General features: G+C 32.6%; 9 protein-coding genes and 1 long non-coding RNA gene across 14 annotated transcripts; 5 read left to right on the top strand and 5 right to left on the bottom strand.

Annotated features, from left to right (window-relative positions):
• Positions 1-16,171: 16,171 nt before the first annotated feature.
• Positions 16,172-17,936, bottom strand: LOC11428633 (U-box domain-containing protein 27). The gene has a single exon (XM_003602516.4). It carries the CDS (start codon positions 17,751-17,753, stop codon positions 16,494-16,496), a length of 1,260 nt encoding a protein of 419 aa, XP_003602564.1. The 5' UTR covers positions 17,754-17,936; the 3' UTR covers positions 16,172-16,493.
• A 7,709-nt stretch (positions 17,937-25,645) lies between these two features.
• On the top strand, positions 25,646-27,175 carry LOC112419771 (uncharacterized). Its single transcript, XR_003009819.2, has 2 exons — positions 25,646-25,784; positions 26,494-27,175. It is a non-coding gene; the product is annotated as an uncharacterized lncRNA (long non-coding RNA).
• Positions 27,176-49,033: 21,858 nt separating this feature from the next.
• LOC11423050 (probable serine/threonine-protein kinase WNK6) lies at positions 49,034-52,821 on the bottom strand. The gene is made up of 8 exons (XM_013606101.3): positions 52,380-52,821; positions 51,907-52,023; positions 51,777-51,814; positions 51,299-51,526; positions 50,982-51,202; positions 50,625-50,782; positions 50,103-50,538; positions 49,034-50,015 (listed from the first exon to the last, which is right to left on the bottom strand). Exons 2-8 carry the CDS (start codon positions 52,006-52,008, stop codon positions 49,225-49,227), a joined length of 1,974 nt encoding a protein of 657 aa, XP_013461555.1. The 5' UTR covers positions 52,009-52,023; positions 52,380-52,821; the 3' UTR covers positions 49,034-49,224.
• A 1,544-nt stretch (positions 52,822-54,365) lies between these two features.
• On the bottom strand, positions 54,366-55,902 carry LOC11425542 (UPF0235 protein C15orf40 homolog). The gene is made up of 3 exons (XM_003602511.4): positions 55,650-55,902; positions 55,465-55,553; positions 54,366-54,851 (listed from the first exon to the last, which is right to left on the bottom strand). Exons 1-3 carry the CDS (start codon positions 55,807-55,809, stop codon positions 54,723-54,725), a joined length of 378 nt encoding a protein of 125 aa, XP_003602559.1. The 5' UTR covers positions 55,810-55,902; the 3' UTR covers positions 54,366-54,722.
• A 2,947-nt stretch (positions 55,903-58,849) lies between these two features.
• On the top strand, positions 58,850-61,975 carry LOC11423049 (uncharacterized). The gene is made up of 6 exons (XM_003602510.4): positions 58,850-59,772; positions 59,964-60,145; positions 60,354-60,592; positions 60,717-60,916; positions 61,281-61,406; positions 61,512-61,975. Exons 1-6 carry the CDS (start codon positions 59,023-59,025, stop codon positions 61,608-61,610), a joined length of 1,596 nt encoding a protein of 531 aa, XP_003602558.1. The 5' UTR covers positions 58,850-59,022; the 3' UTR covers positions 61,611-61,975.
• A 1,811-nt stretch (positions 61,976-63,786) lies between these two features.
• On the top strand, positions 63,787-65,211 carry LOC11421255 (uncharacterized). The gene is made up of 2 exons (XM_039832446.1): positions 63,787-64,680; positions 64,766-65,211. The coding sequence occupies exons 1-2, from the start codon at positions 64,348-64,350 to the stop codon at positions 65,048-65,050; spliced, it is 618 nt and encodes a 205-aa protein (XP_039688380.1). The 5' UTR covers positions 63,787-64,347; the 3' UTR covers positions 65,051-65,211.
• A 1,009-nt stretch (positions 65,212-66,220) lies between these two features.
• LOC11418929 (serine/threonine-protein kinase ATG1t) lies at positions 66,221-68,665 on the bottom strand. 2 transcript variants are annotated; one of them, XM_024778180.2, is made up of 8 exons: positions 68,237-68,665; positions 68,040-68,157; positions 67,882-67,940; positions 67,502-67,566; positions 67,295-67,388; positions 66,843-66,923; positions 66,652-66,763; positions 66,221-66,565 (listed from the first exon to the last, which is right to left on the bottom strand). In XM_024778180.2, exons 1-8 carry the CDS (start codon positions 68,510-68,512, stop codon positions 66,525-66,527), a joined length of 846 nt encoding a protein of 281 aa, XP_024633948.1. In that variant the 5' UTR covers positions 68,513-68,665; the 3' UTR covers positions 66,221-66,524. The 2 variants fall into 2 exon arrangements, with proteins under 2 accessions (XP_024633948.1, XP_003602555.1); XM_003602507.4 differs by having other exon boundaries at positions 66,221-66,546; positions 68,237-68,662.
• A 7,649-nt stretch (positions 68,666-76,314) lies between these two features.
• LOC11420712 (serine/threonine-protein kinase ATG1t) lies at positions 76,315-79,379 on the bottom strand. 3 transcript variants are annotated; one of them, XR_003010039.2, is made up of 7 exons: positions 78,335-79,378; positions 78,183-78,214; positions 77,858-77,922; positions 77,646-77,732; positions 77,170-77,250; positions 76,972-77,090; positions 76,315-76,864 (listed from the first exon to the last, which is right to left on the bottom strand). XR_003010039.2 is itself a non-coding variant. In XM_039831707.1 (6 exons), exons 1-6 carry the CDS (start codon positions 78,345-78,347, stop codon positions 76,861-76,863), a joined length of 369 nt encoding a protein of 122 aa, XP_039687641.1. In that variant the 5' UTR covers positions 78,348-79,379; the 3' UTR covers positions 76,315-76,860. The 3 variants fall into 3 exon arrangements, 1 of the variants encoding a protein (XP_039687641.1); XR_003010038.2 differs by having other exon boundaries at positions 77,646-77,922; positions 78,335-79,379; XM_039831707.1 differs by lacking the exon at positions 78,183-78,214 and having other exon boundaries at positions 78,335-79,379.
• Positions 79,380-80,799: 1,420 nt separating this feature from the next.
• On the top strand, positions 80,800-87,302 carry LOC11424978 (autophagy-related protein 13b). 2 transcript variants are annotated; one of them, XR_003010448.2, is made up of 4 exons: positions 80,800-82,373; positions 82,476-82,654; positions 84,689-84,779; positions 86,652-86,788. XR_003010448.2 is itself a non-coding variant. In XM_003602502.4 (3 exons), the coding sequence occupies exons 1-3, from the start codon at positions 81,009-81,011 to the stop codon at positions 87,007-87,009; spliced, it is 1,902 nt and encodes a 633-aa protein (XP_003602550.1). In that variant the 5' UTR covers positions 80,805-81,008; the 3' UTR covers positions 87,010-87,302. The 2 variants fall into 2 exon arrangements, 1 of the variants encoding a protein (XP_003602550.1); XM_003602502.4 differs by lacking the exon at positions 84,689-84,779 and having other exon boundaries at positions 80,805-82,373; positions 86,652-87,302.
• Positions 87,303-91,763: 4,461 nt separating this feature from the next.
• Positions 91,764-92,857, top strand: LOC11420711 (RING-H2 finger protein ATL78). The gene has a single exon (XM_024778026.2). The coding sequence runs from the start codon at positions 91,889-91,891 to the stop codon at positions 92,573-92,575; it is 687 nt and encodes a 228-aa protein (XP_024633794.1). The 5' UTR covers positions 91,764-91,888; the 3' UTR covers positions 92,576-92,857.
• The last annotated feature ends 9,347 nt before the right edge of the window (positions 92,858-102,204 follow it).

Below are 102,204 nucleotides of genomic sequence, written 5' to 3'. Positions count from 1 at the left end.
AAAATATCTCTATACATGCGTATATTTTATAGAACAGTCTTAAAAAGTTACCTAATATATTTCAAAAAAAAAAAAAAAAGGTTACCTTATAGTGATTTGATTAGACGCTATAAAAATTACATTATTGGTGTATATAACTTAAATCCAAAATAATAATGCTAGAAAATTCATATTCCTATATATTTTTTTAAAATGTTATCTCTTGTTTATGATGCATGCTTAAAAAAAAAACCTTGTTTATGATGCAATAATATATCATGATAAACTATAAGATGTTAGCTTTTGGCGAAAATTATTTGTGTTTTTTTTTTTTTGACAAAAATTATTGTGTATCTTGTATTTATGTATATAAAACGGGACCACATAATATTTTTTGATAGAGTATCAAAATAATCCTATTGGACAAGGTTAACTAAATTTGATAGAGAGAAATATCCGTGGCTGGTGTATTCCTCAACGATTAGTGTGGAGCCAGTAGCACAAGAGTGTTTTGTGAGAAGCCCCTTTCAATTCTAAAACAATATTGGCTTCATTATGATATGCTTAATGTATCCCTAACCACAAAAGAATGCAATAGCTGTAGTATAATAATATAATGAATGTGTTTCAGAATCTTACACTCGTGTTTGGTTAAATGCCAAGTTGTGATGTGTATAATATCATGTGCTCCCAATAATTAAAATGAATAACAAAAAATATCATGGAAAATGTTGTTGGAAGTTTAACATAGATCACTTATATGTCAGCTAGACAAATTGACAATCATACAGAATGTATTAGCTAGCTAATCATTCACATGTTCAACCGGCCTCTCTAAGTATGGATTTTTTTTTTTTTTTTAAGGATAGTATGCATATTGTTAATTACTAGTTATTGGTAGTAGTATTAAAGAAGACAATCACCAATTGAGGATAATCTTCGATCAATCATAGTATTTTTTTTACTTTTCGCTTAATTTTCAAAATTAGAATAAAGCAAATCTGAAATACTCGGCCCATCATCTAAGGATGCTCAATCATGTACTTTCTCCGTTTCAAATTATTAATATTTTCGGTCATTTTAATATAGTTAATTTTAAATTGAATAAAAAATTATGAGTTACTTTACAAAATCATCATTTATTAATGACATAGGAAATATAAGTTAAATAAATTAACAAAAAATAGCGAATAATAAATAGTTTGGGGTAAGAGAAAAATATGAATATGGTTTACTCGTGTAAGTGATTTATATTTAAGGACACATTTTTTCTTAAAGTAATTTTTGTTTAATGATAAATGTTAATAATTAGTTTACTAAGTTGTTAGATTAATATTTACTAATTCTTTCATATTTGAAGACCTACAACTTCATAATCCTTAACTCAAACCAAATAAGCTATCCAACCCGCTTATAATGTAATTGTGAATCTCAATCATTGAATGAATGAAAATATGATGATTTTGTTTGTGGGTTTGCAATTTGAATATTATTGAAAAACCCTTTGTTAAATTTTAAAATTCAATATTAATGACTAAAATATGGATCTTCCTATCTTCATTCAATTTTTCAAGATTTGCAACTCTTAGAACAAAATTGATTTCCAAACTTGAAAAACAGCTTATGCTTAACCTAGAAATTTATCCAACACAGCCGCCAGTTGCAGGCTATTACTACTATGAGAATTGTCACATACATGTTTCATACTTTTATTCTGACTTGACAATGTGAAAAAGCCTGTAAACACTGTAATTGACCAAACTCAATGTCGCATTTGCGTATTAAAAACCCAAAACAATTTACTAAAAAATAACAGAATGAGGATTGAATAATTCCACCTGTGTGTGATAGCACATTTTAATCGCTAATTATAGTACTACTATATCGTATGTGAATTATTTGGTGTTTGGTAATGACAAGCACTACTTTTGATTTTTCTACTATCTTAGGTCGCATTCTGCTTGACAATAATGCAATTTGTTTGCATCACAAAGCTAGAAATTAAAGGAAAATATGACGAAGGAAACATGATATATCATGTGATCCTGCTCTAGAAAATAGTGGATTGCACTATTATAAAGATTTTATTTTCCATATTTGCTTTAATCCGAGAAAAACAAACAAAGAATCAACACAGTAAGGGGGAGACAAGCACAGAAAGTGCATGTGAAAGTTTTCCAAGCACTACAGAAGTTTACATATACAGATAAAAATTGGTATTCACAAAATAGAGAATTGAGAAATTGAGAAAATCAAAAGGCATAACAGAAAGTATTGAAGCTAACCTCAAATAAGATTTATAAACCCCCACGGCTTCAATCCCTTTGCAAATTGCAAACGGAAAACACGTACCAATGCAGTGTCGGAATTGATCTACTAAGTTCTAATTTTAATATATAGTTGTGTACTGTTGTCTTTTGGTCAGCATGTGTATTTAGAGAGAGAGGGGGAAAATATATATATAGGAATAATTTCATATGGAAAGGTTTCTTTCACAAAAAAGTGAAAATAGTACACTTGGGGTCGTAGAATCAAACAATAAAAAATAAGTGACAACTATGTTGTCCATCAACAAAAAGTGTGAGTGATATAATTTTTTTTACCAAAGCAAAATGGAATATGTTAACAATAATAAACATTTCTCCTAGTATGAGATATACTTAAGGGAAACATCAAAGTCTTATAAATGGTTATTAAGGGAATCAAAAGGAGAAAAACAAAAAAGAGTTGCCTTACGTTCGGGAGTCCAGAAAATGATGAAAGCGGCAATGAGTTAAACGTCCAGAATCAATAAGAGACTTAGAAGTCACATCTCCACCTAAAACCTTAAGGTAATAGGTATATGGATTCCCTATCTTATATATCCATCGTTTCATCCATTCATAATCGATGTGGGACGTAATTACTTACACTTGAAACCCAAGAGAATATAATCTTCATTTTTACTGAATATTCTAGTATTCCTCTCTTTCCATATTACCTAAACACATGAAAACCAAATTTTAGACATAATAGATCATCGAGCTTTTGAACTGCCTGTTAAATAGCCAAACGGAATAAAATTGTCTGAAATAACTAATCCAATGACGAACATGTTGTCAAACGATGTTGAAGAAGTTACAATAAAAAAAACAAGTAATTAGTTGATTTTGTAGCACCACATTCACTCATTCAAAGTTGAGATTCTTGATCACTGATGTCTCACATAAATAAGTTATCCTTGGTAGAAATCCGATTACTCAGAAGACGTCAAATAAACATAGATACCTTCAAAGGAACGTCCTTATGTCAAAGTAAATCTGAAGCATGTGGATGAAAATAAGGAACAAAATTAACTAGCATCAGATATATTTCGTCAACGAATAATCAACAACTGGATCTAATTGTCATTGCCAAAGGCCACCATTGCCAACCTGTAAAGTAACATTGTTAAGTAAAGTTATACACTCTCCTACCAACTCCACCTTCCACGCAAACAACAAACAACAGTTGCCATCATTTCCAAGTCTCTTCTCCCTCTTCCCAACCCAAAGAAAACATATATGCCACTGATGTCCACTGGCACTCAGACAATTCGAACAACCTCTTAAACCGCTCTTTGAGAGAAATACCCCCTAACCAAGGATCTGACCAAATGTTTGTATCAACCCCATCACCCACCACCCTCCTTAAATTATCTTTAAACCAACTTATCTCCCCATACGCGACACCATTACGGATCCTCGTCAACTCCTTCCTTCAAACAAACTCATATTTACCACCCTCCTTCAAGCGCTCCTCCTCCTCACCATATTTCGCCTTTAGTGCTTTATACCACAACCCCCTTTGTCCACCAACATCCTCCAACATCACTTCCCTAAAAGAGTGATATTAAGCTCCTTCATCCCCTAAACCTCCAAAATCTTTACCCCAAACAAATAGTATCTCAATCGTCCAAGAAATTTTCCTAGTATCTCCACCACCTCCTTAGAAAAAAATGATTAAATAAAGATTCTAGAGAAGAAATAATACATGTGGAAGCCTTGAAGAGGGAAATAAAATAAGCCAAAAGATATGACATGACATACTTTAGGAGAACTAGCTAACCATCCAAAGATAAGTTTCGGCTTTTTCAATCAATCAATCTTAATACGATTTAACAACAGATCTTAAGATTTAAAAAATGAATGAAAGTTACTAATCTGAATTGACATCAATCAAAATCTTTTATGCTAAGCCGTCGGTAACACCCCAACTCCACACCACTTTAGATAGATGGATGAAGGGGCGGATTGATAACAATTTCTTATGAATGAAACGAGTGTAGCAGTACTGTGACCAAATTTTGCATTTAGAATCATTCATGATTTCATGTTTTGTCTTGACTCCCGCCATAATGATGTTTAATTTATTGAAACTTCCAAACTATATTATTTTCTTTTGTTTTTTTACTGGGCTATATTATTTGTTATGTGACTTGTTATGTTTAATTTCTTCCTCATATTTTTGTTGTTTAATTTTTTTATCCTTTTTTTTAATAAATTTATTTATTTATTCTCTTGTCAACCATATTCATTTATATATATATATATATATATATATATATATATATATATATGTTAATTAATTTTATATAATATTTTCTCTAGTCCTTTTTATAAAAGACAGATTTATCAACCAAAGTTGATGTATTTGGTTCATAATGTAGATCAAATACATTAACTTTTGTTGACTCATTTGTTTATTATAAATAGAACAGGTGGGAGTACAATATTATTAAATATTATGTTATATCATGCGTACATAAATTTAGATTTTTCTACAAAGGTATTAAATTAAGGAACTAGTTACTACTATAGCAAAGTGGTGGAACCAATGTTGTAAGCAGCTTGTAAAAGATTGAATCATTTGAGTTACATACTAGTATGAATAAGATTACTAATAAAATAAAAAAGTGATTTAACAACTGTAGTTAAAACGTCATTATAGGGTGATTAAATCAATTGGAAGGATAAAAGGAATTCTTTCTAACTTACCAACAATGGATGAAACTTTTGAAGTAAAAGTAGACATAAGAAGATAATGCTAATTCACACAGGGACAATAAAACAGTATGGATGATAAAAGAAATTCTTGCTAACTTACAAAATCTATGGGTATTGTATGATTATTAATTTTTTTTTTTTTTTTATCATAATCAAGTATCATTATATATTACGTGACCGAAATCTAGACCCCACCCACATGCCCTATTGTTTTATTATTGAGACTCCCCCTGATTTCAGTAGAATTTTTTTAATTACATTAACATTAGTTAGAATAGAATCATACTTGGAGTGCACACGACCATATATTCAATCTCACCTGCCTCCAATCATTCACTTTCCTCCTATCTGTCTGATTATCTCTCCCTTCATTCAGCTCAATGTAGATTGTGGAAGTGGAACTCATGTACTATAACATTTTTTTAAGCCTTATGAATATGAATATTCCAAGTTGTTGAATTGCTCCACACTAGAATCATATAGCTTTGATTGGTCAAATAGATTTGTGACTATCCTGAAGATACGAAGATCCTCTCCTACTTAATTCTTTGCTTAATCTACTACCTGAGATTGATTAGAGTGCATGTGAACATTGATTTTGCCTACCAAATCGCTGATACTTATCTCATAAACTGTTGATAATAATCTTGGTTTTTGTAATATGCAGATCAGACTAATCTTTTATGCATATTTTAAAAATGACTATGGACTTTTTTTAATTTATTAATGAAAAGTGCATATATGTTGTCTATTCTATAGAAAACCTGTGTGTGGTCCATAAATTAAGACTGTATGCAATTGTTGTTGAAGATACATCTCTCTATTATAGCCATACATCCTTTTTGGATTTTGGCTCATGTCTAAATTTAATTATGAGGTTGAGGTTTGTTGAGTATAACTCATAGTTTATTAATAAGCAGATAACTTGTTCGAGTAGCAATCTTGTAAATTGGAGTCTCAGTTGGGAGGAACCATGAGCTATCTAATGATTCAAAAATATTAAAAGATCCGAAATATCATATCTCCACCAAAATCTTAAGACATTATATATAATATAATAGGACTAAAATGAACAATAAGAGAAAAACAATTACTATTAATTACTTGTAATTTGTAACGTGTATATGTGTTGTGTCGTCCCCGATAATTCATAGGTCCGATTACAAGATTTGACAATTTTTATTTAAAAAAAATTGAAAAAAAAAATCAACATTATTTATAGTGATAGATAATTAAATTGTAATTAAATATATGAACAATGGTTCAAACATGACTTTTACCTACAAATAAATAGATTTTTACTTATAGACAATTCATAATTGATAGTAAAATTGTTGTCTTCCAAACTTTTACCTACGGAAAATGTGATCTGGTGAAGGATTTTGTCCGTAGCTACAAGTTTTTTTTCCTTTTTTAAAATTTGGAGACCCCTCTAAGTGTGAGGCACTGTGCCAAGGGCCTTGTTGCACTTGGCCAGGGCTGGCCCTGTAATATATGCATATCAATAAATATGGTCCCCTTATTTTAGTTGACTTTTTTTTTTTTTTTATCTTATGAGGTTCTCGCGTGCCTTATGCAGTTTGAATTTTAGAATCCAAAATATATATAAAAAATCCTTAAAATCTTCAAAAACACGTTAAAATATTTTAGATTTTAGAATCCGAATAGTACGCAGACTTTTGGGGTAGGAAAAGTAATGACCATTTTATTTAGGTTGTGCTGCATTTGTGAAAGAGGGCTGAGGTTAGATCTTTGAAGAACACGCTATTGAGAAAGTGGCTCCAATTTAATATCTAAAAAAAAAACATTGATGATTCAAATCAACAATTATTAAGATTGTACTATACATTTTTTTATTATGTGAATTGACTGTTTAAAAGGTTCTAAAAATCCATCACGTCTCATTCAAATTGATGTGCACAATATCTGTCAAATTAGGAAAAAAATTGTGTCAAGAAATAATTCTCCAAACCGGTACGTGTTGTTTTGTCTTGCACATCTGTCGTTTCTTGTCGTTGTTTATATCAAAAAGAACAAAATCTGGAACAAGAAAAAAAGGCAAATCATACACTGTTGTTAAGTTTTTGAGATATGATCAATATATAGAAAGAAAACAAGCTAGTGGATCCTCATTGAAACACATAAGCTATATAGTGTAATATATATTGTATACAATCAATCAAATATAGTACTAGTGTACTAGTATGTTTTTTGTTACGACACAATGAGTGTAGTAGTAAATTAAACCGTTAAGAGTAAGATGTGATATGCTTGAAAAGCATAATAATACCTGAGATAATGAGATGTATATATATTCAATCAGTCACTATATAAAAAAATATGTGACCCAAAGTCAATTGCTAGCTAAGATGAATATGATCTTACTAGAATATCCATATGTACATTTGGCTCTTTGTCGGTCTCCAGCTTAACATACTATATTTGGGTATTGAATTGTAAGCGTGGCATACAATACTCCACATTCTCTCTCACAGTATCTTTGCCACAAGAAACGTATCAATTGGGGTCAACTTTGGTATGCTTCTTGAGACTTGAGAGGTAGGTTATGGATTATATGAGCTGATAAGGTTTGACCCTTGATAGCCTCCTCTGTTTTGTATTGAGGGAAAGGGGGTGGAATGTACACCCCTGCTTGGTTTTCAACAATGCAAGAAATACTATTGCAAATATACGTAGGTAACTTACTTGAAAATAAAGTGACTCAAAAAGAAAATCTGGCGAGGGCAATACCATGTAACATTTTTAGGGTTTTGACATTAAACTAACTTGTTTTCTTTTACCGACATAAAAATCAATATTATAAAACTAAAAAAGACTAATCTATATACAAACCTTATATTTGAAAGACATCAAATTGTATTTACCCAGTCAAATAAAATTTTACTTGGTGAAGATTTTAAAACTTTACAATTTTTTGTAAGAAGGGGTACTTGCCTTTTTTTTTTTTTTTTTTGAGAGGAAGGTATTTAACTTATAAGAGGTCTTTATTAAAAAAAAAAAAAAACAAATGGAATGGGGTACTTAACTTATATTTAACTTATAATACTTGTCCATTTTTTAGAATAATTTGGTTTCTCAATACTTGTCACTTTCAAGTTTCAATGCAACATTAATTATTGTCTTGTCAATAATACTCTTGCATATTTATTGTTGAGAGAGAAAAAATAGAATGAAATAATAAATGGTTAAGTGTATTATAGAAAACACACATATAATTTCATCAAAAATAACAAAATTTATTTGGTTTCTTGGTTACTCCAATTTCTCCAAAATGGACATGTATTTTGAAACGAAGGGAGTATACACATTTTAATAAGTAATTTTCAGTGAAACATTACTACTTTTAGATGTCTTAACATGTGCAATATTGCCCATGTTAGACAAACTCTTTAAATTTTAGTATATTTAATAGTTTTGATGGATGGTACTTAGACAACAGCGATGCAATTTAATGTGGGTGACGAAAACGATGCAAAAGAGTATTTAGTAATATAGTCTAATTAGAGCTGTCAAAATGGTTCAGGCATACCCGACCGGCCTATCGGCCTTGCGTGGGCCGGGCCGTTAAAAAGATACGAAAAAATGACCCTGTCTTTTTGGGCCAACCCACCGGGCTGTATTTTACATGGGTAGGCCTAGGCTGGGCCACTGGGCTTGTAGGCCGACCCATCGGACCATGTAGTCCACTACTAATTGGGCTAGGCACAATTTTGGTAGCCCATAAATCAAGTGGGCCGACCCTCTCTTGCCCATTTATTTGAGTTGGCCCCTCGAATAAATTGTGCCGAGGCGGGTTGGGTCGGACCAAGGCGGGTTGGGTCGGACTAGTCCAATTGACAGCTCTAAGTATAATACGCTTTAAGGATTCTAAAAGAATAAATTATTCTATTAAAAAGTCAAATATTTCAATTTTCTATATATTGATTACACAAATCTTCAAAAAAATTATCATTTAAAATCTTGAAGAGTGTCTCAGGGACACTCATTAACATTTTTCTAATATAATGACATTTGATTGAAATCAAGAGCAGATGTAGTATTAAGTTGTTTTTTTTTTTAAGGATAGTGTTAAGTTGTTTTGGTTTTTTTTTTTTTTTGTGGTGGAGTTGGTTTTGTATGTTAATGATTCGTACCAAGCAGTATTATCCTAAAATTAATCATTAATCATCTAATTTTTATTTATGATTATATTAAATCGTAGTATTTTCTTTAAGGGGTTAATTAGTAGTATTTGATCGTTCAATTAAGAATTGTGTTAGCGAAAATAGCCCAGTAAATTCCAGGCTTTGTCATGGGCCAAGGCTCGTACATACCAACTGATTTGTAAGGAAATTGCTCTTTAGACATCCTTAAAAAAGACAGAACGGCAATTAATAACCATTCGACGTCGAAAGGCCATTAAGTATCATTCAGTGTGCTTTATGAGTCTATGAATAATTGATAGGTGCCTAAAGAGAAATTTTCGATATCTTACGCATCAAGAGACGTTATATTAGCTTCTCGCTGCTTTAGAAGTCAATATTAAATTGTTACGGTCGATCCGTTATTTTTCTTAAGAAAAATACTAATAATTATAAAAGAGATAACATATTGTCAAAAAAAAAAAAGAGATAGCATAATTAATTTAGGTGTAATATAACAATTATGTAATTCAATATGTATATATGAGTGTGTGTAACACGTCTTCAGGATATATGAGTTAAGTGAAGCTCATTTAATCCTATCAATGTTAATGGCAGCTGTCTTGACAACCCCATCCGAGCAGGTTATGGTACGGAGGCTTACTAACCGTGTCATTCTTTACCGACATGGATACATTGCAGGCGCCACTGATATCCTTCTTGCTAAGCTTCATGTTATTCATCGGGGGCTTTCGTTGGCTAGAGAGATGAATTTTTAAGGTGTTATTTGTTATTCTGATTCTCTCCGCAATGTTGACATTCTCAACGAGCCAACACCTAGATACCATAAGTATGTTACTTTATTCAAGACAACAAGGACTCCTCGACCTTGACTGAATCATATCAATTGCGCACACCCTTCGTGAAGACAATAGTTGTGCTTAATATTTAGCAAAACATAGAGCTTATTTCTCTTCGGATCTCACAGTTAACACCTCTCATCCGACAGACTTACCTGGCCTCCTAGCTGCAGATTATGCAAGAACTTGGTGCCGTTGATTGTAATTTTCTTTTTTATGTTTTTCTTTCGTGAAGACATTATAAGAAATTTGATTTTCAATTAAAGTAAAAATAATTTGTTTCTTGTTTATATAAATTTATATTGTCATTTCACTAAATAGGCGAAAAAAAATTTCTAGACTATTGACAGCCGTATAAATATTAACTCTTAGCATTTGTTTGGTATGAGAGAGAGAGAGAGAGAGGTTTGAAGATTTCTCTTGTTTGGCAAGAAGAGAAATTGAGAAGAGAGAAGAATAAATGGTGGGCTCCATACCTTTTTTTGTTTCTCTTCAAAAGTAAGAAGAATGAGAGAAGAAGACAAAAAAGTCTATTATGCCATTGGTTTTTTAATTATTCATAAATTATAATGTTGTCTTATCAAGGATATTTTTGTTTTTTTAAAAATAATAACATTTCTTTCTCTTCTATTTCTCTCTTCTTTCTCTTATACCAAACAATACATCAAATCTTCTCTATTTCTCATCCCTTTCTCTCTTCACAAACTCTCTCTTACCTATTTCTCTCTTTCCAGCTTCTCTTCCGAACCAAACACACCCTTAAAAAATGTTTCTTAGACACCCAAATGTTATCATGGAGATAGGGATGGAAGAGAGATGAGTGGTGAATGTCATAGGTAAGGGATGGAGAGAGATAAAGAAAGCGAGGAGTGTCAGATGAGAGTTTATTTTTAGGCTTAATAGCAATTTTAGCCCCTTATAAAAAAAACTACAAAACCGCCCCCTAAGTTTTGCATTTATGGCAGTTTTGGCCCCCACGATCAATTTTGACTCGGTCTACGCTGACGTGGCATCCTAAGTGAGGTGCCACGTGTTATTATTTTTTTACCAAAAATTGGTCTTGGGGGGCCAAAACTGCTACAATTGCAAAACTTATTGGGCGATTTTGTAGTTTTTTTCTTAGGGGGCCAAAATCGCAACTTCGTAAAAGTTATAGGACGAAAACTGCTATTAAACCTTATTTTTACAGGATGTTCATAATTAAACACTCTTCTTAGAAACATGTTAATAAAATTATTAATTTTTATTTGATAATTGCAGTGAGTTATGCAAAATTATTTTCTTTGTAACTTTAATCAAAATCACATCGACTCATTGTAATTGTCTTAATCTCATTGTCAATCCGAATATCATATTTCAATAAAAACATAATTGTAGTTCACGATCCATGAACAAGCGGTATCATTTGATTTTTAATGACATGCAAGTCTCACAATGAAAAAAAAAATAGTGAAGAGTTTATAAACAATGATGTATTCTTTTCGTTTTTTTAAATAGAGAAAGACAGTCATTTCTTAACTCGTTTAGGTTGATCTTATGGTGTTGATTTAAAACTTTGGAGTGTGTTTCTTCAAGATTTTAGGCTCGATCCTCTATATTAATTTTGATGGACTAATTTAGTTTCTTCAAAAACAAAAAAGAAGTCGGTCATCTTTTTTATTTTTTTATTTTAAGGAAGTCATCTTCTTATTATATAATTCAATTTTATAAATTTGATAAGATTTGGAGAAATTTTAAAATAGTATTAATCTTATAGATCAATTTTGTAAAATAAGTTAGATACATTTTTAAATTTATACCTGATATTTTTCATATTGCACGTTACTAGTTTTTTGTTAGAAACTAAATTAGGTTTGAATATGTAATTTTGTTAGCATGAATTGGAATAAATTCTCTCGTGCAAAATAAGAAAATACCGTGGATATATAAAAAAGAAAAATGTTACATAAACACCCTTTGTTGTCATACACCCTTGTACACCTCATGCACTAGGAAGAAAGAAGAGGAGATGAAAGAGAAATTGTGTTTGTGTGAGATCTAGAGCTGTCAAAATGGGCCGGGCCGTAAGGGCCGGCCCGAAAGCCCGAATAAAATGTAGGGCTTGGGCCGAATAATTGGAGCCCGAAATTTGAAGAGGGCTTTTTAGCCCGGCCCGTAAAAGCCCTTGGCCCGTTAGGGCTAGCCCGTCCGGGCTCCGGGCTGCCCGGAAGCCCGCAAAAAATACAACTTTTTTTTTTTTTTTTAATGTTACTATGGATAATTGTTATTATCTTGGATCAATCTTAATTTATCTTTTGTTCACTATTAACCTATTTGTGTATATTTAAGTTATTATGTTCAATCCTTAAAGAAAGGGAAGGAAAAAAAAAAAAACTGATACGGGCCCGGGCTGGCCCGTTAGCCCGGCATATTTATGTATGTTTCGTACTTAAAAGAATGGAAAAGGGAAGAAAAAAATACGGGCCAGGGCTGGCCCGTTAGCCCGGGAGCCCGTATAGGGCCGGGCTCGGGCTCATTTTTTGCAGCCCATATTCAAACCGGGCTTTTTAGCCCGGCCCTTAAAAGCCCTTGGCCCGGCCGGGCCGGGCCTAAACGGGCCGGGCCGCCCGTTTTGACAGCTCTAGTGAGATCCACGTGATGACGTGTCAAATTTTTACGTGGATGTCAAAGAGTGTATTGCCACTTAAGGATATTTATGTAGGCAAATTCTATGGTACACTCAATATATTTGAGTATACCGGTACACCCACTCTTTAAATTAATAGTTAAATAAGTTGTTTTTTGAGGAAAAATATTATTTTTTTATCATTTATAATTATAATAACTAAATCTTATTCATAAAAAATGTCAACAAAATAAAATTATTATTTTTTGAATTTTTATCACTCATAATCGAGAACATTCATTATTTTTTATGATAATATGTAAAAAAAATTATTATAATTCTTATAAACAATGAAATGATATTTTTTCTTATGAAATGATGTTCTATAAAATATAAATATTGACAAATAGTTATTTATTACATAAAAAATGGTCTTTAATTTATAAAATTATGAAGCAGAAGTACCGGTACACCTCACTTTGTAAATGTACCGTAGAAGTTCACATTTATGTGTCATTAATCATAAAAAAAATAGAAGATACCGTGGTTATTGAGTATATCCATTATTTTCACAATTACTACTGTGGTTATTGAAAATTGAAATTGATAGACTACTCACGAATGAATGAATTAACGTGGATGGTTGTTCAATCCAATAATTCTGGCGATGGCAAAAGGTAATTATAATTTATATGATATGATATGATGCGTGCAAATTGTTGTGGAAGCTGGTAGTAGCATTTAACTTAGTAACCCATCATATGATATACGGGAAGCAGCCTTAGATTACAAGTAAGGGACGTAAATTATTACGAAAATAATAGTGCTTGCACGTAGGGAAATATGAAAGTTAGGGTGCACTACAAAGGTTTGCAAATTATCATTCTCTTTAAACTCACTAAGCTTTGATGTGATCCCCTCATATGATAAAATTCTTTTATATATGCCACCATTACTTGTGCTATTCCACACATCATATGTTCATTAATATCATTGGTCACCTGATACTATACTATATACATACGCACTCTTTCTCAAGATTATTGATCGGCTAATTACTTTATTAAGATTTGACAAATCTGATTATTTTAAATTTTATGCTATGAGGTGGGCATTATTTAGGGTCCCTAAAACTATTCAATTTGCATGTATGCCGTAGGGATTGGAATGGTCAAACCTATGAAGTATAATAATGTATCCTCACCACCCTTTTATAACGGCAATTTCTATGGTACACTCAATAAATTTGAATGTATCGGTACATTCATATGTTAAATGAATAATTTAATGAGTTATTTAAAAAATATATATATATATTTTCTATTGGTTACAATTATAATAATTATATTTTATTTCTCAAAAGTGTCGGCAAATTAAAATTCAATTTTTTTTTTAATTTTTAATACCCATAGTGAATATTGTTTATTTTTTTTGGATAAAATGTTAAAAAATTAGTAAGATTCTTATAAAGGATGAAATGACATTTTTTCTTATAAAATAATATTTTCTAAAATATAAAAGTTGATAAATATCTCTTTATTACATAAAAATGATCGATAACTTATTGATTTATAAAATAGGTGTACTTGTACACTTTAATTTAAGGGTGTACCGTAGAATCTTCCTTTTATAACCCGTTTATCATTTTCAATTAATTAGGATTCCAATTCTTTCCATTTTTTAATTGAATGAGAAAGCTTCCCGTTACAGTCAGCAAAGTAACTCTATTTTCAGCGTTTTGCGGCATATATTGAATCCAAACACAGAAGATGAATGTGGTATGGTCAAAGTATAGTTTTAGATAAGAAAAAAATAAATAGAAAACGTACCTTGAACTAATTTTAAATTGACCTCCAATAAAAATTAATATATTCTACTGTACTTTTTTAAAATACGATTATCAAATGAACTTGTTTTTGAAGGAAAATGAACTCATATATATGTAATGAATCTTTATCAAATGTGAACGTAAAAAAAATTGGAAACACAAAATTATATGTAATGATATCCAGTAGGTTCCCTGGGTAGCTAGTTCCGGAATCTCGGTGTCAGTCTATTCTTAAAGATGCAATTACAAACAAGTTCAATGTACATTCACGTAAGCACCAAATAAGATTCATAATAATATTAATAGAAACCGCGTTGTTATTTGTCAAAAATAGTAGTAAACGACACTCTTCTCTATTAATTATCTAACTGCTTTGAAGTTCTTTACTCTACCAAACGAATACATAGTGAGATTCAGATTTATTTCTTTAAAAGTTAGTTTGAATTCAACCTGATAATTTGTTTTATGATAGCAGTTAATGAATGATGATATATAAAGACATTTTAATTGTTAATTACACGTATTGAGTGAGTACCAACAGAAATCTTAAATGGTTATCAACATATCATGATACTACATGAGTAGCACTCTACTCAACCATTACCATGGACAACACATTGCCATGGCTCAATCGTATTTATGACACACTTGCTTGGTTTCTGCATCCTTGCAGTAAACATTGCGATCGAGTCAACGGGTGGAGTACATGAAGGGGACATTTTTAAAAGCATGGTAAGAAGCACACACCAACAAAAGCGACAAATAGTTTTAACCACAATCCATGTTTTCTCTCGAGGAAAATACTATCAAGTATCTTTAAGATTTTTTTTTTTTTACCAAAATAAATTTAATTCTTCGTTAATTAAATGTTGTTCAATACAAAGAGGAATAAAGTTAATAAGACGCTAAACTGAGTGACACCCTAGACCGAAACTTAATGGAATCAAGTAATGCATTGGCGTCACTTTCGGTGGTAAGACATTTTAGCAAAATTCCACTTTGTTTAAGCCATCACAAACTCACCATTATTTAGGAACTAAAAAAAAGAAATGATAGATAAATTTTATATTAAAAATATAAATTTTTTTAACTTTTACAACATTTTCCTTTTATTTATGTGGCAAAAAGCATAATGGGGTTAGCTATCTTTTTTTCTCCTTTTATTATTTATTGCTAGGTCAACAAAATAACCAAATTTGCATATTTTTGATCTACATGGGAATGAAGAATAGAGAAAAGACAACTTCAATTGAATAACGTTTGACTTGTTAAAGACACGACATATTAAAAATAATAGACATGACAAAAACTAAAATTATTATTCTTTACTAAGCTTCAACATAACTATTTGTCTCACGTACAAGTTGTATAAAAAAAAAACTTTAATCCACAAAAAATCATATATGATAAAAAATAATTCAATATCATACAAGTTTGTCACGTGTTGCTGACTTGTAATATAATGATTTATCTTGTATTTCTAACCCGATCAAACACACGTGTAGTATATCTCAAAGAACTTATTTTAGATAACAATAATAATTTAAACAATTAATCTTATACAATTAAATTAGCTTAAAAGAATAAATTACGTATTTTAGCTAAAAAAAAATCATTGTATAGGTTTTAATACTTTTCTTTTTCCATATTCAATTAAGAGAAGCTCTATAATCCTCTTTTTGAACAAAGAAGTTCTATAATCCATAACGGGAGGGGAAAGACTTATAACAAGATCCAAAGGAATGTTTCCTTTCTTGTTTATCAATTCAACAAGTGGTGTAGTACAATCCAATAATGATGTTCCCCATGTTTTGACACACTTGATCATTTGAAAATAAATTTAACAAGCCCCTTAAACCACAAAATTCCAAAACACTTGATTTAAGCATATAACTACTAGCTAAATAAAATTTACCAATGCATTTGCTCAACAATCTCGTAATTTGGCTCTTTATATTTTTTGGGTCTATTGACTAACAAAATTTCTTTCCATTTACACCATATTTGAAAAATAAAAATAGTAAACTATATAGTATCTCCAATCTCCATAATAGATTAAAAAGGCATAATATGTGAAGTTTTGGTATCATAAGAAGAAAGACACGATTTAGAATTAACCCGAAAAATCTTAAGCAAATCCGTACACATTTGGCGAACTTGTGGAGAACAATTACTCTGTATTAGCAACAATATCTTCGTTAATCCATTTGCCATCGTAACCGCTTCTTGTGCTTTTTGATCGCGAAACAGATAACAAACACTCCACAGCGTCGTTACTGCGTGCTCCGTCGCAACGTTCGATACATTCCGAATCTTATTCAGTATCGCCGCCACAAACGCCGCGTCTTCACACATCTCTCTTCTCCCTTCACTCGTTGATGACGCTGTTTCAACCAGCTTCAACGCCTTCTCCACCACCGTCACGCTCGTATTAGACTCTTTAAGTAACTTTGACAAAATCTTCATTACTCCAATTTTCACCAGTTTCTGTTTGTTCCGTTTCGGTTTTGAGATTGCTATTAAGCACGATAAGCAATTTTCAATCAGCTTCGAATCATTCTCCGGCGAAGATAATTTCAGCAATTCCGTTAACAAAGCTTCGTTCTCAGCTATTAGGAGCTCTGATTCAGCGTCTATAGCGATGAATTTCAAAACCCTGGCGGTTGCGATTCTTGAATTGTTGCTTCCTTTTTGTAAAACGAGAACCATTGAATCCAAGCATTTTTTGTTCTTTCCTTTTAACACAAGGTTCTTCAATCCTTCACGAACTTTAATTTTTTCCAGAATCAAACCTAACACCGTTAAAGTCTGTTCAAGAAATTCAATGCTTTTGTCAACATTCTCAACATTATCAAGAAAACTAACCATTAACGGAATAAAACCGTCTAATTTCGCGAGAAACGTTCTGTTCTGATCGGAATCTTGAGCGAAATGAATGACTTTCATGATTAAACCGAACCTGTTTAAAGTTCGGTTTAAACCGGAAGAGGCTAAGTCGGTGATGGTTTGAAGGAGTTGTTGATTGGAAAGAACTGAAGGTGAAACGACCGGTTCGACCCGGTGATGAACAGAGTCGGTCCAGATCTGGATGAGACTATGTAGAGTACGGTTAGGTACAAAATCTTTGGTGGGAAGTATTTGCATGGTGGCGGGACACGTGTTGTTACCGTCATCTAACCAGCGTTGGATGCTGGAACGGTCGTAGGTGACACCGGTGCAGAGACTAACAGGGGATTTCATAACGTCGAGTGAGATTGGGCATTTGAAGAAGGTGGGAACAGTGATGCATAGATCAACAACTCTTTCTCTAACCATGGTGGTGGATGAAAGTGGAAAAAGAGAATGGAATAAAACAAAAAGTGATATTGAGTTGAGAGGACTAAGAGGAGAGTTGAGGTGAGTTATGTGGAAATGGAAGGGGATATAGAGAGAGAGATTGATGGGGAGAGTCAAAGGTGGGTGACGTAAGATGCTTTCTCCATTTGCTTTTCCATTATAATATTTTTGTTTGTTGGATAGATCCATTGAAATCGTAGAGATTAATCACTTAAATCGAACATATTTAGGGCCTGTTTGATTAACCCTAAAAAAGAGCTTTTAGCTTATAGCTTATAAATCCGTTTGATAAAAAAAAAATTGTTTGGTAACAGTTTTTCACCATGAGTTTATAGCTTATTTCACGAGCTTATAAGCTATTCCAAGTAGCGTTTGAATTATAGCTTATAGTTTCTCACTTTTTCTTCCAATTTTATCCTTATTATTTCATTTAAATTGTATTTTTATCAATTATAATTTTTATAATAAGCTACGTAATAAAGATTACTATCCCTTTATTCCAATTTTTGTATATATATCAGCTGACTTTTTTTTTTTTTTTTTGAAAAAAATATATACCTTCGTTTTTTTTTACGAAACAAAATATTATTATTCTATTAGTGTTATTTATTTTTTTTTTTTGAGGTAAGTGTTATTTTCTTTATTCTCTGTTATTAGTATTACTCTATTAGTGCTACATTTATTTTTTATTTTTGAGGTAAATGTTATTTTTTTTATAAAGTGGAAACACTTAAATGATAATAAATATAAGATAAAATTTTAGTGAATAAAATTTAATTTAATTTATAATACATAGGATATATTAAATTAATCAATTTAAAATATTTTTTTAAAGAAAAATTAGTTTACAAAATTACAAATACTTAAATTAATGATATAATTTTTATTATGAATTAAGAATACCCTTTATGTCATTTTACATTTATCAGCTAGTTGAACCGCTATTTTTACCAAACACTTCAGTTAGCTTATCAGCTAAAAGCTATCAGCTAGCTATCCGCTATTTTTACCAAACAGAGCCTTAATAACAAGATTTAGCTCTTGCGAAAAGATTTTATGTTATTGTATTGTCGAGATTGAATTTTAATTATCTAATTAAGTTGAAAGAGATCAAAACAATCCATTATATGGAAGAGTCGTTGGGTATACATGTTATTCTTGTTTTATGGAAAATACCTTTGAAACACTAATTAAGAAAGCAAATATAATAGTTAATGAATTGAAAACTCTATGATCAATATATAAAAAGTCAAAAGAATATATTTTTAATGTTTAATTTTCTGTTTTGGTATCTTAACCATTGTCCAAAGACACCATTAGCATAGCATGATACTCTCTCCATTTTAAAATATAAACAAATTTTATTTTTGAAGTTCATTCAAATAATGATGTATGTATAATGTAGTTCATGTTATGAACCATATCCATTAATTATTAAATGAAATTAAAAAGTAAAATTTGCCAAAGGAGAGGGTAGTTGTTTTATTGCGTTTTCAGTCTTTGGTCAACGAGGGAATTGTGGTGGGGAGGGGGACATGGTGGGGTGCGTTTTTACTGGACAATTGTCTAAGAGATAATAGCCGTTAGATACTGGGTTCAGCATGATGAATGGTTTGGATTGTAATGGGTTGCACGTGTAGAGGGAGTGAATTTTTTGTGTTGGATGGAGCGGGCAGTAAATGCCTATGATGAGGAGAACGTGGGGTGACACGGATCCAATTCAGAAATTATGTATTTGGTACGGTAGTTTGATACTTTGATCTACACTTCGTGTAGAAGATAATCATGTATCTGAAGAAATGATATAATTTGGATTGTGATTAACATTAGATTGGTCACGTTTGAAAGAAAAAAATAAATAGATTAAAATAGATGGCTGCGTTCTAAAAATTTAGAGTTATACATTTGTATGGTAATATAATGTTGTATAATATATGGAAGAATTCGGGTTCGAATTTCACATACCCAACTTATTCATGATAAATGAATCAATATTAAGCTCATAAACCATTTGTTTATGCAAAAGTATACTATGAACTATCAAATTTTATTGGAAGGTTATAAATTTGTAAACTTTTCTCAAACAACAACACTTTTGTTTGTTTCTACACATAAATGATATGATTTTATTTTTGCTTTTGCATCGATTTCCGACCTACTAAAGATGAGCGACTAATTCGGCATGCGTAGAGGCATACACACTGACTAAGTGTTGTTTTCTCTGAGAATCGAACCCGGTATTCTCCGATACGTCCTTTGAAGAAGCTTCTTGTCACTGGAGCCAAAACAACTTTGTTTCATGATATGAATTTACAATATGCAAAGATCAACTTTGAATTAGATTTTTTATTTATTCACTTTAAATGTGAATTTCTAACCAATCGACTATGTAATTGACAAGTAACTTTTTCTTCTTATTTTATACATATTAAAAAAATACTATCAACAAAGGTAAAAAAAACTTTTGTCAAAAAAAAAACAGGTAAAAAAAAACTATTCATTTCATCAAATTAACCTTACCACTCGTCAAAAAGAGAAAGTAAACAAGAAACCTTACCAATTAGTTGATATTACATTGAACATTAAAATTAACCTCACCAATTACTCTCTTTCAATTGTACCCGTACCCTACAAGGCTACAACAAATTAACCTTATTTTTCCTTGCTAATTTTACAAACACTTTAAAGTTTAAACTCTTACGCTAGCTTATATACTATATAACACGACATTTATTATCCCCAATTTTTTTTTCTTGCCAAACATAGTCTAAGTAGCAAGCACATTTTTTTTTTTTTTTTTAAGAATAGCAAGCACACTGTTTTATATCACCCGTCCACGTCTATGCATTTAAAATCAGCTGTCCCCCCTTTGACCGAGGATCGGACAGAACTAAGCTATCGTGCCATTCACTTCTTATGTTAACCTTCCAATAATTCAGTCGTTAAGCACCTTGATATACAAGCTATTACTATCACTTATTATCACCACCATATACTGATATGATATGTTTTCCATTGCTTATATTTGATCAATTCTTTTACTAACTAAGCTGCGTCTTTTGTGTTATAAAAAATTGAACATCACACGACCTGTCTTGCATTTCAATTCCCTTTACCAATTACAATTTTGTAAAATATGATGGATACTAATGACCAAGATACTTGTACTCATGACTAATTATGGCTTTCTTTGATTTACTCGTGGGAAGGGGTTGTTTCAAATTTCAAATGTACTAAGTAACTTTTTTACTCGGGCGTGGAGGTAGAGAGGGGTGGGGATGTTGTTTTTATTGTACTCATTATGTTATAGAGTCATAATGGCACCGAAAGCAACCCTAAAGAACTTTTTTTTTCTTTTTCTTTCAATCACACAATCCAATATAAAAGAACCATTGGTCATTTATCATTTATTACTTCCATCATTCATATTTGCATTATTATAAAATTTATTTATCGTGTTTTAAATAAGAGCATAGTGCAAGTAAATTACATCCCTACATTCACGCAAGAAACCGGGAAAGTACTATGCCATTTTTATCAATATATTTTTTAGGCAAATCCATATTTAATTTTGTAATGTTCGAGACTGATGAGGTGGGGAGTGGTTGCCGGTGCACAAGACACGATAATGAGTGGATCTTGGTAGTTTTTAAGCAAACCGAATCACATCGAAATGAAAGAGATCATGGAGACCGTGCATGTATGAGAGTGCATTATTGAAGAAATGTTTATAAGAATTCTCTCACACAATTTTCAATACAATTCAATGCAACTTTAAGTTTTCTTTTTCTTATAAAATAAGAGTAGTTTAGTAAAAGTGTTATATCTAATGATTATTTCATTTCATCCCTAAATTTTGTGCAATTGGCTAAAGCGACACTCATTTTGAAACGGATGGAGTACTTCTTATATCAACAATATGCATCTTCTTGTTGGTAGCTCATTTCATAAGAATTTCACTGTTAAGCGTAGAGCTGTCAAAACGGGCGGCCCGGCCCGTTTAAGCCCGGCCCGGCCGGGCCAAGGGCCGGGCTAAAAAGCCCAGTTTGAATATGGGCTGGAAAAGTAGAGCCCGAGCCCGGCCCTTTACGGGCTCCCGGGCTAACGGGCCAGCCCAGGCCCGTTTTTTTTTTCTTTCTTTTATTTCATTCTGAACATAATAACATTTTTTTAGTTTTTTTTTTTAAAAAAGCAAGGGCGATCAGACTCTCATTTTGAAGTAAAATGGACCTTTGTTCACTGCCTAGAATGAAAACCCATTCTAAGCAAAGTGCTTGTCCGTCCAAGCAACAAAAGTAATGTTGTAATTTTCATTTTGTCATGAAAATACACCATTTCCTTAATATAAGAGCAGCATGATGCATTTCAGAAAACAAATAAATGTAGAAACTACTTTTACCAATATATCTGAAATGAAATTCCTACATTATGCTTTGATGACCTTTTGTCTTGTGAAAATGCTTGTTCCACAGACTACAAACAATTGAATTGAAAATGCTTGCAGTCACCATGTAACATACACAGACCAACAAAAAAATAATAAAAAGTAACCCACTTGAATTTTTGGCGGGCTGGCGGGCTGCCCGAGGCCCGAATGGGTTACGGGCTTTTACGGGCCGGGCTAAAAAGCCCTAGAAAATTTGGGCTCCAATTTTTCGGCCCAGGCCCTGCGTTTTATTCGGGCTTTCGGGCTGGCCCATACGGCCCGACCCATTTTGACAGCTCTAGTTAAGCGTGCTTGATATGAAATAGTCTTTGGACTCGTGTTGGTTTATGAGATCAGTCGATAATATTTAAAGTCGTCTAAAATGTTAGAGTACGTTTATTTACATTTTTGTTGTTTCACTAATAGTTTACTCTTTGAATATTTTTTTTTTTTGAAAGAACTCTGAGTCTTTGTTGCTTATAAACCGTAACAATTGACTATTTTAGTATATAAAAACTAAACATATATTTTGGATTAAATAAGTATTTTTCAATATTATTGTTAGGGATCGAGAACTTAAAGAGAATAAGTTTGTAAGATCGTAGAATTTTTTTAAGGAACAGAAATAGAATTTAATGGGCATTTACTAATGCAAACAATTTCTATTTTTGAATATTAAGAAAAATAGTACGTACTTCTATAAATTATTAAAAATTAATTAATTTTAATTGATGTTTATTTAAACTTTAAAAAAAAAAAGGAAACTTTACCAAAGACATAAACAAGAACAATGCAAATAAATAAAATGTAGCAATATAAAAAAAAAAAAAATTAAAGTGACAATTTGTGAATTGATTTTTTTTATTACGATATTATTATAGAAGGGATCAATTGCTAGTTTAAGAGTAGGCGATGCGTGTTTTTTTTTTGTAGTGGTTGGGGATTGAACAACGGACCTTGCATATTTTATACGTTGTCCTAACCAACTGAGCTAAGTTTACGAGGGCAATGCGTCTTAGTGTACATGTTAGGGAATTAAATATAGAAATATTATTTTAAAGTCCTCTGCATTCAAATTATTTAAAATTTACTTTTATTTTTTGGATAAAAATTACTTAAAAATTAACTGTTGCTTTTTTCAACACAAATTTTTATTTTTAGATTCTTTTTACACGTATCTTTAGAAACATGTTGGCAATTAACCGATAATAATATATGTATAATGAATTATCATGCAGAGTAACTTTTGTCATAAATTTTTTTACGGGAACTTTTCTCATATATCTCTCTTCATACTATTAATTAATATTAGTTATAAAATTGGTTGTTTGATTTTTCGTATTTTAAGTTTGAACGCATCAATTACGTAACATACTTATAAAGTGAGAATTTTGGTGAATGGTGGCGTAAGAGCTGTTGATTCATGCCGCAAAAAACCCTGAGGACGTAGATTTACTCATTTGCATGACAATGACACGAGGAATCTTATCTTGCCTGGGCGAGTGCATAAAATTCAACTAGCTAGCTTAGTTGGACATTGAACTTGTAAATTGTAATGTGAAGTTTGACCAAACACAATGCACTTCTACATTATTTGCAACTTAAGCATAATTCAAACAAAATCAAGTTGAATCTTGAATGTGATTGTGTCTGCATTAAACCTACAAAAGAAGTAACATAAGTCCAATTTAGTTGGCGAGTCTGCACCATACGGCACTGTCTACTAGCGTCTGCTAATTTTTCTTAGTCAATTTGGGCAAAGTTTCAACGTTCATATTTTCATATGTTGGATAATAAATGTCACATGTGTAATTCGTCAAAAAAAATGTCGCATGTGTAAATAAGAAACTGGAAATTTCAACAAATGCAAATGTTAACGTGTTTTCCAAAGACACATATTCAGATGATCAACGTAACAATATTTATTTTAAAATTCTTAACAAGTATCATGAGAGCACAAGTTAGCAAAATCTTTATGTCATTTTAAAGATTTGTATATTTTTTTACGTCAAATACCAAAAAAAAATTATAAAAAATTATATTTTTTTAGTGATGGCCGGGGTTTGAATCTCGAACCTTGCATATAATATTATGCATTGTTAATCTCACGAGGATGAAAAAAAAAAGAGATATTAACCGAACATCATTTTTAAAAAAGGCTAAAATATGCGTTTGGTTCTTGCAAATATAGCAAGTTTGGGTTTTGGTCTCTGGTAATTTTTTTTTTTGAAATCCATCCTAGTAAATTTTTTGTTTTTTAAAAAAGTCCTTGACCCGACTTTACTGATGATTTGACGCATTTTTGCCTACGTGGCATTCGCCAACTGTGCATAAACGTACATGTGGCAATTGCCTTATTTTAAATATTTAAAAATCATTTTAATTATAATTAAATTTGGTTTTCAAAAAAAAAGTTTAATTAAATTAAAAATTGAAGAATCAGCATCGTTCTCTTCCTCTCTTCTTCTTCTCCAACCTTTTTCTTCTTCTTCTGCAACAACTACATGTTTCACCATCTTCACCATTTTTTCCTTCATCCTCATCCATCCACTTTAAAACAGCAACAATAATCTTCTTGCAACTTACAAACAACAACACTAAGATAAACACCAAAACAATCTTAATGGCTATCGAAACTGAATCCAAAACCTAAACCAATGGCCTTGCTGTCTGCGATGTCCTTATTTCTCCTTCTCTAACTCCCATGGCCTTGTCGTCCGCACTGTTTCCGTCGAAGTCGAGGACGCCAAACGCGCCTTCACCAAAAGTATAAATTACAACGCAATGTAAATGGTAGATGACCGAAAGAATAAGAAGATATAGAAGATTGATGGATGAATGAAGAAGATTGATGATGGACTGAAGATGTAGATCGAAGAAGAGGAAGAAAGGGATAATAACTGTTCTACCTTTGTGTTACAATAACAGAATGTTGGTTTGGGATAGTAGCTTTGCTTTTGTTGTGCTAGTTAGCCTTGCTGTGTAGATTTCAGATTAGCTTGAAGAAGAAAGGCTGAAGATCAATTGAAGGAAGAAAAGTAAGCAATCGATTAAAGGAAAAGGATGAAGGCGGTTCAATTTATCATACTTATTATAAAAGTCAATTAGTCAAGCAAATGCTTAACCCTACTTGCTTTTGTGTTTTCCCTCCCAAACACATCTCCTAGGTGTGTTATGCAAGCTTTGGTACCATCATTTAATGTTGCATTTAATGATGATTTCAAGTTTTCAAATTTGAATTTCCCACCCAAGTGTGGACATGTCATCATTAAAGTCTACTTGGTGTATTATGCAAGCTTTGGTACCATCATTTACTGTTGATTTCAAGTTTTCAAATTTGAATTTCCCTCCCAAGTGTGGACATGTCATCATTAAAGTTTCCTTTGTGCTGCCAACTACTCAACTTAATACTTCATATTAATGTTTAAATTTCTCAAAGCTTCAACTGACTCTCTACATATAGAGGCCACACACATAGAAATCTTGCCACCCTCCTTCAATCCTTTTGTCTTGCCAAAATCAGCAGCATACTAACATGTCTTACCGTGAGTTTGAAATTCTACTTGCACTTCATTTTTTGAAAGGTGACATCCATTTCATTTAAGCATGTTGTTATTGAAGCATATCATTTATGTCATAGCTACGACGAGGTTTTATGTTCTGGTGTATGTGTTGGTTTTTTTCTACATTAGTTATGGCATATGAAAAGTGTGAGCCTATATGTTGACAATATTTTTTAAACTAGGAAATTTCTTTATATTATTCACATATTCAGATCATATGATATTGATGACTATTTGTTTCTATAATGTATTTTCTTATACCGCACTTTGTTTACAACGCTCTTTTTGCCGCTATTTAGACAAGTTTAATTGACCTTGCATGTTTTTGTTATTTTGTAAGTAGGAAATTTCTTTAGATTGATTCACATATGAAGGTCATATGCTAATGCTCTCCATTAGTTTCTGTGGTGTTTTTGTTTATTGATGCACTTCCTTTACATTGCTCTTTTTTGCCGTTGTTTAGAAAAGTTTAATTGACGTGTTTTTTTAAGTAATAAATTTCTTTAGATCGATTCACATACTAAGGTCATATGATATTGTTGTTTGTTAGTTTCTGTGTTTTTATTGTTTATTGATGCACTTCGTTTACAATGCTCTTTTTGCCGCTATTTAGACAAGTTTAATTGACATTGCATGACTGATATAGCTTATTTTCAAGACAAGGCCATATTAACTCCAAAGAATTCAATTCTCAAACATCTAAACGATTATATGTTGGATTTGATTCCAGGCGAAACAAAAATGTATCTGAGTTAGGATTCGCCATTATCAACAAACCCGAATGGCGATGCAATTATTGTTGTCCACACTCCTGAATTTCTCAACACAATTAATACACCTGGTCTTCCAAATCACAAACTCAGGTTAAAGGTTGGTGTTCCAGTGATGTTGTTAAGGAATATAGATCAAAGATCAGGATTATGCAATGACACAAGACTAATCATAACTAGAATGGATAAATTTGTGCTTGAAGGAAAGGTCATATTCGAAGCAATATATGCAAGAATTTTTTTTTTTTATACCAAGATTATCTCTTACTCCTTCTGATGTCATGATACCTTTCAAATTTCAACGGAGACAAGTTCCGATAGCTGTTTCTTTTGCAATGACTATTAACAAAAGTCAAGGACAGTCTCTGAAGAAAGTTGAGATATATTTGCAAGTCATGTGTTTTCACACGGTCAGTTATATGTGTCAATATCAAGAGTTACCTCCAGAGATGGATTGAAGATACTTACAACGGATGAAAATGTTCAAGATGCCAATGTGACTTCAAATGTACTATATCCAAAAGTATTTCGTAATGTAAGATACGTTGTGCTAAAAATCAATGATTTTTGTATGATATTTTGATTTATTGCATTCCAATGGTAGCAACAAATTATATTACTGAAGTCACCATTATGCGACTAATATTTATCGTAAATATTACTTACATTGATTCAGTTATAACCAATTGACTTATTAATATAGGAAGGGACTAATAATCGTAACTTTAAACGCGCATGTTTAAGCTGGTAGGACCCGTGCGGAGCACATATCGATGGTCTAGTTGAGGAGAAAAGGGGAAGAATGGGGAAATGAGGAACCCTAAAATTTTCACCCAAATTCTTCAGTTATATTTTTTTTAATCAGTTAAAATTAAATGTTTTATTTTAATTTCAAAAATATATTTTTTGTTTTTAAAAATAGGTTTTAAAATAATTAAATTGAAACAATTGTCACGTGACTGCCAACTGATCAGATTTGCCCAGTCAGCAAATGCCACGTATGCAAAAATAAGTCAAATCATCAGTAAAGGGGTCAAGGACTTTTTTAAAAACAAAAATTTTTGCAGGAATGGATTTCAATTTTTTTTTACGGGATCAAAAACATATTTTAGCCTTTAAAAAAATCAAATTTAGAGTTGAAAATAACCGAATTCTTGTGCAAAATCGCGTTTGAAGTAGTGGACTTGATTTTGGAGATATTGTTATTGTTGGATGTCCATTAATTTTTTTTATTATTGTTGAGTGCAAATCTAAACATACACAACCGAAGCAAGTTAGTGATCAACCACCCAATAAGTAGTCTTAAGCTTAGTTTGCCCAAGATGGCAAGTATTTGACCAAAAGTTTGAGCACGTGCTTCGAAAAATAGTTAATTGTTTGTTAGGTCAAATTTTATTTATAACCAATCATTTGATATTTTTGAAGAAGAGGAGTGCTCACAAACAAAAGACTAATTCTATGCGTAGCAAATTTAGATCATCGATTCTAACAGACGACGTTAATGTTTCGATCTAAAGTCTACTACACTTATTATCCAAACTATGTCCGCTTTGGACCTCGTGTGGGTTCTAAAGGGTTCTAAAGGCTTTGTCTTTAGATAAAAGGTGTATTGATGGGTAGAAGAATATAGGTTTATAAACTTTCATTAACATTGATTCTCAATCTGGTACGAAACCTTTTGGTGTAAGAAATCATACCATAATATTTTTTACAAGTAATCAAACCATAGTTGGAATGACGTTAATCCTCTTAATATTACAGGGTCATATGTTAACTAATGTTCCTCAGACAAATGAAAATAGAAATAAATAAATTTTGTATTGAAAAAAGTGTTTTTCTTTAGGGTTAATTAAGTTTTTGGTCCCTATAAATATCTGCAATTTTGTTTTTAATCCTATAAAAATAAATCATACTTTTTAGTCCTTACAAAATTTTCCGTTAGTTTTTTAGTCTCTGTTAAATGAAAATTTGTTTAATTATGTTTAAAATTTTTTAATGATTTTTTACATATTTGTTTAAAACATTATAAAAGGTTCCGCCACAATAAATTAGCTCAAAATTTTATTTTTAGGTCCAAATTTTCGTTAGTTTTATCATGAATTTTTGGCGTTTTAAAAAAATATATTTAATTCATTACATGTTAAAAAATTCTAATTTTTTATAAAAGAGATTATTATAATGTTCTTAACATGTCTGTTAAAAATGATTTAAAAATATAAAAATTTAAGTATAATTAAACAAATTTCAATTTAATAGGGACCAACACATACTTTTAGTCCTTGTAAAATTAAAATTTGCTTAATTATGCTTAAACCTTTAAATTTGTAACATATTTTTCACATACTTACTTAGAATATTATACAAAGTTCCTCCGCAAAAAAGTAACTTAAAATTTTATTATTAGGTCCAAATTTTCATTAATATAATCTTGAAAATTTGGCTTTTAGAAAAATTCATATTTAATTCATTACATGTTAAAAAACTAATTTTTTTTATAAAAGAGTGTCTTACGATGTTATGAACATGTATGTAAAAAATCTTTTAAAAATTTAGAAGTTTAAGCATAATTAAACAAATTTTAATTTAACAAAGACTAAAAACACTAACAGAAAATTTTTTAGGGACTAAAAATTGTGATTTATTTTTATAGGAACTAAAAACAAAACAGATATTTATAGGGACCAAAAATTTAATTAACCCTTATTTTTATACTTTTAAGATATTTTTTTTAGATAAGACTTTTAAAAGGTTGACTACATTGCTCAATGCTCATAGCACTTATTTTGAGCTAAACATCTTAAAAAAAATGAACTTATATTATAAAGTTAAAAAACATTTTAAAGTCGTCAAGAAATTTTTGACTCGTAACATTTTATAGGATGGTGTGAGATCCAATTCCAAGTACTCAATTGCAGTGTAGACATTGTTTAAAATTCCAACTTGTGTTCTTAGTTCTTACTCTTAGTCAATAGTCATCGTTTAAAATTCAAAAACGTATTCGTTTACAATTAACTTACTTGACGGGGGGAGATCTATCCATGATATATATTCATGAACTTGTATAAAGAGAGACTAACGTAGCTTCAAATTCCACGGTCTTCTAGCTATTCTGTTTTGAAACGATTGCTATGATCTAGACAAAAGTAAATCATTGTATATTTGCTTGCAAGTCACCAATAGTCATCCATAATTGCTAATTGTTTCATCTAACCAAATTACCCCTTGCTTATTCTATTGCCAAGCAAATCATTTGAGACAAAGTACTGTTAACAAGAAGAAGACATGAATGGGAAAAGACCTAGGAAAAAAAACATCACATTTGGATTAGAATAATTCAATAATATTCATTATAATTGTAAAAAAAATATTATGTTAACTCTTTTGTTCATATAAGAAGGAAACTCTAGTAATCTGAAGTTCACTCGAGAGTTACGTAAAATCTGATCTATAATTATTCTTCCATAATACGAAGCTTAGATTCTTCTAAATCATTCTTCTTTAATAGAGCTTATTAATTAACTACTTGAATCAAATTACTTGACCAATATAATTGGTAACGTTTATGATGATAACTCGTATTAAGCGTTTAAATGTAACTTTTTTTAAACAATATTAAGCGTTTAAACGAAACCTAAAAATAAACTAAAATACATCTCACTACCTTTTTGTAGCTTTTGAAATCACGTTTTAATATTTTATTTTATTTTATGGTGAATCCGTTCAAAATTGGATTTTTTTTTATATAATTAAAAAATGTATATAAACGTGATTTTGAGGGCCGCAAAAAGACATTAATTTTTTTTATATTAGAGGTTCCTTAAAACAAATTAAAAAAAAGTTTTTAAGTATTTTCTTTGAACAAAAATTGAACAGAACTGAATCTTAGGTGACTGAATCGTAGCCATTCCCTATTATTATATTCTTCCCTCATACAGCTTGTTCCAAATAAGACATGTTAGTTAGTTGTAATTTTTTTTCTTTGACATAAATACAAAAGAGTTGTAGTGTTTTTTTATTTTATTTTTAATAAATAGTCAATTTTTCCCCTGAAATTGTAAGTTTCATCAATTACCCACCTGAAATTAACAAAATTTCAATTGCCCCCCTGAAATTTCACAACGTTAGTCAATTTAGCCCCTCCGTCAAATTTTTCTGTTAGTGAACATGACGTTTTGCAAATATCCCCTGAAGTTTTGCACTTATGTGCAAAATGCCCCCAAAACTTAAAAATTTATATTATTTTTTCTTAAAAACAAACAATTAATAGTTAAATATTAAAACTAACTATTAATTTTGAAATTTGGGAAAACTACATGCATATATACATCAAAATAGGCTTCAAAATGGGGAAAAATATGTATTTTTTAAAGTGACAATAATGAGATGATTTGTGGATTAATATTGGGGGTTGTGTAGTTTAAATGATTTGAGCAAATTGTTGAAGGAGTTGGAGGAGTTAAAAGACTAAGATGGTGAAGGAGAAAATATAAATTTAAATCTGATTATTAATTTGTTTATAAACCTCTAAAAATAATAATTTGTCTATTAGAAATAATCATTATTGTCACTTTAAAAATACACATTTTTCCCTATTTTGATGTATATATGTATGTAGTTTTTCCAAACTCCAAAATTAATAGTTAGCTTTAATATTTAACTATTAATTGTTTGTTTTTAAGAAAAAAATAATATAAATTTTTAAGTTTGGGAGACATTTTGCACATAAGTGCAAAACTTCAGGGGGGGTATTTGCAAAACGTCATGTTCACTAACAGAAAAATTTGACGGAGGGGGTAAATTGACTAACGTTGTGAAATTTCAGGGGGGTAATTGAAGTTTTGTTAATTTCAAGGGATAATTGATGAAACTTACAATTTCAGAGGGGAAATTGACTATTTACTCGTTTTTTTTGTTACAAGAGTTTGTTGTTGTTGAGGAATTTAGTTACAGGAGTAGTTTTTTTTTTTTTTTTTAATGGTGGTTACAGGAATATTTAGTTAATTATAAGATTTAATGTTTAAAAGAAGAAGATGCAAGAATTAGAGACTCAAATAATTATACAAAGTTTTTTTTTTCTTTTTCTTTTTTTTCCTTCTAAAAAGCAAATAAATGAGTAAACCTGATGAATCCTCGTTGTCCTGGACCTTGAATCACTATGTCAGCCCACAACTATTTCAAATATATTTTCATTACTCCTTCTTTTTCCACCCTATTGATTTATCACGTATCTTATGTAGTTCGGATTATATAATTCGAACTATATAAACACCTCATCAAAACCTCTAAAACATGATAAAATATTTCTGATTTTAAAATTCTAATAGGGCGCGCGAGAAACTCATAAGGTGGAAAAAGTAATGACCTATTTTCATGGGTCAATCCAATATTTTCCTTGTACCAAAATAAAGCCCATTATTTTCAATATTATGAGTTCTGACTAACTTTCGATACAACGATGATATAATTTGATCCTAATAAAATATTGACTATTATTACTTTTCCCACCCTATGTCTTTCCTCGCGCGCCCTATTTTTTCCCCAAAATACCCTTAGTCCGGATTATATAATCCGGAACCATTTCCGGATTATTTTGTGGATTTGGAACTTCATCACCCTGATGAATGAAGATGTCAGTAATGAATAGATGAATCCGAATTATATAATTTGAACTTTTTATATCATTTCCGGATTATATAATCCGAATAGTGTAAATCACCCCGTTGAAAGTCAACAAAAGTGGGTGGTGAACGATGGTTCCGGATTATATAATCCGAAAAGTGATAAACCTGTCCGGATTATATAATTCAGAATGCATCAGTACTAAGGCAGAAGCCATCTGTTTTGGCCGAGCCTATGTTTTAGAGCAGATTTAGTTAATGTTGTTGGCCTTTGACCATATGCAAACCAAAAAATCAAGTTATAAAATCGAAATTAACAACACAATATAATTTTCAAACATTAATAAAACATAATTATCCAAATGTTACATGACATTATGATCTAAAATATTCAAACATTAAAAGTAAATAAAATACAATCAATCCATAATAACTACACCCCCAGTACCTCTGCCACAACCCCTACCACCACCCCTGCCGCCCTTAGTAGCTCCCCGACGACGATAAACTTTCCCATCATGCACCTCTTTCAACGCGTCCTTCAAATGCTGCCATTCCTTAGTCCCCTTCGGCACCAGAGCACTTCTCATCACAACATAGATGTGGTTTTTGATGCGGCTCATACTTTCACTAAGCTGTAAGTAGGCAAGGTCTCCATCCTCCTGAGCAGCTCGCGCATCAAGGATCTCACGCTCCGGTGGCCTCGACACTGGTACCGACATGTTTGGAAGAATCATGCGTGGATGAGAATGTCGATAAAACCAATCGATATATCCATCTTCTGCCTCCACACCATGAACTGCATGCTCTCCCAACTCCTGAAGTGTCAGCCCATAATCAAGTGCACGGAGAAAACGGTTTTTGATCTCTGCCAAATTAACATCAACAGCTGTACTCTCAACGGGATGTCTCGGTATGGTCTGAACCCACCCAAACTAACGAAGCACCCTCTCCAGCAAATATCTCACCACGCGCTCTTCGAATCTCAGCCATCCAGAGTAAAGGTTGACCCGCTCAAACTGACGTGCCTGACGGTGCTCTCCATATGGGCCATGACAACCCTCGTCAAATCCAGCGTATCCAGATAATTTTTGTAGTTGTCCACTGTGCCTAAACCAGACAATGGTAAAAAAAGCATCACGCGTGGATACCGATTCTCTACATATCGTTCCCAGACATCCTTGCTTCCCATACCTGGGAAGTGATGAAACACCCAAGCTTGCACCAAAGACAACCACATATTAATATACAAACCATACGCACTTACATTTTAAAAAATAAAACATAGTTTTTAATTTATACCTGCAACAAAGTCAGGTATCCTACCACCCGACTGCAGTTCCAACGTGCAACATTATTGAGCTCCTTATACAAGTGAGCTTGTGCCGCAACTGTAACACCCCGTTACCCAAAAGTAAATAGAAAACAATAATCATCAGAGTATTTCACCAAACGGGTATGCTACACTTCAATTTCAAAATTCTTAAATAGAAAATAAAACTATTTAATCAAACCACCTGATAAAACATTAAAACATAGCAGCGGAATAGTTTTCAATCCAACAACATCCTACGGCATTAAAGGCCTTAGCATAATTCATCAACAATGTTCAAAAGATAATAAAAGGCTCCACACCACAAGTTCCAAAATTTGATACATGGAAAGGAAAAGCAACATTAACAATAAAGATAAATCCCATCCCACGTATCAGAGCCCTAGACACGACTTTGAGCCACCACCTACTACTCATGATCACCTGCAAGTTACCCATAGGAAGGGCAACATTTTCAAGCAGAAGGGGTGAGATTCACAACAATAAATTTAGATATTAAAATCATCAATTGAATCTAACACCCTAATCAACAACACATTATCTTGTAAACATATATATGTATAAGTCACAAGCAACAACAACATCAACAATACACCATAATTACAGTGAATATAAATTTATAACACATATTCAACACCAACATCATCTATCAGATAACAACTGAAATCAACAACCAAGACTCATGCAAATGACATGACCACTGCTAAGACACCATCTTAGACTTCTTAATGAAATGCAATTATGCATGTGGTACCAATCAGGACCGAGGCCCTCACCGCTTTTGAATGGTTAAAGCATTCATCAGGACCGAAGCCCTCACCGCTGTTGAGCAACTAGTACTCCAGGACCGAAGCCCTCACCGCTGTTTTATGCATATGCAATGGACCTACTTGTGTATATCTACATACAACTGACCATGCAATGCAACTCCATGAGACTCAACTTAAACAACATGTATGATTCAATACTTTGCATACATTTCATTCATCACCAGCAATCATCAATCCAGCAATCAAAACAACCACAATAATGCATAATTACATGAAACTATGCTCAACACAACAACATTAAGGTACTACCATCCAAGCACGAAATTCAACATTCAGGAACTGAGTAGCTCGCCTCGCGAGCACATCTGCTCGCCATGGCGAGTTCACAAAAACACTAGCTCGCCATGGCGAGTTCAAGGCGAACTCGAGGCGAGTGAAAATCAGGTACTCTCGGGAAAAAGTGACATTTTCTCACTCAAACTCCAATTCTAAGCTCTCTATTCATCTTTTTAACCTAAAACTTTCACCATTCATCATTAATATCATCTAGGTACCTTAAACCATCCCCAAAACATCTTATAACAACTTTTCAAAATTTAAGTTTTGTCTGGGCTTACTCGCCATGGCGAGTTGGACTGCTCGCGAGGCGAGCGATGAAGTTGCTCACTCGCCATGGCGAGCACAGTTGCTCGCGAGGCGAGCGATGAACTTCTGTACGGGCAGAAAACATGTTTTTCCCCAAAATCCCATTTTTCTTCAATTCACTCCCCAAATTAGTTTACAGATGTAAATTGACTTGCTGTATACATTCAGAGATTATTTCTAACACCAGAACTACATTCTCTACTCCAAAATCATCAATTTTTACCAAAACCTGTTAAACTCAAAATCAGACTTTAAATTCTACACCATTGAAGTAAACCCCACCCTTACCTTAATTCAGAATGAAAATTGCACAGCAAAAAGGGTTCCTCTGGTTCTTCTCTCTTGCTCCTGGTTTTCTCTTGTTTTCTCCCAAAACTGCTTCTACGTAAAAACTAATTCCAACTTCTCTGTATTAACCTCCCACCAAAATGTAACTCCCTTTAATTATACTTAACTCCCCATAACTTCTAATAACTCCTATTATTTCCCCAAACACCAAAATAATTAATATTTCATACTTATTTTAATTTTTATTAAATAAACCATATAATAAAATAATATACCATATAAATCACCCAAAATCACACATATAAATATAAGCATATGCATATACTCCACATAAATCACCAACCATCATATATAAATATATATATATATATATATACTCCACATAGTTTAAAATTAATTAAATAAATAATTAGGGCGTTACAGCAACTCCCCATGAATAACTAAAAACAAGATCAAGGTCTCTGAAGAGCTTCAGGTATACCACATCAACAGCCCACTGGCTCATGTTAGTGAATATCGTGATCCCAACCAAGTATGGCAAATATATGCGGACAACCTGGTCCCGCAACCTCTCCACCTCCTCAGTCACACCATACTCAGTCGCCAAATCCCTCTACTCTTTCGAACACTCCTTGAAGATCTTCTCAAAGTAGCTAAATCAGCAATGTGCACCTTTTGTCTTGTCGACCTCAATAAGAGCATCACCCGTATCAGACCCCAAGTACTCCTCCCTCAATTCCACCGCCTCGTCCCGTGATATGGACCTGTGGGACAGGATCATGCCGTCAATGAGGATATGCAGCAAAGAGGCCACATCATCAAGTGAGACTGTCATCTCCCTAAACAGAAGGTGGAAGCTGGAAGTCTCCTCGTGCCACCTCTCCACAAAGGCACAGATCAGACCATGGTCAATCATGCTATAGCTGGTATCCTGGAGCCAACCAAGGTCGGTGCCCTGCAACCTGTTCTCTCACCACTGTGCAACCATGATAGGTCTGGTGTCATCATCATGCATCTCTTCTATCTTCTTTCCGTTGTTGATGCATTTTAATTTTCCAAGTCATTGCAAATAATTAAAATTAATAAAGTGAGTTTAAACTTATGACTTCACTGCAAATTTAACATTACATAGACAGACAGTTTCACAAAATATCAACATCATTTTCACACAAATTAAAATTAATAAAGTGAGTTTAAAGTGACTTTAACATTAATAAATACCTCGCCATCAGCCGTCTTCCTGGCCACGTGCACATGGTACTTCCACAGCAGGTCAGTCTCATGCGGGCCACTAAGATAGTCATCTAGTGGCTCAGGGTCCACCACCTTCTCCTTCTTCTTTCGCCTTTGCCGTGGCTCGAGATCTTCCATTTCCTTGTCCATCGCATGCAACTCCTCCTCAAGCTCATGCTCATCCATGTGCTGCAAGCCCACATCAGGCTGCTCTTGCTGCAAGTCCGTATACTCTTGCTGCTCCGGCTGATGATCGACACGAGGCTCGACATCAGCACGACGTCCTCTAGCACCCCGACGCCTCGGAGGAACACCACCTTCATCCTCTAGCCGTTGGCTACGCGCTCTCTTACGGGAAGCATGCCCTGCCCCCCTTACGCGCCGAATATTAGATGTTGAACCTTCTGTAACATTCAAATTAGGGTAATCAATCATCACAATCAAACAACACAATCAAACTGCACATAACAGAAGCAAAAAAAAATATTTTGGGTTTGTCTGGATTCCAAATTCTGGACATCAACAATCAAGTCCGGAAAAGAAAATCTAGATTGCACTCGAAAAAAATTCCAAAAATAAAACTACCAGATTAACCATGCAAATGTACAGAAATCGAACTTATCTTCCATGCTGGTTAACAAGGGTTGAAATGCAGTGCTTTTGAGCAACAAAAGTCCAAATTTAGACAAGATTTGTGGGGTTCGGATTTTGGGATAATGTAGAGAGAGAGAGAGAGAGAGAGAGAGAGAGAGAGAGAGAGAGAATGGTGAATGTGAATCTGTAAAAATGGGGGGTGAAGTCACTTTTATACTTAGTAGTTGTCCGAAATATAAATTCCGGAATGTGCATAGATGTTCTGGATTATAAAATCCGACGGGCATTTTGGTAATTTGCATAGGGCGTGCGAGAAGGCCATAGGGTGGAAAAAGTAATAGTCTAAAATATTTTAAACCTGTTATACTAGTAATAAAATAAAATTGAAACCCAATTTGGTCTTCACAAAAAATAAAACTATACATTTTTTAATCCCTTGAAAAATAATTCGAATAATTACAAACAAACTATATAATGTGCGATTAAAATGGTTGATGAGTTGCCAGTCCAAAATGTAGTCCGACTTTGTTTGTAAAAATTTGATGTATAAATTTAGTCAAACTTTGCATGTAAAAAATAGGATGTATTGTTTATTATTTCTTTCTAAATTTTTTAACTTTTATCCTTCCTTAAAAAAAAAAAACATTTATCCTATAAATTGGATGTATTGTTGCCAACTTAAATATTGGTTTCACTGCGATCTAAAGAGTGCAAATCGTGGGAATACTATGGAGGGTGTACTAAGGTCAAAGATTCTAACTATTTATTTATTATTTATTATTTTTCATAGATTCTAACTATGGTATATTTGCATTATAATGCTACGGTGTGGATACTTGACAACCTTTTTAGGTTGTTCATATATCACATCTTTTGACAAAGCAATGTTCTTTGAACATTAATTTGGTTGACAACCACATTGACAATCATATTTTTATAAAGAAAAGTATTGTTGGCACAAAAAATAAAGCAATAGAGAAAAAATAAAAATATAATGTAAGTATTAGAGAGAAAATTGTCACAAAAATTGTTAGGAAATAGTTGTACAAAGTTGATAATAGAGGAACTAAGTGCTGTTTCAATTGTCGATACAATAAGTTGTCCTGATTTTCACAAAAAGCTAAATTTTAGAATTTCAACAAAATAATGTTGCCGCTGTGATTTCATTATATTCACCGTGATATCAAATTTGCACTAGTCCTTTTGTGGATTCATGTAAGGTTCTTCCTGCACAAAATGCTGAACCAATGTAGAGATCAATGGTTCATCATCTCATGTTTTGTATTGACCATTAAAGTATAATTTTCTCAATACTCGTGACAATGCTAAAATTTCCGGGTTAGGATCTTCTCCATTTATGTGTTTCTCCATTTCTTCAATTTGGAGAGATAAAGACACATAAAATCTTAAAAAAAATAAAATATAATTAATGATGGTGGGACCCACTTAGTGGTAGGACCCACAATTTATTTTTTGTGTCTATCTCTCTCCAACTTGCAAAACTCCATTTATTTTGTTAAATGGAGAGGATCTTCACCCAAAATTTCCAGGCTCATGGCTGCTATTTGCTACCACAAGATCTATTTCGGTCTTTTGCACCTTCACTTCAACGTGCACGTGCGCTTCAAGAGTTACTTGGATGATGTTAGAGAACGTGCACGTGCACTTCAACGTAATGTACAAAAAGCCTGAATGAACGGCTAGAAAAATTGGATTTTTTGAATGAAAAAGTGGAAAAGGAAAAACATTCAAACATTACAACCACATGAAACGTTGGTGATTGATAATTTTTGCAAACCATCAAATTAATTTCTATATTTGTAGCTCACACTTAATTTAGTCTATGTATTTGTCAAATGTTTTTTAATTTGATCCTTCTATTAATTTTGTTAACTAACACTTTTTTTTTTTAAGGAAGGAGTTAACTAACACTTTTAAGTGTGAGTTAAAAATTCAGTTTAACCCTTGGCAAAGAAAAAAATTAACATAACAACAATTAACATATTAATATTTATTAATTCCTGTGTCTAAATAATAGTCGGTTAAAGTTTGTACACGATCATTAATAAAATGATTAATTGTGTTGATTTTAATGGTAAAATTATATCATTCACTGAAACATCCTTATTAATTGTAGTTAGTGGAGTAGTTAAATTGGATGGAATTCAATGTGTGTTTGTTTCAAGTTTACCAAATTTATTTCTAGGAATAACATTCCTTGGAATATAAAGTTGAGAATTTTATTCCAAGGAATTTAGGAAAAATATGTTTGGTTAGCTTTATAATATTCTTAGGAACCATAAAAATATGGATTATAATAAGTAAATTATTTATGAATTCCATCTCCATGGGATCTTTATTCCCACCCTTTTCCTTGGGAAATTTTTTCTATTCTCAGGAACATTTTATGCCAAGGAATAAATTTTAATAAACTTGTAACAAACATAGATATATACTGTTATCATGGTTTTTGGGTGCCAAGCCATTAATTGGACTTGAACCTTTTGACCGTTGATATCTCTCTTTTTTCTTGGGAAGGGTAAAAGGAGAAAAACCCTTAAAAAGTTCTAGATTCGGGGGTCGTTTTCGCTACGGGAAGGTGTTAGGCACCCGGAGCGATTATGGTATTCCATAAGAACCGCTCTCCTAAGTTTGTTTCTACGCTTTATTTTTAAAGACTATTTGTAAAAAAAATGAAGGTGTGATTAGTGAAGAATGGGGGTGAGAAGAAGTAGAATTTGATTTTTATTTCGGCTTGGAGGAGTTTTGACTCATTGCCTACGTACCCTTTTAAGGGATCAAAACCGATCGTAGTTCATTCTCAAAAAATAGTTTTTGTTTTTGTTGGTTGATTTTAAGTTTGAAAAGAGATTTTGAAGAATAGAGATGAGAGGCCTCAAGGGCATGAGGTTTGGAAAAAAAGTGAGGTGGAGTTAGCTTTTTCAAAATGAAGTCTAAGTATAGTTAAAATTTATTAGAAATTTTACTTAAGAAAATAAAAAGGAAATGAGGAGTTTTGACTCCTATTTTATTTTCAAAAAAAAAGTTTTCAAGTGAGGTTATTTGCATGTTCTTGGAAAAAGTTGGATTTTCTCTAAGTGTTTAAACCTAAGCGTTCATCTAACCATACAATCCTAGCCATACATCTACACATGCAATCCTAGGCATACATCTAGGGTGAGTGTGTGCGTGCCGGTGCGTCATAGTGTCCATAGTCCATATTACAAAAGTTGCCTAAATACATTCTATGGCCCCTTTGCCAAGCTACAAACCAATGATAACAAATTACATCACCAAATGAATTAAAACTTGCAAAAAATAAATGCTAGGCTAAAGAAAGTGGAGGGGGTGGTGGAATGCTATAAAATGTATGACACATGAGATGAAATGGTTAGTAATCACAAAGCACAAAATAGTAGGAAATAAACAAAAAGAAATTGCATAGGAAAAGCAAAAGAAAGTAATAAAGTGGTAACAAACCTAAAAATTTGATATGATACCTAAAGGTACTTGTAACCCATAATCATCACATCATAGCAATTTTGAAAGAGATTTTGTTTCAAGCCATGACATGAAATTAATGGTGACACATGCAAGCAAAATATCACACCAAATTCGTAGAGAAATTTAACACTTTATTCTTTAAAACAAACACTTGTTGCTTGTAAAACAAGAAATCCATAAAATCATATTCAAAAACAGCAAAAAGAAGCACATGTCCAGGGGCATATTCATCACAAGATAGGGTATCATTTATTCATAACACATACCAAAGTATCAAGAACAAAAACATAGCAAAAAGTATACCAAAAGTGTAAAGATACATGGAGATTAGTTCATGCCATTTTACCATTTTTTTACATGCAAAAATACCATAGAAATACCAAAAATACATCAAGAAACAACTAGGATTTTTTAGGAATTTTTTGTGAAAAAGGTAAGCAAGCAACAGGTTCAGATAGCAAGAAAGGCAGTGCAAATAGCAAGAAGAAACTAAAAACGTAAAAGAAAACTTAAGCCCAAACCAAAACCCAATACAGACTGGGCCTGGATCATCCAAAGGCCTCAGAGGCGTTGGATTGATCCAGATTCAGATCTGACGGTTCAAAACACACAGCGCATGGCAACGTAGATCAAGCACGTGGTAACAACGCATCACAACCATTCAAAGGAGAAAACCCTAGATCCTACGGTTCAAGATGAAAACGAAATAAACCGGACCGGTTCAAGCGTCTATATAAGGACGTGGACACCGGTCCAGTCCATTTCTTTCATCTCTTTCTCTCTCTAAGCTTCCCTCTCCTCTCGCCTCTCTCTAGAACCTCGCCGCCGGTGAGGATGAAGTGACGGCGGAGACCTTGAAGGTCCGCCGGAATCTTCATCTTCTCCGGCGAGCTCAAGCAGTTTCCGGTGAAAAATTTCCAGAACTTAAAGATTTTTACATCTTTTGATTCGTCCTTTAACCCTAAACACGAATCCAGCAATTATTTTCTCAAACACAGCTTGATACGATGTAGATCTGAAAATTTCGTATGGTTTTGAAATTGATTTTCTTTGATCTTTTTTGAAAGAAAAGGTTTAGATCTTTACGGATCTACATCATTTCGTTGTTTACTATTTCCCTGGTGCTTGTTCTTGTTTTCCGAAACTTAGATCCTTATGGATCTAGGTTTCGTGTTTACGGTTATGGTTTTCTTTGAATTCTGGAAATTTTGATATGCTTGCTCGCGTGATTTTACAGGTTTAACTGTGATTATAAACTTTTCAAAAGAGGAAAATGAGTTTTACCTGAAGTTTTGGTTGAAACTTTTGATGGAGGAAAATCTTTGGAAAACTTGAATGTTCTTGATGATTTTTTGATCTTCTCTGGACCGAAAATAAATCGGTTTACCGGTTCTGTTTCTTCATCTTCTCCGATTCTTTCTCTACTTCTCTCTCTGTGATTATGTGCTTGAGCTTGCTTCTTAGATTTGCGTGAGGAAACCCTGTGATCAGTGCTTGAGCTTGCTTCAATGTGAGCTCGCACTTGGAATTGCAGGAGAATTTTCAATCCAGTGATGAAGATTCACACGAATCTCTGAGGATTGATGCAAAAATCAATGAAATCGTGTATGAATTTTGGTTCTGGAAATTTTTAGGGTTCTTGTGTTCTTGATGAATTTGATGATTTTGATCTGTAACTGAAAGGAGAGAGATTGTGGTTTCTGTTTGTGATGTGGCGTGTAATTCATGGGTCTGTGTGGCACTGTACACCTTTTATAGCTTGACATGTGTGCTTCTGAACCAATGAGAAAGTGACACCTGGACCTGGGAAAAAAAATGGCACGGCCTTGGCAAACTTGGCTTCTGGACCTTTCTGCAAAAATCAAGAATTTCGGGACTAAACTGCAAAATTAATCACAAAAAAAGGCTTGAAATGAAATTTAAAAAACAGTTTGGACAAAATGCAATTTTGGGACCTCAATTGAGGGACCAAAATGCAATTAAAAATAAAATTGAGTAAAAACGTAATTTGACCAAACGTAAAGCGAAACAAAAAATAAAACTGACAAAATGGACTAAAACGAACCAATGGCCTAAATGAGGTACTTCAAAGTAACCTCTCTATGCCAAAATTTTGTGTGAAATGACCAAAATGCCCCTAGGGCTAAAATTGACCTAAATAGATTCAAATTGACTTGACACTGACTCAGATGCAAGTTTGAAATGAATTTAACAAGGTTTACTGATGAAATGTAAAAAAAACAATCTGAAGAGACTCAGAGACAGTCACAAGGATGAAAATGGGTCCCACTGCGGGAAATGACCAAAATACCCTTCTGTATGACTTTTTGTAAATTTTGAAATAAACTGTAGAAAAAGCAATGTAATGATTCAGAGACACTCTTGAATGACTTACAAGACAAGTAAAGACATTTCGAAAGGTTTTATGCATGAAAAACATAGGTAAAATTGTGATTGAAAACACTGCGTGGCAGAGACAATTTGAACTGTGCAGTTGAAATTTGATAATTGGCAAAGTTTGAAATGAAATTGGGCCCCGTATTTTTAGGTCCAAAAACAGGGTATAACATATACATTTCTATCATTTTATTTTCGGGAATCAACAATTATAACTTGAAACAAACACACCCTAAGAGTATAATAATGGAAAAAAATAATAAATGTTACATTGATATTCTAAAGTGACAATTATTTTGAGAAAAATAAAAAATGTTAAAGAGACAAATATTGTGAGACAGAGAGTACTTAAAAAAAATACATATTAATATTTGTCATTTTAAAATGGCAAATTCTATGGTACATCCAAAAATTTGGGTGTATTGGTACACCAAATCAATAAACTAATAGTTAAACGTATTATTTTTTGAAGAGAAAAATTGTTTTCTATCACCTATAATTATAATAATTAAATCTTATTTACCAAAAACGTCGAAGAAATAAAATTTAATTTTTCTGAATTTTTTGTACTCATAATAGAGAATTTTGATTATTTTTTTACAATAAAATATATATATAAAAAAATCAGTATGATTTTTATAAATCTGAGTATGCTCCATTTAGGGGTTGGATGTAAGAGATGTGGCAAAAAAACAATTAAAGGTGAAGATTTAAAATTAAAAAAAGATATTTTAATTAATAAAAGAAATAAAGGATATAGCTTTTCTTTCTCTCAAAAAATAAAATAAAATAAAAGAATATAGCTTTTCCCTTAATCACGTTCCATCTTCCCCATTCTTCAGCTTTATGCAACGATCTCATATCCCTTTCTTCTCACTGCCCCCCACCGTCACCACTCTCTGCATCAATAATCACAACATCATCACTCTCCCTTCTTCCTATCATCGCCGCCTCCATCACAAATCATATCATCGTTTGTCGGTGCCGTCCAAACCCTTTTGTCATATGTCAATTCAGAAGTGTGATAAAGAATTTAATTTCAATAAGTAGCGGATGAATCGAAATTATTTTAATCAGCTTGAAATCAATTCCGGCGGCAAAGGGCGGTGGTTTAGTGGTTGTGGCTGCCATTGGAGGAGAAGATATGATATTACAGTAAAAGGGAATACAAACGTGATTGAAGAAAGAGAAAATAGCATTTGTTAATTTTTTTTTTTTTGGCAATATAGCATTTGTTATTTATTTTAAATAATCAACTACTTATTTTTTTAATTTTAAATCTCCATCATTGATTTTTTTTTGCCACATGTCTTACATCCAACCCTTAAATGGACTAAATGGAATATTGAGTAAATGGAGCATGCACGGACTCGATTTTTATAAACAATAAAATGATATTTTTTCTTATAAAATAACATTTTCTAAAATATAAATATTAATGAATAGCTCTTTATTTCATAAAAATAATAGTTAATTTAAAAATTTTTGAAGTAGGAATACCGATACACATTAATTTGTAGATGTATCATAGAAGTTCTCAATAATATGATCACATCGCACGTTAACTTTCATTGCGTATATTTTGTGAAATATTACTCAAATTAGTCTCTATTCAATTTCTATCAAAATAGTCCATCCACCAATGAATACCAAATCAAAATATGGGCAACATTCAATCATCTAAAACATCAAAACACTTTCTAATTAGACTAGAAATAATAATTTCATATTATTTTTGATCAAATTTCAGCCACCATCATTTGACTTTTTATAAAAGAATAAATCTAGGTTTGGGAATTTTAGGGATTTAGGGTTTTTCTTAGGAAAATTTAGAAATTTAAGGATTTAAGAAACAACCATAAAGGAAAAGTAAATAAAATTAGGATTAGTGAGGGAAAGAACGAATTTTGGTGCAGAAGAATGAAGAAAAATATTGGACAACAATGAAAGAAGAAGATAGTTTAGAAGAAGAGAGAGAAAGTTGAAGGTTAATTAGCCAAGATGAATAGGAAACAACTTCTTTATCCATGTGGCACATAATGATCCACATCAGCACACTTAATGATGTTAAATAATGGATACTAGAAACCAAATTGAAAAAATGTTTGCCAAAAACAAAAAATTATTTTACAGCGAAACTAGTGCATTAAAATTGACACTTGTGACAATTGACTCTAAAAACATTGACATGAATATAATCTAAAATTATCAAATCAACCTAGATGGATTGACTACTTGAGAAACCGGTTTTAGGGTGAGTTACAAAAAATAGAGACAAATTTGATTGTTTATTTATTTTTAAAAGAACAACACAAAATCTTTTTTGGAAGGACGAAAAGAAATTATTTGTGTGCTAGATATTGCTCGTACTGATTTGTTCTATTTATTTGGAGTAAAAATACACATTAATTAAATATTTTAGCGATGTGAATCAATTGTTTTTATCTGAATAATGTTAAAAAGTTTCATTCCCATAAACCTTTTCACCGCAAAATCCTATTGAAATTCCTTATCACACGCCATGTGTTTGCTTGTTTGTTTGTTCGGTCTGGTCAATATGATAAATGAAAGGTGAATTGATAAAAGAGAAAAGAAAGGGTCCAAAATATCAAAATTAACTTTAATTTTTTCTCTCTCTGAAAATGTACCATTTTATCATGAATGATGAAAGCCAAGGGAAAGGGAAAATTTGATGCAACAGCAGGTTATAATTTGCTTAGGTAGCATTGCTGTAGTGGGGTCGAATCCTAAAATGCCATCACATCAGTGTGGGACGATCTTAGTAGTAATAGTAGTACCCTTACCCTAGGAAGAGACTTTTTGTTTATGCATCAATTGCTACTAGTTAAATACAAATTCAAGAACTTGTAAGTAGGACCCTCTAATTAAGTTCTGTTTTTTACTTTGGTGTTATGATTGTTGAATTTAATCCAATGGTTACTTCAGTAATACCCAAAAAATCTATCTATAATGTAAGCATGTCTTGACTCTGTCTGTGAGCTTATGTTATGTTATGTTATGGGACCTCAACTATATATAGGCTCACCGTCAATTTTATATCATTTTCTATGCTAATTAAATTTCAACTCTTTTAATTAATTTGACGTCATAGGAAGAACTTAAAAAGATGGTATGGGCTGAAAATTAACTTTAACTATTGGAAAATGATATGTGTTACTAATGAAACGTAACTTATCATCATCATGCTTCATGGATTGACAAGAAGTGGAACAGGCACATAATAATGAAGCGGGGGTGAGCTTATATAAATATGTATATGGGTCTGACATTGTATTTCATGAATATGATTATATTATGTACTTTTGATAAATATGCAAATCACGTATGTATGTATGTATGCAAAATAATCCTCTCCTCCTATACGTAACATCAAGTATTATTCTTATAAAAAGAAAAGAAATAATACAACATTAAATAGAATTGAGCAAAGGGTGACCAAGAGGACAATCAATCTTGAATCTTGTATTGGAAATCAAATAAGGAACAGTGGCTAGCTAGTACATTGAGGTGTACGTAACAAGTAGTAGTTTACTTACTGTATGAGAAGATAGCTCATATTAGAGGAATGGCTTTGAAATATAGCTCTTCAATCAGAGCCTACAAAAAGATTTTCTCTATTCAACTTGTACAACTTTCCACTGTATATATCAAGTGTAACAACAAGTTCAACTGCTCTTGCTCTTAAACAAGCAAACACTTCCTACTTCTTTTAATACGGTATGGGTCCAAACCATTCATTCACCTTAACTACAAAAGAAGAAAGAAATTATCACATAATACAAATCATAAAATATAACCTTTTTCTTTTCATTATATTAGGTGGGACCCATATTATTCACTTTGTTTTTTCTGTTCCATAAAGACCCGTTCCAAAAAGCTTATTATTTCATTAGCCTTTCCAACATTACTACTACTTGTAGAAAGAAAAAACCATCTCAATTCTTTTGACTCTATCACTTTATTCCTTCTTTCTCTCATTTTCACTCAAATTACAACACCCACATGAACACACATAAACAAAAAAACAACACTCTCAAATCTGACAGAGAACTACAGTTTTGCATTTAATATCCCCATGTTTCAGACTATTTACACTTCATTTTCCTCACCTTCATATTCAGTCTTTGATTTTTACAAGCTTTTGCAACACAATGGTTCTACATAGTAGAAAACTTCAAACTTCATTGCTTTTATTGCTCTTGTTTCTCTGCATATTTGGTCACTGTGATGGCTCAAGAGCCACTAATGTGTTCAAAGTGAAGCCAAAGTATGAGCACAAGGGTCACTTTTTTGGTTTCTTGCCAAGAAGAATACCTATACCCTACTCTTCTCCTTCAAGGAAACACAATGACATTGGCTTGCAAAGTTTGAGATCACCATGAAGATTCTGAATCAAATATCAGTTTTGTGCAAAGGTGGTACTAATTAACTGATGTATATTAGGGTATGAAGCTGTTTTTAATGGTTCATTCATTGTTTTTTTTGAGTTTGATGACAATGTTATTTTGTTATAGATGATGTATTAGACATAACATTATGATACAATGATGAATGATCTATTAGATGCATTTCTCTTTTTGAGTTTATGGAGGAATTAAATTATGCTTAATCAATCTCATAACTTTGATGTTGTTTTTCTTTTGGAGTGTTATCAACTAATTAGTGAGTTAATATAGACAATGATGAAATGATCAACTAGAGTTTCCATACCAAGTCAAAAGCTTTGTTCTGATGTAATATATTGAGATTAAGGTTTTAAGTACGTATTATTATTACACATGCATTTTCCTTTTGTATAATTAGCTTTTCTTCATCAAATTGAAAATTCTCATTCATTGAAGGACACTTTTTTTTTAAACAAGTTTATTGTATTGATAAAAAGAGTATAAAAAAAGGTTAATAATAAAATGAGTTATTGACCAATAAACCATTGTTGTACAAATTGGTAGGAAGATTAGACTAGGATTTACCTGCTCCCTTGAATATTTACCTTAGTGCAAGCAAGAATCTGAATGCCGCTGAATTCGGGGGTAAGGTTAGGTGATTTCAGTATCATGTGCCCTGGTTGGTTGCGTGTTTTACATTCCCCCTACCCCCCTCTCATACTCATTATATGTCATATAAAATTATTGCGTGTTTTACAGCTCAATAATTGAGATGGTCCTAAGTCCTAACCCTTAAATTGAGCATTGGCATCTCCTATATATGGTAAATGGTATAACCACCCTAGACTTATATAGTAGTTAAGTTTCAATTTTTGAAAAATAATTGACACAAATTTATAATTCAACTAAATGCAAGAGTTGATAATATAAATGTTAGATGATGGTGTTTTAACGTTTTGCCCAATACATATGAACAAATGATAAAAAGTTAGGAATAGTGAGGATGTATCCCCGATAGTGTGAGCAACTATGTTTGTTTGGTTTTCAACTTAATATGAGAGTTCTCCCTTTGAAAAATTTAGGCCGTCAACAAATGATCTTTGTGTCAACTTTAAAAATCACATTTTATATTTTGTTCTCAAACATCCACAAAATGGCTTGTTGAAAACCAAAGACCACCCCTCGCCAAGAACATACAATATTTTCGCCATCCAAAACAACTCCAACAAATTTTCAAAGATTCGGACTAATACCAACCACATTTAGATTTTGCGGAATGGATGCATCCACATTACGTTTTACAAATAGTGGTGATGGTTTCTGTATAAAAAAAGGACCGAGAACTACATAAGGTTTGAGATTGACTTACTCCACTTAGTAGCGACGACATTGTGATCATTGAAATGCCAATTGTGATCATTGAAATGCCAAACTGTTTTGCCTGTTACATTTATTCAAGGTGATTCTTTAATGTCTATTCACCTAAATCCACCAAAGAATTGCTATGGTAAAGATGAAGTCCTTGAGACATGTACGCACATATAAAAACTCCATTGAAGATCACTTCATTCCATACTTTTTGGTCAATCTGTGAAAATGTGCCTAGTGTCTTCAACTTTGCAACACAATGTGGAAAGACTATATATCGAGCTCGTACTCATCAACAAGTATTGGTATTAACGGTTGGAAGTTACAAGGCATAGTAAAACAAATAAGCAACAAAATTATATCAAACTAAATTACTAAATTCAACCTTGTCGTATATATGTTTGGCAAAGAAAAATGCATGCCATAATAACTAAAAAGTGAACCTTTTCATCCACAAAAAACTATTTACAGTTGTAACTTCCAAGGTTATGAACAAGAGATAAAAACAAATGGTAATTTAAAAAGACTAATTAAATTATTCTATGATTGAATTTTTTTGTGATAGCCTCTTTCTGGTCTCCATCATGGCGTCGTGTCTTCTTTTGCATAAATCTTTCATTGCCTCTTGATATTGTCGTTCAATCTTCTCTAACTCTATTCTTAACTCATCCTCAGCTTCATGAAATGAGGAAGTACTAAGGGGATAATTGTTGTTTTCCATGCATGGAAACTTGCTCTTTTTATCATAGGATGCCCCGATTTCAGATGCAAGCGAGGATTGGCTCCCCCACCCATTTACGGTAGGAAAGTTGAAGTCTGTGAATCCTGACCTAGCAGACATGAATGAAACTGTAGAAAAATTCTTATCATTGTAGTCAGATGTTGCTGAAGTATATGATGTCATAGAATACAAATCATCTGTCTTTGTTGTTCTTTGAAGACCAATGCTTGCATGGGAGAAAACATCTTCAAAATTCATATTATCAATGTTTTCTTTTTCAGCTAATCTCTCATGTGAGGTTGAGGGACCTACATATTCCCTCATGATTTGGCTAGAATCTATTGAGTTTTGTTTGTACTTTGCCAATTGTGAGAGTTGTTTCTGTTGGCTCATATGAGTTCGTCTACCATTTGGAGAAATTAAGTGGTCAATCGCTACACAAGGTTTCCAATCAGGAATCAATGTTGTCAATAACAAATCAATCAACTCGGCGATGAATTTAACATTATGCTCGGCAAGTTCAAGTTGCTCAACCATTTCACTTGACACTGACATGGCCGTATCACTGTCGAGGTAGAATATGAAATGGATATTTCTTGCTCGCCCTGCATTTTGATGTCAGAGTATATAAATTTCTGCTATCAAATTTAAAGCATAACAGTTAATGAGAGTAGAAATCAACTAATACTAACCACCCTGATCAATTATCCGGAGCACTAATGATATAGAATTCGTGTCATTTGCTTCACCTTTGAGAAAAAATCTATCAACTCCCATCAACCTTCGTATCTCAACACATGGAGAAGGTGGTGCATCATCGACAGAATTATAAGATACAGTGATCACTGGTTGCTCATTGGTATCACCAAGTTCCATTGAACTGGATCCAATACGTGCACTAGCAGGACCTTCTGACATTAGACAACGATTTTCAAAGCCTCCGAATTTAGGTAGAACAATATCTGGTAATGGAAGAGGACGATTCTTTACTGAAAAATTCACTTCAAGAAAAGGGTCCATCAGAAGCTCCTTTGCTGATAATCTTTGAGATGCTGGGACAAGACATTTCTCAATAAATGATTTTATTTCTGGATCTTTGATCGTAGAAAGAGAAACTGGCTTTATGCCCTGCAACATCAAATATTATATGACTGAAGTATCCTTGTAGTTGTAATAGCTTAAAGAAAAGTAATATCCATGATGAGAGTACTTACAGATGAAACTTTCTTGTATATCTGAGCTGAGTTTCTACATTCTCTATAAGGATACTGAGAAGTAGCCAACTCCAGCATGCACATTCCAAAAGAATATATGTCGGCTAATTCATTATAATCTTCGTCGTACAGTTCAGGCGCCATAAACTCCGGAGTTCCTATTAGGATTACATATGTAAACACAACTAGTGAAGAAATCAAAAAGCCAGGAAGCAAAAGAGACAAAAAAAAAAGTATATTCTGTTAGTATTCTTGCTTTACATTTTATTTTAGGGATGACAACTTAATTTTGTATCACTGTTTTAATGACATAAAGGGTTAAAATAAGGAAAAATGTTGCAAAATAGAAGAACGTACCAATTACACTCTTGGCATTATTCTGCTTCAAGAGAGTTGCCAACCCCAGATCTCCAATCTTAACTTCTCCTTGATGACCATTTATAAATATGTTATCACACTTGACATCCCTATGTATAATAGGTGGATTGTGATTGTGGAGGTAGACTAAACCCATTAAAATCTGTCTCGCCCATCCTTTAACAGCTTTCACGTCAACCTTCTTGTGTTTCTTACGGTACCTAAATCATCCATCAAACCCACTAACAAAAGGGCTAATCTCACAATAAAAGAGAAAAAAACAAATTAAACACATTTATAAAGGATAGTGAACACACTGTCTGAGGCTCCCTGAGGTGAACAACTCGGTAATCATGTTAACATTCCCGTGCTTGTCATCAATCCAGGAATTGTAGAACCTTATAATGTTACTGTGCTTCAACGACCTCAAGAGATGCACTTCTGAATAGAGCCTTTCTAGGTCACCTGGTGATTGTAATACCTCGTCAATCCGAACTTGGCTCCACGCAACTTCAAGCCCAGTGACTTCATCAAATGCCTTATAACTAATTAACCATAATTTAAGGAAAACATATATACCATGAAAATAAACACACTCAATAGTAAAATTCTTATATATAAGCACACTGCAGTATAATTTATAAGTTCTGACATATAAACCGCATCAAGCATTAAATTTTTATTTGAACATACAATCAATAATGAGGTAAAAAAGTTAATCAGTGGTGAAGTACTATTGTAAAAGCCAAACTAATAGAGATCAATGCATTCCTAAAACAAAATAAAAAAGGATACACAGTCTTGAAAGCTCCTTTGCCTATGACTTCCTTATACTGTCATGAATGAATACAAAAATCAACATCAATATCAAATTAAGAAATGAAAAAGGAATGAAAAATATAAAAACCATAGACGACTACATTACCCTAAGGTAACGACAAGTAGGGTCAATTTCAACAACATCTGGATCAGGAGGCTCAAGAAGAGCCGAACCTTCCTCAAAGAATTCTGGGTCCGCCAAACTCATGCTATAATTCCTTCCCTACAAATCATCAATCACAACAAAATGTACAATTGTATATGTTTGGGATCAAAAATTAAAATTGAGCAATTGTTTGAAGTCTTTGTAGCATCGACACTTTTGAATTCTGATCTAAGATGTGTCACTGTCCAACATGTGTCTGATTACATTGAATTTTGTTATTTTGTTAGTGTCCTTGTCGAGTCTGGTATCTGTCTATGTGATTCGTAGTTTAAAGAATACTATTTGGGAAATAACATTTAAGGAAAGGAATTGTTTGTAGCATACATGAATGAAAATGGAAAATTGGGAAATAGAAATAATGCAGTAATGGGAAATGAAAAAAAAAAGAGACAAAATTAGAAATCGTAATGTACCTTAGAATAGGAACAGGACCTTCTGAGGTGAGTTTCTCAGGAGGAATCCCGTAGAGCTTAGAGAGAGAAAAGGGCATCAGAGAAAAAAATGAAACCTAATCTAAAGAGAGAGAGTGTTGTATGGATTAATGAATGAAAATGTTATTATCACTCACCACCTCGTCTTCTTCCAACACAACATAACACCTTCTCATTTCTTTCTCTTTCTCTAAAAACAGTTAAAACGTGCAAGACACTCGTTTCTTATATCATCCAAATCTATTTATACTTTATCTTTCTCTCTCACTATAAATATCCCTCACTTCTCAATCATTAACACTATTCACACAGATATGCCTTAAATTATAAGAATCAATGTAAATATTTCGAATTTATTTATTAAAATAATACAGTGAAATACTTTTTTATTACGGGAATACAATGGAATACTTATTAAATATTTTAAAGTAAATTCTCAAAGTTAGCTTATAAAAGCAGCTTATACTAACTTATGCAAAGTTTATCCACAATTTTTCTTTGACCATAGAATCATGCATAAACTTTAATATGATAAACAAATAAACAAATTGTTAAACAAGCAACTGATTAATAATCCTGGAAAAAAAGAATAAGCAATTAATAACATGTTTATTCGAACGTCTCCTATATCTAAGGTTGTGATCCTAAAGTTTGGTGTTTAAATTCAAATAAACACCCACCCACATATGTATATATATATAATAATAAACTAATGATAATGCATCTTTCTTGAACAATTAAATCACTTCAAGTTGCCCATTATGTTGACTTTTACGAATTTTCAAAGCAGTTATATATACGTGTAAAATTTCAATTGTTCATTTTTTGGGTCAACAATTTTACGTGTCTAAGCAGTAGTGTTTCGTTAAAGTTTATTCACTTATCTGCATCCATCCTTGTTGGTAGAATCCTTCAAAAGATGCCTTGAAAATATTTCCCCATGAAAAGAAGAAGAAAAAAAAAAATACAATATTTTTCTTTTACTGTTTGATGAAGCAAATTTGCCCCCTGGCCCCCGCAACATTATATAAACTACCAACAAAAGAAAAAACAATTTTTATACACATGCAATGCTCATAAACTCCCTAAAAGTAATTATCTTTAAAGTCACAAATAGCAGAAAAAGTTACTTTCTGAACCATGCTGTTTAATTTCATTTTCTAACATGTTTGTTTCAGCGTCCAGAAGCCTTCCACCAGAAGTTAAGTAGATTCTCCGAGGTAACTTGCCTCCAAGGCTTTACACATCTACAAACACATGGTAAATCTTTTATGGTCCATCGCGGTCATCATTTACCATTTATCATTTTCCTGTCATACACAGTAAATATCTTGCAACTTGCAAGCTGTTTGAAGCCTAAAAAAGATTTTGTTTTGTAGCTTTCCTTGTGTAGACATATTTATGCAGCTGTCACCAAGTCTGTTTCTGAAAATTTTGAATTGAGATATAAACTGCACCCTAAATGCAAACATGTCTGGCTGTATCTAAGTTAGACATAAAAGAAAGACAAATCAAACACACTACTTAAACTCAAGTTAAAGAAAAATTGCCACTTCATAATTTTTTTTACTAAAACAAATCTCTCTCGGCTCCAAGTAGCTAAGGAGCGAAGCACAGTTTACACTACTAAAACAGTCAGATTAGATTTTGCAAAAACCTAAAGGAGTACAATCATAAGAGAGAAAGTAGAACAGGGAAGGAAAGATACAATATTTATGCAAGTTAGATAGCAACCAACAAAATGTGCACAAGTTAATAATGTCATATTAATCCCAGCGGTCTCATATCAGTATTTTCTTTATCAAACTCAATAAAGCTAGCTACCTACATAAGTTGAGAAAAACTCAGGTTGAAAATGATGTTAAAGTAGCACTCCTAATTCTTCCTGTCCTCACTGATAAAGGCAAGTTCAAAGGATGATGTATGTACCAACAGAACGGCAATGTTTTGCAGTGGATTATTGTAGAATGGCTATACCAATAAGAGAGTAACAGATGTATTAAATAATTCTTGTATACACATTTAAAACTACCACAGTGTAAGAGCACATTACAAGTCATATGTATATAACCAGGGCACTACAAACAAGCCTTTATAAAATAACCAGCATAAATTGACATGAAATTGTCAAAACTCCAGTTGCACTACAAACAAGCAAGCCGAAATAGAAAACAAATGCTGGTTTTATAGTATCAGGGCATTGATATTCTGCCAATAATAAAACAGGTATTCACAATTTCACATACTCTGGCTTCACTTCTTGAGGAAAATGATAGTAGAGCAGCAAGAAGCCTTCCCCAAGAATGTTATAGTACTTTATCCAAACTACTGTTTTGAGACTTTATCCAAAGCGTCAAAAACATATTGCTGAGTTACATCTTCCACAATGACCCTTTTATCTCTTGACTTAGAGCCAGTACCTAGAGATACTTGTCTTCGTTTTACACCTAAAACCTAGCATCACCACAAGAATGTTATAGTACTTATGAGATATGATGGACCAATCACAAGATAAGAATCTCACAAGACAAACTCAACTAGTATTTTGATTCCTCAATGTAGATGGTTGAACAACAAAAGTAATTCATTATCAATACGAAAAAAAGTGTGCATTTGGGCAAGTGTTCGATAAAGGTGGTTTTAGATAAACATAAGTTTATAAAATTGTTTTTTTTTTGGTAAACCCAAAGTATTCCAGGCATGCAATTGAAAGACTAATCCCTCGAGATACTATCAAACACAATGTAGGCCTCTCCCAACAGAATTTGCTTGATTCACAAAAACTAAATTTTGAATCCTATACCTCTTGCTCAAGGGATCCGAGCCCCTTCAAGTCGGACCAACTCATGTTGGCGATAAAAGTAATGTGAATAAAACAAAGTTTAAACTTTGTAGTGAAATAAAGTATGTTTTATTTTGCTCAAAAAGCAAGTCTAACATGAAACTTTGGTGTAAATTTCTCTGCATAAGTGTAACTGTTGATGTTCATTATTTGAGTCTCACTGTTAATGTTCATTGTTCTCTATAGAATTAAAAAGTGAGCACAAGAGTGCTAAGTGGAACTTACAGAACTGATGTAATCGAGAAGAGCAGCATTTGCTTCGCCATCCCTCGCCGGTGCATCAATTTGAACACCAACAGCTTCATCGCTCACATCTACTTATTACAATAACCAATAATCAGTTACACCGTAATTTCAATTTCATAAACTAATATTGAAGAAACGCAACATTCAGAGAGAGAAAGAGAGACCTGTTATGGATGCGGACTTTGAACCGGGTTTAGCGTGGATGGTTATAGCGACGGATGAAGGAGGCATGCAGCGAATACAAGACGGAATATTGTTAGGTTTTTCCGAAGGAACCGTTTCCTTTGGTTCTGCCTTTGCTTTTCCCTTCTTCGCCGGCGCCATTTTTTCAATTTTCCGACGATCGATGCCGGAGACTTGCGTACTTCAAACGCTGTCGTTTTCGATCTTTGGCTTTTTGCATTGTGTTATGCGGGGGTATGGAATTACATGATGCGGTTGCAACACAGAATTCAGATTCCCCAACGAATCGTGGCCGTTAATTAATCCAACGGTCTTAACTTGATTATTTGGAGATTGTTTTAGTTAACTCAATTATTTGAAGATTTAAAAAAAAAATTGGAGATTGAGATTTTAGGTTTTGTTAGTTAGTCATGTTTGTCTATGATGTTGAATGCAATCCATATTAAATATGTTGGTCTTCAATGATTTGTTAAGGTTGTTACACATTATATATGTTTGTGTTGTGTGTCAATTATTCAAACGAATTTGAAATCCACGCTGGCAAGGATTCAATTGAAAGTAAAATAAATTATTACTTAAAGATGAAAAAGTTGAAAGATGTATCTATTTAATCTTTTTATTTTATTTTATTTCAGTTACCAAAGGGTTGAGTCTGTCAAAACTATCATGTGACTATCCCGATCAGATATAATGATTGAACTCTCGCACGTCATAAGTCATCATTTAGATATATGTTTCAGTCTCTTTAATAACCAAGGATCCAAATCCTATATAAGTAATAAGGTTGTATTTTAAACAAACCATATTCCCTCATCCACAAGTTTTTGCTCTTTCCCTAAAATCTATACCATTCATCTCTTTTTGATATTGTCGTTTCCATTGTTGCGATCATTGTTCATCCAACTTCATAATTGATTTGACCAATGATTTGTGGGCTCAATAGCAAGGCAATGTGCATTTTTGTGTTTTCTTTCTTTTTTCCTTTTAAGTTTCACAAAAATGGTTGTGTTTTCATTTTGCCATAGGTAGAGGTTCTAGCAGGCCACCATTTACATTATGTTTTGCATTTTGTAGTGTGGTCCATATGATGATGTTACCATTCTTAATTTTTTTTTTTTTTTTTTTTTTTTAAGTTGGTGTTTTATGAATCTGTTTAATGTATTTTTTATGTTATGTTGTTGAATCTTATAAAAAATAGATTAGGGGTTCTAGGTTTTTACTTTGAATGTTTTTAATAGAATGTGATTTGAGTTATCTTTGATCCTTCACCATAGTGGAAATTTTATTGATTTTCAAGAAACTCGTATAAAGTACTCCTTCCGTCCATATATATAAGACCCTTTTGCCAAAATCACGGGAATTAAGATAGTGGATATTTGTATTAAAGTTGTTTGTAATCACTATTGTTTTTACAATTTTATCCTTTAAGAAAGAAGGTTAGTTTATATTTTCAACATGTTATTTATTGTTGATTGAAGAAAAAGATGTACAATAAATAGGGGCATGTATGTAAAAAAATAATTAATGTAGTTGGAAATAACAAAGGAGTCTTATAAAAAGGGACAAAAAAAATTCTCAAAAGGGTCTTATAATTAGGGACAGAGGGAGTATATGGGAGGGGGAAATGTGTGTGTGAGGATCGAAGTAAGATGTTGTATAATGAAGATAATGAGCACTAAGAAGTTGAAGTTGCAAGGTTTCCTTGAAAAGTTGCGTCTAATGCACCAACAAAGACTTGAGAATGAAAAAATGAAAGTAATAAATGGACACCAATAAAGCTTGTGATGCTGATGACAACTGTTTTGAAGTCTAAATTTAACATAAAAAATTAATGTAGCACTGAAAAGTTGTGTCTGATGCATCAACGAGGACTTGAGAAGAAAACGTTGAATGTAATAAGTAGCCACCAATAAATTTTTTGATAATATTGACAATTGTTTTAAAGTGTAAAATTGGATCATCTCATTCTCTCATCCTCCATCCTTTCATAATTTCTCTCTCTCTCTCTCTCAATTGTGGAAGGGGAGGAAGAAGAGAATAATAAGGAGAGGATCCAAATTCTTTGACTTTTCTCGATTTATTTGCTTCATTTATTGTTTATTTTTTTTATCGAGATAGACATAAAAAATAAATAAATCATTTGGTGGATCCTACTATGCTATCACATATGTCTATCTCTATCATAAGTACACAATAAATAAAACAAAGTAAATGGAGTAAAACTCAACTCAAAGAAATGAATGTAGATTTAAGTATTTCAATACGTACTTGCCGATTACAAGAGATCTTTTGAACGGGACCCAAGGCTTAGTCCTCCATGACCTCATTCAAGTGACTCAACACATGTATGTTCCAGTAGGCACGAGATTCTATCAATTTGTAATGATTTAGTTGCTTCAATGTCTTCCAACAACTATGCAATCATGTCGTTAATGGAGAACATTGTCTGTAGGAGCGGAGCCACCCCCAGTTAGCCTGGACTAGTGCTCAGGCTCGGCTCCAACTTTCTTTGTAGCAAGCCCAACCATTACTAGAATTTTTAGCTTTTCCTGCAGATTTTGCCAAGGATTTAGGTTCCGCAGGAAAGATATATCCGTTGGAAATGTGAAATTATCTGCAGGAAATGTGAAATTATTCGCAGAAAAGAAGTAACGTTTTGCGATATATTTTTTACCCAAGCTCTATAAAATTTCTGACTCCGCCACTGATTGTCTGTAGATATTTAGTGGAAAGATCCATTACATACTTTTTTTGTAATAAAAAAATATGTAGTATGTCCTACTACTAAATAAGTTTCTCTCTTATTAATTATTCTCAAACTTCTCTATATCTTTATCAATCTAAATGATAGAGATGAGATGAAGAAACTAATAAATGGAGAGGTCATTCATCAAATTGAACATCGGTGCTTGCAAATATCACCATCCATTTTCAATACCCCGGAAGCCCTCCAACTCGGTCAACTTTCTCGATCTGTCCAAATAAATGATACTATTACATTATTTATGTGTTAGGAATGTCATGTGCACACGTTGCTGTAATCGTGGCATATAAGAATCAAAACGATAAAGATAATGGCAAAGAGTTGTTGATGTCGACTCTGTCATCAAAACAAAAAAGATGTCGGTCGACTCTTTGGCTTTTTGAACTGGTTGTGTAACTTGTGCTAGAAAACAGAATTTTGGACGAGACATAATTTAAATTCTCTAAAACAATCTGCACCGTTAATTTAATCCAACGGTTTTAACTTGAACATTCGGATATCGAGATTTCAGATTTTCACAATAAACTATTATAAACTGTTACTTGTAGATTTTAGAAAATTCGATTCTCCGCGACGACGCGACACCGGCGATGGGAGCATCAACTTCTTCGGAAACAGTTTCTGCCGAACAAAAGGAAGCAGAAAACGTCGCAGCCTCCACCGGAGCTCTTCCGATACTTCAAAAAGCTTTCTCCAAGTTCGCCGATTCCGAAACACACGCAATTCCCATAGAAAAACTTCAAAAATGCTTCAATTTCGCTCGCGAAGGTCGAAATTACCATACCGAGAACACAACTGATTCGTTGCCACTGTTATTGGATCACTTAGGTTCATCTTTAGTTGATCAATTTTTCATTTCTGATGATAATGGAATAAACTGGGTTGAATTTGTGAAAGGCTATAACAAGTGTTGTTCAAGGGTTTCTGCATCGATTTTTCTGAACAAGTTCATTAGAGTATTCGTTGATGTTACTAAAAAAGCGAATTTGGATGTTCATTTGGAATTTGAATCTGATGATGTTGATTGTAAGGTTAGCGGGTACCTTCTCCCCAAGCATGTGTTTCTCTTGCTTTCAATTTGTTGGGCTATGTCGTGGGATTGTAGAAATTTGAAAGGGAAAGGGAATTTGAGTGTACCGGATTTGAGTCATTTGGTTACGTCGGCGGTTGATGATAAAGATGAAGGTGGGTTTGATGTATTGGATTGTGATGTTTTGAGCTTGGAAGTTCAGATTCCTGTAGGGAAGTTTGTTACTTGGGTTATGAGTACAGTGCCATGTCTTCCAGATTGCTTAAAGCGGTATTTCCATGCTAGACTGCAAATAGCAGTAACTGAAGGGGTAATTTATGTGATTATATTTTAAATCATGTAGGCATTGGTTGATAAGCACTTAATAAATAAGGACTTAATTAAGTTGCTTATCTAAATGTTTTGGCATGAGATATTGTTTTACTTTCTTACCACTGAAATGCTTATGGTTATGGTTATACTATATAGTACTAATCAAATAATTTCTTGACTGGGTGGCAGGATGAATTGGCATCCTCTGATTCCTCCTCTGTTGGAGAAATTTCATCTACAACTGTATGTGATATTTTAACTCCAGGAAGGGCGTGGGCAATTTCTATCACACAGAGAAATACAGTAAATGAAGAGATTTCCAGAGCCTTCATCGGCAGTGGAGCTGGATTGAATGATAACCTTATTTATCGGTTTGTATCTCTGATCCTCAATCATAGCTTCATGCTATTTTGGTTTACTAGTCTCTGACGCTCGTCAGATTTTCTCTTTTAAAATGTTGAAAAGGCTGTACTTAATATGATGTTTTCCTGATTTACTCTTTACTTGAATAGAATTGATAGGTTGTTTGATCTGTAACAAACAAAATGCATATTGATATAATTGTCTATTGTGTTATAGTTCATCCACCCATGGAAGAGGCCTCAACAGATTTTGGTCTCATGTTGAAGGTTACCACGGTCCGTTGCTAATTTTGGTTGCTGCAAGTTCTAGAAATGGTCACGAGGGAAATTCTGCAATCAGGAAATTTGTTATAGGTGCCCTAACAAATGAAGGTCTTGAAAATAAAGATATCTTCTATGGAACCTCTGGTTGTTTATACTCTTTAAGCCCAGTGTTTCATCTATTTCCACCTACCGGTAGGTAGTAGATGTCACAATATTCCTTTTGTTGTTTCTGTTTTGCTCTTTTTTTCTTTTTTCTTTTTTCAGGACTGTGATATGATTGTCTGAAACCCTGAAACTAGGTGTTTACTGTTGACAGGTAAGGAAAAGAATTTTGTTTACAGCCACTTGCATCCTACTGGTAGAGCATATCAATCCCACCCAACACCAGTTGGAGTTGCATTTGGTGGAACTCCGGGAAATGAGAGAATATTTATAGATGAAGATTTTTCAAAAGTGACCATTCGCCACCATGCTGTCGACAAAACTTATCAGAGTGGTTCTCTTCTTCCAGATCAGGTACAATTCTGTCGTGGAATTTACTGCGTGAATACACAACTTGTAACCATATACTGATTAATGCATACATCTAAAATTGCCGATTCTATATGTATCTGATGGAAGTCTTTTGTCAGAATTATTATAAATGGACAACAATCTAGTGAACTCTTTCATGCAGTACAATTTCCCTTCATTATATCACGATAGTGTTTTTATTATCAGCTGATATCAATTTTGTAAGGGACATGAGTATACATTATGAAGAAAGCATACAGTAACTGGTTAAATTTGTTGTGGCCGTGGACGAATTACGACTAATGAACTGCACCTGTCTTCATCACTCCATATTTCTGACTTCTTGTTGCTTTATCTTGTGTTTCAGGGTTTCCTTCCTACTGAAGCTCACATTTCAGAAGTTGAAGTTTGGGGACTCGGTGGGAAAGCAGCAAAGGAAGTACAAAACTCTTATAAGAAGAGAGAAGAACTTTTCACTGATCAAAGACGAAAAGTATCCTACCCTATCCAATTAGTTACTACAAATATTAATTAAATTTTGTTAAATCAAAGAACACTAGTAACATACATAACATTGTGTTATCATGCTATTTTGTAGATTGACCTGAAGACATTTGCAAACTGGGAGGATTCACCTGAGAAAATGATGATGGATATGATGTCTGATCCAAATGCTGCTCGAAGGGAAGATCGTTGAGCAGACATATATCGTTGCTTTGCTTGGTGCAATACTCTCAAAGGTATAAACATGGTTTATCTTGTGATTGTTCTTTATATTTCAGGCTTGAGATCCTCAAGTAGCTGTACATGATATAGAAATTTTGTATGTAAGCAAAATATGTTGTGTGGCAATAATCTTCTTCAGAAGTACAATTTGCGAGCTATGTATGTATATATAGTAACAGTAACATTGTTCTACATATGAAACACGGGATCGAGACTTTGCATATTGGAGAGATTGGCATCCCTTTTTTTAATCGTTTCATCACAACAATATGTGCATCTCAGTCGAACACGGACCATGGTTGTGAAATGTGTCAATCAGAAAGCTTTGAGTGATTAGCTAGTCTTATGTCTAGTGTGTATTGGTATATTTGAGAGCTTATCTATTCTGCAGTGTGTTTGTTCTGTACGGTAACCGTCCCTGGTATTCACCAATTTTGCTGGACTTTATAGCATTTACTTACTTAAATCAAAATGTGGTGTACTGTCTAGATGAGTATTTGTGTAGTTGAGTTAAATGATCTTTAAACCCTAATTTCAATTTTAGACCAAATATAATATAATCTTGAAATCCATCTTAAATTAAATCCAAACTAATCCAAATAAATGTATCCCTGATATTTTACGTTGATTTTTTTTTTTTACTAAAGAAATGTTGATTTCAATTTTTTTAGGTGACCATTGATTTTTTTGAGGTAACCACCATTGATTTATATATATCACGTAAGGAAAAAAATGTCATTATCTACTCTATTTCTCTGGTTACATCCTATTTTTTTTAAAAAGAATTCATTCAATTTTTTTTGTTTGAAGAGGCTAAAATAGAATACATTATCAACACAACATGTCGTTTCTAGCACAAGGGGTGACCAGGAAAAACATAAAAGCCTGCACAATATTTACAACCCGGAAGAAATAACAACTATTTGTAACCCAATATTGCTAGGGGACTAAACCATCAACCATGATAATTAACAGAGAACTGTAATTTCTCCTTCAACCACGAGAAGGAAAGAGACTTTATTTTGTCCACTAAACGCGAAATCGAGCATTCTTTAGTATTGAAAATTATGCTATTTCTTTCTCTCCATATTTCATACACCGTAGCAAACCAAATGACGATCAAAATTGTGTGCCGAACCTGAGGACCACCCCCATCAAAACTGAACTGAGTACAATGATCTGATATCTCGAAAGGGGCGACCATTGAAAAGCCAACCCACCGAATAATATGAAATCAAACCGTCCCAAGAATAGAGCAATGTAAAAATAAGTGATTGACAGTTTTCAGAGAGCCTTATCCAGAAACACACAAACATGAATTATTATTTATAACACCACGACAAAACAAGTTATTTAAAAACATAATAATCTACTCAGCCATCATGCTTCTTTTGTTTTCATTTTTCTATTCCTCTTATAATTCTATAATAATAAATTAATAATTTTGAATTGAAAGTATTGTAATGACTTACAAATATCAAATGATATATTTACTTCAAAACTTTAAATTTAATTTTTGAGGTCAACCGTGAAAAGACATCCTTTAATAGAAAAAAAAAAAAAACAGTGAAAAGAGATGCAAAGAAAAGTTGAAAGAAAAGTTCTATCGGACAGCAGTTAGACCGGCGATGTTGTATGGTACGGAGTGTTGGGTGGTTGAGAATTAACACGAGAATCAAGTAAGTGTAACAGAGATGAGGATGTTGCGTTGGATGAATGGTAAGACCAGACATGACATGATAGGATTAGGAATGACAGAGAGAGAGTGGGGGGTAGCACCTATAGTAGAAAAGTTGGTAGAAAATTTGCTTAGATGGTTTGGGCATGTAGAGAGAAGACCTGTAGATGTCGTCGTAAGAAGATTAGATCAAATGAAGGAAGTTAAAAGAGGTAGAGGAAAATCTAGGAAAACTATTAGAGAAACCATTAAAAAAGATTTAGAGGTCAATGGATTGGATCTAAACTAGGTTTATGATAGAACAATACGACGTCATTTGATCTATGTAGTCGACCCCATTTAGTGGGATAAAGCTGGGTTGTTGTTGTTGTATTTGTAAATTGTAGCATCCCACCACACTCTCACAAACCCTTGTTAATCACCGTCTTCCTCTTGCTCATGAGTCCAAAAAAAAAAAAATGGTCAAAGTTGGAGGATTCAACGGCCGTCGATAGATTCAGCGAGTTACCAGATGAAATATTGTGTCACATACTCTCTTTTATTCCGACCATATTCGCTTTGACCACCACTGTTCTTTCAAAGCGGTGGACCCCACTCTTCTATTCACTCGCTGTTCTCCGCTTCCGCTTCAATCATGAAACCGTGAGAAACCATAACTCATTCAATCACTTATGTCGTTTTATAGATACTCTCATGCTCTCTCCTCGTGTGTCAAACCAAACCATTAAAACGTTTAGCCTCAACTGTTGTTTTCTACTCCGCAAATTTAATAGTCCCTCTCCCTCCAACGTATCTGCATGGGTAGAAGCCGCCGCCCCGAAACTGCGACATGTCGAGAAGTTTGTTCTCATTCTGAAATATTCCATCACCCTGAATCCTATTATTCTCATCTCCCGAACCCTAGTTATTCTGAAACTTGAGCAGTTAAAAATTCAATCTGATAATTTGTGTGTTGATCTTCCATAGCTCAAAACCCTACATTTCAACTATGTTAGTTTTAAAAATAAGAATGATTTCATAAAACTTCTTAATGCTTGTCCACTTCTACAAGATTTGCATGCTTCTTATATTAAATATGATAAAAAAAATAAAAAATAAGGAAGCAAAAGAGTTTAAATCCTTGTCCTTGTCTAAGTTGGTTAGAGCCAATATCAGTTCAAAAGATGTTCCATTTACTGCGATGTATAATGTTGAGTTTCTATGCATATTCCTGAGACCAGGGGTTACCTTCAAAAGCATTCCCGTGCTCCAAAACTTAATTCACATTGAACTATGGTTTTCTTATAAATTGTTTCGCAGCTGGGATGGTATAGTAGAATTGCTCCAGAATTGTCCCAAGCTTCAAATTCTTTTCATAAGAAAGGTTTGTGGATTAGTATGTTTTTATTTTGCTTGTTGTTTTTTTAGATATATATTATAATGAATGTTATTTTTTATCCCTTTGACAGGGGATCAAACTCAGCTTATCCAAAGATTTGGAATTCCCAATTTCAGCTATTGAATGTGTTCCGTCTAACCTCAGATCATGTACTATTGTTAACTTCAATGGCTCAGATATCCCATTTTCAACTTATATTTTGCAGAATGCGAGGCTTTTAGAAGTGATGAAAATCATTGTTAGGGATAGCTCCTCAGAGGGAATGCAAGAGCATGAAATTATAGAAAAATTATCCACCTGTCCAAGGATGATGTCTCCGGATGTAAACTTTCGTTTTAATTTATTTAATAACTAGGTATAATTGTTTTTCATTAATTTCTATTCTAATAATATACCACCATTGAATGTGATGGTCTTTAGTAGTTGTTCAAATTCTAGGGTGGACTGCCATTGTGGCTAGATAATTATTTTGTTTGGATGCATGGTTTTCATTTTAGTTTTCTTTATTGCATTGAAAGTGAGAATTGTTCGTACTATTTGTTGTTAGAATCCCTTGATCTTCAACAATGGATTAGCGAAGAGTTTGGTTGTGAATCCGAATCATGAAACGATTCATAAAATGGTATTTCATATATAATATTGTCCGAACTTCAAAGATTGTTGCTATCTGAATAGAAAAGTCAAATAAATGGTGGCCATGTGTAAATTAATATGGTAGACGGCTTCCTTATTTTTGTATTTCTAAACCAGAATTTATGTGGCCTGTTTCTGCTTGAAATTACACATGCTGCTGCTGCTGACATTCCACATAGTAAGAATTTATGTGGCAAAGAGGAGCCTGTGATATTCCAATTGTTGCTGCAACCATTATCCTTCTTTGTTACTAAAATATATGTTTGTATTATGTTGCTTGAGATAGCTATTATGGTGCCTCCGTTATTATTATCTTACTTTGTTAACAATAGAAAGCTCTAAAGAAAATTCAACGGCCAGATATAGCTACTACTTTCATTGGTTATTTCATTACAATTTTGTGTGGTTTTCTTGTTGTGCTTTCTCTCAGTCTCCAACTGTTATTATATATGGCTTGCGCTCCTCAAGTAGCTGTACATGACCATGGTTGTGAAGTGTGTTAATCAAGAAAGCTTGGAGTGATTTGAAGGCTTATCTACACTGTGTTCTGTATGGTAACCGTTATTGGTATTAACCAATTTTGGTGGAGTTTACAGCATTACTTCAAACAATACGGTGTACTGTCTAGGTAAGTGTTTGTACAGTTGTGTTTAAATGATCTTCAAATTTGATTTTAAAAAAACTGAAATAAAATTGAGTGTTATGTTTTTTGATATAAAGCAAAAAAATAAAATAAAATTGTTACTTCTGATCAAACTTATTATCATTGAATGTTGTTAAGGTGAACATGTACCGCATTAGTTCTCAGTTTTTATTGATGCTCCAACATGCATTGATTATTTGGTTATTTAATGAAGTGCATAGGATCAACTGCAACTGCTGGTGCATCATGTGTACAAGAAGGGTATACATTGCACCATTAAACAAGGTATGAAGAATTAAAACAACACAACCATCTTTTATGACATCTTATATATACACACAGAGAGACTTCTCAAAAGTGGAAAAAAAAATCCTCACTCTGATCCTCATCCATGCTATGGTAGCTGGAACCATTCCTACTGCTACTACGTACTACTCACAACCAAACAGTCATCAGCAAGTAAAGTCCTCTAGAAAGCTATGGAAATAATAAAAGAGGGGATTGCTGTCAAGGTCCCAATGATTTTCCTCGTAGAAAGCTATGGAAATAAAATTCATCGAAAGAGAGGCGCTCCACTGCAACAAGGTGGAAATACTACACACTTCAGATATAATTACATTTCCACAAATAGTTGATTGAATAGAAATGTGAGTGTGCGCGCTCGTGTATAAATGCCTAACCTGGATTTAAGCACAGTAGTCTTGAACAAATATCAAGACAGGCAGAATCCATTCCATAAAGGACCGATTGAGAAAATGGAAGACAGGTACATGATCTTATGTTTTTCAACACCTAAAATCAGCATTTTTAATATCAGCAGTAATCCTAGGTTGAAATTTTTGAATATTTGTTATTCAAAGTCATGTATTACCTGAACATTATTTCTGCCATTAAAAGGTGGATAACCATTTAGAAGCTCAAAAAGCATGGCCCCAACACTCCACATGTCTGCCTGTAATTATCAAGTAAATATCAGTAAACCAAGGTAATTAATATTAAAAGTGTCAATGAGTTTTTGCCAGCAACCTAATATGTCTACGAAAATATGGAATGGAAACAAACGGTGACAAGTCTGAGATTCACGAGAATGTAGCAAAATGATTATGATGTTTTATTGTTGTGCACACGAAGTGAAAAATCAGAACATTTGCAATGAAATCAAGCATGTTTAGTTTCTGAGCGCAAGAGATGTCCTTTTACTGTTTGTGAGTCCATACCACAACTTAGTATATACAAAAAGAGAACAAAACCATCTTATGTTGCCACTTGAACTTATTGAATATACAAAACGCAACAGAAAGCAATAGTAAGGAGAATTGATACCTTGTGATCATATCTCTGGAACTGAAGAACTTCAGGAGCCATGTACGATGGAGTTCCACAAACTGTCTCCACATACTCACCTGGGCGGACAGTTCTCACATTGTATGCAAGGCAAAAACGATGTCAAGTTAGTTAAAGTAGTAGCATCAAAATAAATAAATAAATTATCTTACACTTCATATTTATCGCCCTTAATTTATACACTACCTTGAGAGACCAAAATCAGCTATTTTCAGCACTGCATCGGCACCATGGCTTGATAGCAAAATGTTCTGATTCCACAACAATAGCAGCCAATTCAGAAGAAAGTTTCAGGTCTCAATATGATAGGCAAAAACAAAATAATTAATTATCAGTAAGATAAAGAGCTCGAGTTTTTTCATTATTAAAAGTACAGTGTTGTCACAAGCCTGTGACTGCACCCGGTCAGGGATATCTGGATCATCTTTTCAAGATCGGATGGTACTGATTGCAAACTTGGTATTCTATTATATTAAAAATAAAAAAAATGTAAAATCTGCATTGAAATCTAGATTTCAATGTCCAAAATTTCCAAATCAATCGGGAAAACACATGTTGAGTTTTACCTCGGGTTTCAAGTCTCTATGAATGATGCCATGAGAGTGTAGTACTTTTAAACCAGAGCCTACATGGCATAATTAATTGCAAAAACACAAAACAGTAAATACCATAACACTAATATTTGAACATACTAACAAATGATGAAGATAAAAACTACTATTACCAAGTTGCTGGATGAATTTTTTGGCGGTTAGTTGATGAACTCTTTCATGGCATCGAATATAAGAAGCTAGATTCCCTCCAGCACAAAACTCAAGAACCAAGTAAACACATCCATTACCCTAAATAACTAACAAAAAAGTGATTAACCATATTTAAACAAAAAAGTAGTTAGGAAAAAGAGAGAATATTGTCTATAACCTGGAAGAAGTGAAGAAGGTGAACAATATTAGGATGATTAACAGAAGACAAAAAGTTGATCTCACAGTCCAAGGAAGCTCTGAGGTGAGAGTTGAGTTTGGAGAGAAAGACTTGCTTCACCGCTACATCTTCACCACTTGGTCTTTGTTCAGCTTTCCACACTGTGGAAAAAGAACCTTCTCCGATTTTGGACTTTAAAACATAATAGTAGTTTTTGTTGTTTCCTTCTTCTCTTACCAATTTTTCTTCAAAATCACAATCATATTCATATTCCATTGTAGGTATAGTGAAATTTGGTTAGTCCAACATTTTTACAAAGACAGACATGATTTTGTGTCCGATGTTATTTTAATTAATGTTATGCTGCTTCTTTCTGGAACATACTACACACGGCATCCCAACATCAGCCAGCACCGTTTAAATGGAAAAGTGCCCAGAAGTTGTCATAATTATCCTTACTTTCAAAATAAATTTATTTAATTTTTTTACACACTTTTATTTTTTGGGTTATACTAACATAGACGATAGCAATATATTCTTAATTATTTTATATTTATAAAATAAAAGAATAATAACTTTATCATATTATTCGCCCTTTTTAATATAAAAAAAGTTTAGGTGATTTGAATCATGACAAAGTAATAAATCAGATTATTCTAATTATGTATGGACTTAATTGTAATTTTGATTAATATTTTTCTTTTCAATTTTGCGGATTGGGCCACCCTAGTTTAAAATATGACAATTTTAGTTCCTCTGTGGTACTTTTTATTGGTCAATGTTATATAACATTGGTATCACAATGGTACACAAGTGCAATCCTGCGGTGATAGGACGTGACGTTATATATGATCTCATGATGAGAAAAGATCAACATCAGCTATATTGTAAGAAAATTATTTTGAAAACTCTATTCAAAACACATGCCAGATCACCATAATTTAGATCAAATATTTTGTTGAAGGATTAAAACTGTAAAATTATGAAAATGGCGACCTAATTTCACAAAATTATGAAAATAACGAGACTAAAACTACAATTAAACTAAGATTTTTCTTTGAAACTTTTGTGGTTGTTTTAGTCATATTATAATATCCAAAAAAATTGTGAGCTCAAGTCAAAATAGTCCATTTTGTGAATAGACAAATGCATTTTTTTGTCCCATTTATTTTAAAGAGAAAGCGTTGAGTTTGATCGCCCATTTCATTTAACTACCACATCACATTCATATTCATATATCGTACACCGTGGACTAAGTACTTGAAATTATCATAATTTTCCATCTTAGCGGCTTCTTATGTGCCTTATGAATTTCCCATTTTATCCATCCGAATTATATAATTTGAACCATTTATTCAAGATTTCGAAATATATAATATGAGCAACCTAAAAATTCAAATACACCTACATATTACCATGAGTCGTGTGATTCTTTTTTCAAACGGTTTGAAAAATATAGTCTAACAAATGATAGTACAAGTTCAGATTATATAATCTAAATTGTGTTAAACCCGCGATCAGACCAGGATTATATAATCTAAATATAATCTAAAAATTCAAATAAATTGTGTCAATAAAGTTGCGCATTTTGGTATACATTTTGGTACTTTGAATAAAGTTGCATATTGAATAAATTCAAATAAAGTTGCACAAGTACACGAAATCAATTCAAAAAAATGCACAATTTTATTTAGTTTTAATTTCATCTACGTTACATTACATTCTCCCTAAATATGTGGTAACATCGTGATGTTGAGTTTAAATTATATTCTTGAAAGTTTGACGAAAATGCAGCATTGAAGTGTGTAACGCCCTATTTTATTTATTTAATTATTTTATTGAGTTTAGAGTCCTTTAGAGTAATTTGTTTAATTTATTGAGTCCTTTAAGGTGACATTAATGTACCCAACCTTGAACAACCGAGGATTTCCACCATTGAAGCGTACTTGAGTGTTGAACAAATTGGCCATTGTTTAAGATCTACACCATAAGAAAATAAACAATCAATGAAAAACTCATTCAAACATTTCATTAAACACTTGGGTGCAAATTCTACATAACCTCTAAAACTCATAACTACGACATAAACATGCAAACAATTAAGCAATATATAAGTAATTTATATGTAAACATTATATTCCCTCCGTTTCAAAATGAGTGTCGTTTTAGCAAAAAAAAATTGTTCCAAAATAAATGTCACTTTACATTTCCAATACAACTTTAATTTTTTTTTTCTTCCAACTTTACCCTCAATAAATACTCCAACTTTTCTCTCTCACACAATTTTCAATGAAACTTTAAATTTGTCTTGTTCTTATAAAGTAAGGTTATTTTAGTAAAATTGTTATGACATTTGACTACTTTATTCCATTCATTAATCCGTGTGCAATTGACTAAAACGACACTTATTTTGAAACGGAGGGAATATCATTTCTTGCAAAAAAATAAAAATAATAAACAAACCCTAAAACTAAAAAAATATATATATAATTTAAAAGGAAAAATCTAACATATAAACATAAAATGTTAATGATGTTTGATTATTAAAGTTACTTTTTATTGGAGTGTTGTTTGATTTGAACTTGAAGGAATTTTGAATTTGGTTGATTTGAGAGAGAGATTTTGGAGATTTTAGATGTGAAAGAGTTAATGAGGAAATGGGTTGTTGTGTGATCTTTAAAAGGACATGCAGCGTGACTTAACTCACGTTGGATTCAGCTTGACATAACTCACGCAGGTGTATAACTCATTGTGACTTAAGTAACGTTGTGTTTAACACATGCGTAATTTAAGGTTGGAGACATTTTCCAAAGTATGGAGTGAGCTAATCGTAATGGGAGAAGAGCAATTTCTAACAAACAAAAAAAACTCTATTTTTTTACAACAAAACTTCACTCTTTTGTACTGCCGTCAGATACCAAATTGTCAGTGTTTCGACAACGCCGTGTTCTTCACTTAGGTTGAATGGCGCCAGACAGTGAGGGAGACCACCGAAACTACGTAGTTTCTTCTTTGCCACTCTCAAAGAAACCAACCGGAACCCTAACATCACCATTACTATCCTTTCTTCCGTTCGACCTTGTGGAAGAAATCTTGTGTAGACTACTGGTGAAGATACTTTTGCAGCTCAAATGCATCTGCAAGTCCTGGAAATCTGTAATCTCGAATGATCGTAAATTCTCAAAGAAGCACCTTCGCATGTCAAAGAACCATCTCATCGTAGGCCTCAATGTCAAAGGCACAAGTAAAGTCCGGGATTCTCCAATTCTCTCTGTATTCAACTCTGGTGTCCCACAGACGACTCAACTCAATAGTCCTCTAGTTTTCGGTCCTAGATCCGAAATTTGCTCTTGCGACGGCCTCCTTTGTTTCACCCTTGTTAGATGTCGTGCTATTTTGTGGAACCCTTCAATTAGAAAATACTACCTCCGTCCCTAATTATAAGGCCTTTTTGAAAAAATAACGGGAATTAAGATAGTGAATATTTGTATTAAATATGTTTGTAATTACTATTGTTTTTACAATTTTATCCTTTAAGAAAGAGGGTTGGCTTATGTTTTCAACATTCTATTTATTGTTGATTGAAGAAAAAGATGTATAATAAATAGGGGTATGTATGTAAATAAATAATTAATGTAGTTGGAAATAGAAAAAAGGTCTTATAAAAAGGGACCAAAAAAATTCTAAAAAGGGTATTATAATTAGGAACGGAGGTAGTACAAAATATTGCCTCCTTTGCAAGGAATTACACCTAATAAAATTAATAAATAAAGATGCATTTTTGGTCTTCTAATATAAAAACTTAAATGCACTTATATGCGTGATGTTGTGCCCAAATTCCCCCTACCTCTCTTGCATCCCTTGTTTTTCTAAAAATGCTTTTCGATTTTAAGATTTTAGAATCAAAAGCGAGTTTAATCAAGATTTTTACACATTTTGAATTTTAGAACCCGACCAACAAAAATGCCATCTTCACACATTCAAATTTTAGAATCCGAATATGTAATTTATATGTTTCAAACTCCTCTTGTAACAAATTACAATTTCATTTTTTTCTCTCTTTCCCATATCCTTTATTGTTTACATACTTACTAATTCTAAAATCCGAAAATCAAAGAGTATTTTTAGGTTTTCATAGAACACACGGGAGACATGGGAGAAAAGAATTTCTCATTTGATAATGTAAAATCATAAATTAAATTAGGATTAATTATTTGTTTGGGTAATTTGTACAATCAAGGTTTGTTTTTGTAAAAAATCAACTTGAGTACTCGACGTCTTCCAAGCATATTATAAAAGAAAATTATTATCATAAAAAGAAACTATTTTTAATTTTTTTATATTTACACAATTTTGATGCATTAACTGCTATATATATATATATATATATATATTATTTTAAAGAATATAATTTCCTTGTTATTATCCTTAAACCGTGCCCGAAGTACTGGTTATCATATCCCACCAAAAAATTGTATATGCAACAAAAAGAATAAAATATGATACCCTAACTAAAACGAAGCAAAACAGGCATGCTCCACCACACCACTCTCTCATAAACCCTTATTCACTGTCTTCCTCTTCCTCGTGAGTCCAAAAAAATGTAAAGTTGGAGGATTCAATGGCAGTCGACAGAATCAGTGACTTACCAGATGAAATATTGTGTCACATACTCTCCTTTCTTCCGACCATACTCGCTTTCACCACCACTGTTCTTTCAATGCGGTGGACCCCACTATTCTATTTACTCACTGTTCTCTGCTTCAACTTCAACGATGAAACCGTGAAAAACGATAACTCATTCAATCACTTCTGTCGTTTTATCGATACTCTCATGCTCTCTCCTCGTGGGTCAAACCAACCCATTAAAACGTTTAACCTCAACTGTCTTTATTCATACCGCAAACTTAATAGTCCCTCCAACGTATCTGCATGGTAGAAGCCGCCGCCGCAAAACTGCGACGAAGTTTGTTCTCATTCTGAATGACTCCATCACTCTCAAGTTGAATCCCATTATTTTGACCTCCCGAACCCTAGTAGTAATTCTGAAACTTGAGGATGTAAAAATTCAATCTAATAATTTGTGTGTTAATCTTCCATCGCTCAAAACCCTACATTTCAAATACGTTAGTTTTAAAAATAAGAATGATTTCTTGAAACTTCTTAATGCTTGTCCTATTGTACAAGATTTGGATGCTTCTTGTAATATATATGACGAAAAGATTGAAGAAGCAAAAGAGTTTAAATCCTTGTCCTTGTCTAAGTTGGTTAGAGCCAGTATCAGTTCAATCGATGTTCCATTTACTGCGATTTATAATGTTGAGTTTCTAAGCATACACATGGGACATATATAGGGCTACCTTCAAAAGCATTCCGTTGTTTCAAAATTTAATTCACATTGAACTATGGTTTTACTACTTTTACGGCTGGGATGGTGTAGTAGAATTGCTTCTGAATTGTCCCAAGCTTGAAATTCTTATCATCAGAAAGGTTTGTGGATTAGTATGTTTTTCTTTTCCTTGTTCTTTTTTTAATATATATTTTAATGAATGTTATTTTTTATCCCTTCGACAGTGGCTGGACCAGCTTATCTAAAGATTTGGAATGCCCATTTTCAGCTCTTGAATGCGTTTTGTCTCACCTAAGGCCATGTACTATTGTTTCCTTCGGTGGCTCGGATATTCCATTTGCAACCTATATTTTGCGGAATGCTAGGCTTTTAGAAGTGATGAAAACCGATGTTAGTACTACCTTTTATGGAATGCAAAAGCATAAAATTATAGAAAAATTATCCACATGTCCAAGGATATGTCTCCGGATGTAAACTTTTGTTTTGATTTATTTAATAACTAGATCTCATTGTTTTTCATTAATTTCTATTCTAATAATATGTCACCACTGAATTTGATGGTCTTTAGTAGCATGTTCAAATTCTAGGGTGAACTGCCATTGTGGCTAGATAATTATTTTGTTTGGATGGTTTTCTTTTATTTTGTTTGGATGTTTGTTAGTTTGAAAACTTATCTACTCTATATGTCTTTACGGTAACCGTCAATGGTATTCACCAATTTTACTTCAGACAATGTGGTGTACTGTCTAGTTGAGATTAAATGATCTTTAATTCGATTTAAAAAAATGTAGTAAAACTGTGTGCAATGGTTTTTGATATAAAGCACAAAAATATGTTTTATTACTTCTGATCAAACTTACTTTTTGGAGGCCAAACTAACTTTGATAATAGACATGGAAATATTAAAAAGATTTGATGAAGTCCTGTTTGGTGTATTTAGAAATTCAAGTTCAATAGTGTTATGCTTGGCTGCTGGTTATATGTGATTTAACTTTTAAACTCCTTTTGCATGCACGTCAACTGTGATTTGCTACTAATTTATATCTAAAGTAATAATTTAATTCGTACCTACGGATCTGTTCTAATCTCTACTTAGCAATTTTATTAATATTTAGGATGTATGTAAATAGGGGGTTGCCTTAAGGCAAATTGATTTTGATTGCAATGATAAATAAATAACTGAAAAATAAACTTGGTTTTGAAATACGATAAACGAAAAGATTAGATCTTTCGAATCATCTATCCATTGCTCATTATTAATCTGCACCTAAATCATACAAATGCTATTCAATTTACGATAATTAACAAAATAGCTCAGGTCAATCCCTTGACTCAGAGGCCTCTTCTCTGATTATAATTCCCTAATTCCTTAGGTGAACCTATAATCATCAAAGGTTTTAAGTCCGTTAATTTTAGAATCACAACCTAACAATTTTCTATCCCTAGATCATCCGTTAAGTTGAACAGTATAAATAGGTATGAGTTATAAGCGGGTGTCAGCAGTCCTATAATCTCTAAGATCAATTATATTGGGTCAAAATTATAAAAGCATTACATAATTTATACTGAATAAACTGAAATAACATTCATAAAAATTTAGAGTTACAGATTACATGATCATGAGCTAGAACAGAATCATCTATGACCTAATTAATAGAAAATTAGCTAATCATAGCCATGAGAATAAACAAATAAGACAAAAGGAAAATACTCATGAATTTCTTAGTCTCCTCTCGTGTTGTTGTTTTCCCACCGATGTGTGTAGCTCGTTCTCCACCTTTTTCACAGAGCGTCTCCAAATTGTGATCCAGCCTTGTTCCCCAAAACGTGAATGTCCAGAAAGTGAATACCATGTTGTTGTGTAGCGCCCCTCCTTTTTATATGGCTCTGGAACTTATATTTTCTTCACATATTAATCCCTTGTTAATTCTCTCGGGTCCACAAATTATGCATAGCCCAATACACCAAATAATCTTGCTGCTATTTTTCTACTCATAACTCATTTTTCTTATTAGGCTAGACGAGTGCCACATTAATTTCTTCTCATTTTCTTAAGGCTTAAAAGCATCTTACATTAGTTGACTAATAATAATAAGAAAATACTATTTGACTCAATAAATCATAAATGATGCTTTATTTAAAATGGCTCCTGATTAAATACTAAACTAGTAAAAATTGATTGACTAAAAACTCAACTAAAATTGAGTCCAAAAATAGTGTATGATTGACTGTCATCAATTTATGATAAAATATTTACATCAATATATAGATGATACTTGAACCAGAATATTCATATTCAGTTCTATAGTATAATACATGAACCATATTAATGTGTGGTTTCATCCGAAGTTCCGACAAAATAACATTATTGAATTTGGTACTCTGATTCAGAAGTGTAAGGATTAGCTTTTTGTTTCAGTTAAATTATTTTATGGGTTTTTTTAGCAGATAAACTAATATATTCACTACAGTCTTGTTAAGGGGACATATACCACAACAGCTCTCAGCTTTTGTATTGATGTTCCGACATGTTAAGTCTTCGATGATTTATGCCGATAGGGAAAAAAGCACAATATATTCACCGATAAACCTGCATAAATAATTCCATGCACAACATAGCAGCGAAATATACAAAAAGTACACAGGATTAACTGCAACTGTTATAAAATTTCATGTGAACAAGGTAAATAAGGTGAATGTCAATTACATTACACATTTTAACAAGGCATTAAGAGTCAAAACAACACAACCATCTTTCATGTTATCTTGTATATATACACGGAACAGGATTTGGTGTTGCAACAGTGTCCTGCTGTAACAGATCTCAGCCGTCCGATCCTCAATCGGTGGCTGAGATCAAACTGTGTGAAAACCGGACAAATAAATCTGAACTGTTGAATCACTTTTCTACGGTTCAGATCAGCTACTGCGTGAAGCATTTACAGCAGGCGATCTAGGTCCATATATCAAAAGCGGTATTAAAAACCCTCACTCTGATCCTCATCTATGCTATGGTCGCCGGCACCATTCCTCCTGCTACTACTACTCACAACCAACTAGTCATCAGCAAGTAAAGTCCCCTAGATAGATAGAGAAATAACAATCCTAACATTATAGCACTATCTTGATCAGCTTCAAGTCCAGTAGCCAGAGATGGGGTGAACCTCAATGCCAAATATTCACAATATGAATAAAACCCCGGGATTGCTGTCAAGGTCCCTACTATTTTCCTCTTAGAAAGCTATGCAAATAAAATTCATCAAAAGATAGGCGCTCAACTGCAACAAGGTGCAAATACTTCACATTTCAGGTATAATTACATTTCCACAAGTAATTGAGTGAATAAAAATGGGAGTGTGAATGCGCTTGTCTATAAATGCCTAACCTGGATTTAAGCACAATAGTCTTGACTCTTGAACAAATATCAAGACAGGCAGAGTCCAATCCATAAAGAATTGATTGAGAAAATGGAAGACAGGTACAGGATTTGATGTTTTTCAACACCTGGCATCAGCATTTTTAATATCAACAGTAATCCTAGGTTGAATTTGTTGAATATTTGTTATTCGAAGTTATGTATTACCTGAACATTATTTCTGCCGTTAAAAGGTGGATAACCATTTAGAAGCTCAAAATGCATGGCCCCAGCACTCCACATGTCTGCCTGTAATTATTATCAAACAAATATGAGTAAACCAAGTTAATTAATGTTGAAAGTGTTAATGAATTTTTGGCAGCAACCTAATATGACTCCGAAAAGAAAATCTGGAATAGAAACAGACGGTAACAAGTCTGAGACTCACGAGAACGTGAGCAAAATGATTATGATGTTTTATTGTTGTGCACACGAATTGGAAAATCAGAGGATTTTCAATGAAATGAAACATTTTTACCCAATTCTTTTAGCGCAAACGATGTCCTTTTACTTGCTTGTTTGTGAGTCCATATCACAATTTATTATATAAAAACTTTAAAGAGCACAAAACCATCTTATGTGCCACTTGAACTTATTGAATATTACAAAATACAACAGAAAGCAATAGTAAGAAGAATTGACACCTTGTGATCATATCTCTGGAACTGTAGAACTTCAGGAGACAGGAGCCATGTATAATGGAGTTCCACAAACTGTCTCAACATACTCACCTGGCCGGACAGTTCTCACATTGTATGCAAGGCAAAAAAGATGTCAAGTTAGTAATAGTAGCAGCATCAAAATAAATAAATTGTCTTACACTTCATATTCATCGCCCTTAACTGATACACACTACCTTGAGATACCAAAATAAGCTATCTTCAGTTGTGTATCCGCACCATGGCTTGATAGCAAAATGTTCTGATCCCACAACAATAGCAGCCAATTCAGACAAAAGTTTCACTATTAAAAGTATAGTGCTATCACAACCCCGTGACTGCATACAGTCAGCCACATCTGGATCGTCTGTTCAAGATCAGATGGTACAGATTGCAAGCTTGATATTCTATTGTACTAAGAAAAAAAATGTAAAATCTGCATTGAAATCTTGATTGTTCAATGTGTGTAGTCATACTACACACAATCCAAATCAATCCAGAAAACACAGATTTGAGTTTTACCTCGGGTTTCAAGTCTCTATGAATGATGCTACCTACATAACATAATTCATTCAATCATGTGCTAAACTAGCTAGTATGCAAAACCACAGAACAGTAAATACCATAACACTAATATTTTACTAACAAATGATGAATATAAAAACTAGTACTACCAAGTTGCTGCATGAATCTTCTGGCGGTTAGTTGATGAACTCTTCCATGGCATCGAATATAAGAAGCTTTGGAACACCTCTTGTGACAAAATACAATTTCATATTTTTTTTCCTCTTTCCCATCCTTTATCTATTACATGCTACTAATTCTAAAATCCGAAAATCAAAGAGTATTTTTAAGTTCTCATAGAGCACACGGGAAATATGGGAGAAAATAATTTCTCATTTGCTAAAGTTTTTTTTGTGGTGTCCGGAGTTCGAACTCAGGACCTGCATATATTATGCATTGTCCTTATCAATTGAGTTAAGCCTACAAGGACACTCATTTACTAATGTAAAACCATAAATTAAATTACGATAAATTATTTTTTCGGGTAATTTGTACAATCAAGGTTTTTTCATTCCTTCCTTAAAAAAAGAAAAAAAAAATCCTGTAAAAAAACAACTTGAGTACTTGACGTCCAAGCAAAAAGGTTGGATAATGTAGAGTGCTGCAAACTCAGAGACGCCGTAACCCATCAAGTGTGTGCGATACCCACAATATTAAAGAAATATATATTGGATAATGATAGAGATCAGCATTATAGAGATGAGGCTTTTGCAAGTAAACTTGCGATTTTCATTGATTAACAAAATGAATTACAGTCTGCAAATGTATCAGAGTAGTTTGCTCTCTCAGAAGATAACTTCTTCTGGCCAAGTAACTTCTTAATAACTTCCGAAGGAAATTACTAACGAGAAGGGTATGCAGTGCTTAGCTTTAAATATGTACCTTGTTGTTTAAAGAGTTTCTGCCAGAAATTACTAACAAAAATGGGATCTCTATCACTCACAATAGATTCCAGAATTCTATGAAGTCGGACCACTTCTTTGGTGAAAGTTTCAGCCAAAGATCTTGCAGAATAGGGACGCTTAAGAAGGATGAAATGGACATATTTTGACAGAGATCAATTGTTAGGAACCTGAATTAAAGAGAAACAAAAGGAATAGTATTATTGATTGAAAAGAAAATATTACAGAAGATTCCCTCTGTAATCCTAGAGCAAACGCTCCTCAGAGAAGAGACATTTCTCTCTCTGCCCAAAACCAATAAGGTTTCTAATTGGCTTAATTGCACTTTTGGACACCTATATTTTCAAAAGTTGCGGTTATGACCCCCTAACTAATTTAAATACAAAACAACCCCCTATGTTTTGATTTTTTGGCAGTTTTGGACCCCCAGTCCATTAGTGAGGTGCCACGTGCCCCCCTAAGTAAACTTGTGATTTTCATTGATTAACAAAAGGAATGGCTTAATTACACTTTTGGTCCTTGCATTTTGATCAACTCACGAACTTGGTCCAACCTCTTTTAAATCGAACAAAATCGTCCATAAACTATATGTTTTTTGCAGTTTCAGTCATATCTTCCTATTTCCAACTCTAGAAACGCACATAAATGACAGTTTTAGTTCAACCACCTATACTCAACCATGGAATAAACAAGGAATAAATCATGTGGGTATAAGGAATCTACTTTGTTCAGCACACAAACCAAGAAAAACCCTAATTTCTAAGATATGTAACATTTCTCGGAAATTAGGTTAGTGTATTGAATAAAGTAGATTCCTTGTACCCACATGTTTTATTCTTTGTTTATTTCATAGTTGAGCATAGGTGGTTGGACTAAAACTGTCATTTATGTGCGCTTCTGGAGTTGGAAATAGGGAGATAAGACTAAAACTGCAAAAAACATATAGTTTAAGGACGATTTTGTTCGATTTAAAAAAGATATGACCATGTTCGTGAGTTGGTCAAAATGGTAGGACCAAAAGTGTAATTAAGCCAAGGAATTACAGTCTGCAAATGTATCAAAGCAGTTTGCTCTCTCAGAAGATAGCTCCTTCTGACCAAGTAACTTCCTGATAACTTTCAACATAAAAATAAAACAACAAACTTAAATACAATCCACAACCACACCTAATAACTAACTATTTGAAATTCAAACTAACACAATAATATTATATTATTTATTTTTGTTTCTCCTTTGATAAACTCTCCAAATGACAGGTTTACCTTTCTCTTTAGTCTGTGCGCTATAAGATAATGAATTAATTAATAAAGATATTTGAATTTCTCAATTAATATGAAAATGGATTTGAGTCTTGGTCTCCACGGCAAGCCGTCAAGTGAAAACAAGTGGTATGAATTAAGAAAGCCAAAGTTTGTTTGAATAAATAACTTGTTTGTAGTTTTTTTTTCAAAAAACAAAAATATATTTTGTAGTGTTTTTTTCAAAAAAAAAAATTATATTTATTGTTCATAGCACAAACATTTATTGCAAAAAATAAAATATTGTTAAATACTTTTTTAATATGCTACATAAGCTATATTAAAAAACTTATAAAAATAAGTTAAAAAACAGCTTCTTTCAATGCTTCCAAGTTCTGCTTGGCAAACTTTCACCCAATAATAACGACCAATACCCAGAAAGGTCCCACCCAACCCATTTGTTCTCCCAAATCTTAACTTAATCAGTAGATTTTTTGTATCAACTCAACTACCGCTTCCACACCACAACAAACACACTACTTCAAAAAAAAATCTCTTTTAGATTGGACTGAAACACACCCCAAACAAATCCTTAACTTATTTTGTTCCAGTAACCAACATATCAGAACAGAACTGAACAGAACATGACAACAACATCCTCACACGCTCAAACCGAAGCAGCAAAAACAGAACAAATAATCACAGAATTCTTCGCAAAAAGCCTCCACATAATAATCGAATCAAGAGCACTTTCTGCTTCATCTCGCAATTTCAGCACCCTTTCTTCACCATCTTCAACTTCTTCATCTTCCTCATCAAGTGTTCGACCCAGAGACAAATGGTTCAATCTAGCACTCAGAGAATGTCCTACAGCGCTTGAAAACACTGACCTATGGCGCCACAGTAATCTTCAGCCAATTGTGGTTGATGTTGTTTTGGTTCATAGAAACCTTAGTTTCTCTCCGAAGGTTCGATCTTTTGTAAAAGAGAGAAACCCCTTTGAAGAATTCGGAGGTGGGTCTGAACAGAATGAGAAGATTGTTGAAAGATGGGTTATTCAATATGAAAGCAAGAAAATTAAGGATTGTTCTAGTTCCAACACTGCAAACACTACAAGAAGGTCAAGTAATACTTTTTTGCAGAATTTGTATAAGAAATCTACTTTGCTTTTAAGGTCTTTGTATGCTACTGTTAGGCTTTTACCTGCTTTTAAGATTTTTAAGGAACTTAGTTCATCTGCAAATGTTTCTGCTTTTAGTCTTGCTCATCGTGTTTCGACTTTCTTTGAACCATTTACTACTAAACAAGAAGCTGAAATGCTTAAGTTTGTGTTCACTCCTGTGGATACTAATTCCGGTAAGCTGTGTTTATCGGTGATGTATCGACCATGTGTTTCTGATGTGAGTTCGGAACCAACGACTCCTTTGTCTCCACAAGTTATAACTGATTATGTTGGGAGTCCTTTGACTGATCGGTTGATGAGGTTTCCGTCGCTTCCTGTTGTTAGAATGCCATCACATGGCTCTTCTCCGTCGTCATTGCCATTTTCGAGGAGACATAGTTGGAGTTATGAAAATTGTAGAGCATCACCTCCTGCAGTTAATTATTATTCGCCTTCACCTACACATTCGGAATCACACACATTGGTTTCTAATGCTAGCTCTCAAGGTTATTGTCCACCCTCTAGTTTGCCTCCTCATCCAAGTGAAATGTCTTTGCTTCATAAGAAGAATGTGAATTTCGATGAGTACTATCCCTCGCCGAATTTCTCTCCATCACCCTCTCCTTCTTCATCATCACCAATCTATAGTTTGGGTTCGTTAGCTTCGAAAACTCTTTTACGCTCTGAAAGTGCTCCTGTCAATATACCAAATGCTGAAGTTACGTATTCCCCTGGACATACCAGTAGGCAGAATTTGCCACCGTCTACTCCTATTAGAATTTCAAGGTGCACTTCTGAGACAGAAAGAAGTAGGAATCTTATGCAATCGTGCACCACACCTGAGAAGGTATGTTGTATCATATACTAAATTGCCAATCACCTTGATTGTTTTGTGTGGCTGGAACTTTTTGTTATTTTCATCTGATGGTTGTTTTTTGGCTCTACATAGATGTTTTCAATCGGAAAAGAGTCTCAAAAATATTCCGGAGGGAAGATAGCACCTAACAGCTCGCCACAGATTTCATTTTCCAGGAGCTCTAGCAGGTCTTATCAGGATGAGTTTGATGATACTGATTTTACTTGTCCTTTCGACGTGGATGATGACGATACAACGGATCCAGGCAGCAGGTACTTTATCACTAAAATTCATAGGGGTTTATGCTTCGTTATCTATGTTTTGCCTTTGTTATAGGTAGTTGATGCTTTGCAGAGTTGTGCCTTAGTTCCTTAACAGTATGATATAGCTGCTATATTTTGACCATATAGATAAAGGGGAGTCTGATGTTGCAATTCGCAAAGCTCTTGCCATGGCAAGGTCCAGGAAGGGATGGATCCTTTATGGATCTATTGCTAGATTATGACCATGTATTAATAGAAATTAGCAACCCTTTTTTTTGAGAAAGAAATTAGCAACTCTTTGTTTGGTATTGTTTTCGGTGAGGGTATATAAGGTTGATCATGAATTCTAAGATCACACTTGGAGTTGAGGTCACGGCATACTTCTGGTTGGGTCTAGTCTTATTTGGATTAGCTTATTGGTTGTTATGTTAGTATTTTCTCCTTCACTATGGTTTGAACCCCTGTATCTTAACTCTTTCAGCTGCTTTAAACTTTAGCTAAAACTAGTTAAGCAACCCATCACCCATGCTTCTGGTCTGGTCTAGTCTAAAGGTAACAAGTTCTTGGTGGATTAAGTTGCAACTCACACATCAGCAAGTATCATAGAATTTGTGTGCTATATGATTGAGCTCTAATGCTAATAATTTTGAGTTCAACTATTTATTACCTTTCTGTGACCTTAATGGGTAGTACAGTAAAAAGGGGAAAAATTGATCAACAAATAGATAACAAAGCAGAACCTGAAATAATGTGTATTCTTTATTTTTCTGTTGCTGTCTTTGTTGAATTGTTTTTGCCTTGGAGGATCAAATGAAAACGATATGATTCTTACTCTCCTTCCTCCTTCTGCTTTAGATATCGACATAATTGCTTAAGACCACCACATTCTGATTTTCATAAATATTTGACTTCACCTTATTAGTGGTAAAGATTTGATATTTTTTACCTTTATTTTTCTGTGAAGAGTTACTTCTATACAATTGCTTATTGAAATCGTGTTTATTTATTTATTTACATGGATGCTAATTATATTGAAATGGCTAGGATGCATAATTCTTGTCATCCTTTATTTTACTTCCTCGCCTGAGCTCTGAAGTATATATTTTATTGGTACTTATGTTATCTTTTCCAAACTATGTGATTTATTGGATATATTTAATCAACCAGTCTGCTGGTTTTGCCATTCTTTTCTTTGATGGATTACTGTGGTCCTATCACTTAAAATATTAAGTCAGATTTGTTTTACAACCTGTTCTCTCTTCTACTAATTCTTTGGCTTACCAAATTTCATGATTTATGCACTAGTTTTTGTTGTAGATAGGGTATGTGTCCTTTATTGAACTCCTATCTTTACACACCAATGGGAGCATATGTTTAAGCTTTTAATAAAAGTGGTTTTATGATTTAGTAAGAAAACGAATAATTGTTTAGAGATTTTATGTAAAGCAAAAGCCATTTTATGTTTGATTACAATTATAAAGAACACTTTCTTTGAAAAAGTGGTTATAGTATTAGGGGTGTTTTCCGGAAAATAAATTTTTTACAAGGGTGCAAATCAAACCGAAAATTTTATAGGGGCGAAAACCAGAAATGGCATATATTACAGGGGTGAAAAACACTATTAACCCAAATAAAAAAGAAGACAACCTTCAAAAACTATGACATGAACTCAAAACCTCCTAATCATATAATAACAACTCCAACTGTTGCGTGAAGACTTCCCTTTGTAAAACAAAATATGAAATGATGATGAATGCAGCAACTTTGCTATATCTCTGCATATTTGAAATGGAAACCGCTTTGAAACAACCGTGGGTGAAATTGGACTAGGCTGGCTTAATTCGCCCAAATTTTGAATTGATTTGAGACACTCATTCTGAAGTTTCTCCTAAAAACCAGCCTCATCTTCAAAGAGATAGAGAGCATCAACCTCTTTAGCACTGCCAATCATGCTCATCAAACTCAGCTCCTGAAATTTACAACTAAATGAGTCAAAAATAGCCAAACAGCTAAGTTCTTGGGTTATTTACTTATGGACAGCAGATTTCATGATAAATGTGGAACATGAAGAACATTGTGGAGGGTTAGGGTTTTAGATAAAGAAATTGAACCTATGCCAGCTATAGTAGAAAAGGTAACATCAACTATTTTGATCTTTTTATGATCTGCACAAGTACTATATGCATAAAACAGTTTTGAATAATGTCATGTGATTTGTGGCTTCAAAATCAAATGTCCATGGAGCTTTAGAGTATGATTTAGTATTCGAGAAAGCAGAAAAGAAAGAGATAGCTTTTTGAGCTCTGAGGGTAGATAAAACTGATATTTTTGTTGTAAAGAGTTTATACTGGTGCTCTAGTTGTTTCTTTCACTTGCAGCTTGGAAAACCTGACCCTCTCAATTTGGCTTCTCTTTCAAGTTTGGGGGTTTTCCATGAAATTTTGAGCAGCTTTGCTTAGTTTTCTACAACCCTCTAAATTGATCACACCAAGGTTTCTTCGTTCTCTCCCCTTCTTGTTCATGTCCCCTTGCAGCCAAAGCAGAACTTTCAGCCTCTTTAATCTTTATACCTTTGGAATGTTGTAGCATAATCTTTTTCCTGAGTTCCTCTCTCCTTACTTCAGAGAACACTTCCCGTATTGACAGCGCAGATTTTCTGCCTAGAATACTGCCACGAACTTCACCAAGTTCTTGATTGAGTCCTAGAAACATGTAGACTCAATCATTCTCTTCTCTTTTCTTGAATCTAGTGGCATCTTTGGGATTTTCCCATCTAGTGGCATCATTGGGATATTCCCAATTATCCTCATAGCACCGGTCAAGCTCTTGCAAGAGAGGTTGTAATATGTTGGGACATCATTGTCTTCTTATTTGGACTCCCACAGTTGAATCTAGAGTTCATAAATCTTAGAAGAGTTCTCCAGGTGAGAGTAACAACTGCGAACAACCTCCCTCACATCTTTTGCAGTTTGGAGGAAAAAATATGTCCTCCAAATGGAAGATTCCATCAAGTTGATCAGCCACGCAATAATTAGTGACTTTCCTAACTCCCATTTTTGTAGATAGGGGTTGGTCTTCTTTACTAGAGGGGACTTTCCAGTTGAAAACTAGTTTTTCGGATTGAGCCCATTCAACAGTCTTTGTCATTAAACTTTTAGTTCAAAAGTAGTAGACAGAGGATCAGATACGGCAGCGGCTGATATAGTTTCAGAGCCGCCAGAATTATTGGAAGGTGTGGTGAAGGAGGAGTTCTTGTCCTCATATTTTTATGTGGAGCTATGCTCTCTAATCATGTAGTTTTTCCGTAGTGAGCTGCCATTGGATAAGAGCTGAAGCTCTGATACTGTTAGGAACCCAAGAATTGAATGGAAAAGAATGGACAATTTTATTGAAAGACTGAGTAATGATAAAAGATAACAGAAGAGAAATCTCTCCTCCAAGGACAGTTGAGACACTACTCTATCCACAAAGTTTACAATATTCCGTGATGATCTTAGAACAAAGGACATTGATCTATATCTTTGTATTCTCCTATTTATACAAATACTCTCTCAATAATCAATTAGCTAACTACTTTAACTACTCTAATTTCCCTTTATTTTATATCCTAACAGATACCATGTGATGTTAGGGCTACCGCTAGGTTAAAGCAGTTAGAGAAGAGGAAAACTTCTTGATGCAACAAAATTGAAAGAAAAATAGAAATAGGAGTCAAATCAAAACAGATTGATTGATTTGATTCTGTCCTAAAATACAATTAAAACCAAGAATACAATCAAATCTGAAATGATCTGATCTTGATTATGATTGTTCACTTTAGTTGTACCTATAGCAGCAAACTAGTAATTAGTTTGTAGACCCGATACTTGATAGTGGTCACTTATATAGTTTATTCCTACAATCTGGCAATCTTTTCTTTATTTTGTTGAATCATATATGACAAAATATGACAGATTTTTAGTCTACTAGTTCAAAAGTTTAATCTGTTTCCTTGTGCATGCATCAGAGCGGAATCTTTCGATCGTGGTGATATGACTCAACTTCTTGAAGCTGGTAGGTTCTTTCCAATCAGAAAGTCTCAAGGTGCCGCTGTTGGTGCACTTGTGCATATGTTGAAGAAAGCAGCACCTCTGCATCAAGACTTCTCCACTGGTGAAAACTTGTCTCAGGGCGCCCGTGCTGAAAACTTGAAGAGCAATAACTTTCAAGAGCCGAACCAGATTCTAGAGAGCCTAACACCAGTGAGCACAATGTCTTCTGGGAATAGGAAAACAACAAGTGATGCATTGGAAGAGTTTCATAGTTACAGAGAAATGAAAAACTTATTACTTATGCCACGTGATGGCAGTAAGCGACAAATATGATCATGCATGTTTAGAATCATAGTAAGTTTGAAAAAATTTCAGTGACATTGAGATTTTGTTTTATCTCCAAAGTGTGGCATTAGCCAAAATCACGGCGGCACACTATTATTCTGGCAAACTCATTACGCATCCAACCAAACATTCACATAGTTCTTTGCGTTTGCAGCGGCAGCATGCAAATGTGAAGTTGGTGTTTGGTGAAATATGTACAGTTACAAAACATGTTCTACATTTTGTGAATATATATGTTATGTGAATGGCTGAAAGTGCTAATTGAAATTGTCTTGCTAAAACTGAGAGGTGAGTATTATTTCATATAATCACGTAAAAAAAATTGTATTTTCTGTCCTTGCATGTAATTTTTTTCCTATCTCTAGCTTTCTAATTTTCTTTTGATAGTGCTAGAAATCACCTAGTGCATTCTATGTATAATTAAGCCTAACTTAAATAGCAATGTGTAAAGCAACACTTTTAAGATTTTTTTTGCATTTTATGCTTAAGTTTTTTTTTTTTTTTGCATTTTATGCGATTCTCCATTTTTCTTTTAACCATAATAGCAACTTACTTTGCATTCCTACCATATTCTTCCAAATCCTCCTATTTATTCCTGGTTCAATTTCACACATGGCCTAGACAAAGTTAAACATGTCTTTTCATGATTTTTTTTTTTTTTTTGACATGGACAAATGGTCCTAATAATCTAGAATTTGATCGAACGGTGAGAAAAGTCTTACCTAAAATGATTTCAGTTATGAATTGAATTCAAATTCTTCCGATCAATTTGACCTTAGCTCAAGTCCAACTTTTTATTTTTCTATTCAACAAACTTTTTGTTGATTTGATCTTTTCATTTCTTATAAAAATGATAAATAAAAAGAAAAAGCGTATGTTTATTTAATAGTATAATAAAATGTTGTAAAAAATAATAAAATAAAATGTTGATTCCTATCTCGAGGCAAATCTTATCCAAATTGAGAAAAAAGCACGTGCATCAAATTTGTTTAATATTGAAAAACAAGAAAGTTGAAGAAATTAATCCAATCTTATTGTTTTCCCACTGATATGAATATGAATATGACCTCTCTTGCTCTTACCCTTATCTCTCCCGGATTGTGGGTCCACATTAACAATGACCATCATCACCAACCATAAGTGATATCCAACCCATCAAGATATACATCCAGGTAGATAGCTGGTAATGCCCATCGGAGTTCAACAAGAGTCAAGAGCTGAGTTGCAAAAGCATGTGATTCATCTATGAGATTTATCTCATCTCAATTCAAAAATTCCCACACTTTTTTATCACATAAGAACTAAAGTAAATTGAAAGACTCTATTATTAAGTTTTACTTACTTCCTCGATCAAATTTCTGATTACCAGAGTTTCTTGTATGTATGGAAGTAGTTAGACTAAAGCAATTTAAGAATAAAATCATAGATATTTAAAGCATGTATTCAAGAGCCGTGCAATAAAAGTGTTGAAAAAAATTCTACACACAAAATTTTGTTATCCACATGGTGCTAAGCACTTCGTATTTACAATTATGCGTGAAATATTCCTAATTCAAGTTGTTCCAGTAGTATATCACAAATATCAGGACTATATAATAATAGATCAACAATGAAATAAAAATTATTTTCAAATTGTTGTCAAAAAATTTATTTAGAGATTTTTGTGATACTACTATCTTTAGTATAATTTTTTTTAGTCTGAAAAAGCATGAAACTCACGCAATAGCATCTTTGGTTTTGCGGTGATCGTTATTATAGCTTCAAAGCAAAACCTCAATGTATCAAATATTCTTGCGGATATCAATTACTAACCGACTATGGTCATATTTTAATACCTAATAAAGCAAATAAACTAAAAATGTAATGAAATGAAGGAGAAAAATAATCCCCTCGACTGGTCTCCACGTATATTGATAAATTTATATAATATATCTAATCTACGAAAGTACTTTCCGCGTTGAACAACTTCTGTGTTAAAGCCAAAAAGTACAGAATCAGATTGAGATCAAATTTGGCTTTTACATTGTGCCAATTTGATCAAGAAATTTCCATTAATGAACAATGTTGCTTTATACTATTCATATAGTGTCCAAGGGATTGTGATCTAACCACTTGCACAAATGTGAAGATAGTAAAGCAGTTTTTTATGCCGACGGATCGATATACTGGACCAACTTGAATACAAACGTCTTCTGTTCTGATCCGATACACCACTAACATGTTACATTTTCAAACATGTTATCATATGCAAAATACACACTCATTTTTTAGAATTTGGACGAAACTCACACGTTCAATCGATTGAACTAGGTATCGTTCAATTTCTGAGTTGGTTCAATCTCATTTGAGTTGAACTTGGATTTCCTGCTGTAATAGCAAAGCGTTGTAATAGTTTAAAATTGTATGATTGGATTAATAGTCGAGATCCTTCAGTTGTATTATAACCAATATGTAATATTGATTGTCCAGATATCAATTGTTGTGATTAATTACAGCATGAAACCATGTGCTTTTCTACGGCAACAAATTCATATCCATTAGAATCATAATATAATGAAATAAGATTGAACAACAACGGTATTGCGTTGAATTGATTGAACTGCATTTGGTTGAACCTATTATAATTTTTTATAGAAGTCTTAGATCGGAGAAAAGTTTAGAAAAATAATATATAAAATATAAATTGTATTGGAATGTTATTACATCACGTGGTAAGTAAAACTTATAGGTTTAAGTGCATTTTTTACACCTTAACTTTTAAAAATTTGTGATTTTGGCTTTAAAGGTTGCAAAATTGCTGAGAAGACGCCACATGTCCCAAAACAGGGGTCATAATCGCAACTTTTTGTAAAAATAAGGGACCAACCCTTATTTTAGAGGGTCAAAAGAGCATATTTCCCTAACACATGGGGTCACTTTTGCCATTTTTTTAAAAGGGGGCCAAAATCACTACTTTTACAAACTTAGGAGGTGGATAGTGCGTTTAAGTCAAACTTATATAGTGTATGTTTGGTTCTCCGATGACAAGAGTGGATTTTGAGTAAATTGATTATGACTACAAGTGAGTAATAATTAAAGTTATTTATATTTGGATATATTTATTTATATAAAAGTGAGTTGAAAAGTCAATTCCTTAACTAAAAGTTACAAATTCTAACTTCAAGTAGAATCAACTCTAAAACAAAATCAATTTAAGTTGAAAGCAATGGAACATATCATTATCAATTATACTCCTCCAAAATCAATTTTGACTCGCCTAAAAGTAGAACCAAATATGCAAATAACCAATAAAAACAACTAAATAATGTAAGTAATTCTTATATCTATTGTCCTCTCTCGTAAATAACTAACATGTACAACTAATTTTATTTGTTTATTAATCATTAAGTGCAACCATATTTGAGTCGACAAAATCAATTGAATCATGATTTAGAGGTCGGTTGAATTGAGATTTAATTTCATAAAAGTTTCTTGTTTTTATTCATAATTTCAACTTACAATCATGTATTCAGCTGACCAATTGCTATTAATTAGTTATTGTTGTGATCCTAATTTGCAATTTTGCAACAAATTGCAAATCCCACTTGACTCATCTCATGCTGTATAATGAGTGTGAAAAAGAACCAGATAACATAGTCCAATTAAAATGACACAAGTAATAGCACTAGTTATAGCATGTTTGATTCCGCTTTGATGTGGTGCTAAACACAAGGTGGTTGAACTCTACATGGCAAAGTTTATGTTCTTAATGGAAAAAACTCAATTCTTACATTAAATAGATATGAGACTTAAAATGAGTTTACAAAGAATTACAAATCCATTTTATAAAAATGACTTAGATTCAATATAAATACATAATAAATAGTGATGTGATGTTACATTGTCCTTTTATGTATAGTTTTTCAAATTCACGTTAAACAATAAACTCAATTCATATAATTCATTCTTCTAATTATATGTAATCAAATTACAAAATCAACATAGCAAATTATTTCCTCCTGTAGTACTGTAGAAGCAGTGAATAATCCCGTGAAGAATCATGTTCAAGTCAACAACATTCATTTGTTGCATTGCAAGAGAAATCCTTTACTATGGGCATTGGACAAGTACGGATGAGGCCTCTTTGCTCAGTATTTCTTACTATATTGGAACTCATCCTTTTCATTGGGACCCAAAAGATGGAGCATAAATAAAATGAAGAAGCTTGGAATCAATACCATATACTACTAGTATTTTTCAACTTTCATCTTATTATTATTGGAAGTTTCCTATTCCTTCCTTCTTGTGCTCATGGGTCCCTATAGGAATAGCAACAAGATATATAACACCATTATCATATTATTATTATTATTATATGAAGAAAAAAAGGGTTCTTACTTCTTTGTGGTATTATTTCTAAAATAAAGAAATGAAGATACGTTATAAATTTAGAAAAAACTTTATTCCTCGTTTATATAATGCTTATACAAATTTCCACGTGGCACATCCTTATGCGTGTAAGGTGGGATTGAAATTTAATAATGGACCCATCTTGATTTGAAAGGCAATTTACAAAAGGTTAAATTAGTGGAGTATCCATATACTTGTAAATGAAGACATCTATCTCCAAGGGGTAACAACATTAAAGACAGAAAAATACCCTATATCTAACCATAACCTTCTAGGAATATTCTGATTACAAAGCTACCTATAGCTACACTATTTAGCACATTATTATTATTATATAATAATTGATAATTGTAATTTCATGCCACAATAAGAGAAAGACAACAAATCCAACCACCTTATAAATATACAAATCCCCTTAGTGCAACCAACCTCAAAAATCAAAATTAAGCTCAAAAACATTAACACCTTAAACAAAAACATGTATGCTACTACTTCCTTTGTTTCACCACTCCTCCATGAACTTGTTGAGAATTTCCACTCAAGAAGGTTACTCCTTCACTCATCCAATTCAGCCAACCCTCCAATTTCCACAAGCATCCATGATTCAACTAAAGAATCATCATATGCTGGAGATGGTAATTTTGATGCAAATGTTGTTATGGTACTCTCTGTCCTATTATGTGCTCTTATTTGTTCACTTTGTTTGAACTCAATCATAAGGTGTGCATTAAAATGTTCCAATTTAGTTGTGATGAGTGGTGATCGCTCCGCTAACAACATTCCAGTTCGAGCGGCAAACACTGGAATCAAGAAGAAAGCTCTCAAGAAATTCACCACAGTTAGTTACTCAGATGAGCTGAAATTGCCGAGTTTGGACTCGGAGTGTGTGATATGTCTGTCGGAGTTCACTAACGGCGATAAAGTGCGCCTTTTGCCAAAGTGTAACCATGGATTTCATGTTCGTTGCATTGACAAATGGCTAAGTTCGCATTCGTCTTGTCCGAAATGTAGACAGTGCCTTATTGAAACTTGTAACAAAATTGTTGGGTCACAAGGTAGTTCATCCCAACCACAACCTATGTTGTTTCCGGTGCCCGAAACAATTGTAACTATAGCACCACTGGAACCTGAAGGTTTGGTGCGTAATTATAGGGAGGTTAGCTAATTTAATCAGCACTGCTTTCTTCTTTGAAGCTGAAATTAGCACTTTACTTTAGAGTTTGTAGAATGTCTTTTAAGTAGTTCTAGTTTAGACTGAGTCATCTTCCAGATCAACCATAATCAATGTAGTGGTTACTGGTCATGAATGATTGGATGTGTATAGTGTTCAAACTTTTCAGAATTTGTTTTAGTTTTACCTTTTCTCTGCCTCCTAAATTGTATAAAACAAGTTCAAATTGTAATTGTGTTATTTTCAGTTTTACTCCAATGTGCTTTATGTTAAAAATAGCGTAGTTAATTAGACAGGGGAGATTAGAAAGAAGATTAAGGGAAACATCATGAAAATAGTTGTAAAAATTGAACTCATACTTCAAGATTTACAACATACACACACAATACCCATTAATCATTTGTACTAGACATGGTGTTTATTTATCGAGATGCTATTGAAAACATAAATAATTGAATCAAATATTCAATACATTTAATTATTTGAATGGCTTGAAATACCATGCTATTGGTTACGTGTTGGGCAATTAATCTCACATTCTAGTAGTGCCTTTTCGACATTATGGTTAGGAAGTTAGAAATTCATGCTTTGAATGGCCAACTTTTAGCTGGGGCACCTACTGTGATTTCAAACATAGTATTAATCATTTCTTTTCTTTCTTTTTTTTTTTTTTTTTGTAAATGAGAAATCATTGGTTCACGATAATTTTATTTGACTATTTTACACAATTTAAAAAATATGTATATATTTGTATAAAAAAAAGCGAATAAAATAAATGAGAGATGAGAATATTTTTGCTAAAATTATAGTTATTAAATATTAGTGTATTTATTGTTATTATAAATGTAAAGTGAAAATAATAAAAGTAATGCAATTATATTAATTATTAATTAGATAATACAATTGAAAATATGAAATTGATCATATTGTAATGGAAATGAAAAGTTTAATTAATTTTGGGACACATTTTCCGCAAATAGGTATATAGGTTACATTTCCTAAAAAAAAAAAAGGTATATAGGTTACATAAATAGTTGATCGTTGCTATGGTGTTTACTCTGGACTCAGGCACCCTGCACTCGCCGCTATCGTTCTTAGGATGTCTTTCTCCGGTCGTTCACCACTTTGCGCCTCACACTGTCCTTGTCTCTGCAATACAATATTTGACCAAAACTTTGAATGTTATATTATTATTTTTTTGTTGTATATATTGCATTCTGCACAAAATCACATGCTCGACGTCTTGTTATTTGTCAATTGTGTTGCACTATGTTAGTAAAAATACCATATTATTTATTGAAGATCAGAGAAATGATGCAATTTGTTTTAGGTTTTGAAATGATTACTGTCATAAACTTACAACCACAGTTTTTTGTATTTGAAAATAAGTAAAAAGGGTATAATTATGTTTGATTAATTGTATAGAAAAAGTATATAACTTTAAATGTGTGAACATAGTACTAGGTTTTAAAATTTTAGTGACTCTCACGATTAAAACTTAGGAAGAACCAAATCGACTATGGTTATAATTGTGTGCCTATTTTAATATGTAATCATGCATATATTTTTATTTAACCAGTAATCCACTGATTCAACGCCGCCACACTTATTGAGTATTGTTCAAACACATCTTACCACAATGCATCTACAACAAACAAAAAAACTAAATAATTTGACGGCAATTCCTTTCTTGGAATCAAGGTCATACATGACCACAAATAATCAAATATTGTTGTGGGATAAATATCACAAATTTTAATGCCATGCAACTCAAACATTATAAAATAGCACAAGAAATATATGATTGGTGGTATTGCAGCTCTAGTGCCGTGTGAATAATATCAAAAATTAATTTCACCCTTGATTGCTAACTGGAGACCAAGAAAAAACAAAAGAAAATAATTTAGAAAGTGGCATGCTTTATCGAGTCAATGGAGCATAAATATAATGAATGGAAGTTGAGGATGAAACCCACTAATTAATTAATCAATTTCAGATAAAATAATTGTACCAAAAAGGTAAACGTTGTAGCATAGTAGCTCACGAAGTGTGTATCATTTCATTGCTAACACCGACTAACCACACTATAGTGGACCGCTGAAATTTGACTTGCCAATTAAAGCTTGGCAGCACATTAATATATGCTATGTTTGCAACATAGTAATGTGGTAAATGCATGTGCGTTAGACACTAATAGGTGAAGAAGAGCATTATCGTTAAAGCAGTTTGTAAGGATGTTGATTTCTTGTACCAACCGCAAGAACGTAAATAAGAAGAAAAGAAAGCAAACCAAGAAAGCTACATAGAAAGATACACACACAAATTCTGCAGTGGATCACTTTGGTGTACCGTTGCTAGAAAATTGTATGAAGTTCACGGTTCTCTTCGTCCTCATGTTTGAGACTGTGATTAAATTTATCATTGTGCAATAAAAGTAAAGGACATAAATATGTGCGCTTCAAAACTCAATTGATATATTAGTTTTTTTATTTTTTTGTTGAACAAATGTTGATCAGGTCTCCGATTCAATTGTAAATAGGAAGAGAACCGTGAGTTTATACTTTTAAAGGAGTTTTGTTGATTGACGCTAACATTTCAAATGATTTTAAGTATTCTTCTAAACCATATGTAGGTTTTTCTTTTACCTAAAACCACATGTCTATAGGTAAAGGTCATGCTAGAAGAGTGACACATATATAACTACGATTTAGTTGTTTGTTATTATAGGTGGTGTTTGACTTTTTAATTCCTTTTTAAATCAAAATCGACACATTTGGTTCAATTTATTTTATTATTATTTATAAATTGTAAAACACTATTAACATCAAAATTAGTCATTTTTATTGATAAATAAAATAAAGAATATAAAGGGTTTGATTTCATTTTTCGAGGTAACAAAGAAATTGATTTTTATAATATGTATAAATATTTCATCAAATACCAATGAAAAAATAGTTTAATGAGAACGCGAATACCCCGTCAGTTTGATCTAATGAATAAAACATGGCTATTTTTTATGTTATTTACGATGTAAATGAGGAATGATTCTTTTTGAGTTTGTGTTTCTTTTCATATAGTTTAATTTTTAAGATAAGAACATGATCTTCAAATTGTTTAAAACAGCTACGCACCTCTTATACACAATGACAGAGATAGAAAAGGTGAGAGTAACATGATAGTTATGATGTATTGATGATGTGATAGAACAATAGAGATAAAGCGAAAATAAGATAGTGAAAGAATGTATAATAATTAAGGGTGTAAAAATACCATTACCTTTTTTGTGAATCTATGCTCATGTGATCGGAACCGATCTCTTATACATAGACACTCTCAATTTTCCTACAAATATTTAACACATTATCTTCTCTCTATCACTTAGTTTCTATTATAAACATATCACACCACTCTTTATGTTTGTTTCTCTCTCAAAGTGTTGAATAGGTGTACAGATCATTTTCCTTTCTCTATTTTGGACGATATTTTCACACTTGATAATCATAACAATACCACATACACAACCTTTAACAACAATGATCAAATTTGATAATGGAAATCATTTGGATACTAGTGTTTTAAATAAAATTTTAGAGAGACTAAAAATAAAAAATATTAGAGAAATGCTAAATCTAGCGAATACATACATCGTGAATGGTTTCATGAATGACGTGTGTTGGCATTTCAGTTAACCTTCTTTTTTTACAAAATTTTTATGTTGAGTTGTTAAAAGAGAGTTCCATGTACAGTGTAAAATTGAAAAGGAACTTTCCACTGACTTCCGTCTATTGTGCAAATGCTGCATTTTTATTGATTAAATTGTTCTCGTTATGTTCTTGGGACGATAAAATTCAATATTATTATTTACTCAATATTAATATTATTTACCTAAAATTAGTTTTAGGTAAAACTGATTTAAAATAAAATAATTTATGTTTTTATACATTCATGTAAAAGTGAGTTGAACAATACATTTATGTGTGAAAATCAAAACTACAATCATAACCTCAAATAGAATCAATTTTGACCCCTTCAAAGGTGGAATCAAACGTACACTTAAATTTGACTATGTGTGCATCCAACTTGACTCAAAATAAATACTTTTAAAAATAGAGTTGATAAAAAAAATTATATTAGGTATTTGTTTCTTGACTGCACCGTAGAAATGTCCTTTTAACATATGGTACATTTTATTAAAATTTGTAATTTTACTTTGTTCTACAAATACAAAACTCTCTTTATAAGGAGGCCGAACTATGAAAGAAACTAGACTACTACTACAACAAAACGACATACTTGAAATAATTTACACTATCAACAAGAGTTTACTTTAATGAAAATGTCTAAACTACCACAACGCGATGAATCAATAATATTCATAATTTGAATAGAAGAAGAATTCACATTTAGTATTCAACAACATCTTAATATGATTACATCTAGTCGAAGGTGACTAAAGTTGAACCCCCTAAACTAGGGTTCTGGTTACGCCACTAATATGTAGCGACACAATTTGTCCCCAATGGTTCACGATTCTTCATCAACCGATATTATAATCTTGTTGTCCGTAAAACGTGGTGGGAAATATATAGCAATGGTACTGTACCAACCAAATTGATTTAGCCTTAACGATGGATTCATGAATAATTATTCTGGACATATATCATTTCAGTTTCTTACCATTTATTTCGTCCCTATAATTACTCTCTTAAATAGAAAGAAAGGACCACGTGTTTTATCAATGAAAAAAGAGAAACCATGTTGCTAAACCACCGCAAAGCTCCCTCCAATTGCTGGCATGTGAATCCCCGTCACCATTTTAATCTATATAATATTATGACCATTTCAAATCTAGGTGCCCATAATAACCACACTTATTGAAATGTTTATGTTATGGTATGCAGCTTCATAAGCATTGAAAGTTGAAACATTCAATAGATTCATATTGTATGGGAGGTGAGTCTAGTTTTGCAGAGTGATCGGTCCCATGGACGAAGATGGTGAGAACTAATATAGAGATTAGAGATACCAAGCTCATATCATTTAGAAGAAAGAAGCCGAACTAATATAATAATGCAAATTGGTGTTTTGTAGATCAAGTGTACAACATCCGTGAAATGCTCGTGATAGGTGTGTTATCTTTGTTAAGTATTTCTCTATATTTATAAATAGGGATAATTAAGTTTTTGGTCACTATAAATATGTGCTGTTTTTAATCCCTACAAAATTTTCCGTTAGTGTTTTTAGTCCCTGTTAAATTAAAATTTGTTTAATTATGCTTAATTTTAAATATTTTAATGATTTTTTACGTACTTATTTAAAACATTATAAAAGGTTCCGCCACAATAAATTAGCTCAAAATTTTATTTTTAGGACCAAATTTACGTTAGTTTTATCTTGAATTTTTGGCGTTTTAAAAAAATTATATTTAATTCATTACATGTTAAAAAATTCTAATTTTTTATAAAAGAGATTATTATAATGTTCTTAACATGTCTGTTAAAAATCATTTAAAAATATAAAAGTTTAAATATAATTAAACAAATTTCAATTTAACAGGGACCAACACATACTTTTAGTCCTTCTAAAATTAATATTTGCTTAATTGTGTTTAAACTTTTAAATTTGTAACATATTTTTCACATACTTACTTAGAATATTATACAAAGTTCCTCCGCAAAAAAGTAACTTAAAATTTTATTATAAGGTCCAAATTTTCATTAATATAATCTTGAAAATTTGGCTTTTAGAAAAATTCATATTTAATTCATTACATGTTAAAAAAATAAATTTTTTTACAAAAGAGTGTCTTACGATGTTATGAACATGTATGTAAAAAATCTTTCAAAAATTTAGAAGTTTAAGCATAATTAAACAAATTTTAATTTAACAGGGACTAAAAACACTAACAGAAAATTTTGTAGGGACTAAAAAGTGTGATTTATTTTTATAGGGACTAAAAACAAAACTGCAGATATTTATAGGGACCAAAAACTTAATTAACTCTTATAAATATCATAAACTTCATGTGCCTTTAGAGTATCTTCAATAAAGGTATCTACATGAATTTCATAGAATGATCACCATTCGTTATTTTTTTATCACATTAGAGGAACCATGATGCGACGGTGTGATAACAAATAAATAGTTGAAGAAGTTTAAATAAGTTGTCATATCATCGAATTAACACTCTGTTTGGTTGAAGAGAAATAGGGAAGAGAGAAAGAGATAAGAGAGAAAGAGGGAAGAGATGATACTTTTCTCTTGTTTGGAATGCAGAGAAATAGGGAAGAGAGATTTGAAAACTATAGGGCCCACCACTTTTGATCTTCTCTCCAAAGTAGGGAAAAAAGGGGAGAGAAAAGTTTCTAGTCTTTGTTATTCCTACTTTGCCCTTCCCTTCAAATGTTACAAAGTTCTCAAGGCATTCAACACCAATCCAATGGCACCGCTAGTGGAGGCTGCAGGCATGCACTGCTAGTGGAGCAACGTTGAAGCAACAAAAGAGAAAAGTAGTAGTAAAAACAATTTGTAGTAAAAATACAAGTAAATATAATATTTATTTCTGTTTAAAATAATTATTTTAATTTCTTAATTAAGTTAAATTAAAATAAACTACATTAACTTCATTACAAAATTAAACCCTTTCTTAGTATAAGAATATTTTGGTCTTTTTAAAAATTAAATACATTTCTTTCTTCTATATTTATTTTCTTTCTCTCTTGTACCAAACAACCCATCAAATCTACTCTATTCCTCATTTCTTTCTCTCTTCCCATACTCTCTCTCACTTATTTCTCTCTTCACAACTTCTCTTCTAAACCAAACACACCCTAAAAGTTGGTTTATCTTTTCAAATTTGAAGTTTCAATAAATAATCATTTAAAATGTGAGTTTCAAAGTTCACAAAAATAAAAAGGTAGCATTTCACATGGGAAAGTTGGATTCAATGATTAGATTAAGTGAAGAACATATTCTTAACAGGCTCTTTCAACATTAGATTTTTCTTCACACTATCTTTTAACAATTTTAAAATTCTAAAAATTAATTTTTAGAAATTAAAAAAATATAAAAATTCAGATAATTTTTTTTTAAAATTCTGTAATTCATTTATTGAATGTTAGATTTTTTTTTTGAATAAATGAAAAAAAAAATTGTTCGGAATTTTATTTCAAAAAAATATTTCAAAATATTTTCAAAAACCTTATTTTCCAGAATTTTATTTTCTTAGAAAAATAAAAAACTTTAATTTCAAAATATTTTTTTTAGGATTTCTATTTTATTTTTCAGAATATCTTATTTTATTATAAAATTAAAAAATATATTCTTTTTAGAAAAATAAAAACTTATCTTAGTTTCCAAAATTTTATTTTTACTGAAATAATTATTTTTTTTGCAAAAAAAACAAGAAATTCTAACATTCAATAAATGAATTACAGAATTAAAAAAAAAATTATATGAATTTTTTTAATTTCTGAAAATTAATTTTTAAAATTTTTAAATTGTTAGAAGATAGTGTGAAGAAAAATCTAGTGTTGAGTTCTTCACTTAATCTAATCATTGAATCAACTTTCCCATAGTAAGAAAGGATTAACCGTTTCCATGTGAACACACACCAAAAAAAAAGTGTGAGTTTCAAAAAAGTTGTATTTTTTTGTATCATTTGAGCTAAATATATTTACGTTGCATAAATGTGACGTGACAATGTGGGAGCCACTTAATAGTGGTAATAGAATCAAGTTTGAGTATCTTACAACTCTAAAATTTGTCATTGAAGATGTTGTAACACTTGATAGTGTATGAAAGCAGAAATTTTGAATTGAGAGTTATGGATTTCATATTTCTAAACGTAAAAAAAAAAAAAAAAAAAAAAAATAAAAAAAAAAATCAAGACATGACGACTCAACAACACTTGTTTAACCTATTTAAAATAGAGTAATGCTAGCAACACTCTCTTTTTAACACTGTTTCCAACACTCACTTTCTAATTGGCTTAAATCAGTGAGTCTCACCCTTTAAAAATGGGTTCCACTTAAAGTGAGGGGGGGGGGGGGGGGGGGGGGGGGGGGGGGGGTAGGGATGGCAATTGGATCTAGACCCTATGGACACCTGCAAAAAATACCCGCTATGGGTAGGGTAAAATCCCAATTTCATGGGTCCGGGCTTGGGTATTGGTAATTACCTGCAAATTTGTATGGGTATAGGCACGGATATGGGCACTGTACTACCCAGCCCCGCATATATGTATTTATATAATATTATAAATAATTTATTTATTTTTAGTGTACAATTAATTAATAAATTTAACTATTTAAGCCTAACCTTGAACCTAAAACAACTTAATAAAAACTTTAGTAACAATTTATTATGATTTTAACATGCAACTACAACTTTTTAACGTATAACTGATGTAAGGTATTTATTTTTTTTTCTTTCCAGGAATATTTTGGATGTTTTTTTATTTGGCTAAATACTACAATTCATATTATTTCGTAAGTTGATTTAAAAAAATTTGGATCAAAGTTTTATTTCAAGTGTGTGGTGATTTTTATTATCTTTTCATGGCTAAAGTGCGGGTATGGGCACTTAAGTGCCTATAGGGTATGGGGAAGGGCAATAAAGTTGTTGCCCACGAGGGTACAGGCACGAGTACGGGCATTTTTTACAAACGTGGGTATGGGGATGGATACTATAGTACCTAGCCATTGGGTACCCATTGTCATCCCTATTTGAGCACTTTCTCTAGCACTCACTATTTTATTTGATGAAATCAATGTATGTCCCACCACTTTATGTGAGTTCCATTTCCAAAGTGTAGGTCTCACATTGTTTTCACCAAATAAAAAAATTAGTATTAAAGAAAGTACTCAAAATAGAGTGTTGCTGGCCATCTCTACATATATAATACAAATGTTGCTACCAATTAAGATATCCTCGTCGTGGAGACAACCATTGTGCTACTCTAACATCTATCCCAAAAAATCTAATTATGGGACCCAAAATTAGAGGCTTAATAATCCAAAAGAATCAGAAGCCTAAAAAAGATTAGCTTCGGTGGCTTTGTGATTAGCCCGACCTGATTCTACCCCCACCTGAAACATAATACAATGATAACTTTCAACAACAAAAAAATGTACACTTAACGATAAAAGAGAAATGTCAAAAGCAAAGTCCAAATTCAATTAACAAATTATTCACGGCTGGATTACTTCTTCTTTTTACTAAACCCCTGACTTTCAGCAATTGCGTTGTGGGTTTAAGGACCAAGAAAAGTTTAGATTACCAACTAAAAACAACTCCTAAAAGCAGATGATTCTTCAATTGTTCAATTTTTCAGAGAAGGGATCGTGGTAGTACAAAGTTTGGTTGGAAGGTAACGAGTAAGTAAAGACTAACCAAATAATTGTTCCATCAGAAATCGAACTCGATCTCTTCTAAATAATTTGTCATTTGGTGTAACACATTAATCACTTGATCGAGTTCAATCATTTGGTTTCGTCAAAACAAGTTTATCCATGTGTTATGATGCTTTTTTGCTCATTAACTTTTTTGCTATTATATCAATATAATTGATCTAAAATAGAATCCATGTTAAATGATAATTATTTTTCGGCTTAAATATGATA

Source organism: Medicago truncatula, chromosome 3 (assembly GCF_003473485.1).
Source record: "Medicago truncatula cultivar Jemalong A17 chromosome 3, MtrunA17r5.0-ANR, whole genome shotgun sequence".
Lineage (NCBI taxonomy): Eukaryota > Viridiplantae > Streptophyta > Magnoliopsida > Fabales > Fabaceae > Medicago > Medicago truncatula.
Note: the sequence above shows the minus strand (reverse complement) of the source record. Positions and strands in the feature narration are given on the sequence as shown.

Excerpts from the sequence above, each read along its gene's own strand:
- LOC11428633 (XM_003602516.4), bottom strand. The coding sequence starts at position 17,753 with ATGGTTAGAGAAAGAGTTGTTGATCTATGCATCACTGTTCCCACCTTC.
- LOC11423050 (XM_013606101.3), bottom strand. The coding sequence starts at position 52,008 with ATGAGTTTGGCGGACCCAGAATTCTTTGAGGAAGGTTCGGCTCTTCTT. Across the intron at positions 51,527-51,776 it reads AAAGGAGCTTTCAAGACTGT|TTATAAGGCATTTGATGAAG; the intron begins GTATCCTTTTTT and ends ATGGTTAATTAG. Across the intron at positions 50,539-50,624 it reads TATACAAGAAAGTTTCATCT|GGCATAAAGCCAGTTTCTCT; the intron begins GTAAGTACTCTC and ends TTGATGTTGCAG.
- LOC11425542 (XM_003602511.4), bottom strand. The coding sequence starts at position 55,809 with ATGGCGCCGGCGAAGAAGGGAAAAGCAAAGGCAGAACCAAAGGAAACG. Across the intron at positions 55,554-55,649 it reads AAAGTCCGCATCCATAACAG|ATGTGAGCGATGAAGCTGTT; the intron begins GTCTCTCTTTCT and ends TGTAATAAGTAG. Across the intron at positions 54,852-55,464 it reads TTCTCGATTACATCAGTTCT|GTTTTAGGTGTAAAACGAAG; the intron begins GTAAGTTCCACT and ends TGGTGATGCTAG.
- LOC11423049 (XM_003602510.4), top strand. The coding sequence starts at position 59,023 with ATGGGAGCATCAACTTCTTCGGAAACAGTTTCTGCCGAACAAAAGGAA. Across the intron at positions 60,593-60,716 it reads TCATCTATTTCCACCTACCG|GTAAGGAAAAGAATTTTGTT; the intron begins GTAGGTAGTAGA and ends TACTGTTGACAG. Across the intron at positions 60,917-61,280 it reads GTTCTCTTCTTCCAGATCAG|GGTTTCCTTCCTACTGAAGC; the intron begins GTACAATTCTGT and ends CTTGTGTTTCAG.
- LOC11421255 (XM_039832446.1), top strand. The coding sequence starts at position 64,348 with ATGCTTGTCCACTTCTACAAGATTTGCATGCTTCTTATATTAAATATG. Across the intron at positions 64,681-64,765 it reads AAATTCTTTTCATAAGAAAG|GGGATCAAACTCAGCTTATC; the intron begins GTTTGTGGATTA and ends TCCCTTTGACAG.
- LOC11418929 (XM_003602507.4), bottom strand. The coding sequence starts at position 68,512 with ATGGAATATGAATATGATTGTGATTTTGAAGAAAAATTGGTAAGAGAA. Across the intron at positions 68,158-68,236 it reads ACCTTCTTCACTTCTTCCAG|GGTAATGGATGTGTTTACTT; the intron begins GTTATAGACAAT and ends TTAGTTATTTAG. Across the intron at positions 67,389-67,501 it reads GCTGATTTTGGTCTCTCAAG|AACTGTCCGCCCAGGTGAGT; the intron begins GTAGTGTATAAA and ends ATACAATGTGAG.
- LOC11420712 (XM_039831707.1), bottom strand. Across the intron at positions 77,733-77,857 it reads GCTTATTTTGGTATCTCAAG|GTGAGTATGTTGAGACAGTT; the intron begins GTAGTGTGTATC and ends CTGTCCGGCCAG. Across the intron at positions 77,251-77,645 it reads TCCAGAGATATGATCACAAG|GCAGACATGTGGAGTGCTGG; the intron begins GTGTCAATTCTT and ends TAATAATTACAG.
- LOC11424978 (XM_003602502.4), top strand. The coding sequence starts at position 81,009 with ATGACAACAACATCCTCACACGCTCAAACCGAAGCAGCAAAAACAGAA. Across the intron at positions 82,374-82,475 it reads CGTGCACCACACCTGAGAAG|ATGTTTTCAATCGGAAAAGA; the intron begins GTATGTTGTATC and ends GGCTCTACATAG. Across the intron at positions 82,655-86,651 it reads ACAACGGATCCAGGCAGCAG|AGCGGAATCTTTCGATCGTG; the intron begins GTACTTTATCAC and ends TGCATGCATCAG.
- LOC11420711 (XM_024778026.2), top strand. The coding sequence starts at position 91,889 with ATGTATGCTACTACTTCCTTTGTTTCACCACTCCTCCATGAACTTGTT.